The sequence below is a fragment of the Schistosoma haematobium genome, chromosome 1 (assembly GCF_000699445.3).
Source record: "Schistosoma haematobium chromosome 1, whole genome shotgun sequence".
In the NCBI taxonomy this organism is placed as follows: Eukaryota; Metazoa; Platyhelminthes; class Trematoda; order Strigeidida; family Schistosomatidae; genus Schistosoma; species Schistosoma haematobium.
In genome coordinates, this window is record NC_067196.1 from 49,735,472 (window position 1) to 49,859,996 (window position 124,525).

At 36.8% G+C, this 124,525-nt stretch overlaps 5 protein-coding genes across 10 annotated transcripts; 3 read left to right on the forward strand and 2 right to left on the reverse strand.

Annotated features, from left to right (window-relative positions):
• Positions 1 to 8,055: 8,055 nt before the first annotated feature.
• On the forward strand, positions 8,056 to 10,590 carry ACYP2 (Acylphosphatase-2). The gene is made up of 5 exons (XM_051208449.1): positions 8,056 to 8,125; positions 8,162 to 8,320; positions 8,356 to 8,372; positions 8,408 to 8,517; positions 8,556 to 10,590. Exons 2-5 carry the CDS (start codon positions 8,203 to 8,205, stop codon positions 8,668 to 8,670), a joined length of 360 nt encoding a protein of 119 aa, XP_051074369.1. The 5' UTR covers positions 8,056 to 8,125; positions 8,162 to 8,202; the 3' UTR covers positions 8,671 to 10,590.
• Positions 10,591 to 15,387: 4,797 nt separating this feature from the next.
• Positions 15,388 to 68,465, reverse strand: MAP4K3_1 (Mitogen-activated protein kinase kinase kinase kinase 3). Of its 3 annotated transcripts, XM_051218513.1 has the most exons (25): positions 68,328 to 68,465; positions 64,184 to 64,332; positions 64,074 to 64,138; positions 63,916 to 64,022; positions 63,830 to 63,872; positions 63,701 to 63,773; positions 59,800 to 59,934; positions 59,632 to 59,694; positions 56,523 to 56,604; positions 55,599 to 55,991; positions 54,528 to 54,542; positions 52,397 to 52,957; positions 51,322 to 51,401; positions 50,789 to 50,828; positions 48,688 to 49,332; positions 47,593 to 47,677; positions 40,358 to 40,437; positions 37,640 to 37,779; positions 34,179 to 34,344; positions 27,077 to 27,257; positions 20,322 to 20,390; positions 19,463 to 19,558; positions 17,550 to 17,617; positions 16,428 to 16,483; positions 15,388 to 16,099 (listed from the first exon to the last, which is right to left on the reverse strand). In XM_051218513.1, exons 1-25 carry the CDS (start codon positions 68,439 to 68,441, stop codon positions 16,012 to 16,014), a joined length of 3,594 nt encoding a protein of 1,197 aa, XP_051074370.1. In that variant the 5' UTR covers positions 68,442 to 68,465; the 3' UTR covers positions 15,388 to 16,011. The 3 variants fall into 3 exon arrangements, with proteins under 3 accessions (XP_051074370.1, XP_051074371.1, XP_051074372.1); XM_051218512.1 differs by lacking the exon at positions 54,528 to 54,542; XM_051218514.1 differs by lacking the exon at positions 52,397 to 52,957.
• Positions 68,466 to 68,569: 104 nt separating this feature from the next.
• On the forward strand, positions 68,570 to 80,325 carry RPD3_1 (histone deacetylase; the record flags this gene model as incomplete). 3 transcript variants are annotated; one of them, XM_051208961.1, is made up of 7 exons in its annotated part: positions 68,582 to 68,692; positions 70,534 to 71,036; positions 71,069 to 71,257; positions 71,292 to 71,448; positions 71,753 to 72,001; positions 74,990 to 75,306; positions 77,305 to 80,325. In XM_051208961.1, 6 exons carry the CDS (start codon positions 70,635 to 70,637, stop codon positions 77,392 to 77,394), a joined length of 1,404 nt encoding a protein of 467 aa, XP_051074374.1. In that variant the 3' UTR covers positions 77,395 to 80,325. The 3 variants fall into 3 exon arrangements, with proteins under 3 accessions (XP_051074373.1, XP_051074374.1, XP_035590234.2); XM_035734026.2 differs by having other exon boundaries at positions 68,650 to 68,692; positions 74,990 to 80,325; XM_051208960.1 differs by having other exon boundaries at positions 68,570 to 68,692; positions 71,753 to 80,325.
• An 11,629-nt stretch (positions 80,326 to 91,954) lies between these two features.
• On the forward strand, positions 91,955 to 98,844 carry RPS5_1 (ribosomal protein S5). Of its 2 annotated transcripts, XM_051208962.1 has the most exons (5): positions 91,955 to 92,102; positions 92,138 to 92,347; positions 92,461 to 92,688; positions 92,728 to 92,792; positions 97,680 to 98,844. In XM_051208962.1, the coding sequence occupies exons 1-5, from the start codon at positions 92,025 to 92,027 to the stop codon at positions 97,699 to 97,701; spliced, it is 603 nt and encodes a 200-aa protein (XP_051074375.1). In that variant the 5' UTR covers positions 91,955 to 92,024; the 3' UTR covers positions 97,702 to 98,844. The 2 variants fall into 2 exon arrangements, with proteins under 2 accessions (XP_051074375.1, XP_051074376.1); XM_051208963.1 differs by lacking the exon at positions 97,680 to 98,844 and having other exon boundaries at positions 91,981 to 92,200; positions 92,235 to 92,347; positions 92,461 to 92,829.
• A 14,915-nt stretch (positions 98,845 to 113,759) lies between these two features.
• Positions 113,760 to 122,174, reverse strand: MS3_00000836 (uncharacterized protein). Its single transcript, XM_012944460.2, has 2 exons — positions 121,904 to 122,174; positions 113,760 to 119,906 (listed from the first exon to the last, which is right to left on the reverse strand). The coding sequence occupies exons 1-2, from the start codon at positions 122,135 to 122,137 to the stop codon at positions 119,838 to 119,840; spliced, it is 303 nt and encodes a 100-aa protein (XP_012799914.2). The 5' UTR covers positions 122,138 to 122,174; the 3' UTR covers positions 113,760 to 119,837.
• Positions 122,175 to 124,525: the final 2,351 nt, after the last annotated feature.

Below are 124,525 nucleotides of genomic sequence, written 5' to 3' on the forward strand. Positions count from 1 at the left end.
AGGTATACTCTAAAGACAATTTTGCCATAGTTGGTATATTATTTTACATCACATAACATCGAGGTGGATTTAGTAAGTAAGTAGCTTTCAGTTGTGAGGTGCTTACTATGCAGTCATTACTTTTGTTGCTATTTGAATGCTAGATTTTTCGGAAGATCATGTTCTCATATTTTACGTATTGTTTTGTCCTTGCCTACTGCACCTGCGAGAAAAAGTTAGGTCTGTCGAAAGTCCTCGTTACTTAACAGGGTATGCGCATTGACGTTTCAGTTTTTATATTGAATAAAGTCCGTTGAGCAGCACCCTGGATTGTTACAAATATACTGTTTACTGCTAAGAGCTGTGGATCTGTAATTTGTTTGGTGAGCGCTTGTGGTTAGACAGCAGGTGGATTGGGAAGTTCACCCCCAACTTGATGTGGATGAACATTCGGATTACTTAGTGCACACGATCCTATGTACTACAAAGCAGTATGTTCCTCAAATGGTCCTCAATACCTATGAGAAACCTATAGTCATCAGTGACCACACTCTTAGTTCGCCAAGCCATACAGACTGTACAAAAATATAAGAAACATATGCGCGAAGGCAATAAACGAAGACAGGATTAGGTACCAGATAAAGCTTATCGATAAATTTGTCTCCAATCCGAAAGGCTTATTTCGTTATGAAGCCTCACTTCGACAAGCGAAAACTGGAGTTTCCCAGCTTCTAGATCCTAATGGCCCGACCGATAACGATGGTGATGCCGCTAACCTTCTGGCTGGAATGTACTCTCGGACGTTTCAACTGACCCACAAAACCTATACTGATGAAAGCTCCATCTGCAACTGGACCTGAGCGCTGACCTGGTGTACCGGAAACTGCAGCGCCTAAGAAAAGACACTTCTCCTGGTCCGGATATGGTTCGTTCTTCTATACTAAGGGAAACAGCTTCAATGCTGGCAAAACCGCTTAGTGTGATGTTCTCACACTCGCTAAGCCGAGGTAAACTACCGGAAATTTGGAAGCTGGCTCACATCGCGTCGATTTTCAAAGGAGGTCGGCGCAGCGAACCTTCTAGCTACCGACCGCTGGCTCTTCTCCCCATACTTTCAATAATTATGGAGTTCTATTCTGTGGCAGTGTACATGACGACATACTATCCTCAAAATCCTTTTCACTTTTACAGCTTGACTACTGGAAGGGTCATTCTTGTATAACCAACCTGATGACTGAGGTGGGTAGATAAACAACCATTCTTGATTGCAAGGGAAAGGTTGATATCATTCACCTTGACTTCTCAAAAGAGTCTGATAGGGGCAATGTCGGTCTTCATTTTTAAGCGTGTTAAGCATTAAAACGGACATTATAAAGTTATTACATGTATTTCCCGATCAATTTCTGCCTCTTTTTGACTTATGTTTCAGCTTATCAATAACTGGAGGATTCTAAATATTCGTGGTAACCTCCGTCATGAGACAATCTCTTTCACTTTGATATCGAACCAACGTCACGTTTATTCTTGGGGGAGAGTACTGTAGTGGAGTCGGGCCCTAAGCACAAAATCCTCAAAGCTGAACACGAGACAATTGGGGAGACAGATACTCAAAATTTAACACGTAGAAAACCCAACGATGGGGAAAGCGGAAAGAATGAGTTGAACTAACTTAACTGATCGGATGGCATGGCTCAGCCGCGCAGGCGTGGTCGCTCTGTACAACTTGCTTTTACTCATATTAAATATATTGTTCTATCTCCAGGCCGAAAGTGTTCCCCATCATATATTGGTAATTGTTATACGATGAGTCAGTGTAGACAACGATGTGACTTCCACGTAAGATCTTATGTACTGGGCAGTTACATCACAACAAATCTGCAATTTTATGATTAGGTCTATTATGAGAGCAGTACCAATATCATAGTAGATCACAATATTTCATATTCTTAAGAACGAAGGGTAGTATCTTACTACGATTTTATCGTTAATAAACCTAGATTACTACCTGGAGGTATTGGTGATCCACTGCTACCTGACACGGAATCCCGTTAAGCGAAAGCTTCTTTTCTTTTTATAACCATTTGAACCATTGGAACGTCACTCACTCAGACTTCAGTACTCGATAAGAAAAACAGAACGACGCTTTTAGTTTATTAGATCACAGTTTGTGAACCTTCTCGCTATGACCTCGGAGGTTATTGAAGCGAGATGGAGCAAAAAGGTAAGACACATTAACACCCAAATCATAATTAAAGATACGAAATGCCAGTATAAGGTTACCTTGTGTCGTACGATACGACGAAGGGAGATGTTTGGGCGTTTAAGGCTCTCATCTTTAGGGAATTTAGAAACGCCCTTTAATAATTTTGTTCCCACACGCTGAGCACGCTAACTTGAGACATTACCACTTATCTTACATGGGTTGAGTCTTGGATACAGTACTCTATGTGTGGTTCTACATAGGTAGGATATAAAGTTCTAAACATTCTGTTGTCAAAGCATTCGAATACTCGGCGACGTGACTATGAAGCACGAAAACTTTTAGCAGCAGCTGCGTCACATAGTTGTTTTCAAGTCATGAATTATTATTATTCGCAAGTCTTTGTGTTCTTGAACGCATGAAAGAAATTTACCATCAACGTTGTAATGTTAACTATTACTGTGACCAGTGTGCATGGACACACTCTTCCTAGTATTATCTTCTAAGGCACAACCCGGAGCCCATTTACCTAATTCGTCTAAGTCAGCTTGGAGATAGAAATGATCAGCCTCACTTTTTATTGTTCTCCAGATTTTGACATCACCTGCAAAAAATAATCTCGACGGCTTGAGCGACAGCGGTCATTCATTAACGTAGGGAAGGAAAAGTAGGAGGCATAAGATGGCGCCCTTGGGGTGCACCACTTTTGACCGGCTTTTATTCCGATAGCCTTCCATTGACCCTCACTATCTGTCTCACAAAACAAGCTTCCTATTCATTCTTGTACAGCACCTGTTATTTCAAAGTTCGACAGTTTCTGCACAAGACCTAAGTGCGAAACCTTGTCAAAAGCTTTGCTAAAATATATGAACATCGCGTCGAGAGACAAACCCATGTCTGCTGTCTGATTCTCTCTCCAGATAAGTAAGTGGGTTAAATATGAATGATATTTCCGAAACCCTTGTTGCTCTGGAATTAACAGAATTTACGATTCTGTGTGATTTGGTAACTTAAGCCAAATCATCTTTTCAAGTAACTTAACGACTATGCTAATCTAGACTGACAGGCTGGTAGTTAGATACGATCTGTCTTTGACCATCCTTAAGTATAGGACTGACGATAGTGTCTTTCCAATCTCCAGGGAGTTGAGCGAGTGAAAAAGAAATGCTGAAAATTGTCGTGAGCGATTTTGAAATATTGTCCGCAAGAGATGACGGCAGTCGTGGATGTAACCCACCACGGCCCGGCATCTTACAAGGATTGAGGTTAGTGATCAATAGAAGAACAGTTTCCTCAGTCACAAGTATAGGTCATGTGGCTGATATCTCAGCTGTGTGATCAGGACAAGTATTTGTAACAACGCCTCGACCGACCAGTCTGTCGAGATAGCACAGTCTCTGATTGCCAGAATATTGGCTCTAAATATATTTTGACGGGTTGAAGCAGATACAGATTGTATGCTGAGTATCCGAAACCTAATGTACAACGATCTACCTCACATGTATCACTAACGTGCGCCTCCGATGTGATCGATTATGCACGAAAGTGGTCGCTAACATATAACATTATACCTACTCCCTTGCGACGAGGCTAATTGCTTCTTGGATGAGCAATGTTTTGCTCGAAGAACAAAACATACAGAGCCAATGAGAGTTGGCTTTGAGCACCTTTTATAGGCTGTGAGGCTTAAGCGGGTACACATCTTATGGAAGCACATATTACATTCATCACATTGCTTCCTTCTTCCACAAGGAATAAACGATACGGCTGTTTACACGTATGAGCAGGGCGGATCATCTTAAAAATTTACCAAAAATAGTAACACAAAATGGATATGTAAAAATCTCAAACTTTAACCAAATAAACCGGTGGGACTATAATTTATGGACGACATTGTAGCGACGCCAGATCGACCTTGAGAGTTTCCACCTAATAACCAGAACCAAATGAGGGTTATAAACCTGTGTGAGGAATTAGAATTAGAATTTGCAGCTGATGATTAAGGTTAGAAATCAGATTTAAGGTCTTCATCACGAACTAACATAAGCTATTTTGCCAAATTATTTATGGCTGCAATTAAACTCAGCTTGATTTCGTAAACGTGGCAGCCAGCTTAGCGACCAGTCAGAATGAAGCGGGAATTATTATATCCTACATCTTCGTAAGCACTGGCGACCGGCTTTCTTCGTTCTGTGCTTTTTCCGCTGTTTCTTTTGTGTGGCTATATAATTTAGTATTTCAGTGTGCTAAAATGCAGAGGTTAATGTAAGATTCTAAACGTTGGAGCAAAGTGTTTCTGATTTAGCTTTGTTTTCTGGGTTTTTGCTGATGCTACTGAAGTCAATGTATTTCTCCAGGCAAGCTCGCTAGTCCTGTTTTAAAATGATAATCGGTTTTGTTTTGACTTGTTTTCTAGATATCCAAAGCCGAAGTTCGTTTTTTAGCTGAAATAATTGTTGCTGCCACCTGTGACTCAAACTGTCACATTTTCGTTCCCAACTGTCCTTCATGATGTTATCGGCAAACTGAAAGAAGACGATCACCGGTTTTTAATTTTCTTCAGTATTATGGACAACACTATCCCACCAACGAGTCAAACTAATATTGAGTGCCCAGCAGTAGAGGAAATTAGTATTGTTTTCGAAAGGACCCAATTTTGGGGAAAATCCGACCCATTTGGGGGAAGCCGCTATAGTAAACTTTGAGGAATGGCACAAAACCCCAAAATTTCCCCGGAATCTTATTACACTTTGAGGAAGTGGGTGCACACTTTTTATTAAAACCCCAATGTTTTTCACAATTTTGGGGAAATTTTGCGTTTTTCCCCAAAATTTCCCCTGAGTTTGGGGAAGGCTATTTCACTTTGCGATTTCCCCTAAGTTGGGGGCTTGGGATGGTCGAAGTCACAGATGCTACCGATCTATTGCAGAGGGTTTGTTATAAAATATATGCCATATAGCAGTAATAGGAGGGTTGTACTAATTGCGTCGTGCATTAAAGCAAGCTTAACATTGAAAAGCCGGAAATCTGCTATCAGTGTGTACTGTATGTTTGCTGTTTTGGTCATAAAAGAGAGCCAGTGGGTCATGGTCAGGGAGTAAAAAGGTAACTAACTGTTATTAAGCTCACGTTTTTATAGATTATATTTCACGACTCGCAAGTTTGTGTTTTTTCACGGTGTGATGTCAACCGGTACCTAGTACGTTCACCCTTGCGATGAAAAGTACCTGCAGATTTTCATTTTCACATTTGAGTGATTTTTGGACAACTGCCATTTTACTCCAATTTTAACTGTTATATCTTACTTTCGGAAAACAAAATTGTTGTGTGCAGCAAATACAGACTTATTTGTTTTGATGGAGATAGGGGGTTCACAGGATGTTTAGCAAGACTGTAGTAATATTCTCACAAAAAAGTTGAGTGCGTAGACCAATGTACGGTACCACACAGTGTGCCTTTGAGTTACTGGTGTTCCATTTTAATAACAAACTATGAGATTAGACAAAGGGAGGTTAGGATGTGTAACGCGTGTCCATCCATCAACTGTTGTGACAACTCATGGTGGCTAGAATAAGTTGTGAGAGGACACGAGTCTGTAGGTTTCCCAAGGAAGTAACGAAGATATGTACTTCATCACTTAAATTTACTACATATGAACTCGGTGCTGGGAGGCTCGTGTTTCACAAGTTTCTTATAACGATTAGCTAGATAAAACAAAACAGCATTAGATTTAAAAATTTACACAGCAACTTTAATTAACAATCGAATATCAAACAAAGGCTTATACCAGGTTCCCTTTTAAAAGTTGCATTGGTAGTGTTAAGCTGCAGTCTTTGTTGTTTTTTCCACACGAGAGGGTAAAAGAAGTAACTCAAATAAATACTGGAAGTGGTTGTGAGACTAAAACGGACGTTCAGTATCTTTTATATAATCTGCTGTTAGTTGGGTCTCCCGTTATTAGTTTCATAGGACCATAGTTCTAAGGTCGAAACAGTTTTTAGGATCTACGACGGCTCACTGCTGTTGCATTCTAGATGAAAAAATAGTAGTGAATTTAGTCAGAAATGTGGAATAGATAAATAGACAAATTACATGTTTTTTAGCAAAGAATTTATGCATCTGTTCATGAATATTAGATCAGGTCAGCTACTATGACTTGTGCAAAGTATAACATGGGCGTAGTACCGTACCGCACAGCTTTTGTTATTTTACTCTCATTTAAGTATTCCCATGCATCTGCGTCTGGTTTTACAGGAAGACATACAAGCAGAGTTAGTGTCTGATAAACTAAAAGTCCCAGCTGTTAGAAAGATCCTTAACATTTGTCTACAACCGGCTGTACTTAACTGAGACACACAACACTCATCTTCTAGGACTGTATAGTGCAGTTTCGCAGGCAACTAAAAGCTCATACGCTTAGCTATCCTGCTACCGATGTTATTACTGGGGAAATTGTTTAGTGACAGTGATCTTAAAATATGGTCAGTGCTAGATGTACGGTCTAGGAATAAACAACAAACATACTAAATAAAGCTAGACTACAGTCGGCTGTAGTATCAGAACACTGGACGTAACTACATGAAGCAGTGGCTGTATTTGAGACTATATTGTTACACTGCTCTAAAGCTGCGGTGGTCCCTACTTCTGTGACGATGACTGAATTGTTGTTCTCTTCGTCACCGGTGGTTAGCTGGTACTCTTTTTATGAATTCAGCTCTTAACTTCGCAACCTTTTGTAATAGGTTGATCTGGGACAGCCCATCAACCTCAAGTCTCTGATGGCTTGAGCCTGCCTTTTAACAATCTTATCCAGCTGTATATTATTATTCTGAATGAGACAATTAACTTAAGTTAGACTGAACAAAAACAGTAATTGAAGTTCTAGACAGCACAAATAACCCACCTGCATGGCGTGGGAAATTTGGAAAAGTGGTTTAAAGCCGATGAATGATTGTCTCTTGTCTGTTTGACGTATTAAAACAAAACCTCAGATTCGATAGACTGTTCGGGACCAAAAGTCATTTTTTTATTGAAGGTAATATTTCTTAGTTGTAATTTAACATTTTAAGGTTTGATAGTCCAATTGTGATGGAATGTTATTCTGGAGTAATGAACTACGCATATTTTGGGGATTTACCCCAAAATTTCCCCGAAAAATGGGGATTTCCCCAATTTTTGAGGAAGGCCACTTCACTTTGGGGAATTCCTCATAATTTCCCCAAAGTTGAGAGCTTGGGGCTATCTTATAAAGTATGACAGCAACAGCATCAAAGGCACATCTTTTCCTATTTTTAAACAGGCAGCTCTACTTACTAAGCTGATATTTTTCGTTACAGGCTTCAAGCACTATACTTAAGTATAATATAATTCTATAGACTAAACTGAGTTATATGACAACCAAGAATACTTAACTATGCAAGTCTTATAATTATTATTTCATTTGCACAGACATGTTACTCAAAGTAGTTAAATGTACATAATCCAGCCGATAAACCCAAAACACGAACTATGGGCCGGTTAAACTTACCTAGCAGAAGACAAAGGATATTGTTTTGAGACTAGAGACAACAGTCAGTTGTTCATAAAAACATAGTTTACAGCACAACAAACCTTTCTTCAGTAACATTATATACTGACGGTCTGTTTGGAAACAATCAACGATGTAATTAAACTTACTATGACTTGTGATATCATCTCAGCATGCCATGAACGTTCAGTGTAACGCAGTCGAACGTGGCGAATAAAAATTACAACCAGAGCAAAATTCACAGCTCAATCTAGTTATTTAACAAAAATTAGATTATAAAATGACGAATTCTATGATTACATGAACGTAGACATAACCGTTATTACACTGGTCAATAGACTAGGCTTACATGGTTGCGTTGCGGATAAAATCACCCGAAATGTTTATTTTAAATAACACGCGTTGTGTTTTTCCTTCAGGTAGCCATAGATCAACACAAAGATAAATAAAATTAGACCAGACGAGAGACCATTATTATCAAGGGTAACACAGTTCCATGCGTTCATTCTTTTCAAATGACCTTCGGCTACTAAATCTCCAAAGGCGAACACTGATGGCGGGTAAGCAAGATGATTTAAGTGGTTGTACGTTTGAAGTTCATGGTAAAGTTCAAGGTATGGAAGTTTCCTAACAACTTATTCATCATCAGGTGTATTTTTTAGAAAGGTTTGTCACTAGATAATGTAATCATTTGAACTCAGTATGCGGCTGAATTCGCTAAGGTAAATGGCCTTGTCGGCTGGATTATGAATACTGAAAGTGGTACTGTGGTAGGTGAATTCGAAGGCCCAAGTGTAAGTGTTGATGCATTGTAAGTTTTTTCATTTTGACTTCAAGCATATATAATAGTAAACATTGGCTTCGCAACATTGGAAGTCCTAAGTCGCAAATTGACAGGTGCCAGTTCAAGAACGAAAGAAGGATATCTCAGTTACATTTCGAAAATTTTAATATACGTCGCTAGTCCAAACATACTCTTTGGTTCTTTTAAATCCAATAAACAGCAACATATAACCGTCCGCTAGTGAACAACAACTGGACGTGCGTACAAATTGTGATGTATTTAATTGGCGAGACTATAAATTATAGTCTCACTATCAATCTTTTGAATAAAAAGAAAGTTTGTATACGATATGGATGACTGAGAAACTTTAGAACTTTGGACAACAACTTAGCGCAGTAAGCGCTTCCTCATAATCGTAGTTCACTGATAAAGGGACAAGAAAAAGAACGTAGACCAATTGGAATGATTATCAGAAAAGCTTATATCAATAAAGGCGATGATTAGAAGAGGGAATGAAGTTTTTCGAGGGTTTAAAGTTTAATTGCTTTGCGGTCCTGAAGCAACCAATAAGGGGGAAAAATGCTAGCCCGAGGGAAATAAGAGACGGCCTGCTCATTTATGCATCATTATTTTAGCACATGGACAAGTTCATATACGTCGGTGTTCTGATTGGCGGTTTTGTCACGTGATAGTTGACAGGGGCATAAGTTATGACAATACTAATCATATGTTTGACATATCTATATTTTCGTTCATAATTAGGGAAGTTATTAGGTGCTGTTACTGGTATTTTATTAAGCATGAATCAATGATTGGTCGTTTTGCGAATATTCATAGCATACATAAGAAACCTCTTAGTTTGTATTAACATGTAGCCAGCCGTTAAACGTTATAATGAAAAGTTAGGATCACCAGACAAACCATTGCCTTATCGTATTTAAGTACAAAAATCTCAACATTATGGTTTGCCCTCATAATATCGTAGTTTCTAATCCGGAATTCGTTTAAAAAGTATATAGATCAGTATTTTAAATCACATATGTTTCTGAGTGCCCAATGTGCGTGGAAGATGCAATTTACGGTGCGAATGGATTGTATGTTCATCAAAGGGAATTCTAATCAACAAAGTGGAAAGACATTTTTTGGACCTCACTACTGTGGAACCCCATTATTAAGCAGATCAACTGGCTTTGTTGTTCAAAATAGATGTATGAAACAACACGATTGGAGTAGTAATAAGAAAATTGTTATGGAATTTGAGAGGTTACAGTGTTTGGTGAACGTTTAAAGCACTACTTTCTTGATTAGTCGTGAAAGCAAACGTATAAACAGTAAATTGATCAAATTTCAAACCCCTATCCCCCCTTTGCTGCTCGCTCTTTTAATATTGATTTATCCGTTGATCGTTATTATTGTAACCTCTTCTGGTAGTTACTCTTATTCTTGTGCACACTTTTGATCGTGTCTTTATGAATGGATATCGACCGTTATACTAAATAACATGTTTCCTAGTCTCAAAGCGATATACATATCCCGGAATGATCTAAAGTATGGCTCATGAAACTCGTTACTCTGTGATGATACTTCCAAATGATCTTATCACTGCTTACAACTAAAGTGGACTATTCTTGTACCTAAGTCTTGCAAATAGTATGTAAGAGGTACAAGCGAGCTACCGCTTACCAATTCAACTAGTATGCAACTCACGAAAAGAAAGGACTGTTTTAAAAAGCTCACATGTAAATGAAGTGGGTGCTGGTTATGCCATTCAGGATGATAATGAAAGCTTTGGAACTAAATTGTCCAGCTTGAGAAACAACACCAAAAGCATCTAACTTGGCTGTGAACCATCGTTCCAATATGAAATAATTGGTTTGTGTAAAAGTTACAGTTCGTTGCAGTGGTTTGATTTCATCACCAGTCCGAATTTAAACTATTCATTAAAAATTGTTAATGGTAATGGTCCTTAGAACGAAAATCTGTTTTAAACTGACAAAAATGTTATGTCATAATGAGGATTTGGTGATGTACCACTCGTAAAGTTTGCCCCGCTCCGTTAGTTGCATTCACGGACAGTCATCTTATTATAAAGTTGGAAGTCAGTCAGTCAGTCAGCTACAACGTAGGACCAGGCACATATGTGCATCGGTCCAGGTTGCCATACCGCATCAGCACAACAAGATGAACACCGGATTCATAGCAGTGGTTAGGTCAAAGGTGGTAATATATAAGAGAAAGATTGCATATAGAGATATAGTACAAGAAGAAAGAATTGGTTCGTAGAAAGAAAGATATGAAGCGATTTTAATCTCTCAGTTTAAGGGAAGACAGGGTGTGTATACACCGACGCCATTGTGATCGATTCTGAGCCATGTCACCAAGAGTCTCCAATCATTGTTTACGATAGTCACGCGGACCCCAACCAAGTAGACTGCATCTACCAACATGGCTCAGACTAGAAGTTAGTGACTTCAAGCACTGATGCCACGTTTTAGTTTGGCCGCCCCTAACTTTCTTCCAACCATTTCCAATACCGGATAGCATTGCACGTCGTGGTAATCGGTGTTCAGGCATACGTAACACGTGGCCCAACCATCTCAGTCGATGAAGATTCATAACCTCATCAACTGATTTACCATCATTCCCTAATACCATGAGTCTAACTTGACTATTACTTACCCGGTGATTCCAGCAATATTTCTAAGGCATCTGTAATCAAATACTAGTAGCTTACGAGTGTCTTCTACTCTTAAAGACCATGTTTCGCTGCCGTAAATTAAAACAGAACGGACTGCTGCACAGTATACTCGTCCCATAATTGATAGGAGGATATCTCGCCTTCGCCATAGGTGACGTAAGTTGGCAGAAGCCAAACGAGCTTTTCGAATCCGTGCTGAGATTTCGTCCGATACCAACCCATTAGGGCTGATCAGACTTCCAAGATAAGTGAAGTTGTCAACGCGTTCGACTACTTCACTCCCTATCCTTAGTTCAGGTGTTGACGCAGACCAGTCCTGAAGCAACAACTTGCATTTAGAGGGAGAGAAGCGCATTCCAAACATCCTGGCATTGTTGCCCAGTGCTACCAGAAGACTCTGCATTTTATCAACGTCTTCACCAAACAGGACTATGTCATCTGCGTATTCTAAGTCGATAAGTGGACCTCCTGGAAGGAGATCAATACCCGAGAACTCAGTCGACGAGAAAGTTATTTCCATCAGTAGATCTATGATGAAGTTAAACAAAAATGGGGAAAGTGGACAGCCTTGACGGACACCACTTGAGGTTGCAAAAGTAGATGACAGCTCGCCATAAGCTCTGACTCGACTAGTAGTGTTCGAGTAAAGAGCCTTTACAAGGTTTATGTACTTCTGGGATACGCATTTCAATGACAGACACTGCCGCAGAATCTCGCGGTCTACAGAGTCAAATGCTGCTTTTAAGTCAAGAAAGACCACCATTGTCGGACGCCTATAAGTATGCCTATGTTCTAGAACCTGACGAATGGTGAATATGTGGTCGATGCAGCCACGACCAGGTCTAAAGCCAGCTTGGTTCTCTCGTGTTTGCAGTTCACGAGTCTTAGTTAGGCGTCTGATAATTATCGAGGCTAGTATTTTAGATATTATATTAGTTAAACTAATCCCTTTGTGGTTGTCACAGGATGATTTTGACCCTTTTTATATATTAGGACGATAAGTGATTGTGACCAGTTAGATGGGATAACGTCTAACTCCCAGATTTTAGATAAAATATTAGTCAACCTAATCGCTAAAATTGGACCACCATCCTTAAAGACCTCTGGAGCCAATCCATCTGGACCAGCTGCCCTTCCTCGTTTCAGATTAACTATAGCCTTCTGAACTTCAGCGAGAGTTGGGGGACCTACTTCAATGTTCCATTTATGCTGTCTGAGAATGGAGGGTAGTTGTAGAGTAGCTGAAGGCCAGCTGAACTGTTCTCTGAAATGTTCCACCCATCGTTCTTAACGTCTGGACTGAAAGCAGATGAGGGTGTCGTCTTTTTCCGAAATAGTCTGACTTACACTTGACTTATTAATTCCAGTTTCTTTTATTAGTCTGTAGAGCTGTCTTGTGTTCCCTATAGTCGCCGCTTTTTCCATCTCTTTTGCTTTCGTTGCCCACCACTGCTCACGGTCGTTTCTTAGACTTTTTCTTAACCTAGATCTGATTTGTTGTCGCTCTTCATCATGTTCAGAACCTGATGGGACGAGTTTGCGAGAATCCATCAGTGTGATAGACTTTGAAGAAATCCATTGATTCTTTGTAACCCTGTGGTTTAAATCACTGATAGATGTCACTGCTGCTTCCACAGCTGTTTGTATGGCTTTCCAAGCAACAACTGGGTCAACCTCGTTTTCAGAACTACCTAATCGTGACCTCAGTTGTTCCTGGAACCTACTTTTGGTTTCCTCGCTACTCAGTTCGGTTCTAATGGGTCTTTTTAATGTGGCTTTTTTGCGTCCAGTGAGGCGCAAGCAGATGCGTGTCCGTATTAGGGCGTGGTCGGAGTTCAAGCAGGTACTCCAGAATGAGCGACAATCTTCTACCGACCCTCTCCAATGATGACTGATGGCAATATGGTCTATTTGAGTCCATCGCTGGTTTAGTGTAGGGGGTCGCCATGTTAGACGATGTCTCTCCTTATGCTTAAAATTTGTGTTTGCTAAAAATAAGCGATTGTCTGAGCACAGTTGCAGCAGACGGTCACCATTATCTGTTCGCTGTGCCGGAATGCTAAAATATCCACCTAAATGCCTTTCTGTTTGGTTTAAGCTACCTATCTGAGTATTAAAGTCACCCCCTACGAGTACTATGTCTGAGCGTTTAGCTTTCTAAAGAAGTTCGGACAGCTTTCTGTAAAATTCATCTTTCACATCATCTGAGCTGCAGTCAGTGGGAGCGTAGGCAGAAACGACGAAAAAGCAACGACGTGTGTCCCTATCCTTCCGAGTTTTTACGGAGCCGTTTAGCCGAACAGCACATAGACGACTGTTGACGGGGATCCATTCTAGCAGTGCTTGTTCCGCCCTCATGCTTAGTGCTATGCCTACACCTGCCAGTCCACGAGAACTGGCCATCGGGTCACCAGATATATGTAGGGTGTATCTCGTTGGCTCTCCGTTTTGCCGAGGTGAGGTCAAGTGAATGACCACACTGGAATCCTGTATGGGTGTTTCGGAGACACAGCATACATCAATGGAAAGAGACTCTAGGGTTTTAGCCAAGGAAGTTGGAAACAGTAGAGTGGTTTGCTCGGCAAACTTTGTGTTGAAGGTATCACTTCCCACGACTGGTCAGAGCTTAATTGGGGCTCGGGAACAGCGAACCATCGATATATCAGATTAAATACTTATCCTCCGATAGGTTTTAGGACATAGGCAATATACCGATACCCTACTGAGTTATTTCTTGAACGGGCTGTGGAACTCGTCTTCGTCAAGCAACAGGTATCGTAGCAATGTTAATCATTGGATATCTGTCGACTTGGAGCTGGCGACAAATTATCATTAGATTTGGTAACTTCGAGGTTTTCATCAAAGCTCTCTGTACCTCCATTTTGTGTGTAATTTCGTCATACGTACTTCATGTCTGTTTCGAGATCAATATCCTATCAGGCGACACACATATGGGGCACACGAACAATCCAGACATTGATCTGCAGAAAGTATCAGGACTAAAACTCTACTTCTTTTCTAAGAAACAATTCAATAATGACCTATTTCTGTTTGGTGAAGATTTTAACAAAATACAGCGTCTCAAATGTCTTGGACAACAATGTAGAAATATTGAGTTGGTGAAGATTCGTAGATCAGGTGGGTGGTTTAGGTGAAGTTTTGTTCTCTGAGCTAGGTGGTTTGGTCGTGGAGCTTTCAGTGTTCTGACTGACATTACAAACTTCAGGTAGGCTTCTACTTGAAGTAGAAATATCCTTAGGTCTCCATAACTTTCAATCTGAAACGTTGCATCGGGACTGACCAGCCTCCAAGGAGTAAAGTAACTAGATAGGTAACAGCTTAAAATCGGTCTCAGTGGCACAAATGCATTTATTTTGCTTCCCTAAAAATCCGGAGTTTCAATTTTATTCTGTACTTTTTATTAATCAGTCACTGTTCCAAAACTATATTCTTTGTGCTTAGTTGCATAATATCATCTACATTACCATTATTTCGACTCCGTTGTGAAGTCAGTCTTTTTTTATCACGGTTCAATAGGAAGATGGTCTCAAATATATCGAGGATCATCCATCCTGAGAAAACACGGTTTCTAACAGTGACTTACCAATAATCGAAATTGGTTAAGTTTTTAAGCGTGTCACCAATCGAGGAAGAAAGTATTTGTGCTCTCTATGGTATTTCTGATATCTCTTAAAGGATCAACTTCGTAATAGCATCATGATAAGTAAATACAGAAATTAATGTGGATTAATTGATTTGAACCATCACGCTAGCATGGAGCAAGGTGTTAGATACTAGATGGCTGGGTGTGTTTTCCTTATTGTTGCAGTTAAGAACTAGTCTCTTATGGAATCGACTAGAAGAATGAAGTTACAAAAAACATGATATCCATTCTCGTGCAATACAGGGCCAGACCTAGTCTTATCAACAGCACTTTGTATTATATATAGGTCAAGATGAGTAAAAATTTAGCTGAGTAACGAAAATAAGTGTTCATATACTAATCTGTGAAATGAATCTATTACATAAATGTTGCTAATATCATGTGGATATTATGCTTTGATGTGTAAAACGATGTTCGGGTCTACGTAACACGGATTTAGAATCAAGTGCCTAGAGAAGAAAAAAATGCACATATCACAAGTTATTTAGGCTTCACGTTCAAGTAGTTATCAGAGGCGACTGAAGAAGTATCGATTAGTATTCTAGGTTACTTGATACGGTATAATAGTTGAACCATGAATGGATTAGTCAGTGGAAGTCTTGTCATCAGAACTGTTCAAAAATGATATTACAAGAAAGTTAGAATTAGTTGCAGAAACAATGTTCGTTATTAGCTTCCGAAAACATACGTATTAGTTAGATAAATCCGATCATGGGCGAGCATAATGTCGACCAGAAATGAACAAATAAAACTAAGACTGTACAAATTTCATAAAATAATGATTGACAAGAGAAATATTTTCTATTAAAAAAAAGAAATGAAAAGGTAAAGAAATAAATTAGGTTTCAACAAAAAAATATGATGGTAAAACCAAGTAGTAAACAATGTTCACAGTTCGTTACAGAAGACACTTTTGCCATCCTTCAGACATACAGAAATAGAGTATGTATTGTTTTCTGAATTCATAACAAAGATAATATCATAAATCGTCAATTACAAAAACGAATAGAATAGGAATTTCCAACTCGATGAAATAATATATTCAATACTTTTGTTGTGATCAATTGAGGATAGAATAAATGAGTTATTTGAACAGTTTTCAGGTATGCAAACAATTCGTATTTTGCCTCGAAATGATAATAAAACTAATAATTATGAATCAGGATGAGTCTTCATGTCCAACCAAAATAAGGAGGTTTGAATTAGACATTGGATTATCACTTGGCCTACTCTCAACAACGATGTTCCTAGTCGGATAGAAACAAAATCAATATGAAAAAAGTAATAATAAATAAAATATGAGATGGGATGGTTACTGGCTTCGATTCATAGGAGACGTATTGTATATGGTTGCCTCAGTTACCAAAAAGGCAAAGATGAATAATGAAATAACTGGTGAAAATCTACACAACTGTTTTCAAACTCTCCCAAACAGTATCAAAACTAATGTTTCTGGATTACCTATTATCATGAAATCTTCCTAAATGCTTGTCAGTAAATGGATTTCTCTATATATTAGGATAGTAATATTATCAATGTCAAAAAATTAGGAATGTTTACCAATCATTGGCTTACCGGTCACTTCCTAATAGTCGATATACATGTTTATCGTCATCAATATCTTGTGTAACCTAAAAATCCATTAAAAACATGATGGTTACAATATTTTGTACGTCAAATAAAAGAATTTATTAGATATCAGTTATTAATTAGGACTATTGATCTTTTTAGGATGATATTGTGTTTAAGAGGTTGAGGCTACTGACCAATAGTTTCTTTTGAGACCATCTAGTTGAACTATCATACGTATTTTCTTCATACCAGTTATCAAGTGTCAATGTGCTTAATTAATTATAAAATACAGATATTTATGAATAACTGCTAGTAATTTGGGTAGCATTGGGCTCAATATATACAGAAACATGGGTAATTTTGTGGGAAATATTTTGTACTTTCTGATGAGGTGATGCACATATTATGGATAATGGAAATACAGACAAATGAATGACAATTTTTAATCACTAAAGTAGTACCTTACTTTTTTGATAGAAGAATGCGTCAGTTTCTATTAAGAAGAAAGATCTTTGTATGCATTGGGTGTGTGATATTAACGATGTTCCTAAACAGGATTTATTGGAGCATGTATGTAATATAAGTTCACTAGAATCATAATGCAACAAATCTTCTTCATAGTTTTATGGAGACTGTTCAGTTTATAGTTCAATTATAAAATGGTTTTAGCTAGACATGCATTTAAACCAGGTCGTTTTGTTCAAGCTCCGCAGTTAATCAAATAAGACAGTATTGTGGTCTAATAGATTAAACAGACGATATACAACAGTTCGCACCCAATCAGATAGTAGTAGCGATACACCCTCACACACTGTAGGTAAATGTGAGAAAATCTAGTACATGAGCTTGTAAGTGACCGTTGAGTTGCATTATCACATCTCGTGCCCAAAATGAAAAGGCTATCACGACTAATAAACAAATTAAACTTAGGGGACAATATTATCATTAAATTTCTTAATATACTTGGGTCGCCCATAAACATTTAAGTCAATCTCCGTATAATAATCTATAACCAATTACTGCCACTGAGACTATCTTTAAACTATCATATCATGAGTAAAATATTTTTGCTTAAGAATTTGCGGAAATTAATTATTATTAGATCTAAAGAGTAGAAATACTTACCCTACCGAAGAAATCGATACCCCTCAAACCATGTGTATGAAAAGCGAGTACACTGTCGTGCAATCGAACTATTAAACAAAATGAAATAAATATGCGTTTGAAATAAAACTTGGAGAATCACATAAAATGAGTCTTTTATTCACACATAATTTGTTTTCTTAAAGGGAAATCAGTTCTTAACAAAAGTAGGAACTAAGATACTTTTAACATATCCCTTTTCTTTTAACAACTAAAACTATTTAGTAAACATCTAATTCAAGTTGAAAATACTAATTTCATTTTGTTCAAACCTCTAATTTTGTTGAATGTGAAACAGTGACTGTAGATATTTTCAAGAATAAAAAGACTAAATTTTATGTATGGAACAAGAATTACTCCGTCGATTAACAACAAAAATACTAAACAGAAATGTTACTGTCTAAATGTATATACAATTGAATTAAATGACATGTTTACGAATCATCATTACAAGATTCTATAAAAAAAACACAGAGTAACAGAAAACCTGAATTCATTATCATAATAATTATGAAGTGGTTTTGTAGGGATTTTATGGGGTAATTTTGATAAATAATTAATATCACATGGAGCATCATCTACTGCTACTAGGAAATGCTGGTCAACTAACTGTACCATTCTAATTTAGGACGAGCTAATTAATAGTGCACACTGTGAACCTGACGTGAAAGATATAAGTGGGCATTTCCAGGTAGTGTTGGGTACACAGTATATCTAGACCAATAATTAGGAATTGAATAGTTCATATTAATAACTTCAATCAATCTGTAGCATAGCATAATACTCTTCTGATGTCCTTGATGAGTTAAAGCCTCATTCTTAAAATTACTGTTAATTATGACTTTTAATTAAACTTTAGATAAATAGAGCGTAAAATAACATTGAGTATAATTTGTAAATGATGTTAATTATTAATTTTTAATAAGGGGAAATACGAGTCAAAATATCTTAACTATGGATGGGAATAGATTGGAGTGTTTGATTTGACACTAAAATGTACAAACTCATCAAAATTATAAAATAAAAACAGATTACGCTTAGAGCACAAGATGCACCAGCAAACGTTTGTGAGCTCATCAATTGTAACGCCGTTAAGCTTTGAGGTACTGATTGTCAATATTCTGTTATTTAATGTCATAAACATATGGTTTTAAATATAATAGAATATATTTGAAGTGGAAAGTACACTTCAAAGTGATAGTTGTTTACTTTTGTCGACGGATTTGAGCTAAATAAATAATTCATTTGTTGAACCATATCAATGCAAAGTTGTAGGTTATTCAAAACATTAACTATAAGGAGAGCTCTAGGAAGTATGTTTTAATAATATCTTAAATAGAGACTACATTAGCTTTATATAACAAATTCAATCAGTTATGTAACTGAAAATAAGAACATACTCATAACGCGTTTTCAAAAAGATTCATCTCTTAATGAGTTTAGTGTCTGACAGGTTATTTCAATCTTTCAAACAACGGCACGATCCATTCTGTGTTGTCATACTTAATAGATTTTCTGAACCCACAGTGGTGGGAGTGGATACGTTACGTGGTACAAATGTCACATTATGTAAACAAAAATATGATGTTAGCTAAAGTGAGTTTAATTTGGAAAATTTCTGTCGATGACGAAATCAAGACATGATACAAATCCATGAAGTCTTTAACAACTAGTCTATTTCATGCATGGATACTTAGACTTCCCGGATCAGTTCTTTAGGACGAGAGAAATCGACCAGAAAAACTTCTAAAAGGTGGAATAAAGTGATAGTTTGCTTGATCCAATAATGTCACATTATTCATTCAAAGAAATATTTATGTTTTCATTTACAGAATTACAGTTATGAAGAAATCGAAAAAAAACTAAATACACAAAACAATGATATTCAAGCTTACCAATAGAGTCAACTGTTGTATCGAATGGGAATTTGGCTATTCGCCCATCTCTACTAACTAGTACACGTCCATTCATATTCACCATTGTGGCGTGTGCTAATCAAGAATAAATTAAAATACGGTAAACATTGAAACATCAACAGACAGAGAAAAAATTTATTACTGAACGGAAAAGTATACTACAAGAATAACATGACCACTGAAAAAATTTAATCCAATGATAAATGAAAGCCATTCCAAGAAATAATTAAAGGTAAAATTCAAATACAGTTTTATTCAGCAAACAACATCAGACAAAAATCATTCTATATCATGAAATGAGTGATATTAGAAAAATACGGACTATTTATATTGTAGCTTAATAGTCTGACAAAAATATAGTACTGCTAGCCATATGAAATAAATGTCTTGAGTTTTAACTCATGTGAAACTATAGACATGTACACCTACGAACCAATTCATGACTACGGTGAAACATATATTCATTGCTTTCTACTTTATAATTATTCTTATGTCGATCTCAATTAAACACATGATTAAAACAATCTTTACACACTATCTAAAATTTTAAAAAAAACACAGCAACATTAACTATTTTAGCTTTTAATATTCATTTCAGGTAGAATAAAATAATATTATAAGCAGAGGTGGATGGTGGCTAGCAGTAAAATCCAGAATGCACGTTCCATCCTATTTGAGACTTGTCAGATGGATCTGCCTGCATCCCAGAGTTCATGTCCACTCCGGGACTCGGATCTATTACCGTTTGCTTCAAACGCTATCGCATCCTAATATTCAACGGGAATATTCAAGCAACCAATACAAATAAATAATAATGGTAGTTAATTAGTTGACTTACTGGGAAAACAAATTAACAACGAACGTGTATCAAGCTGTACAACTTTAATCACTTGCAACTGATCTTCAACTGAAATCAAAACAAGACATACAGGGAATATATTTTGAGACTAAAAACAAGATAAGTGGACAAATGCACATCATCAATAGTATGCATACAGTTATTTCAATGGAATGTAGCAATACGATAAATATGTAAAAACATCAATAGACGAAGTTCATTTATTTAGATGGTGGTTGGAGGTTGACTACCTCCAACCACCATCTAAATCTCAATATATAGTGCCCGCAGTGTCGAGTCACCTAGACTGGTGGCCACATTGCAACATGACCGATAGCATTCGATCCGCACTAATAAGGACTAGACAAGCATGACATTGATCACCACCCAGTGATCAATCAACTGTAAAGTTCATTTATCAAAGATAGTTATATATATTTAGCTTTGAGGTGTAGTTCTCGTATGAGTTAATTATACTAATTGGCCACCCGCAAAATTAAAGTAGATGGAGCGGTAGAGCAGGTCTTCTTGGAAAAAAATGTATAAGGACTGAATTGATAGTTTACAGTGGTATAACATATGTTATTTTGGTTATTTGAAGCTCACTATTAGAGTTTACATACAGCCTCTTGTGTGTATATTTTATTGTGGTCGGATTAAAGAACTCAGTTATCATTTACATTATTATCAATGACAACTTCATAAAATAAAAGATATCTATCAATATTGATGAACAGTTTGAACCCATTTGATTTAATACTACGAAGACCATCATCAACGATTAGACAAACAATGTATATGTAAATATTGTGTTAAATGACTGGTTCAACTGGGTCTACGGTTATTTCTTATTGCAAACAATTGAAATTGTTCTAACACGAACGGAAACTAATGCAAACTCGATAATACAACAAGTGGCACACAAAACTTCATCAATAATCCCCATACGACGGAATCCAAAAAAGAAGTGCTGAAAAATCTTGAAATTTGGCGAAGATAGAACTAAAATAGAACAACTCTGTATATATAGCAGCAAAACATGAATTTAAAAACACAGGGAAATCAGTCAAGTGACAATTAGTCTAAAAACCAAACGTTGTGGGGAAATATGAACTTTTATTAGCGTTACAGGAAAAAATCAACATCTATTAACACAAGCTAAATAACTTGAGGTCATTGCAGCAGCAATCATCATATGAAAATAAATTATTGTAAATCCCGATGCATACAGAACTCCCTCTGAAAATACAACAGAAATACTATAGCATATACTTGAAAATTATACTTGAAATAATCTCAGCGATAGAAATTTAAATAATTCCAACGTTTCGTTCAGCTAACTTGTCTGGACTTCTTCAGGGTAATAATCAAGTTACGAAATCCCAACTAATTACTAATATGCCAAGTTTAGAACTCCTATATTAATGACCCAAAGTTATAATACATTACAAGCCAACAGTAATATTTTCCATCAATACGAGTGGTTGACAAAAAACACTTCATTGATGACCATTTTTCTCATATAATACAAACTTGACAAACAAAATAGAAGTTAGAATATTTGTATCTAAGTGAAGTAAGGATAGTTTTGACTTATTACAAGATAGCTAACATCAGCGTAAATGTAAAATTACAGACAACGTAATAGCAAAACAAATTGGTTACTACGAATTTCACATTTCATTTTAACATTGACAAAATTTAAATAACTTCCTACAATCACTCAGTCGAGGTAACAAGAGTTTATTATTGAAACAAATGTAGTAAAAGAACAACGTATGCCATCTAAGCGATTCAGTTTGATGCATTCAATTTATTTAGACATACCAGTAATAAGTTCGACTATAGTCGATTACTGTATTATGGTTAGGAAGACTAGTAGTTCGTAGTTCGGGATAATCAGACTGACATTCAACAAACAGATTTAAATATAGTTAAACCATGTAAACAATTGTTAAGCATAGAAAAATGATCAGTTCTAAATGCTCACAGAGACAACAAGTTAGGGATGGTTTAAATTACATTAGAATTCTTGTGACGATGGATTAGTGATTAAATTAAAATTAACCATACAGTACCAATCATGAAAACTCCCAAAGTTGATTTGTTTAACTCAGACAGAAAATGATGAAATCATTGAAGACTACATATTTGTCCACATATCCAGACAAACTAGATAACGAAATCATATGATTCCTCTAGCACAAATACCATAGAACTATAATGCCATTTATTACAAAATGTTAAGCATCACATGCACGTTGATATTATAATTTTGTATTTTTATGTAATACGTTAACCCACCCATAAACCCTCTGTTAACCGGTGTTCAATTTCACCAGTTATGATCAATACTTGAAAACTAGGTGGAACTGTATTTAAACCGTGTTAAAATCAAATTAATCATCATAACTAATAAATTATTATAACTAGAAATAATAAAAATAACAAATGGATTGTCACTACTATTATTATTAGCGCTGAAAATGAAGTTGTCGATAACCACTGAGTGTAAGTGATTGACCGAATTCAAACTGCAATATTCAACGAGTTATGTGTATACATTTATACATGGGATATGTAAACACATACATGGGCGTGTGCAACATAAAAATAAATAGATAGGTACACAGAGAATGAAAAACTAATCGATACAAACTAAGTGATCATTTGTGTGGTCATAGCGATAGACTTTAACAACAGACAGTAGTAACGTATACATGTGGTGTTACATAAAACATTTTTCACAAAAAAAACTAGCACACGAAAAGTAGGTTTATATTTTACAGTAAACGGCGTCTAGCCAAGAATAAAACTTAAAGGTAGCTAGGAGAACTTATCGGATTTCTAGTTTAATGAAACAATGAAGAATTTCGCTGAAAAAACGTTGCAATACACACATTCCGTTACATGAAATAATACTTATATATACATTGACTGAAAATGAAATTCTTTTGTGTCCGCTAAATTGTTTCTAAGAAACGATGTACACAGAGGTAACAGTTATACAAATAATAATGATTCAACCGTTATGTCAATGATTAACATTTGGAGTAATGATCGTTCAATGAAGTATGCTACTTATGAAAAATTTAAGTAGCTTGTATTGTTAAAACGATTGACCAACTTTTCTGTTTGAATATTTTACATGTAATTAACGGTTTCGATTTCCTTCATAAAAAAATCAATCAATTGGTGAGTGGTAATTTCTTTCAAAAATATTCAGTTGAGGGCTGATAATCATTAATTATAACTAATGACATACGAATTATTATCAAACAAAGTATATTCAGGTATTAAATGTGAGCACGATACCAACAACCAAATGAGTCGAAAGTCAATAAAAATAGTTCTCAATATTAATCAATGTTGAAAAACTACTCACCCTCCTCAAATACCTGACGTGCTGAGAATTCAAAAGTCATAGATTCCTATTACTGAGTTTTTACCCCATAGTCTAAAGATATGATGATCATTGAAATAATTTGGAGCGATAGTTTCGATCTGGTGTCTGTGCACTGTTACAGAATTTCAACATAGAATGGAACACATATCCAATGATCTATACTTTCTAATAATTCTATCAGTCAAGTCAATTTGTGTGACAGGAATTAATTTAAAATCTCGATTTACCTTTAAACACTATTAACTATTATAATAACCCTACCCAATAAATACATGAATATAAGTTATAAAAGTTCTATTTTATAAAATTTAGAATGTATAAGTTTAATGTCTTTCAAAATACTTCTCTACATTTGGGGTTGTATATTCGTCCCATTGTTCAAAATGTCAAAGGTTCAGCTTTCCAAATAATTTGTTGTTTCATGTGTTGCTAGACTTTTGAGGACATAAGTTATTTTCAGATTCTGAATGTACGCAATTATCCAGACAGTGTATAAGGATTCGGAAAACGCAAAGGGCCGAATACATTCGACTTTTTCAACAGTCTATGAGTTCGATATACACTACAGTTGTACGTTAATAGAATGTGCAAAGGACTACACAAATAATTGTTATTCATGTGTCATTAATAAAAAGTTTTCTTAGTTTACCAATCATATCCTTTTTTTAAATAATGAAAAAAAAACCAATATGTTCATTCAAATTGTTGACTGAATGTCAAATTTAAAGTTTGTAAATATTTTTATTATAAACGATCAGTATTTATTATTTTGTTCATATTACCGCATAACCTAATAGACAATATCATTTCAGATCAATAAAACAAAACTTAACTGATTGATTTTTATTCAATTACATATGATCTTTCTAAAAACGGTCTTAGGTTTAATGTACAATTCTGTGTTGTGTGTACTAATAAAAAAAAAGACAACTATCAATAGCGAAAATTGAATAGTATGCTAAATTTATACATTGGGATCGTCATCTCTCATGAACATGAAAGTATTGTTCATGTTCAGTGCAAATCAACTTTTTCAAACATACTTTTATCATGTTAAGTGTTGCTTTTTAAAATTGTCCTCAAAATAAAATAGAAAATCAATGTCATTTATGAATTACTGAATGAGTATGATGAAGGAGAAAGAAGGAGAAGAAATATCGCAATATAATTTGCATACTTTGTGTACTTCTCTCGGTGTGTTCACACACATGTCGGTTCGAATGAAAGTTAAGGTGAATTTATCTAAATTCCAGTTCATATATATATATATATAACGCGAGACAAAATCACTACTTTCGTTGTAAAGCAGTAATTAAATTAATAAATAAACGACTATATATGTACCTTGTTTAATTAACTGCTCAACCATTAAGAGTAACTAAAATTATCAATTGTCATATATAAGAACAGAAAAATTACAAATTGATATATTCATAAAGTAGATAAATTAACGAAAGTAACTATAATATATGAGGACGATGTTGAGCAATTCTTAAGATTACCAGTTGATCTTGAGGTCATGCTTTAGCGAACGAGTCGAAAATTTGTATAAATTAAAAATATTTTGTAATAAAAGTACTGAAATCTGTGACGGTATAGTGGTCTCGAGTTTATTGGGTTTCTTAAAGGATTGTTATTAGTTTTCCAACCATGTGGAAGTATATAACCTCATCTATTCAAGCCAAAGGTTGTTTTCTGAATCATTTTTATAAATATAGATTATCTAGTAGAAAAAAAATACCGTCTCGTACCAGATCCGTCTATCAATGAAGGGACGAGTATACTGCGCGGCAGTTCGTTCTGTCCTACTTTACGGCTGCGAAACGTGGTCATTAAGAGTAGAAGACACTCGTAAGCTACTAGTATTTGACCACAGATGCCTTAGAAATATTGCTCGCACCTACTGAAATCACCGGGTAAGTGATAGTGAGGTTCGACGCAAGGTATTAGAGAATGATGGTAAACCAGTTGATGAGGTTGTGAATCTTCATCGACTGAGATGGTTAGGTCACGTGTTACGAATACCTGAGCATTGATTACTACGACGCACAATGCTGACTAGTGTTGAGAATGGTTGGAAGAAAGTTAGGGGCGGCCAAACTAAAATGTGGCATCAGTGTTTGAAGTCACTAACTTCTAGTCTGAGCCATGTTGGTAGATGCAGTCTACTTGGTTGGGGTCCGCGTGACTATCGTAACCAATGGTTGGAGACTCTTGATGACATGGCTCAGAATCGATTACAATGGCGTCGGTGTATACACACCCTGTCTTCCCTTAAACTGAGAGATTAAAATCGCTTCATATCTTTCTTTCTACGAACCAATTCTTTCTTCTTGTACTATATCTCTATATGCAATCTTTCCTTTATATATTACATTATTGAGTTAACTGCTTCTATGAATCTGGTGTTCATTTTGCTGTGTTAATGAAGTGTGGCAACTTGGACCGATGCATGTATATGCCTGGTCCTACGTTGTAACTGGCTGACTGACCAGATCTTTGCTAAGGAATGCTCTAAAATTTAGCGAGATGAAGTTATAAGACAACAATATGGAGAAACCGTGTGTGATAAACGTTATTTATTTTAGCATTCCTACTTCAATAGCCTGTTAACTATTCAGTAAACCAATAATAAAGTGACTGATCGGAGTTTGCAGTAAAGAAAGTAAATTGAAACAGATACTCCTTGGTTCACGTGTTATATATAATTTAAGTAAAAGAATTAAGCATTTGATACTTTCAACATCATCCTTTTCACTGTGGGGTAACTAAAAAGAATTTCTCCAAATAATTTTAAGAATTTTGAGCCATAAACAAATACGCTTCTATAGGGAATTTGACATGATATGAGATAAATGTCATTCATTTTTGAATTTCGTGGAAAAAATAGAAAACAGTCTACTCGGTTCTGATTAACTCGTCCCTGAACTATAATTTAACCGACTTATGAATCGATTAAGATTTCCCTCAAGAGAAAAAAACAGAGATGTACATGAAAAAAGCGAGGGGAGATGGTGGAAATGATAGCTTGTTCACAATATATATATATATATATATATATATATATATATCCACAGAAAAATATAAAAACAACACAGCTTCCACTCCAAACCATTTAATTGTCACTGATTTCTTAACTATTCCATACTGTAATATAAGGGTAATGTATAGCATATATATAAACTTGGTGAAACAGTATATGTTAAAAAGTTCATAAAAAACCGTGAGAACTCATATTTCTCTACTATGCCAGGTATAAAGGTATTAGTTAAATGTAGTTGTATGATGTGAATGATATAAATGATTTCAATTAAGTAAATCTTTCTCATATTTATAATATAAAACTTACATCGGCAAGGATTTGTATACCATGATGAATTTGAATTTTCATTTAAATTTACAAGATGCAATTTATAGACAAGTGGATCTGGGGTAGATGATACACCTAAGCATACTGTAGGCAAAGTTTGATTTGGATTAATTATTAAATCGAAATTAAGCAATGGATTAGGCATACATGGTACTTCAACCTGAATAATAATTTTTTGGAAATAAAGCAACAATAATTAGATAAAATATTATAAAAAAAAACATGTGAATAATATGTGTAGATTTATTGGGTGAGTTAAATCCTCAAACATAATATATTAGGAAGAAATCAATTTTAGACATCACATGTTGGTTCGTGGTGATTTTCATGGGTTTGAAATACAGATTATGTCAAAGAAGACTTTCTGCTGGGGCAGCAGCTTAAATTGACAAGCATAATTTATTATACATTCATCATTATTTATTATACCTACACCTATCGATAGTATTGCAGCAAGCAGCATTGCAAAGCTCGACTACCAACTAGACTCTAATGATACATCTAATACATAGTTCGGACGATAGGAAGATTTTTAAAATTTGACTTGGTGGACGAGGATGATGCACGGAGGACTCAACTGCTGCTTTGAAAATTGGACCCGACCGAATAAGATAAATATTGTAAACTAATCTTAACTCAGAACCCATGTGATCGCACGTTTAATGATATCATGCTAGCAGTTTGGAGATAAGTAATTATTTAATACCCGGTACAGATGTTTGAGTGTGGTAATAAGTGATATTGCTAATGAATATTCGGTTTTAAACACGATACCATCCTATTTCACTCGGGAAGCAAAAGCAATTCTAAAGTCCAAACAATCCGTCAGACACAAATCATGTGGTACCTCTAATTTTGACTCTACCATACCTAGTTCATAACATTTGATTCTATTGCCGTGAACATAAAGAAGCCAATATCACCGTACTGGTAGAGTGAAGAGTGGTATTTAGTCAGAATCTGCCTCCATAGACAAAATCGTTGCCATTAGTGCAAATGTGTTGATCACCGAGATGGGTGTTGACACCCAGTACACTCTCGATTCTAGTTTTGACGTTAAAAAAGTCCATATTCACACCTGTAGGAAGCTTCTTAATTTTGTTTGAGATATGTCAAATCACAGCCCACAGACAAGAGGAATTTCCATACAGTGAGTACCAACGAGTAGTCACCTCGGTTGCAGCTATAGACATTATCATCATATCACCAAAGCGTTGTAACGTACACAAATTCCAGAGTAGACTGTTCGAACGACTTGCTGGGGAGATTACAGTGTACTATATGCTTCCGGGAAAACATGTTCACAGAAGTGTACTACTTAACATAAGCTAATCTAAACTTACTCGGAAATAATTGGTTTGATTGACCGAAGTTATCCGATATGCTCTTAGGTACTGTATGTAATCTAATGAAACAACCTTGTAAATCAGAGGGTTATCCTATCATCGAAGAGGAAACAATTACAGGAGTGCTTTCCATAGAAGACTACCTAGAGTGTCATTTGTCAAATGGTGTTCGACATTCACTAACGTCGGCTACAGACATACAATCCGAATACAGCAACGACTCGTTAGTCCAGGAGTTCAGATTTGTCAAAAATGTACGGCCACCGAATCGTCTTAATGTAGAGCTAAAGAAACTCCTTAACCAACGTAAACTATTATGTATTGCGGATAACCGTTTTCTTTGTGGTGACACACAAAAAATAAAGCTCTCTAGTTACTGACAGATAATTTTTTTTATTGGAGTGGGGTTAGACGTGTTACAATTTATCTACAACCAATTTTTTCTGGAGAAAACTCATCACACAGATCCGTTCATCGCTATAACATCCTCAGCCAACTAAACCAGTAGAGAAAATTCTGGACACATTCAAAAGGAGCTCTTGAAACCGGAGGGGGACAGAAAGTCAGCCGAGATACTGCACAACCTTTTACTTATGTACGGGACAGTATTCAAAGAATCATTTTCGAGTCGAAAATCAACAGTAGAAAATCTAATAGGTTGTGAATTGAGATATTATCAAAAAGGATTAGCTGTGAAAAAGTGGTCAACATCGGATCTCCTGTATGTCTGAGATTACAGACTAAAACATAACAGAGTGGTCAATAACTGGGAGACGGGGTTAGGTAATATGTGAGGTGGCGGTTAGAAGGGAAAAATGGAAAAGGTATCTTAATCAGTTACGATGATGCGTAGTGGGGAAGCGTACGATACCAACAAGCAACTTACAGATGGAGATACTAACAGACACTTTCAGTCTACCACAGTAGAACAACAAAGTAGAAAAAAGTATAGAAATGGCACAGATAGGGCGACTAAACCTACGTCGCTGATGGCTAAACATACGAGGGCGGTGAACGGTTCAATTTTAAGTGGACCCACGACAATCACTATATTAAAGAAGAGTGTTAGGGATATTAAGTAGTCATGCACAACACATTAGGAAGTAATTAGTATTGCAGATCACATATTGATTAAAGCAGTTTTAATTTATTTATTTTCAGTGCACTTTGATTATACCAACTGATTCCGTGTGAATTACATTGATTTGACCTACAGTGCACTTTCATTAATTCACTATGATTTTTTGGCAAGGTGACATTTATTCAGTTCGACAAGTTTTCTAACTAATAATCACTGAAATCAATCATTATTTAATTGAGTGGTGTTGAACATGAATCATTCTTCTTCGGTATCTATCAGTAAAACTTTTAGACGAGCTAGAACTTCTGTCTTTAGTGGACGGGGAAGGAAGAAGTGGGTAAGCAGTGGTCATATTTCATCACCATTTAACATGGAGTCGCTAACTGGTAGCATAGCTCACAAACGTATTACATAGATTTATCAAAAAGTAATAGCCAATGGTCATGTTGCCTAGGTATGTCGATAAACTTGGTGATTGATGGCAGTCACCAAGGCATCTTGAGGATTCACGTTTCGTGCTAATTGGCAATCGTCAGTAAGAAATATATATGGAATTCCGAGAAAATGGATCTTTTTCATTAGCATTATGAAAAATGTATCAATGCGATAGGAAGACCTCAATTTACCTAGCTATTTCCTTTTATTAATAATTCTAAGTTCTGGTGGATGAGGAAGTCAACGATAACCTACCTCGGTAACACAGTAACTACGCAAACATCCGTTATTCTCTGATTAGATTTTTCCAGATCAAGTTTGGTATCTTATGTTTCCAAGGTCATCGTTGATATTGTATAAGCAGATCTATAGCATTATCTTTTTAACTTCGCCTGGAATAGAAAAGTCTTGCTGCTATACACCACCTTCTCTCTTATCACCATGATAAGGAAAATACTACTGAAGTGCTGTTAATTATGTAGCGGAAGCACCATGTTATGCATAAAGAAAAGCGGGGAATTTGTTCTAGATTTTAACCAGATAGTAGTAAGATATTCCGAATTCGATATTGAAAATAATAATTGTAATGCAGTAGAAAAATAACACTACCTAAAAGTACTGACTATGAATCTTTACAAATACATGGATTAATGCTAATTCTTCTTCCAAAGTGCTTACAATTAATAGTTACCAATTGAAAATTCTTTAACAATAAATTTTTGTTTTTCATTTTATTTTATTTAATATACTAACTAGTTATTTTGCAGATATATTGTATTTCTTCAAACAATCACAAAATTTGTCAAAAAAATCGAAACCATGATCTTCAGGGGTTTATAAGTTGATATCAGTCTGTGACGAAAACTATCATCAAATCATTAAATTGTTTGAAGTAGGTTAAAATAGAGAGATTAATTAAAACTTTCTATAGGTTATGTTAAAGACAAATATTGTAAACAAAGCAGCTCACAAGCTTGAGCTAAGAATATATTTCAGGAACAACTAGGAAAACAGTTAGGCACCCATGTATGTGATGCCCAACCTGAGGCAGCATGTAATGATATCCGGAAAGCTGTGGAAACAGTAGTGATATCTGCTAGTAAGGTTAGGGAGAAATACTGGATCTCAGCAGCACCCACTGCACTGATTGATACTCGAAAACTCACCCCATCTAGCTCTGAACATGACGAAGAGCGGAGTCAACTCAAGCGCAGGCTGATAAGAATCCAACGCAATGACCGTGAACAGTGGTGGGTAGCGAAAGCAAGAGAGATAGAAAAGGCAGCGGCAATAGGTAATAGCAGACAACTGTTCAGACTTGTTAAGGAAACCAGTATTAGGAACCCGACTGTTTGCGAAAGTATTTCCGAAAAAGATGGACATATTATACATTCTCAACCCAGGAGATTGGATCGATGGGCAGAACACTAGGGATCAGTTCAACTGGCCTTCAGCCACACTTCGGTCTCCCACGATCTCCAGCCGACATGAATGGCAAGTTGATGTAAGTCCTTCACCTCTTTACAAAGTTGAAAAAGCTATAAGAAATCTGAAGCGTGAAAGAACATCAGGCCCTGACAGCTTTATCACCGAGATTTTTAAGGATAGCGGTCCAGTATTAGCAGTGACGTTGACTGAGGCCTTTTAGGTAGAATCTGGGAACTGGACGTAATCCCATCTGACTGGTCTCAACCACTGATTGTACCAGTCTATAAGAAAGGACAAAATTCCTCTTGTGACAATCACAGAGGAATTAGTTTGACTAATATAGTGTCTAGAATATTAGCTTCAATAATACTTCGACGCCTAATCAAAGCTCGTGAAGAGCAGATTAGAGAAAACCAGGCCAGTTTTCGACCTGGACGTGGTTGTATAGACCAGATATTCACACTACGTCAGGTTCTAGAACACAGACACACATTCAGACGCCCCACAATGGTAGTATTTCTCGACCTTAAGGCGGCATTCGACTCTGTTGATCGTGAGGTTCTATGGCAGTGTTTGTCACTGAAAGGAGTACCAAAGAGGTACATTAACCTTATAAAGGCTCTCTACTCGAACACAACTGGTAGAGTGAGAGCTTATGGCGAACTGTCATCAGAATTGATTACCTCAAGTGGTGTTCGTCAGGGCTGTCCACTCTCCCCATTCTTGTTCAACTTTGTCATGGACGTACTTTTAGAGATAACACTCTCCTCATCTGAATTTCCAGGGGTTCAACTTGTACCGGGAGGTTCACTTGTTGACTTGGAATATACTGATGACATAGTTTTATTTGGTGAAGACGCTGACAAAATGCAGAGTCTTCTGACCACTCTAAGCAACAATGCAAGCATGTTCGGGATGCGATTCTCTCCCTCGAAATGCAAAATGTTGCTTCAGGATTGGGTTACATCGACACCTGAACTAGTGATAGGGAGTGAAGTAGTTGAGTGTGTCGACCGCTTCACTTATCTTGGAAGTCTCATCAGCCCTTGTGGTTTGGTGTGTGACGAAATCTCAGCACGGATACAGAAGGCTCGACTAGCTTTTGCCAACTTGCGTCATCTGTGGCGTAGGCGAGATATCCGTCTATCAGCCAAAGGACGTGTTTACTGTGCAGCAGTTCGTCCCGTCCTACTTTATGGCAGTGAAACATGGCCGGTAAGAGTAGAGGATATTCGTAGGTTACTAGTATTTGATCATAGATGTCTTCGAAATATTGCTCGTATATCATGGGACCATCGAGTAAGTAACACAGTTGTTAGGAAACGGGTACTAGGTAAGGATGGCAAATCAATTGATGAAGTAGTGAAACTTCATCAGTTGAGATGGCTGGGATATGTGTTATGTATCCCAACCAGCGACTGCGCCGACATGCGATGTTTTATGGTTTAGGTTGGACGAAAGCTATGGTCGACCAGACCAAAACGTGGCATAAATCCATGAAGTTGCTGATAAGTGGACTGAGTCATGTTGGTAGGTGTAGACTACCTGGTTGGGGACCACGAGATGATAGCAACCGATGGTTAGAGCTTGAATGACATAGCTCATAATCACTTCTAATGGCACAGGTGCATCCAATCTTTGTGTTCTCCCGAATTCTAATCTTCCGAGTTTTTCGTGTCTCTCTTTTCGTTTTCCAAATCTATTTCACTGGATTATGCTGCTTGAATAACATCTTCAAACCCTAATCTTTCCGACTACTGTTTATACACTTACCATCTCTACCACTATGGAATTTGAATCGACAATTGTATCTCTGTGCTAATGTGGTATGGTAGTTTGAACTGATGTACGTACGTACGAAGTTCTACTTTGTTTCTGACGGACTGACTGAGCTTAAAAACTTATGACTGGCTGATACTATGTAAGTAAAAGCATGATCACAACATAGGTACGTATTACCAAATGCGACGGACCAATGTGTTAGACATTTATTGAGAACTAGGAAACACTGGACAGCTATTACGTTCTAGTATGAGACTCCTCAACAGTGCTCACCTACAACTTCACGATCATGAGTGGAAACCAGGACCCTCAGCTTGCGTGCAAACGCTTAATCACTAGACCATTGAGCCGCAATTCATTGGCATATATGTTTAACCTCAAAAAAAATCTATATTGGAGCCCAGCGTTAACGCGTGAGACCGAGGGTCCTGAGCTCAATCACCGGTTGTGGGTTTATGGATGCACACTGGTGAGAAGTACCGTACCAGAACTTATTAGCTGTTCCGTGCTTTCTGGTTTTAAATGGATATCTAGCTTATACTGATTCTTAATATCAATACCAATCAATAATCTCCACAAACCTCCACACATATACGTTGTTAAGTGAATAATTTATGAATATCCATTTATTAAGATAGTCAAAACCTGTGTCGCTCTGGTTTAGACAATGTTGGATAGGATACATAGAGGTTCGACTCAAGAATTCACTAATCGTTTATCCGAAGAATTTCAAAGATGACTGACTGACTGAAAGAACCATAGACTAAAACACTTGTTTCATATTCGCTGAAAATGAACAAGATGGTACAGATGTATTCAATATTCCTTTTGTTGTTACTGATACTTACTATTATATAGGAATTCAAAGTTTTAGAATTATGGCTGTAAAGTGTACTAATTAGAAGATATCAGGTTCTATTTCGCTCCATTTAATTATTTCAAGGTTTAGTTCATGGGCTAAAATTAAAAAACGGAGTTAAGAGAATTATATATATTCACAGAGACTTACACGTTTCACTTCAATAAACGTATTCCTTGGATTATACCATTCCATAACAAGGATACTTTTATCAATAGCACCACATAAATATTTCATCCCTTTGAATTGATTACGTACTACAGTTGCAATGTAACAACCCCGTGTGTCTGGAACTTTGACAGTTGGTTGAAAACGCCTTAAACATGATAGTATGCGTGTAAAAGAGATAAAGATTAAACAGACATTAAAATCCGACATACCATTTCACCATCCGACCACCTCCACAATCTCCCCCTCCCCGAAAGGAAGAAGTCGTAATGCTCAGCCTAACGTCAATTATTTAGCAGTAATTTAATGTAGTAAACTAGTCACCATTATGACAAAGGTAAGTGGTATTGTAATAATAGGTAGTTTCCGAAACGTACCAAAGAAAGAGAAAAGTAGTCTTTAAAAAATGACACGAAGGAAAAAAGAACAACTATCTGACTATTTGATTTGAAAAACATCTATTAAAGTAGGTTATCTAAACAATAGCAATCGATGAACGTATGTAATAGGCTTCCAATTACAAGCTCTTTCGTACAAAAGCTAGTGATACTACTCAGCTGACTAAGACGAATCTGGGGTTCGAACTTGCTGTGTGACAGTTGAAAACTTAGTGGTTTTAATTACTAAGTTACTAACTAGATTTACGCAATGCTTAATCGCTAGATCAATCGACAAATATTCATTATTTTAAGAAAACTTTCCTTGACAGCGTTAATGCACATTTTCTCTCCCATAGAAAATTAACTAAGTCGTTGTTCAACACGTCTTCAACTATCGCCAGATGCATCAAAGTACTTTATATCATTCTTACATCTTTATACGTTTTATCATCGAAACGGTTGCGTAGATTAACATACGGTACAATCCTACTTTTGTCAGTTGCAAAAAATCCCTACTCCATTTAACTGTCTGATCTTTCCATTAGTTTACAGATTATATATGGTAACTTAACACACAGACTATAAAGTACATTATATATTGCCATTTCACTATATACAGATAAAAAGGATGAAATAATTTTGACTGAACACAAAAAATTGTGCATTTTGTTTATAGTTATATTTCAGTGATCATCGTCACACTCATTCATCAATCATCACCATATTGCAGATCAATAATTTAAAACAAACTGTTCAAAACTATTTAAATAGATTAATTTGAAAAGGCACATTTTGTAGTTGTTGTGATGTTGGCTGTCAACAAAAAAATGTACATGCACATCCATTTAGTTATTTACTGAAATTGGTATCTTGTTTTTCTCTTATAATTAAACACAATGGATGACTAATTTACTAAAGCTGTTTTTTATGTAACAAATTTCAAATAGTGTTTAGTCGTGGTAAGCATTATGCCAGCTAGGTGTATGAATTTCGAAGAGGTCCTAAAAACAATTCCATGGGACAGTATTGAGTCATAGATGAGCGATTCCAAGCTGTCACAACTTACGAAACAAAAGAGAACCGTCTAATACATTTTGGTTTCTAATGATTTTTAAACTAATATTACTTCATGATAAGAACTATAAATAAATTCATAATACTGAATGACCATACGTTTTTGGCGAGAATGTATTCTTTGAGTTAGATGGTATAACCTTGAAGCTTTCATTATCTTTCCTGATATTTGTCTGCAAAGAATGACAGGATAAACGTTGACAATAATCAATCAAATTTAATATCGACAGAATAAGCTGTTAGTTTACTTGTAGTAAAGTAATGTAAGCTTCAAATTGAAATTACCTTGATTTTAGAGAATACAAACCTACCAAAACCATTGATCTTGAATATCAATAAAAATTATCACTACTATTTCGATTATACATAAATCACTTCTAAAAATATGTTTGTTCAGTTAGTCACATATCGCCTGAAACACTTTATCATCTTATAACTTCTACATTCTTTACTAATATATCGTTACATTTCAACAATTTGAGGTGGATGTAAGTAGCTTATAATTGAATCAATTAGCCATACATATACAGAACATAGAAGCCTGAGAACAAATATACATATCCCATATTTTCCAGTCGTATTAATGCAATACGAAAAAGAAAAATGACTCGAAACAACAAAGATAATAATAATGCCAAGTGTATTGAAAATTAAATATAATCTGCCAAAAAAGGAATGGAATTTCAGACAGTCTAAATTATAATCCAAAAAGTTTTAGTACAGAGAGCACAAATGCTTTTGTAGAGAAAAAAATCTATTCAAAGTTTTACGAATGAATTTTTAAAGTTAGATCTTTCCCATTGCACTTTCTAAGTCACAAAGTCAAAAGAGCGCATGGTGTGTGCATATATATACAAACACAGAGAGATACGTGTACCTGTTATCGGTTTTAAAAGATGCCGATAGCTGTTGTACAACAAGCGTAAACAGAGCTCCTCATATAAAATTAATTGGATATATATACATCATTGAACATTTGCTCAATTTATAAGGCAAAAAAATGCTACAGTTTCCAGACCAATTGTATAATTGACTATGTACACGTTATAATTAAGAAGAGAAATATGTTGATTACATAACAATGACGACTGATTTCAAGAAATTATTGGAAAAACTTATTTCCTTAGTGCGTGAAAACTATCCTTGACTTATTCAGGTTATAATCGGATGGTGGACAACTGAAATAAAGGCCGATAGAGATGCTTCATAAAGTGTTTTCATTTTTGCGACAAACTATTAGAAAAAGGCAATACTTTCATTGACTATCTAGTCTTCGTTTATTCTGTAGGCTCGTAACGTGTCTCAAATACGCGGATTATTGAAGTCATTCTTCATGAATAATGAAAAATATCTTTGTCGAGTAAACAGTGCTGAAATTATTCAACAATCCTGAGTAGCAGTCCGCTATCATTGGTGGAATCCTTCATGAAAGTGTTCCTTATATTCCAATAGACGGCGATAACTCATATGCAAAATTCATCCGATAATGACAACAGACGATTGCCAGTGACGAGTGGACTATAACTACGAAGTGGTTGGAATTGGAAAATGTCATAACCATCCACGGTAAAAGGAACTGTTGAATTAACTGAGCATTAGGAAAATGATGTAGTAGAGATTGATATCATACACGTTTAAACGAAATTAACCATTGAAGAAAGTGATAATTTACTTTAGGTAAATGATTTCGTCGAAAAGAAAATTTTCTTCGCTGAATTCTCCTTATTTTTATTTAATTTACTTTTCGTTGAATTTCAGTCACCCTTAACATGCAACTAAATGATGAAATACATTGTCTAGCATTGCATCTCTTGTCACGCTCACACAACAGGATATCTAATAAGTTTTCATTTCCAGCTTGTGAAAAAAAGGTAGATAATAATAGCGATTTTCGTTGTAACTAACATGGTCCACATGAAATAAATAAAACCTCTTGACATGTAAGAATGAAACATAGCGAGGGGACATATCCTGCCCCCAGAAACTTACTTATGAAGAAATCGTGTTTGTGATGTTCGACTTTTCATCAATGAAATTAAATTATGACTAAATAATTGAGGATGTTGACCTGATATTGACATCATTGTATCTTTGAATACAAATAACCAAAGACATCGTCTTGGAACAAGCTAATAAGTGGAAAACGAAAGAAAAATCTTATGAAGCGGTCGTCTTAAAAAAATTGAAAGGTTATGTATTTATGAAATTTATATCCCTTGTAATATATATATATATATATATATATATAACAACTAGAGCACTCAGTCAGTCAGCTACGACGTGGGACTAGGCACATATATGCATCGGTCCAAGTTGCCACATCTCATTAGCATAGCAAGATGAACACCAGATTCATAGAAGCAACCAAGTAGTCTGCATCTACCAACATGACTCACACCAAAAGTTAGTGACTTCAAGCACTGATGCCACATTTTAGTTTGGCCGCCCCTAACTTTCTTCCAACCATTCTCAACACTAGTCAGCATTGTGCGTCGTGGTAATCAATGCTCAGGTATTCGTAACACGTGACCTAACCATCTCAGTCGATGAAGATTCACAACCTCATCAACTGGTTTACCATCATTCTCTAATACCTTGCGTCGAACCTCACTATCACTTACCCGGTGATCCCAGCAGATGCTGACAATATTTCCAAGGCATCTGTGGTCACTCACTAACCGAGTGGTGTAAACCAACAATAATGAAGTGCATTTGTAGGTAACATCTGTTGTGTCCACAAAACGTTTGTTTCACCTTATTCAACGTAACCATGATAACTAATTATTTTGTACAAGTACTAGAGAGAACCAGATCCGAAGACAACACGAGTCTACAAAGTCATCGACTAGTTGGACTAGGGTGTATTGTAAGGAGCTTGGGGAAATTTTAATTAATGAATACAGAGCTTAAGGGACATGAGATGAAATTAACCGAAACGATCCAAGTATACTCATTCATTATATTCTATAAAGTTGCTAAACATACTGTCGACTCCCAGTATTATTCGTTTCCTATAGATTTTTTGTCATAATTCTAATTTTAGGCCAGTTCTGGTTTTTTAATCACTTTTTACTTTTCTTGGTAATGTCGAAAGTTGGACAAATAAATATTTTTACTAGGATTCTACGTTATTCATGTCTGTTTACAAATAGATTAGATGAAATTGGAATCTGATTGATTACAGAAAAAAACATGTAACTTCGTGGCACACGGTACTTATGTTACGTATTTGTGAAATTGTGATGTTAAGTAGATAGAGGCACATAAAAATATATTTCTTTCTTAACTTTCATCTGCAACCATAAAGTAATGGTATTACAGTTAGGAAATACCAATTTATTTTCGATACGTTTTTTTACTTAATCACGAATTTTCCCATGTGGAGAATCCTCCATTTATGGAATTATCGATATTGACATGATCGTTAAAAAAAGTCGTTAAATTTAAACGAAATCCGGATCTTTGGAAAACGAGACGAGATCGGTCGAGTCCCTGTGAATTTTAAAACATAAATATGAACAGTAATAACTTTTGTTCATAGTATACATATCATTGAAGCCAAGTGTTCGATAGAAAAAAGGGTAGAGAATTAATGATTTCTATGCAAAACTGAGAATTGAAACATATCCACACACGCACGTTCCAACATACACTCAAACATTCATAACAAGTTAATATGCACAAACTAATACATTTTAAAAAATACTATTGAAACGCAATTTAACTATTATGGACAAAGTCATATCCGGATTGGCTATTGAAAAAAATTATCATCTAATTTAAACAAAAATTCAATAATTGTGAAGTTTCTAAGATAGTTCTATGCTACTCACGGAATATATGCAAAAGAGATTGAAACTTTTATATAAAAGTCTTCAGACAGAGATAAACATTGTATTTTAGGTTGTTGGAGGCAGCCGACAAGAAAGCATGAACGTGGATCCTGTTGCAGTAAGCACTTTTTAGCAAGGCGAACTTGTAGGGTTTAGGGAACTGATAAGCAGCACTTAAGAAATGTCATCACGTATTCTATTCAGATGAACAGTGATATTGTAGTGATTACTTAAATCACATTTTTTTCAATGAGAGTAAAGTAAGTTAGTCGTCAACATAGGACATGTCAGAAATGTGTATTAGTCCAACTTCAGATTAGTTCAATGAGAAGAAAGACAGAATTATGGAAATTAAGAGTTGCAATGATTTTACCAAGGTTGTAAGTTAATCATGAGGAGGTAATTTGAAAACAACGAATGAAATCAGAAAGGAGGAAAACTATGGAAACATTTGTATCTCTTGAGTCGATAAAAATTTGTACTAATCCAGTACCTAAACCATGGATTGCCAATATGTCCACTTTTATCCTGCTAACCAATGCCTAAACTAGGCAATAGTATATCCTCGGGTAGGCAGAGACTGGGTTTGTGTGTGACACATTCCTCAACCACCGTAGTTAACGGAGGTTTAAGATTGCGTCAGATAATTTTTCCTAACGGAAATGTTATCAGATAGTTTCACAGTTATCATGATAGCAACAATTAGTTCTAGTGATACATTATAAAGTCAACATATATTAATTACATAAATGCATTTGTATGCACATATATGTGCGCACAACCAAAGCAACAAGAGATTCATTGATTACAACAATCAATTAATTTTGTAACCAGACAATAAAATAAACGCAAAGAGAAAGTAAAACACACTTACCAACTCTAATGTACCATCAGCTAAATTGACTAAATCAAGATAATAAATACCATCGTTCGTGCCAAACAGAATAATTTGACCTTCAGGAGGAAAGTAAAGGTAGTATAGTATGGTAAATTGTTCCGTGTGCAATAAACACACAAAATATCAGTGGCAAAAAACTTTCTCCACTAAATGACAGTCGAACTAATAAGCTTCTCCCTACTCCCAAATTTTTTTAATCTTATTTACACATACTACGATTTATAATAGTGATGATGGCTTTTAATGAAAAATAAACAAAGGCTAAGCTGTTTGAAATATGAACAACAAAATAAAAATGTTAACCAGTTGTTTAACAGCATTATCACTAAGGCATATAGTTCTTTTTTATCCTAATCAATTAAAGTGGATTATTTCTTAATACAATAAAATAAAGCATAGTTGAAGCAATAAGTAATCGTTTGAACTCATTTTTTTATTGCTGAGTCATAAAATTCTATGACACCTACCCACCTACATATATATACCCTCTCTCCCTATTAGATTTCCCTCAATTAATATGAGTGAACGCAAGAACAACGATGTATCTTAGATAAATATTAGTTAATGAATTAAATCACGGGATCTAACAAATGTATCATTTACATACAGAATAATCATATTAAACCAATTAACAAATTTGATTATTTATGTGCAGTGTACTATTTTGTACATTGTCGTTACCTATACAGTAATTGATGGTATAATAAAATAGAGTGAAGTATGGGATCATGAAAACTTTGAGAAAATGGTGAAGGATAATAAATAGTTTGACTTCAGTAAATAGTTTTCCCGAATGGGATAAAAATTTCATAGTAAGCAATTTTTGTAATTACCTCAACAATGTGTAAATAAAAATATTAATTAATCCATACAGTATTGCAGGTTGCTATTTGTCTGTTTGGCCTTTGGAATATCGGAAGCTTAGTGGATATAAGGTGTAGTAGAATAGTTATACAATACACTAAACTTGTTAGATGCAACGTTACCTTAATTTAGAGGGGGCTAATTTACACCAGTTATAAGTATGAAGTAGTGGATAACATTTCTAAAGGGACCCAATACTAGACATTTTAAGTAGCGTGGCCATCAGGATATATTTACATCTGTTTCTTTCTTGGAATTTATAACTAGCATTATGACAAAAAAACGTTTCTCACATTATATTGAGGTACTTGTGGCCAAGCTGTATTTATGGGGGCAGTTGTATGATCTATCTAGTCTGAGCATTGATTTAGCCCCTTAGACTCCCGGCGTAGGACCAATGGACACAATGACCTTTCATTGGCCAACGATTCAATGACAGTGAAATAACAGCCGAGATTAATGCTGAACGCTTATTAGTCCATGAATGCAGTTTGCCTAAGCTAGCTTGCCCAATAGCTATAACAGGACAACGAAACAGCAGATTTTTCAACTTTTATCTGCAAAATTCAGTTTTATGACTCTCACAATCAAAAAAAGAATAAAATCCTGATCATACATCAATATAATTAAGAAATTAAAAAATAGGCATATCCACGCCATAGGCGGAAGATAACCGAGCAACTTGAGAAAGATAAAACATATAACAATAGCTTATAAGTCAAACGAAAACCTACAACTAAAGGAATAAAAATATACAATAATTCAAGTATTCGGTAACTAGACAGTAAAATTGTGAACAATAGTTTCATGTAGAACAGTTTCCAAAGTTCAGTTGTGCTCAATATTTACCCTGTTATAGTAATAACAAATAAATTAGTTTTATTCTGCTTTTTCCTACAAATATTTAATTGTTCGCTTACAACAAGTATACAAAACAGGAGACTGGTTACAAACTTGTTATGACTGTGTGGATTTTGTTAATTTTCACTTAGAATGACTTTGCTCGATTTCCGAAACGATAAAGTAGTGACTAGTCTATTAAAATAATTGTAAAAATCTTGGGACATGGGATAAATATGCACATATATAACCCATTAAAATTTATACAGAAAGCAAGAGTAGATCACTACGGAAAACAGATCTTTTTACGATGAATTCATTCTCATAATTGAGTATGAAATTAACAGTCAAATACCTTCTAGTAAAAAATATAATAAAAAACAAATTAATGTATTTAGAAGTTGTCTAGATTTATTGATAACAGGTTTCGTGTGTCAATGAACATTTTTTGCTTATAACTCGAGCGTGAGAAAATAAACACGTTGAGTTAATTTCACTAAGCGAAGATATTCTATACAGTGAGAAAAAGCTTGGTAAAACAGAGCTTTAAAAAATGCGTCATACAAAGAAGTAAGCGGGGAAATCATATGAAAATTAAATAAATCAACACAAGAATAAGATGTCTTCAGTTAAACACTTCCAATAAGGAACCAAACAAGACAGATTTACTTTAATCAAAAGAGATATATAAAAGTTTATACGCTAAATTATGTCTAAATAAATCAAGCAATTGAACTACACAATCTTTGAGATTCTAGTTAGATAGTTGTGAGGACTTAATAAATGTTAATCTAATAGCCTTATATCTTCCATTCTGCTTTTATCATAAACGTATCATATCTCTTCACTGTTTACATTAAAAGGCGATCATAAGTAGCACTAATTTATACAATGCATCCTGGCTTTTAATGAAAGTACAATGGTATCAGAAGATACACCACTATTAACACAAATATACTGCTAGACTAATTCTATTGATTCATCACAAAAGACGAGTAACAGTATATACTTCTGTGCAGTGCTTCAATAGCTACTGGTTTAAAGCTTAAATCATAAACTTGATTAGTTTTCTCTTTAAATACCAATTATACGGTAGACAATAAGAACGATGAATTTAGTGAGAATGTATAAAGTTTAATCGAAGCAATGAAAAGCATTCAAGAGAATTTCAAAAACATTCAATATTCATTTGTATACCATAGAATGAAGGTATTTAGTAGGAATATCCGATCATCAGATTTAAATAGTTAAAAATAGACCATCGGATAGATTTTGTTTAATAATTTGTTATTCATAACCAAAAGGGGCTAACGATATACATTGATAGATGTGAAACTTGCAAAGGATCTGAGATTTTATGCACTGACATTATACTGAAGTTAATGACTTATTAATCTAATCTACGACTACAGGGTTATAGTTTGTGTAGGACAGTGAACCAGTTGAATGTTTAAGACTTGGAGGAAAATTGAAACTGAGTAAATCCGCATCCGTTACCGGAAGTCACCTTCTATATATTGGAACTATATAATTTGACAATTGATGATAACTCAGTGATACAGATATGTCTAAAAAAGGGAAATCGTTCCAAACTTTGACCGAAAGAAGTTATATATCTAAAATTTGCTTTTCTAACTACTTTATTTAAGTTTTGAAGGAGCGGTGGCATGATGAGTAAAGCGCTTGAATTTCGAAAATTTTATAGGAGACTTTAAGTCCAATATCCGATGTGAATCTGCAAACAACTACTTACTGAGCATTGTTTAAACATAACGATAAAACTTAGATGAATGAGCAAAGATAAAGAGGTAAAGTAAATTAACCACCCAAATAACCCAAGAAAGAATTGTGGATTATAACACACAGAGAAGAAGCCAAAGGATTGCATTACTTAGACAAGAATGCGCATTCAGGTAAATCTAGAATTGGTTTTTCCTATGACTGATAAGTTTATGTGGATAAGTATGCACTCTGAAGGTGAAGAATTCAGTAAGATTAATTAATCCGAAAACCTCGAGAATCTGTCAAAACCATCAGTTCTGAGAGATTATAATTCACACTTTTAAGATATTTAGCTATCAAGATCAATTATACGGAACGAGTTTATTGCTAAATTATGTCCCCGAACTCGTTTTTTTTCACATAAAAAGTACTACCAGATGTGATTGAATAGCTACCTTGAACTATGCACATCTAAAAGAAATAGTTATCCTTTGACCACTCACTATGCTGCTTCAACAAATATCCTCTCCAACGATATGGGTGACAGTATTCAATTTTCTGAATTGTAGTGGAAGACCTGGTCCTAGTTTTGAATCCTTTTAAAAATAAGACCACAAGTAAGTGAGGAGCCTGAACTGAGAGCAAAATAGTTAACCAATGCTTTCTGATTCCAATGATTCTTCAACTGATATCAATTTATGATCTATCCAAACACATCCTAGTATTTTAGCGTTAAACCATTTAAGTTAATACGGTAGTTATAATTAGCTTTCTTGTAAACATTACATTATCCTAGTATTTAAAAAACTACTAACCATAACATATCAAGTGTTATTTTAGAGAAACATGATCAAAGCTAGTTAATATTTCTTGAACTTATCCCCTCATAGGAATATATTTATTACTACTTGACTTGATTCGACGGAATGATAACCATTTCATAACTACGCGTAATGAACAATTTATCTATTCTGTAATAATCATAATAACTAATAATAATAATAGTAGTATTATTCAGTGGAAATTTAGTTCTCTTATATCAATTGGTATACATATACACATATAAAAACACACAAATACCCACGTAAGTGCAAACACGTAAAGAAAATTCCAATTTTGTTACCCACTTATTATAATCATTATCAATAAAATTTATGTATTCTACAAAAATTACACTGAACAGAATAGAATGTTTACAAAATTATATACCGCCATCTTACAAACCTTTATCTAATAGTTCTTACAAATTGATTTCGAAAAGAATCTCTTTTCGTTTTGTTGAATAAAATTTTTTTGTATTTGAAATATTTTATCATGTTAATTATAAAAATATATTTGTCATCATCAAGAAGAAAAAAAAAACTTTATTCTGATATTTAACTAATTATGGTTTTGAAATTACTAAATATGTTGAAGAATTTATCCGATAATAAAAATGTTTCTCTCTTTCTCTCGATTGATTATGTTTATGTTATGATGGCAGACGTTTTCACTAAATGTTGTTATTATTATTGATATAGGCATTTAACTATATATATATATATATATATATATATATATATATATATATATATATATATATATATTCATTGCAAGTGGATCCAGACGACCACGTGTACCCTTCAATGATAACATACTCAATTTGAAATATGTATACATGACTACCCCGATAAGCAAGAATTTGGATAAAATAAGGAATGTTTTTAAATGTCCTAGTGAATGATGGGAGAAAATACTTGGCATATCATATTTCAGTCACCTTTAAAGCGCGAATAATTTAGTGCAATTTACTTGACACGTACTATTTTGTGTGTGTTCGGCTTTTGAGATATGCTTTAATCATGTAATGGGCTACTGATACTCAAGTGTCTGCACTGAAGTGGAGCAGGATTCGAACTTAAGAACTGATAATTGGTAGTTAAGTGCCTTAATCACTAAACCTCTACTTTACGTAAAAGACAATTTGATAAAAAGTTTGTCGATCATCTATCTACGTATTCATGTTAATTATGATGAAATCAATTACAGGAAGTTTTGAAATGAATAGAGTACGAAAACTAATATTTGCCAACTTGGAATTATTGCTTTTGTAAAGGATTAAACTGACCACCCCTTCCATCCACAACATGAATCTATATAATGCAGTTGAGGAACATGTTTTCTTACGGAATATTTTGCGTTAAACAATCGAAACAATTATGCGTTAAGTTTAAATATCTTCATCAAATAATAAGTATCCAATCTTTTGGAGATGTAAATATTGAACAGGATAAACTACTAAATAAAATGATAAGCTTCGAAAATGAAGATAATTGTAAGATATGTCAAGTACGTGTAACAAAACATTAAATTGATTGAAATACTTTGGTGTGAAGCAGTGGGTTATTGTTGAAAGTATTCAGGTTTTAACTAATAGATAACTAGTTTAAATTTCATTTTGTTTACTTTAATTTAAACAGTCAAATAGCAGTATCACTGATCCTTACATAAAAAATACTGTTCGAAACTCAGAGAGTAAAATTGTACATCGTATACGAGACCATTTCTTGTGTGGACAAATGGATAAAACCAATTAACTCTATAAAACCAAAATAATCAATTCAATTCAACGAAACATTTGATTTTCAGTTATTTAATTACGCTGCTTTTTTATTTTCAAAAAAAGTATTCCAAAATATCTAACTAATTGGTTAACCTTAGCAAATATCCTAATACTAATCTCATATCGAAATTAATTTCTACAAAGTTACCTTAAATTTAATTATGAAATATTTCAGGGATTATAGTTGTTTATCTGAATTTCAAAATACGTATAACTATAATTTCGGGCTTTATTAAAGTTTAATCTTTCTCTATCCAAAAATTAAACCAAGGCACTGATTTATTTTAATCCAAGGCAGGTCAAACTGACTTCTTTAAAAATTACTTCTTGTCAAAATGATAAAACTTAAATATATGAAAATATGAAGCATTAGAAAAAAAAGTAAATTATGTATGGTTGAGTTACAAGCAGACATTAAGTTACAAATTATTACGAAATATTAATGGGCATATGAAACGATAACAGAATTGAAATAAGGGAAATAATCCTACAGTTGTATTGTGCTTTTAAGAGATGTAGTTATTTAAAAATAAGGACAAATATAGTGTTAGACTTCGATCAATAAGGTGATACTTTACAATATGGAATACATAAACAACGTATGATTACAACAATTAAAAGACTAAAACCGATGTTGTAGGATTATGAAGTTGAATGGAACAAAGTAATACTAATCAGTTTAATGTGTATTACGTTGGTACAATCCTACTTGTAAACACTATTCACAAGTTTGGCATTAAGGTATATCATGTGGTACAGTATAAAATACAAATAGTCACATTTTACATGTAATTTATTTTAATTTCAACGTTCATTCAAATCAAGTTGCATGATGTTCTATTATTGATGCAACAATAATCATTTAACTATTTATAGGTATCAATGCCAAGGTTGGACTTGATAGTTTCAAATAAACTGAGCATTGGATAAAAAGTTAATATTAAGTTTATTTTTTTATATAGCAATAAATAGAAAAAAGTGGCTTACATTAGGTCACAAAACGTCGAAAAAATACAATTTTTCTACTCATTGGGATATAACAAAAAATATATTTATTATTCACTTAACTATTTATTTTCTTGTTCAATATGCAGACCTTCATGAAATTATGGTAACCGAAGTAGGGAGATTTATTTCACATTATAAATACCATTGAAGTAGTCAATTCAAAAAATAAACTTACTTAAAGTTTCTGGATTTACCCATGTAGCAGTTGAGTTCACTTTCAATGGACAACCTTCAAATATTTGCATAAAACAAGCACCCATCTGTAGATGAGAAAAAAAAGCAATAACGGAAAAACTGGTTAGAAACTCAGATTTCCTAAAGTAAACAATAAATAGAACTGAAGTGTTTATATATCCTCTTATATTTGCTAATATACAATAATGGTATTGTTTTTATTTCATTAATTTATATCCTCATGAACCGTATCTTCGATGCCAAATCTTTCCTATTACCACTGATATTGTCACTACTTTTACTCCTCTAAGATTTGGCATAATAATTTCATCTCTCTGTGCTAATGGGGTGTGGCAACTTGAACCGATGCACATACGTACCCGGTTCTACGTTGAGACTGACTGATTAACCATTTATAAATTATTATTATTATTATTATTCAATTTGATTTTTACTTTAAAACAGTTGGAATTCAGCAAAGGTTCCTTTATCACCATCATTACCAACAGTACGATTGACTAATAAAATGATTGAAGTACTAATTCAAAAAACTAATATAATACCTAAGTTCTAGTTGAATAAATTTTTAGGGATAGAACCACTGACTGAATATTTGTTTGTAAATCAATAATATCATTCAGTGTATCAAGTATGACATTATCAACTTGATTTGTGTAAATTACAAAATCTTCCAAATAAACTTGAATGTAGAATATAATCCGTTTTATAAATGTTCAGTTAATTATAATTTCTTTTAATTTATTCATTATATCATTTTGTTATTAACCTTTTATCATTGTTTTATTTACAAATATCATTTTGCCCAGTAATTCGAAAAAAAATTTTTAATATGAATTTGATATTTCTCTATATAAGTGATGATTCTTCAATGAATATTAGTTTGTAATGAAATCGATTTTGAGTAATATTTTTTTAATAGTTGAATTCATGAGTCGATTAAAGCTAGATCATCTTTAATTGGCTCATGAATTCAACTATTAAATTACTAAAATTTCCACAAAATCCATTTCTGATATATTTTTGGTTAAAAAAAACAAAGAGCTATATGTAGTAATAATAAATAATAATAATTTACATGAACTTTTGGAGTAGGAGGAAGACCAATACCCATTTCTAATTGATGTTGACGTGAAATATGCTTTGATGAGTCGTCATTTTGTTTACTATTTCGGAGAGGTGTTGGCAAAGAAGTTACACCAGTATGATTATTATTTAATTTAGGCGGTGGAGGTCTGGGTGGAGCTGGTGTTAATGTTTTATCATTATCATTTATAGAAGAGGATAATTGACCATTATGATTTATACTAACAGAACTATTGTATTTTCCAGTCTCATTACCATTATCATCATTATCATTTTCATTATTGCTCATAGAATCCTCTCGAATTATTTTAATATTATAATTTAATGTTATATCATTTGATGTCTCTTCAACATGATTTTCATGTGATGGAGCAGAGATACCATTGATGTATAACTTGTCGGTTTTTGAAATATTACTGCCAATATCCAAAGTAGACAAATTTATTATTTGATCTAATGATGAACACATATTATTATTAGTAGTAGTAGTAGAAGTAGTGTTATTCGTTGTAATAACGTTCAATGCTGTAGATGATGGCTGTAATGGTGGTGGTGGAGGAGCGCGTCGTTTCGAACGTGAGCGTGGCGCTAGAGGAATGTTCGGTTGTATTATTGAAGTATCATTTTGTGATTCATTCTTTGTAAAAAGGAAACAAGAAGACATAAAAATATTAAGCGGTAAATAAACACAAAAATGCTGCAATACCTTTCTACTTTGATGATTATTTAATGTTCATGAACCCTTTTTGATACTAATTTAAAAAAGGTTTCATCAATAAGCTATGTGACTTTATCTCAATGTTTTTACATGATGCTTGAATAGGCGTGGATTATTTAAACCGTTTCATTTCATATTTTGAGATGAGCATTTGTTAAGAAAAAAAGCATGGTTCCTGTTACGGAATAGGTTTTCAATGATTTTATGAATGAATTTTCAATAGTGAAATAACAGAGAATAGCGCTGATCGATAAATGAACTGCAATGATACGATGTAGTAGAGGAATCGCTGTCCACGACATCGAATTGATGACTTGAGTCGGCCTGCTTGAGCTTCTGGGCTACCTGTTCCTGCCATCTAGATATTTCAACAAGTTATCTATTTTTGTTTGTTTCAATATATCATTATGTTTATTAATCGCATGACCTATTCTGCTGCGTTTCTGAAAAGTGTACAACCTTTCGTTGTCAAAGTTACAAAAAACTCAATAAGAGACAATGTGGTTGCTGGCAATATATAGCGAAAAGAATGCACATTATTCAGATGTTCATTTACTGAACTGCTAACATCTAACTGGCGATCACTCAATATTTATCGCCAGGACCGACCAAGAAGAAAGAAACGGAAACTTGTTGCAATACTTTACGCTGAGAATTCTATATTGTACCAAAAACATAATATTGAATAAAGTTGATGATAATAATAATGATAATGATTTGAAATTAAAGGCAAGACCATTGGTCAGAAGGATAGTTTTACCATCTGCTGAAACGATATGTTTGTATACAAAGTACCAACACAAAAAGACATAAATTATCATACGCCTTTAGAGGAAATCAGTTTGTAGGTCACTCATTAATCACTTAAGACCGTCGGAACTAATTCTTGGGCATCATATCAGTTACATGATAAACATTGAAAGACAAGATAACTGACAATTTTGATGTAAATTGCAAATTTCCGCGCAACTCATTTTACATTAGGTCGATTTATTATCTAGTTAATTTTTGTTCTTTCACAAATAGTACATAAATTTAGCCGATGTATTAATGACGAAGAGGATTTAATTATTTTACATTTATTATTATAACAGAATTTGGTGTAACTAAATAACCAAATAAAGGATTATGTATTTCGCTTCAGGTCATATCTTCCTTATGAAACCCTTCAATACTAGTGCCTGTACGACCGTGCTTGAGCCTGGAACCTACCTGGTTATCAAACCGAATTAGGTAAAGCAAGATTCGGGAGAGTGATGTGTCGTATATTGACAATAATAATGATAATGACAATAATAGTAGTGTTAGTGGTAATAGTAATTATAATAGTGAAAAGTATGTATATTATAAACTAAAATAAGTAACAGAAACTCACATTCAATTTGATCTTATTATCTATCCGACTAACATCGAAACTGAAAATTAGATTGTCGCAAAAAAAACGAAGTAATTAAAATTTTGGAAAACAGTTCCTTATTTTCTAAAAAATTAACGAATGTAACAAATACTTTTTGTATTGACGGCTATCGTAAAAAAAAACATTTGATCAGTTTATATGCTACATTCAATGGACTTAAGAAAGAGAGAGGAATATGATTTTCATTATCTCAAAAATAACTTAAAACCAGGGAACACTCAAAGGCTGTTTTGTTTCAGTTTTACACTTCACAACTGAGTGTGGAATAGAACCCAGAATACTCAGATATTGAGAAGAGCATGATATTCTCCAGGTTAACGAGTAGAAACCAAATAATATTAACTTTAGTAAATAAGAGATATAAGGTGATCTTTATCAGATATCATTAGACTATATCAAGAAGTATTGATATACTGAATAACTATTATGTTGAATAGTCCTTAAGACAAAAAAATCTGTTTACGTTTCGTACATTTTCATAGTTGACTTACCCATCAATGGATTGAGATGCACGAAAATCAACACCACTACGACGTTTTTCAAATGCATCCATTACCTCACTAAGCAAATCCTACACATCGAAAAAGAAATGAAAACAAGTAAAAATTTCAAATATAAAATAACAAAAATCAAGATCTATATTAAACATTACATAATTTACTTAATTATCAAATATTTTATCTACTTTTTATTACCCGAATATAGATTGAAGTGTTATAAACTATGGAAATCATATAGTATATATATCTTTTCTACTAAAAAGCAAATGAATTTGTAAAAATTAGAAAAAAGCCATACACAATGACGACAAAAAATAACCAACTATCTTAGTTTGTTATTTTTCTCAATATAAAAAGAATTAGACGCAAATGAAAATATTAGGAATAGTAGGAGAATTATATATGTTTGATTAATGTGCTTTCATTACTTGGCTACTTCGTGTTTAATGACATACATACATTGATGGATGGTTAATGTAATGATTAGATAATGACAGTGAATGAACTAAAACTGTTTTGTAAAAATCACCAAAAATTTAGAGTACACTAAGAAGTAGTGAACAAATGTGGAGTATTCGTCATCTGAATACGAATGTGACTGAACGATAGATCATGAGTCGATGTAATAAGCTATGGGTAATATATGTTTAGTGAAGATTACTGACAGTACCCAGATTTAAAATACAATGAGAGTGGATCGTAATTTAAATTCTTTGTCTACTGATGAAAAGTTGTGCACATGAAACCCTGAAGCTTAATTTAAATTGTAAAAACAACAATATGGAAATCATGTATGTAGAACACTAGGGAAACGAACCGATTTATATTTTCATAAGCAAAATCGAAATTTGTTTAACATGAATTTATAACCATTATTTTATGACAAATGAACATGGCAAATTAAAAACTTTAAAAAAAAGTTCTGTTGATGCACAACTGAAAAAATAGCATAGCATGCATAAGCCTAGAATTCACGAGTTTATAAATCTTGATATAGTTTAGAAAATGGAAGTAATGAATCCATACTTCTAAAATTAACAGAATGTAAAACAAAATAGGCACTTGCCTCTGAACTGATATGTAATAAACGATCAGCAAATAAATGATTTTCTGTTAAACAATCAGTTTCTTCAGATATTTCACCAACACTGTTTATATTTGATACACGTGACGGATTAAGTCGTACTATGGGCGGACAAGGACGACTAGGTTTTTGCTTATCATTATTATTAGTGGTAATAGTTATAGCTGATGATTTATCGCTATTACTATTAATATTACTGTTATTATCAGTAGAACCAATAGAGATAAGAGTAGCCATATTATTATTTTGATTGAATGAATTTGTTGAATCTACAGAATGATTACTATCATTATTAAGCACTGAAGAGTGTCTAGAGGATTTCGCTGGTAATAAAGGTCGAATCACAGCCTGTTGTGTATTATTATACTGAGATGATGAGTCAGATTGTGAATGTTTTACAAATCCATTAACTGTAACTGTTATATCTGGTGCATAATTTTTTTTAGTCAAATTATCATTATTATTTATAGTGATTTCTCTTCCTTGTGAAATGTAGTTCACATTTGTAGATTCTGCAATCTCATTACAATTCTTTGTATGATCCTAGTGTTAAAATGGAAAAATTAAAGGTAAAAATAAATAAAAATGTAGGATAAAATATTTACCAAGAGGCGAATTATGAAGAAAGTTATGATGAATAACGTAAGTGGAAACGATAGTTTTCACATGGAACTGATCTCGAAAATTGTATGTAGATTTTATATAAATGAATCAATGGCTCAACTAAATGGATATATACCATTGGATGACTTAAAATAATCATTCATATATAATGTTATTTAGAATATTATGACTGAATTACGAACATAAGATATAATTAGCAATCTTATATATTTCTCAGGTATCTGAAAGTTAGATGGACCACGAAAAAAAAAGAAAAAAAAGCGAATCTTGTGCCTTATCTGCCGTTTTGTATTGTTATGACATGTGGAAAAGTGTGAGTGCACGTAGGGGTCTTTTTCCTCACATTTGCCTACCTTTATAAAACGAGCATAAAACCATGAATTCTGATAAGTGAAAATATTCGGCTATTCGTACTATTATTACAATCATTCAGTCATAATCAATGCAGCGCATATGATAATCGACATAAATTAACATTATAAACCAATATAACCTACTAAGTACATGTTTGCGTGCTCGGCTTTGAGGTGTACTATTTATATGGAGGCTAATGATACCAGTCTTAGTTACTCGGATAGAAATAGATGGGAACGATTTCAAAACTGGTGATCTCCTGAGTACAAGACAAGCACTGAAACCTCTCTCCATATTTACACAATCTTATATAGATTTTAATTCAAATTATCAATTATAGTGGTTTATACTGCTAAAAAGATATGTAGTAATTAGTAAGTACAAATCTACTGTACCATATATCTAACTATACTTCTGATTTTATATAAATTGTTTTTTAGACATTTGTAAATTACAATTACCAGTAGTCTATCATAAATAACAGCCCGGATTAGTATGATAGAGTGACAATATACAAACAGTGGATTCAGTCGAAAATCACCTAGAAATATTAAGCCAATGAGAAAAAAAAGAAAAATACCGACATATACATGTTGAAGTAGAAAAATAAAATGATATTGTTATAGATGGTACAAGTTGTAGGATATAAATGTCTATTATTTGTTATTATTGTTGTTTTTACAATAAATTTATATACGAAAAAAATCACATGGGTCATCTATATGATAAATAAAATTTAAACTGATAGACGTTAATATTTAATGCAATGAATTATACAATTTAGAATGTTAATTAATGAAATTTATCATACAGTAACATGAATTCTTTTGATAGCACAGTTCTGAAGTTGTTTAAAATGAAGTTGAACAGAAATGCAAGACGTAATAATCTTTTGTTTCTTACAGAAAAAAAAATACCGAGACGGATCACCAAGTTTAAAAATTCATTAAATTATTTTGCTACATAAGCAGTGTAATAATTATGAGCTTAACTAATGATCATCCATACATGAAAACTTTCAATAGAGAGATTAAAATTAAAGTTATAACTGTTTTTCAAGATAACTTTATTAATAAGATTAATGAAAGAGCACAAAACAATAAGAAACAAACCTTAGAGATGATGTAAAACTTACACTATTATAGCTAAGCTGAAATCGATAGGTAAGTGATGTAGTAAGCGATTGAATGATAATCAGTGATAAAAAAATGAAAAAACAGTTAGTTATCAGATGACAAATTATTTTGAACATACATTATCTCAACTGGCCACAATTCACAGAATGAACAATAAAAGAATCGAAGTGATAATACCAATAGTAGTGACGAAAACGATACACCTAGAGAATTTAGTCAGAAAGGAATGAATGAAGTTGGAAACAATGCACAGAACATGGTCAAAGAAAAACTCAAAATCTGGAAGGGATATAAAGAATGAATCCAATTATGCCATTGAGACCGATATGAAGTTCTGTCACCAAATGTATTATATACAATCACAGATCCCAATAATCAACAAAGAAGGTATCAATACGCGAATTCTATGCACGTAGTATAACGTAGCCTCGTTTGCAAAACTCTAAATGAAGGCTTTTCTAAAAGAAATTACTTTACCATCTCTCTGCTTTAACATTGTTCAGTGAATTTCAGTTATGGCAAAATGTAGAGCTATGTGAATCTATACAGAAAGTAAACTCAAAATATCAAAATCCAACATGCTCAAAGGTTAATTAGTGCTTTATGCATAACAACCCAATCAAGAAACGGTAATTTGCAGAATTATATTTTCGTAAAGATTTTCTACAAGCTGGCATTTAACGATAATGAAAAACTATAACATATTTATGTACTCAGAACTCAATACTAGTTATTTATTCGATACATAGGTGGATTATGCATGATTTCATACCTTTAATGACAATAACTTCACATTTGTTTCATAGATAAGACAGTGACAGTATATGACCAGAAGTAGATTTAATACGACGTTAATTAACATTGGAATAAATACAAACTTGAGTTGAAAATTTGGGGTTTTATTAACAGTCCCCAAACTGCACAGATCAAATTGTGAAAAATAGTAAAATATTATTTTATTACTTTTAATTGAATTTGTTACTGCTACTAAGATGACAAGAAAATGACTCATAACTATACGAGCAATGGTGATAATTTAAAACACACAGAAAGACAGATGTTGAACTTACATCGGCTAAATCAGAGCAAGATAAACTGCTTTGGATTTGTACACTTGGGAATCGTTCCGGTTCTCGTTCAATAATGAGTTGTTGTGATGGGACAAAATGCACAGGAACACTAGCATCAATTCCGTGACTAACTGGGAGATCGTTGACTCGAAGAGATTTGAAATATTCTTCCTGTCGAACTGAAATAGGCATACCAGGAAAGGATACTGGTGGTTCATGATTATCAGGAGGAATAAAATTACCCCCGGATGGAGGATTCTTTTTATTTGATGAAGATATTCCTGTGTCTCCATGGGAATAAGTATTTTTGACTGAGGATTCTAATTGTCTCCGATAGCACAGCAGACGTTGAGTTAATAAAGTAGACAAGTGTGGATTTGTAACAAAGTTATGCTACAATTAAATCAGAAAAATTATCATTCAAGTTAATGAATTGAGAAATCTTGATAGATTTTAAAATGATTATAATCAAACGTCAATATCAACTAAATAGATATTTAAAACGATTAATACCAGAAAAATGTTTTACTCCAATGTTCGAGACTCTTACACGTATTCATATTTGTCAATTATGTAAAAGATAAACGCGTAACTATCAAGATTCATTACAAACCCGACAGTCCATGAACCATTAAATCTAAAAACTAAAGTGGCCAACTTGATAGTTACTTAATCGATCACCAAATTATCACTAGAGTTTAAATGATGGAACCACAACCCTAGTGACTGAGTCTATGAATACATATAAGGAAATTATTGATAACATTTAAGTGGAAATCATTCAGCCAAAATAGCAAAACAACGATTTAACTTGTCGGTCAATAACTGAATTATCAAAAGGGGAATAAAGATAAAATAGTCACTTCTACAACAATGAATGCATAACCAATCAATGAAATAATACTTAAAGTATATGTAACCTACTGTAAGCATTGTAGCTGCATCAGGTCTTCGTCGTTCTGCTTTGATTAAACAACATTTAATAAACGAATGAAATAATGGTGACCTAAAATATATAGAAATAATAATAATCAATGGTAGACCCGTAGATGATAACATATGAATGATAATTTGTCTCTGAACTTTTTGAAATTAAAATGACAGGAAAGAAAAAAAGTAGTGATGAATAAAAGAGTCGTATGCCTCAACCCAGAAAGTAAGCAGAACAGAAAAGAATTTGAAATTGGAAATCCATTAAAAAGCAAATAGTCTATTTTCTTATCAACATTAGCTTGGAAATTACCTTGATAATTAACGTGCATATGTGGCTTAACAGTCGTAATTGAAAGTCAAAGGAATCCTATGAAAAATTGATTGTTTATGTATAATAAATAATGATTTGGTGTTAAGTAATATCCTTAAAAATGTTTGCTAACAAATTCGCACTATGAGTACTCGAGTCAGATTTACGAAATAGTGTTCTGTATTCAGAAATTGTCTCTTAGAATGCATAGATTTGTCGGAAATCGGAGCACTAAGTACAATTATTAATTCAAGAAAAAGAACATAGGATACAGAACCATTATACATCAATCTGAATTACCATGATGCACGTCAGCACAAAGAGGGGAATGACAAGTGTGTTAAATATGAAATAAGATTAAAAGTTAAGTTTGTTCGCAACTCAGTCATCGCGTTACTACTAAAACTAGCATATGATCAAACAGTGTGCTGCTAGGTATTCGTATTTATTCTAAATAATGATCCATTTGTTGTGTGATTGTATGTAAACATTGATTTCCTGTCAATCAAGCTACTGGATCAGCTTCTTTCAAAATCGATCACAAGCATTGTGTCTCGAAGCTTGATCATATCACATATTATATTTCTGGATGAATTAAACAACAGATCATATGACTAAGAAAAAATCTCAATTTAATTTCGCAACAATTAAATATGGAATTCTACATTTCACTGTTTACATGAAGTAAAGCATTTAGTACCACTGACTTAAATAGCTGTTTTTAATGGTAGTATCAAGCTGAATTAAGTGACATTTTAGATATTTTAGATTGAGCTAGAATGCATTGTTGAACTGCATATAGAGGAAAATGAGTATTAAGAATTTACGGTGTTTTATGATAAGTATATCAGTCACTATCAATTTCATTTCAAGAGTCCTGTTGTTAATATAGTAATTAATAGTAGTTAGTATAATTGAAAAACCTTATCAAAAACGTTCTTTTAGTGAATTCATTTGTTTGATTACAGTAAAAGTGGTTTTCATAATTAGTTAAATTGGAGATAATTTTCATTGTAAGTAATAAAAACAAGGACCAACTGAAAGTTATGGAGTTCTAGTTTGAGACTTCTTAGTAGAAGTATGGACTCTTGAACCTTATCATGAATTGAAATTGAATCAATTAGCTCAAGTTGTGATTACCGTGTCATTTGATGACCCAGTTGAAATTCAATAGTTTACAGTTTTCCACTTTAGTTTGCTTTTTATGGTTTTATAGTTGATAATAGTTGGTGGTGAAAACTATCGTAAAATGTATATCTCAACAAGAATGAAGTGAGCCAGTTACAACTTTTATATGAATTTTATGTCAACAATATCTTTTTGAAGGTGGTGTTCGTCCTAGATTGATCAGTTATCATACCATCAATAAGCGAGGAGTACTAGAGAGCTTTTTCTCAGTATAAGATTGAAGAATTATAATGTATGCCCTCCCGAGGTAGTATTAAAAATTTAATTTACCAAACTATTGTGGAGTAATGGTGTAGTGTTTAGGGCTCTTAACTTTTAGCCATTAAGTTTCAGGTTCGAACCCCGTTTCACCTACTTCGAGTAGTTTCGATAACCTTTACATATCTAGCGTGGCTCGTACCCAAGTATTTAGTGAATATTTATTCAGTCAGTTTTCATGATCAAACTATTTTTTATTATTATAAAAAGATAGGAAAATGGTTGACAAAAAGACTAGATGGCTTGCAGACACTCAAAATATTCAACTGTTTTACAAAAATTAACTCAACCATTAATTATAGAAACGAAAATACAGGAATTTAGAAAATATATTTTTCCTCCTCACTCAGTCTTCTCACGCAAATAGACGACTGAACTCGTGAATAGGGAGCATGTTTATCAGTATTAGAATCAGACATCGCGCAACACAACAGTGGCACACTTTGACCTCATGTTTTTTATTTTTACTGTAAACTTATGTAAAATCTGATATTCAAGATAAACTTTTTTACGTTTTAATGTTATATTAAATACATGTTGTTACACATCCCATAGAAATTCTGAAAAAATATTTTTAACTATTTCAGGTATGATTTCTACAACATAAAAATATGTCATTTAAGGTTTACGACAACCGTAATATAGGACGATTATGATATATATAGCAAGGAGGACCTGATGCAGACGTGAAGGCTAGGATTGGCAAAGGGCAGGACTTCTACAATTGTAGAACACATAGAACTAAAAACAACTGTCAACCAATTTCAAAGTCAGATTCTTCAATACGAATGTCAAGACAGTTCTACTGTACAGAGCTGAAACTTGGTGAACTACCACAATCATCATCAAAAAGTTGCAAGTATTTATAAAAAATTGTCTACGAAAAATACTCGATGTCCGTTGACCGGCTATCATCAGCAACAGCTTATTGTGGGAGAGAACAAACCAGCTTCTAGTTGAAGAAATTAGGAAGAGACACGACGTGGATAGGAAATATATTGTGGAAATTATCAAACTGCATCACGAGGCAAGCGCTAACTTGGAATGCTGGAGGGGGACGGGAAAGAGGAAGGTCACAGAAGAAACTGCGTTGAAAACTGGAAGTAGACATTAAAAGAATGAACAACAACTGGAAAGGTTTACCCAAGATAGAGTTGTATGGAGAATCCTGGCAGGAAGTCTATGCTCTTCCACGAGGGTAACAGGCAATATATATATATATATATATATATATATATATATATATATATAGACTTAATCGAACAATTGATAAATAGCAATTAACATTGTAGAAATGTTGCAACAACGAATATAACAGCAACTCATCAAAAAAAGAAAACGAACCATTTATGACGGTCTTGTAAAGAAGGGGGCTTGTAGTTTCGCGAACCCAGAATTTGTAGTGCTCTAGGGAAAGAATGATAAAAAAGAATAGTGTCATTTAGCTGGCAACAGTACAGATAGTTACATTTCAAACAATTCACTTTTAATAGGGGCCAAAAACATACTTACTTCCTAGGGTCTAGATCAAACATTGGAGGTTGCAGTTCAGCATATTCAATAGCAGTAATCCCAACACCCCAAATATCACACTTTCCATCATAACCCGAGCCACGAGATTCAATTGAAGCTACCTCAGGCGCCATCCTACAAAATTATCGAAGGATTTAGCAGTCAACGTAAACAATGTTCGTGATTAAATACTATAGAACTAGGTTAAAAATTATGTTTTCGACCCAATCGAACATCAGCATGAGCATGAACTTATTAATACATCTGGGTAATTGATTTCTCTTGGTTTAGGCTTTCTCCATATACATTTGTTAAAATATATGTAATGTTTGCTTGGTAAGATAAGTTTATAGTTGGTAACATTATATTACTGACAAAATCTATTAAACGAAAGAAACTACTATTACATCATTTTTGCTGACGACAACTATTCAAAGAAACGGTAGTGATAGGTGGGTCTGAGGATTTTTGTAAGTTTAATTAAAATTGACGTAACAATTCCTTCTAGTTATAATTAACTTGTGGAGAGTTAGTATAATTAGAAAACGGGTTGCTATTATTATGCTAATTCAGCCAGTCAGTGATAAACAACGTACAGTTTGGCGTAGATGTGTGTTGGCGTACCGTATCAGTTTAACGAGATAAAATTAACAACGTGTATGGCAAAAGACAGTGAAATAATGTAGTATCAATAAAAATGAGAGTTTAAGCATTCAGAATAGGGTTTCAAAAGATAGAGTGGAGAGGGTATATATGAAAGAACGATGGGATCCATGATATAGGGGAGAATAAACAGTTAATGTATTCGTGCTATTGTGAATGATTCTGAGCCATGTCATCAAACGTTTCCAGCTTCTGGTCGCCATTAATGCACATACCAACATGGTTCAGACTAAGTCAATCATTTAATGGAGTGATGCAGTGTCTTGGTATGGCCACCTCTAGCTTTTGTTTTACCTACTTCTATACCAGCAAAAACCAACCACCAAGGCAAGAGGTGACTAGGAGTAAGCAACATGTCCTAACTACGTTAATCAACGAATATTCATAGCCTCGTCAACTTATTTTTTACCTTTGCCTAGTACCCTGTTATACCTGGACGAAGAATAAGTGAACGGTAACTGTTAGGACCTATTTAGGGAGTTAGTATATATATTCTTGTTGTATAACTATTAAGTAACTATATTATAGGTATATTCATATTCCTCTTACTATAAGCTCCCATTTGACTTATTGACTACTATTATGCGATTTACTATTCTAAATTTATTTCCAATTTATTAGTTACGGTCTCTCACAATCACAGCCACTTTTAGCCTGATCTTGTATAAATGTTATTTTTTATTTTGTGGTATAATATGGTCTGGTTTATTTTGTATGTAAACATAAACCAAGTATGTCTGAAATACGTGTTTTATATAATGGAGGCTGGTATTTGTGTTCTGGACTGGACCGGCTGTGTTAGACGAGAAGCTACTACCTCAGAGAACCAATAGGAACTCAGAGTTGACTCTAGGCTGCTCGTACTGTTTTATGCATCATTGATTTGGTCAGTAATTCGGTGTTCTAATTGGTGACCCTATCACGTGATAATTAATAGACTATAAGGATATAACACCTATCTCTAACATCGCTCAGCAATTCCACAAAGCGCGAGCAAAGGTTGCGAAGATGAAAGCCTGCAGCGTATGCATCTCCTTTACTTTCACAGATCATGTTTCATATCCATAAAGCAACGTAAAGTGGGTAGCTGCACAGTGTACAGCCCCTTCAGTCGGCAGACGAATATCACGTCTACTCTGCAAGCAACGCAAGTTGGCAAAAGCAGACCAAGCCTTTGTCAGACACCAACCCACCAGAGTTGATGAGACTTCCAAAATAAGTGAAGTGACCGGTACGCCCAACTACATCTCTCTATCATTAGCTCAGGCGTTAACACAGACCAATCCTGAAGCAAAATTTTAAATTTATGGGGAGAGAAGTGCACCCTAAATATGTTTTCATTGTTGTTCAAGGTGACCAAGAATTGTACTTTTTCAGCGTTCTCACCTAATAGTACTGTGCTATGTGTATTCCAAAACGATGGGTAAACCTACTAATAGAAAACCAACCCCTGAAGAGTTAGATGAGCGTTATTCATAGGAAAACATCTATGATAAAATTAGGCGAAATGGATAAAGTGGACAAACCTGACAACCACTATATGACAGTTTGCCGAATGCCCTGACTCGACAAGTAGTGTCTGAGTACAGGGATTTCACAAGGGCAATGTACATCTTTGGTAAGTTTCTCAATGATGAACACTGTCACAGAACCTTTCGTCCAGCAGAATCAATTATACTTATTCACACCCAAATAACGACAATAAACGCCGAAACACGATTGCTAAGAAAATATTTTTTCTGAATTTACAAGATTATAGAGCGGCGGCTTAATGATTGAAGCGGTCAGCTTCAGCTTGGAACCAGTAAATCAAGTATGAACCTTGTCTGATACATTTCAGTTTGGACACCTGGGTAGTATTAGTGGACTGCAAATAAATAATGTCAGCCAGATACAACGTAGGATCAGGCACACATATACATCGGTCCAAGTTGCCATACCTCACTAGCACAACAAGATGAACACCAAATTCATAGAAGTAGTTACCTCAATGATAGTAATATATAAAATAAAGATTGTATATAACGATATAATACAGAGAGAAAGAATTGGAAAGAAAAGTATAAAGTAATTTTAATCTCACGGTTTAAGAAAAGACAAAGAGCCATGTTACCCAGAGTCTCTAACCATTGGTTACGATAGTCACGTGGACCCCAACCAAGTAGTCTGCATTTACCGGCATGGCTTAGACCAAAAGTCAGTGACTTTATGGACTGATGTCATGTTTTGGTTTCACTGCCCCTATCTTTCTTCCAACCATCCCCAACACTAGTCACAATTGCGCGTCGTGGTAATCAATGTTCAGGCATTTGTAACACGTGGTCCAACCATCTCAGTCAGTGAATATTTACAACCTCACCAACTGATTTACTATCATTCCCTAATACCTTGCGTCTAACCTTACCACTACTTACCCGATGATCCCAGCAGATGTGAGCGATGTTTCTAAGATATCTGTGATCAAATACTAGTAACTTAAGAGTATCTTCTACTCTTAATGGCCACGTTTAGCAGCCGTAAAGTAGAATAGAACGAACTGCTGCACAGTATACTCGTCCCATAATTGATAGGAGGATATTTTGCCTTCGCCATAGGTGAAGTAAGTTGGCAAAAACCAAGCAAACTTTCTGAACCCGTACAGAGATTACGTCAGACACCAACCCATTAGGGCTGATCAGACTTCCAAGATAAGTGAAGCTGTCGACGCGTTTGACTACTTCACTCCCTATCCTTAGTTCAGGTGTTGACGTAGGCCAGTTCTGGAGCAACAACTTGCATTCAGAGGGGGAGAAACAATGTAACTCAAAGTAGTTAAAGATAGAATGTGTTATCCTTCAATCAGTCAGTCAGTCGTAAATAACGTAAAACCTGATACATATGAGCATTTGTGAAAATCGCCACAGCATATCTGCACAACAAGATGAATTTTTCAAGATAAATGCTAGAGTAGTAAAAGTAGTAGTAACAGTACTTTTAGACATAGAACATACGATTCAGGAATTAAAAGTATGAGTTTTAGAATTAAGGTGAGGAAAAGAGTGGATATATCTTTCTCACTACGACCGATTCTGAGCCATGAGTCCTTCAATCAACAAAATTCATTGTTAATTGACATGAAAATACTAGACAATTTTCTTATGTGATTTATTTTTAGGAAATATATGTACTTTGTGGACAAATTTGTAAAAAAAATCAAGAATTATTACTCGAAAAAGTAAGGAAATCAATGAAAACCCACCAGTAGGGTGTTCCAATTAAAGTTGTTCGTTTGGCAATTGAAGTATTCAGTTGGGCGGCAACACCAAAATCCGCTAATTTATAAGATTGAAATAATCAGGTAAGAATTACTGATTACAAACAAACATACCCACTTTCACATGACCGTCATCTGTCAGAAGAATATTAGCACCCTAAACATAAATCTCAGTCAAAGAAGTGAGAAAATACACTAACTTTAATATCTCTATGAATACGTCCACGATTGTGCATAAAATTCAAACCTTGTAAAGTTTCTCTGGAGACAAATGCAATGCAGTCTTCTTCTAAGGGACGCCTGGTATCTACACGAAAAATAACAATCCACAGTTTATGATAAGTTATTTTTTTCATACAGAGATAAATATCTTGCATAGATTGTCCACCGCAATATTCCATGCATATCCATAATTTGTTATTCCTGAATAAAATCAATTTTCATATAGATTACGTGTAGATAAGTTACCTAAGATAACTACCGTAAAACTGCACAATATTTGGATGCCGACATTCTCTCAAGGTGTGTATTTCTTGGCAAATTGATCGAATGTCATCCTTAAGATCAATCTTCATAACTTTAACCGCCACCAATGTCCGCCTCTCACGATGAACCGCCTGGACAAAACAAAACGATTACTTAAACATAAGGGAAATAACACACAGGAAAATCGTGTCAAGAAAACTTTTTACTAGACTAAGATGGAATAAATTAGTAACTGATATGGTTAGTGGAAAACAATTTTACGTAGTAATTGTCAAAACCTTAGATCGTCAATCGGAAATTTTAGCAGACCTGACTGGATACACATCATTAGCAATGAGTCACAAGTATTGTAAGGAAACAAGATGTTTTCAGCCGACAGCTCCACAGATAAGCTTTTACAAAGCAAGGACTAGAATTGCTGTGGTATAAAGTGAGATTACTTCACCTTGAGTCATGAAGATTTCCAATATATGCATTAGTATTCTAAATAGAATATTTTGAAGGCGTAGTGCCGTAAAAATGCACAAATGTCTCACTTAGATGGTGTGAGAAATGAAAAAAAATGACAGAATAGTAAAAAGGTTCAAAGTAAGTGTAACAATAAGGGGAGTTAAAACGTTTTATAAATCCCTCACAATTTTTTTTGTTTTTATCTTGCTAATTTACATTTTCTTTTCCAGTTGTCTCTTTCGTGCCTAGTTTTCCTATTACCACTGATAGTGTTACTACCTCAAATATTTTGAGATTTGGCCTGATGAAATCTCTTTATGCTAATGGGGTGTGGCAACTTGAATCGATGTGTATACGTACAGGTTTTACGCTGTGACTGACTGGGTGAGCAAACAAATCACATAGAGAATATGGTTGTAGAGGACAGAGTGAAACGGTAAGTATGAAAGAATACTAAAACTCAAGACCTAAGTTGAATACATCTAGGCCACCGTAAGTGATTCAGAATCACATCACGAGGTAATCGTTTACCGGCAGTAGGTGTAACTTAATTATTATAGTGGGTGAACTGATAGGATCGACTACTAATCACAAAGGCAATGATGAAAAAGTATATGATAGAGATAGTGATCGAGATAATAATTTAAAACTAAGTTAAATCTAACTTATTCAGCCAACATAGTTGGTGAAAATTAGTAGCAATCATTTTTAGTGGTCAACTTTCTGTGCAAGTTAAAATATTAACGACACCTTGATATATTACCTGGCTTAAGCCTATAACTGGAAAACAGTAGACAAATGCAGAAATCGCTAATAAAAGAAAGAAAAAAAGGAACTATTACATTTCACTTGCAACGTACAGTCTACATTCAACGACGTCATTCGCAGACAGAAGAGTGTTCCAACATCATGGAATGAGTCGATAGTTATCCCTATGTTTAAAAACAGTTCACGTCGTTTCTGTAACAACTATCGGGGGTAAGGCTACTTCCAATTGCTTCCAAGCTATTGGCATCCATGATACTTCGCAGGTTGTTCAAAACCCGAGAAAGATTGACTCAAGAGGAGCAGGCTGGTTTTCGTTCCGATCGAGGATGTATTGATCATATCTTCACTCTCCGCCAAATGTTAGAATACCGTCATACTTATCAAAGGCCAACAGTCGTAGTGTCTCTTGACATCAGGGCTGCCTGCGATTCGTTTGATAGGACTGTTCTCTGGAATAATCTATAGAAGGGTGTGTCTGAGAAGTTTATTAACATCTTAAAAGCCCTATATACAAACACCTCAGGCAGAGTGAGAGCATACAACCACCTCTCCCCATTGTTCCATTCGAGTAGTGGGGTTAGGCAGGGTTGCCCAATCTCACCATTCCTCTTCAACTTTGCCATCGACGACATTCTGGAAACAGCTCTGATGGATGTAAGTAATGGCGGCGTAGATATGTTGCCCGGAGAAAGACTTCTCGGCCTTCAATATACGGATGATATTGTCTTACTGTGCGATAATGCCCAAGACATGTAATCCGCACTTAATCAGTTGACAATCAGTGTCCATAGGTATGGTATGTGCTTTGCACCTTCGAAGTGCAAAGTACTTCTACAAGACTGGCAGGATTCTAATCCTGTACTCACCCTGGATGGTGAGCAGATAGAAGTAGTCGAGAAGTTCGTGTATCTGGGTAGCTGCATAAGTGCTGGTGGTGGCGTGAGTGATGAGGTCATTGCATGTATAGTGAAAGCCGGAGCGGCTTATGCCAATCTGGGCCACCTTTGGCGCCTTCGTGATGTTAGTCTGGCTGTAAAAGTTCGGATCTACAACGCGTCGGTGAGAGCAGTTTCGCCTCATGCTTGTGAAACCTGGTCTCTCTGAGTTGAGGACGTTCGACGACTCTCTGTGTTCGATCATTGTTGTCTCCGAAGGATTGCTGACATCCAGTGGCAACACCATGTCAGTAATGCAGAGGTTCGGCATCGTGTGTTCGGGGACAGAGACGATAATACAATTGGTGTCACCATCTTGAAACACCGACTTCGGTGGCTTGGACATGTTCTACGAATGTCGTCCCAGAGAATTCCACGTCGTGCATTATTTGCCGACGCTAGGACTGGTTGTAAGAAGCGGAGAGGTGGTCAGTGTATGACATGGTGTCGTGGCATGAAAGAAAGCTGCAAAGGACTGGCTTGTGTTGGTCCTTTACGACTCCCTGGCTGGGGTCCGAGAGATAGCGCAACACAGTGGCTAGAGACGTTATCAGATATGGCTCAGAATAGAAGCCAGTGGCGATCCTGCTGTAACCTTCTTTTACTTTCTTCATAAAAAATAATGGTTGTATCTTCCATAACTGAAGGATTTCTTCTGATTGTACCTTTCCGTTCCCCCATTATTACCACTATTATTATTACACTACCATACACTAATCTGTGGTCGTTATTATTTTCTTTTTAATTCTTTCTTCTCTCTTACACGCACATTACATTCTTTTTCTCTCCCCATTCTCATTCTTAATGTGTGGAGAATATATATCTGGTGCCCCCTTGTACCAATATTTATGTGTTCAGATAAATAAATAAATAATAGACAGAAGGATGGCATAGCAATGGGATCCCTTCTTGGCCCATTACTAGCAGAATGCTGAGCCATCCTTTCTCAATGATAATTTCCCTATCTATCTTTCGATGAATTATTGAGCCATTAACAATCGAACGATTATTGAGTTTTTCCTGTTTAAAAGTTTTTCTACTACCTTTGTTCATTTTACCTCACTGTCACTATGTCTAACAGAAGTTTAGTATCAGTATTATTATAACTATTATCATCCTAAAAAATAAGTATATATATTTGCGATTGTACAGCTTTGAAAATGAATTCACCGAAAAGAGAACTCTTCGCTGAATTAAGCTTTCTTATTTAAAGAAGACTGTGACTGGGGTTTGTCACTCCTCAATAATGGAAGTACAAAAAGTTATTTTATTCCAGTAATCATTAAAATCTAACTTCTCTAAAAAACGAAAGTACGAAATATTCCCTAGGCAATGGTTAAATATATCCCGGCAGAAAAACTCATGTGGTTATGTCCAGTCAATTAGTTATGAATGACGTAAAACCTGATTTTAATAGATGTAAAACTGAACAGATCTGGAAGCAATAAATTGTGATAGCAAGTTTAAATAATTCTAGTTACTCAAGACCGTACCTAAGACAACTTAATTTTCTTAATAGAATATCTGAAACAGGCTCAGAGACTGAAGTGGTTTGTGACTGTCATCCATGTTTGAGATATATTTGAGATATAACGCTGTAGAACTAAAAAGATTGTTTTATGTAAGTGTGGTTCAGTAATGTTAGCAAAATAACTCTGTGAACCTTCAAGTAAGGCAAAAACGCAATTCTGGTTATGTATCAAACGAAAATTCTGCAAGTTGAAAATAGAACTTTTGCATAGAGTTCGAAAACTGACGCCTCATAGATCAACTAAATGCTTCACAGTATACTGTCGATCATAATAGACAAGTATATGGCCATTGCTAAAATTTGTTTCTTCTAAACTCACATCATCACATTATTTAAATTTATTAGCAAAAATGTTGGCACTGAAGCATAGCAACGACCTTAGAGATTAGCTATCTGGATAAATTATGATAATAAGATGCTATTTACCTACTATTACACTAACCTTGAAGACATCTCCGTAGGTCCCACTGCCGATTGGAGCGAGTATCTTATATTCCTCCTTTGGGTCATTGGGTTTCACAAATTGTCGAAGGTAATCTAGCTTAGGATGGCTCATGTATCGTTATATTCATTTCGTCTCCTGTTCAAATGGCGCGGGGAAAATTATTAAGATAGACTAATTTTATTATCCGTCATAAAATTATTTAACTTTAATTATTATACTTTTATTTCCCGAGCTTTTGTTTTAATTGTCCATTTTTACTTTTTGGTTTAGTTCTGTTGGTTGGCTGATAGCTTGTTTGACTTGCTTCAGTGAACGGGAAATGGAATCTGCGTCTACGAAAAAGGTCTGCTACTATTATGACGGTAAGTACATTCTGTAACATGTATTTTGCTCCTTTGTTCAGTTTAAGTCATTCTCTTGCTCAACTGACCAAAATAGTTTTGTTTCCCCATACCTTCTCAAGACCTGGATTGTAAAACTCTTAACAAGTTACCATCTCCAAAGTTCACTGTTCTCGATGATTAGCTACTTTTCTTACCAACGGCGAACTTGCTTTGTAGCAGTCTGCGTGGCTTACACTAATTTTTAAAGCATCTTAGTAATTAAGCTAGCTTCAATATTTAGATAGACAATTAAAGGGGATTGCATTAAATAACTTGTTGTCAGGGGTGTGCGTTCCCATATGGACTGTTTATATTGTATTTTATCATTCTTAAGTACCAAAAAAATGAAAAATTACCACTAGGACGTTAATCCAAATTCGTCCTTTAACTTATAGTGTGACCGCAAGAATTTATGCTATTGAACTTATTTCTAGTGGAATCCAAGCACCCATTTCCCCCACTCTAGGGTTTCTGTTTCACGTCTGGGTAGATGAACTTAAGTCTTATTCTCTGCAACCTTACCTCAGGTAATAAATCCAAGACATTCTCTTCGAGTTCCTAGAAAAAAAATCAGTAATTACAACATCTGTAATCCTTTACCCGGTGTTATTATGTAGTTGTCCTTAATTTTGTAGTTACTACTGAGTTATATTTTAACGTATTCCGGTATTTCTAGTGCCGTAACTCGGATCAGCTGATGCTGAGGACCGCATTCAAATGTGATTATAGGTCGAAGTTTCACTTAAGTATGCTGTCTTACCGGATCGCTCATGCAATTCTATCACTTTGGAAGTGGTTTTACTTTGACTTAGGATGACATGTTTGTTGACTGGATCATACTCAGCTTTTTACTTGTTAGATTTATCAGCATGCAGTTATCGCCGAACGTTTATTTTTGTCTGCACACCTAATCAAAAATTTGTCAAAAATATAGCGGTTAACCCATGTAATTTGTTGAGCTTTATACACTTTTCACATGGTATATTCATGTTTGATAATATTAGCTGCTAACAATAGGTGTGCTAGATTTAATTCAGGACAGCACAATCTAAACATGAAATGAGATAAGATTCCAGGTATGTTACTGAGGCTTGTTTTCCTTAGAAAAATAGGTTCAAATACATATCAGTGAGACTATAATTTATGAGCGACCTTTGAGCGACGCCAGACTGACCTTGAGTGTCCACCTAATAACCGGGACCAAATAAGAGTTATAAACCTTTGTGAGGAAATAGAATTGTGATTTACAGTTGATTAGAGATAGAAATTAGATTTAGGGTTTTCATCACGAACTGACATCAGCTATAATGCAAAAACTACTTGCCCGAATAAATGAGTGGATTCCGCGCCAAAACCTGAGACCTGTTATCTTATACGTGATTGGTTCGTCCACAAATTATAGTCTCGCCTACATATCCTTTGTCTTCGGTCATTCAGTTGCATCAGCTACTGACACTGAGAAAGGAAACTTCCTTCCATAGTCACTAAATCTTTATGACATGTCGGTAGTAACGTAGGTAAGATGGTTTCTAGGCCAAATCAAAGGTAATTTTCGAGCTTATTCCCTACTGTAATCATTATTTTGTTATTGCTAAAAGTCGATTGATTACGAAGCAGAGATCTTGTTGTAGTTGGATAAGTAACTATACCGTTAAACCACATTCATTCAAATACAAAATTTTGCTCCTTGTGGACTATTTAAAAAGCTTTGATTTTTCGCGGTTCAGAATTCAGTTTTGCTTTCAGAAGCTATCTTGTTTTAATCGACTTTCTGACAGTCATGTAACTGAATAATGCTTTCCAAAAAATTTCACATTTAGGTGATATTGGAAATTATTATTATGGTCAAGGACATCCCATGAAACCGCATCGCATAAGGATGACCCACAATCTTCTTCTTAATTATGGTTTATATAGAAAAATGGAAGTTTATAGGCCATCTAAAGCATACAGCGAAGATATGACAAGATTCCATAGTGACGAATATGTCAAATTCTTGAAGAATGTAAGACCAGACAATATGCATGAATTTAATAAACAAATGCAACGTTTCAATGTTGGCGAAGATTGTCCAGTCTTTGATGGACTTTTCGAATTTTGCCAGTTATCAGCTGGTGGTTCTATTGCTGCAGCCGTGAAACTGAACAAACAGCAAACTGACATCGCCATTAACTGGGGCGGCGGTCTCCATCATGCAAAGAAATCTGAGGCGTCAGGATTCTGCTATATCAATGATATTGTAATAGGGATTTTAGAACTTCTGAAATATCACCAAAGAGTTCTCTATGTGGATATTGATATTCATCATGGTGATGGTGTTGAAGTAAGTAAAATTTTGATCGTTTAATCAAACAGGAAGCTTTCTATACTACTGATAGAGTAATGACCGTTAGCTTCCACAAGTACGGCGAGTATTTTCCTGGAACTGGTGATCTAAAAGATATTGGTGCTGGTCGTGGTAAATATTACGCTGTCAATTGTCCACTGAGAGATGGGATGGATGATGATTGCTACGAGCGTATTTTTAAGCCTGTCGTAACGAAAGTATGTTTCACTGATTTTTTTTAACACTGTCTAGGTTATGGAAACTTTTCGACCCGGGGCCGTTGTCTTACAGTGTGGTGCTGACTCATTATGTGGTGATCGACTTGGGTGTTTCAATCTTAGTCTGAAAGGCCACGGAAAATGCGTCGAATTTATCCGCTCATTTCCTTTACCGCTTCTTCTTGTAGGAGGTTTGTATCTAATTGCTTCTTTAATCGCATATTTATTCACGTTTCTGTGTACATTGTGCTGTTTTCTCTAGTGTTCATGATTTTACTACGAAATATATATCAAGTTAAATTCCATGGTTGCAACTGTAATAATTTGTTCACCATACATAGTTACTGACTACCACTGAACGAAAACTAAAATAACAGTATATTTCAATATCCCCAAGATGCATGTCATGTTTTTTACTTCTGTCATGAGCATATATTAATGTAATTTTATATTTCAGTCACTTTATTTTATGGTCATGTTATTTCCTTGTCACAGGTGGTGGTTATACAATCCGGAATGTTGCCAGATGCTGGACTAATGAAACATCTATTGCCCTTGCAACTGAGATCCCCAATGATTTACCCTACAATGATTATTATGAGTATTTCGGCCCTGACTTCAAGCTGCATATAAGTCCGAGCAATATGGCTAATCAGAATACTAATGAATATCTTGAGCATATAAAAACGAAACTATTTGAAAATCTGCGAATGATACCTCACTGTCCTAGTGTTCAGATGCAAGGTACGTCTTATGTTTAACTGTTAGTAAATATTTACTAAATACGGTTTTCACTAGATGTACTTTCCTATCCTTCAAGCTGTACCGAAATACTTAGTCCTCACTAATTTAAAATCGGATTATTGGACTGATTCTTCAAAGTAACTGGTCAGGATGTCTAGCGTTTCGGATTAGTTAGCTTTTAACGTCTTTTCCCATATCAGGGGTTCAAAGTAGTGCTAGTGTTAAAACAACAGTTACCTTGTTATGACCCTGTTTATCTGACTGGTCAGATCCAACTGATTGTCTTCCCTTACTGTTTACAGTAATGAGATTAATTGCTATGGATATGATTTTAAATTGTTAGTGTAAAGAAACCCCCCGATCTATCACTTTTCATCACACTTTAAAACTGCGAATAGATACAACTCATTTGATCTTTCTATATATATGTATATATACTGTGTTGTCAAACACTATTTGTTCAGTAGTGGAGGCATTAAGTTTATTATATCCTATGTATGATGCCTGAGAGCGAAATTTTTCCCTACAACGGATCGATAGAATATGATGAAACCTTGTAGCAAGTATTTTTCTGGTCAGCTACAACGTAGGATCTGGCACATATATGCATCGGTCCAAGTTGCCATACACCAAATTCATAAAAGCAGTTGTTTCTATGGTAGACAACAAGCCATATCACCCAGATTCTTCAACCAATGGTTACAATAGTTGCGAGGACCCAACCGAGTAGTCTGCATCTAACGACATGGTTTATACTGGAAGTTAGTGACTTTATGGACTGATGCCACGTTTTGATTTGACCGCTCCTAACTCTTCCGTCTCCAACATTAGTCAGCATTGCACGCCAAAGTAATCGGTTGTTTGGCATGCATAATGCTCGCCTTAACCATCTCAGTCGGCGAAGATTCACAACCTCATCAACTAATTTACTATCATCCCCTAATACTCTACATCTAACCTCACCATTACTTATAGATGGTGTATGAACCAATTATTGGTCTTTTCAAAAATTTCATGTAATTAGTTTCCTTTATGAATTTAAATAAAGCAAGAACAAATATTGATGCAGAATTGTATAAATTCATAATATTTCGAGGTTTCTCGTCAGCCGCTTACAACCAAATATGTAATAGAATTTTACATTGAGATAAGAAATAGTGTGAAACAATTGACATAAATGAGTGTAAATGATTGGAATGACAAAGGTTTACAATAATAACTATATATATATATATAAGAACAGGTCAGAGGTTAGTTGGTGTTAGAATTAAGGAAACAATTCAGGATGGGTGGTGTAGTAGTTGAGTGGAGTACTCTTCTCTCAGTCCTTCCAATGTATGTGCTATGGCACGTACATGTGAATTGGCAAATGCAGCTGGAGCTACTGAGAAAAGAGGACTTGTCGATTTTAGTTTGTTTGAGTGAGCAGTTCGTTTCCACTCCACCTGGAGAGTTTACCCTGGTAATCCATTTTTGTTTTATTTTTATTGTTTATTTATTTTAAAATATTTTGTGTTATATTCTTTCCCCATTACCGAATTCTTAAACCAACTTTTCATTCACACATTTCCTCCCACTTACCCTCTTAAATTATGTTAACCTTTCAAACTCCACTCAACTACTACACCACCCATCCTGAATTGTTTCCTTAATTCTAACACCAACTAACCTCTGACCTGTTCTTATATATATATATAGTTATTATTGTAAACCTTTGTCATTCCAATCATTTACACTCATTTATGTCAATTGTTTCACACTATTTCTTATCTCAATGTAAAATTCTATTACATATTTGGTTGTAAGCGGCTGACGAGAAACCTCGAAATATTATGAATTTATACAATTCTGCATCAATATTTGTTCTTGCTTTATTTTAATTTCAATTATTGGTCACAAGCTACCATTGAACTGCGTCCCCTGACGTTGTTCCAATGCCTTGTGGATCAAACTCCGGGTGTGGCCCCTTAAGAAAACCACCTGCTACGGTTTGGGCACCGAATAGTATCGCAGCCCGCACACAAATCAAGTGACTTGTGTGGCGCATATGTAATCAGTGCCCCTTTGTACCAATATTTGTGTTCAAAGTAAAATAATGACTTACCTGGTCATCCCAGAAGATTCTGGCAATATTTCTGAGACATCTGTGATCAAATACTAGTAACTTACGAGTATCTGGTTTTTTTGTGTTTGCAGTCCACGAATATTTTTTGGGCGTGCGATAATTATTGAGGTTAGTATTTTAGATGCTATGTTAGTTAAACTATTCCGTCTATGGTTACCACGGGGTGATTTTGACCCCTTATATATTGAAACGATCAGTCAGATGGGATTACGTCCAACTCCTAGATTTTAGCTTAAATATTTGTCAACCTAATCGCTAAAACTAGACCACCATTCGTAAAGACCTCTGGAGTTAATCCATCTGGACCAGCTGTTCTTCCTCGTTTCAGATCAGCTATAGCTTTTTAAACTTCAATTAGAGTTTGGGGACCTATTTTTATGTTCTAATCAGGCTTCTTGGAAATAGTGGGTGGCTGTAGAGTAGATGAAGTGCTCCTTAAAGTGTCTCACCTATCTTTCTAAACATGTGGGCTTACGTTGTAGCTGACTGACTGACTCTTAATTCCAGTTTCTTTTATTAGTCTGAAAAGCCGTCTTATGTTACCTACAGCCATTGCCTTTTCCATCTCTTGCTTTCTTTGCCCACCACTGCTTACGATCGGTCCTTAGACTTTTGGTTAATCTAGATCTGATTTGTTTTCGCACGTCATCATGTTCGGAACCTTATGGGATTTTCGCTAAACCATATTTTTCACCTTCATGAAATATACAGTTCCTTTAAGATAGATTTATTCACTAGATTAAGTCATTTTTGTACCAGTATTTTGGGAGCAGAAATATGCTCGGTGTCAGTATTTAATGTTTGTCTACATTTTACAATAATATTCAGCACTCAGTTATCGTATTATGTAACTTGACCGTTAGACATTCCGGATGACATTGTCGATTTTGACGAAAATGATGCTGTTGCAAAAGATTTAGCTGATCCAGACAAGAGGATTTCAATAATGGCTGCGGATAAAGCCATCATGCCCAATAATGAGTTTTTCGACGATCCAGAAGAAGGTTCTGGGCTTGGAGGCACCACACTTCGATCAGGCAAATCAGCTTCACGAGATGTTCAAAATCACCGAGACCAACCAAAACGCGCACGCACGGATGAAGATGCCAGTTCATCCACCACGAAATCAAACAGTAAAGAAGGAAGTGGATCTAAAAAGTCAGATTCTACTAGTGACAAGGTAAAATCAATTTGTCATCACTGATTTCTATGATTACTTATGATAGTTAGATGTTATGTCCCCTATTGTAGACCACTTTTTTAGTTAACTGTCATCATCGTACTATTGAAATGTGTCAAGTAATTACTTTTTTAGGTATGTAGTTTGTTAGTATGTGTTGAATGTCGCTCTCACTAGTGTTTAGAACTAAACAATAAATACGATTGACACTAATGAATGTACTGATCCCCACATGTTTCATACTTCTGTACCTTTCAAGATGTTTGGGTGGCGTAGTGAAGATCGATATTCCTGTACCCATTTTGAAATGTAGTTGTTCATAATCGTTTCATACTGTTTTCAATATGTTATCTCTAGCACAAAATTAGAAGACCTTCCTGAGATCGCACTTGGATACTTTCATCTCGTTGACCACATTTCCAGTTCAACCAAATTACTAATAATAGAGCCATATTGTATCTATCAGCAACTGTTATCTGTTTAGTGACTTGATTAGTTCATGTTGGAGAGTTTGTAGTAGTAATAATCTGAGATTTTATTCATCCTTCTTAATCTGTTTATATTTCCCATAACTGGTCATTCTAGCGTTTCTTCTGTCTTATTGTGTCCTACAAAATAAGTCAATAATATTTCATAAACTGATCATTTGATTTGCATTGTTTGCTTGGTCATTTTACAACATGCAGATCTTGTTGTGGTCATCATGCTCAAACGATTCATTTAAATTATGCATTCTCTTGGAATTCACATCAATGAGAGTTGTGTTTTTTTCTCATTCTTATACACAATTGATTAGTGGGAGATCTGATAGAATGGCACTTAACACTTCTGTTCGGTTTTAGGTTCATGTGATCTTGTCCTCGCTTTTAGGTAACCGTCTATCCATTTCCATTGCTAACTAAATATCTACAACACTATCGAACTGAACTACTAAATAATTCTTTATGACAATTACTTTCAGCAAACCGTGGTAATTCAACGTCCTTTGTTCATTAATTGTCCTAATCGTTGAATTGACTACTGTTTGGCGAAGCAGTTGCCATTAAGAGACAAACCAAATTTGTGTATCTAAAATTATTCAGTTACCAATCTTGGTCTGCGTTTGTGAACTCATTCACAAATGTTTATTATGCAATTTTTTCATGACACTAATTATTAATACTAACTTATTATCTGATCTGTACTCAGTCAATTTCGTTTTAAGGGTTACATACCTATAGCATTAATATCTTATTTCTAAATAATTTTGTTTCTATATTTTCAGTCATTCATACAAGAATATTTTTATATTCACATTATTTAACATATGAACACTTATAGTTCTTCAATAGTTATTGCTTTTTTCATTAATCCTTATTGTTGATAACACTTCTGATACTACGATATAAAGCGTGTACACGGATTTTTAATGATTAGTACTATTATGTTTAGGCTGTAAGCAGCTGACTAGAAACCGCGAAATATGGTGGATTCATGTTATTCTGTTACATTAATTTTTCTTGCCTTATTCAAATTTATAAATGGGAGGAATTGTATTAAACTAACTTTTACAGGATCAAAAATTCCCATTAGTAAGTCATTAGGAGATAGTAATCTGTTTCAACAAGCTCGTATCTCTGACTTGCCCAGAAACCACATAGTACTTGGTCATATCATAAATAATAGTGATTCTCGTCACTGGCTTATTTGTATGTGGTGATAAAGACTCATTTCCTTTTGGTTATGGATATTCATTTGGTTGTGTGAATTGAGTGCGGAGTTTGACGAAAGTCAGATAAGTTTACGCTTAAAAACAATACGACTTGCCTATTAATAAAATTAATCTTTACGATAAAATCGAACACTTGTATTCATACATGATTATTAGTCATTTAATCATAAACTACCATAGAATACGAGTTTAGAGGTTAAATCTATCATTAGAATTGAGATTTGAACATTTGGCTTAACTCTCGCTCGTTTTAACTTTATCAATCATTTAATAATTTCTCGTTTTAGCGTTCGGAGTCCAAAAGCGATTTTGTAGAAAAATGGAGGTTGATTTATCTAAAAAGCCAACGGTCTAATAGAACCGGAGCGAGCTGCTAATTAACTGGGTTTCTGTCACATTGTTTACTCTTAATAATTTTTGTAAATGTCTTTGTCCCTGTCTTCTTTTATACAAATAATCCCCGTGATTCACATGAATGTCATGTTTATGATATCCTGTGTTCATTGTTTGTTTGACATCTAACTATATGTATTCTCTCTTCTTATTTTCCGGAATTGCCTGTCATATTGTACGCATTTATTCGACTTAAATACTACTAAATTGTACAGTTCCTGCAAAAGTATACCATTTGCTATTCTAATGTTCAGTGAATTCAATTTTGCTTATATGTTTTATGATAAAGGTAGGTAATAAAAATTTACAGTATTCAAATGACCACTTTTCTGTAATTCAAAAATATATCGACCAGCTGGCAGCAGGGTGGAAAATCAGTTTCCGAACAAATTATTCATTTTGTACAGTTTTGTTTAGAAAATGAGTACGTAAATAAACAGCAACATTTCACTGAATCACTTCAAAGTAGTGTTCTTTTAGTTAGCGAAAGTTAAGCTATATTAATAAGTGCTACTGGAATAAGAAAGGTTAGTTTGATGTATACGAAAACTTATTGTCTATTTGAACTTACATTTCTATGCATTAACAACAGGTTTAGTCACAGAAGAATATACATGCCTCTTATGCGAATACCCAGTTATAACAGCTACATGTTATTAGTTTCCGAAATAAAAGGAGCACAATAATACTGTTTTGTGATACAACTAATCGTGAATTTTAAAATGACTTGTACGTTACGATCTGTAAAGTAAGTATCCATTGTTTATAAAGCTGTATCTCGTACTATTTCTAACTTTCACGTTGAAAAATCTACAGTGAGTTTATGGGACACTCACTATGCAAACATTTAATGTCAGAAATTAATATGGGAGAATAACGATTACTTACTGACTACTTTGAAAAATATGAAGAATATTTGTAGAACTTAGTCCATTTCGGTGACGAAGTTCTGGTTATCCTACTTGAGTTTACCCATGAAGTTTTGTTAGAGCAAATGGTTGTGTCCAAACATAGATGCTTCCATATTTTCAGCGGTGGCCTAGCTTAGAATTCAACTGATAAAATTACTATAATCTCCACAAACCCCAATTTTGATAATAAGTAGAATGTGGTGCAACAGAAGGGATAAGTAAGTAATATGAGTGAAGGATCCAATTTTCGTTTGTTTGGTGGTAGCCTTTCTGATATTTCGCCATCGGAAATTGTTGTCACGTAATCTTAGAACTAATTTGATTGATATGTTTTACAGTGAGTCTCTAATACTTTGGCCTCACTACAAGTCTTTGTAATTCCAATAGATAAGTATGGTTGTGATGTGTATGCTTTTATGTAGAACTCAAATTGTTTCTCTAGTCATATACAGGAACTAAAGGTAAATTAAACACAGTACTTAAAGTTCTCAAATATGTTTTAGCATCTGATATTTGTTTATGTAGAATTTGTACTAACTGATTATTCCTGTGCCAGATAATTACGAATTCCGAATATAACACGTTCATTAGTGCTCATCTAGCTTAAATTATATTCGTGGCGACAGTGAAATGTCGCTGATCTCTATTCAAATCATCCGGCAGTTGAGTCACTTAATATCGAAAAGATCATCAATCCCTGTCAAGCACATTCAACGCGAATCGGTTAATCGTACACCATGGTTGTGATGTGTATGTTTTTGTGTAGGACTTTGTCTGTTCATAACAAATGACTAGAAATTATCAGTTAAATGTCAACTGGAAGTTGTCCAATTCGCTTTTTTGCATTTCCGCTCATGCCTAGGATATCATAGATCGAGCAAACTCTGTCACTGTAGTTTTCACGCGATTTATAAGTCAGTCCCGTGCTTACGAATCTGTTATCAGGATGTTGGATGAGACCTCACAATTATTTTCGTTAAACTCGAATAACGCTATTTATTAAGTAGACTACTGGATAGTGTCATAAATGATAAGTTTCAATAGGTACATGGCAAGGGTATTTTCGATACATCGCTAAGTAACATACTAATTTAAGAGCGGAAAATGACATGAGAACAGTTACTGAGTAGAAACGAGAGCTTACAATTAGAAAAATGTAAAAGTTACGTATGACAGCTATTTGATAAATTTTTGTCAAGAATGTAGTAGCTACTTCGCAAAAGAACGACCACTCGAACTTCGTGGACTTTGTTTATTTCTAGAAGCGGTCGACCCATTGATTCAGGCTCTAGGTAACCGCTATGGACAGTCTATGTAACACAGCTCAAAATGCTGGATGATTAGATTTGACCCTCGGTAAGAGTTACACCCTGATATGCAGCGCTCACTCACCATATCAAGGAAATAATGAATGAAAGCGCTTTGAATATTACAGTGTGATGGACATGATTTGTCCATAGTTGACTAAATGCTCCAGAATAGTCTTTCTAAAATAATCTACACATTCAAAGGAATTAAATCGAAGGGAGGTCGAATCAAAAACTTATGCACTGCTGAGGTATTGGCATTTCACCAACTGAAGCCTGAAATCTGCGTGCAAATACAATAAGACCAACCTCTCATCCTTCTTTGACCCCAATTCCATTTTTGTAGTATGTTTTAGTTAATTTTTCTAAATCAGTGTTTTGTAATTTTACACCGCAATCAGTTACTATTATCCTTTAATAGTTTTTCATGATTATTATTCAGTTATTATTACGACCTTTGTGTTTTTCATTTTTCCTCACATTTGTCAAGAGGACAGTTATCTTTGTAGTAGTAAATAAATCCCTGGAATCAATAACTCTGTAAGTCTTCGACGTTTGATACTGGCCAAGTTAATTTGGATGGACTCACCTAGCTGAAGTCACGCATCCGCACCAGATCACGAGTGAGAACGCTGTGCTTCACATCTATGACCACTAGCCAGTTTAGATTAGTCAATTCTCGATATATCGATATTCTATCATATATATCTTCGAACCTCCTCGCATTTGATTTCACTAGGTTGGCACGTTTCGATTATAAAAGGTGTTACTGGTCAAGGTGTTCTCGAGATGGTTCAAATGGTTTGGATGGAATAGAGGAAGCTTTAACTTAACAGGCTTTCATGTCTAGTAGCAGGGGATCCTCAATACCTCCAGACAAGAACCTAGTTATATTAACTATAATATATTAGAAAAAAAACAAATCAGTAACTCATAATAAGATGTTAACTTTAGTCCTTAAGAATACGTCAAGTTTCCTCTTAAAGGACTCCTGCGAATTCGCTTGGACTAGTTCATTTGGCAGCGAATCCCAGCATTTGACATCTCTTAAGGAGTAAAAGTGGTATCTACATTCCGTTCTGCTGTGTTGTGGTTCCCCTTATGTTTGTATTGGGACTAAGTTTAAGTAGGTGTTTAAAAGGATGTCCAGAAGTGTTAAGAATAATGTAAGCCATCGGAATGCCACCTCTAAGACGCCTATACTTTAATGGGTAAACGTTAAGTGATTTGAGGCACTCTTCATGAGGTTTGAATTTGAGTCCTTGAACTGATTTCGTGGCTCCCCGTTGGATACGCTCCGGAGTGTCCCTATCTTTTGGGGTGAGGGAGGAAATACTGTTTCCGTAATCTAAATGGGGACGAATAAAACTGTTAAAGACTATGTGGAAAGTTCTTCCATCAAACTGGCCCAAAATGCGCTTCAGTGTTACCAGTGCAAGGTTTGCTCCGAAGGCAGTTCTGTCACAGCGTAAGACTTGAAATCGTAGGTTACCAGGATTCCCAAATCTTTTTCGACTTGGGATACTACTAGAGTGGAGTTTCTTAAGTTGAAACTGTAGTCTGCAACATGTCACAGATGAACTACTTTACACTTTGAAGTGTTAATGGTAAGTCCGTTATCGTCTGCCCAACTTTGAAGTCGAGTCAGATCCTCTTGAATTGCCTGTACATCGTCTCGGTTGCGTATCTCTCTCCAAAGTTTCACGTCATCAGCGAAAAGTAACAAGTCTGACGATACCTGTTGAGGAAGATCATTTATGTAGATCAAGAAGAGAAGAGGCCCTAGTACTGAGCCCTGGGGGACCCCACTAGGACATTCCATAGCCTGAGATAAAGTGAAGTTAACCCTGACCTTAAAATGTCGATTTTTCAGGTATGAAATGAGCCAATCAATCAGAGGTGGTATGATACACAATCGTTCGAACTTATTGCTAAGGCATACATGAGTAACCCTATCAATAGCTTTTGAGAAATCAAGGTAAATGATATCACCCTTCCCCTTGTGATCAAGGATGCTTGTCCATCTGTCCACCGCAGTCAGCAGGTTTGTTTTACAAGAGTAACCCTTCCTGAAACCGTGCTGTTGGGGTGAGAAGAAATTTAAGGACAGTAAATAGCATTTATACTATCGCATATCAGGGACTCCATGATTGTCGGAGGTATAGAAAGAAGAGTCACCGGTTGGTAATTTGAAGGTTCATTGCGTCGACCTCCTTTGAAAATCGGTGTGATGTGAGCTAGCTTCCAATTGTCCGGTAGTTTGCCTCGGCTAAGCGGCGTTGCCAGGATTGAGGCTGCCTCCTTCAGTATGGCAGGATGAACCATATACGGGCCATGAGAAGTATCTAGTCTTAAGTGATGCAATTTACGGAACATCAAGTCAGCGCTTAGGTTCACTTCGGAGAGTCCTGTGGAATTGCAGATGAAACTGTCGTCAGTAAAGTTGATGTCAGCCGGTTGAAATGTTTGAGAGTAATGTGCCGCCAGAAGGTTAGCGGCGTCGCCATCGTTGTTGGTCGGGCCGTTAAGACCTAGCAGTTGAGAAACTCCTATTTTGGCTTGACGAAGAGAGGCTGCTTAACGGAATAGGCTTCTAGGGTTAGAGGCAAATTTGTCCATAAGCTTTGTCTGGTACTGAAGCCTGTCTTCTCTTATAGCCTTCGTGCATATGTTCCTTATATGTTTGTTTTGCCTGTACGCTCCGTGGTTGTCAGTTCGTTCGTATTCTGCCGAACAGTGCCTTTTGCGGCTTAGCAGGCGAAGAGTGCGGTTCTTGATGATTGTAGGTTGCTTGCAGCTTTTGGGGACCGTTTGAGGAACTGAATGGTTTGTAGCACATAAGAGCGTGTGTAGTAAGAAGTCTCACTGAGCATCCGCATCGAGTTGAGGGTGAACGTCCCAATCCACCTGTTGTAGATAGTCCTGTAGAGCTGACACATTCAACAATTTGAAATTCCAGCGCAGGTTGTTGGTGGGATATCTTAGCTCAATTTTGCTGATAAAACTGAAGGCTATAACGGCGTGATCGCTTTTTCCCAGGGGAGTCAGGATTGAGAGGTTGTCAACTAGAAATTCTTCGTTTGTAAATACCCAGTCCATCTAACTTTTTCTCCAACGAGTTTCCGACTTCATCCTCAATGAGGTTGAAGAACCGAGCTCCAGTTGAGTTTTCACCTCCAATATACGTAGCCTACCTATATAAGGTTTGCTGAGTTGGTACTCTCTGTCCTTTACATGCTTTTTTATTATCAAGACAGTCCTTAAGTGGAATGGTCAGCTCCGACTTGCCTTTTTGCTTGATCCTGGCGTCATGCGGCTTATACGGGTGTATATGGATTCCAGTTGACAACCGACGTCTGTTGGCACGAAAGGCTTCCAGAGTTGACGTCGCCAAGTGGGAAGATGGGAAAGTTATCTTCATTAGCCGGGGTCTGGAGCCACAGTCTTTCTTGGCTAGTCTCGTCACATGTCGAGTCATATGGTTTTGAGCCTCAATTACTGCTTGATGTATTTCCATTCCTTTTTATCAGAGTTTGCTCGACTAGGGTCCGTGTTTTCCGGTACACCTTGCACAATTATATTTCTTCTATGGAAAAACTCGCGAGATTCTTTAGGGATGTTCCGGATGAAATCGCGCTCAGAATACGGTATGTCTGGCAGTATTCTTACGTTCCCATCGGATTTCAGTAAATGACTAGCTAGCAGGACATCCTCTACGTCGGTAGCGTTCTTAAGTGTTACACGAAGTAGCCTGGGGGGTTTTGATGCTTAGATTCCTTTCCCCGAGTGAGCCGTGTGACCGTCAAAGGCCCTATTCTAGAAAGTTCGAGCTTCTTGTTCAATTCACCCTGAAGCATCCTGTGATTTTTGTCCTGCAAACTGAGAGAAAGGTCAGGGTTGTCTTTGAGGTTCATGATTATGAGGGAGTCATCGCGAACCGTTATTGTCGTCCCAGGTTTTCCGGTGCGTTCAGGTTCAGCACCTTGTTGTTTGTAGGTGGGGGCACGTTTCTGAATCCTAGGCTCTTTGATGAGCGGACGGACATTCTTGGGGGTAGACTGTGCGATCAAATCACCAATTGATTACCGTACAACACCTAGGATGTTCAGTTTAGACGGTAACACCTGATCCTTTTTAGCTCTTTTAATGTGGGTCCACTGTCGCATTCAAGGACCCTGAGCTGCGAGACCGGAGTTTACTAAGGGAGTCGATTACCGTAGACGTAATGATGGTGCTGAGTTTCAACGTGTCATCATTAGTGCTAATGAATGCTCCATCGATGATATACCTGTCGACATCCCTATTCTTGTTTTCGTTGCGCGTCCTTGTTTGTCTACCCGTTTTATGACTGTCATTTTCCAAGTTTGCTGACAACTTATTCTGCAGACCTGTCAATAGGACAATGATGTTACTCAGCAAGACTACAGCATCCGTGCTGCACATAAAACATTTCCACTTATGATTCGGCTTGCTAAGTCTGTTGTAAGCAGTTGCACACTTCGTGGAACCAACCTTTGCAGTTGTCGCACTGCATACCAGGTGTAACAGCGAAACGGCATCCAGGTTGTTTGCATGAATTTTTCATGACTATATTGACGTAAACTGTGTTATAGATGCTAGTAAAAGCCTAAAACCGTCAAACTCAGAATATTTGTAGCAACTTTATCTTTCATAATTCTGACTCGTGAATTATCTTCGTTCTCATATACTTCTCTAACCCCTGAATTATTTCGTAACCTGTGGTGTCTGAATGAACTAATGATTCCCTTGTACTTGTCGAACGCATGATTTCGAATTCCAATTACAGTACGAAATCGAGTTGCGTTCAATTGCAGTCGTGCATTCGCTCGTGCTTATTCAGTGGTTCTTGACCAAATTGCGTTATTTCTGGGATTCCTAGTTCATACTATAATTCAAATACTCTAATTATCCCATTGGCGTCACGATTGAGCCTGCGATGGAAAAGTTAGATATTCATTCAACTCCTGAAGCTTTTGAGGATTACTTGGAAAGGGTTTGAAACCTGGAGCGTGACCAAGAAAGATGTTGAAGGTGATAAAATTGTGGCACGTTTTCTGACATTCATCCGAAAAGAAGCGTACCGCTTATCAAACAAATTTGGCATATCCAGAAAAACCTATCTCACTCCCTTATGCAACTCTTAAAGAGCTATTATTAAGTCATGTAAAATGCACCAGTTTTGAATGCCGTGAAAGGGCGAAATTTCGCTAGATGGTTCATCGAAGGGATCAAAAGGTTACGGAATTCATCCTTGAATTGCAGAAACAAGCTGCCAAGTGTAATTTCGTTGATCAATTTCATGTGCAACTGAGAGATCGATTAATTGCAGGAATTAACATACCGGGTTTGGAAAGAGAGCTGTTAAAAATACCCAACTGTTTCTTTCAAGATGCTAGAACTACGTGTATTAACTACGAGGCAGTGAATGAACCTGATATCCAGTCGATGAAGATTTCTAATACTTTGCTTAGTCGTCGTGCTGAACTACAATCTCAGGGTCAATCAAACTTGCGTTCGTTTAACAGTGATTCCTATTCTCGTGTAAATATGAAAGGTGTTTCAACGAGGAATTACAAAGCAAATCACAAAGGTGAGATGAAGTTTGGTAAATGTTTATCGTGTGGAAAGTTTCATGCTCGCAATTCATGTGTATTTCGTAATGCTTAATGTTTTAAGCGTGGTAAGGTAGGACACATTCAGTCAGTATGCAAAGCTACTGTCCATTTTGCCTCAAGTAGTACTAAACCTTGGAATTTATATCCCACTAATTCAGCTGTTCCTAATGACCATTTATCTTTGTCTACCATATCGAAAGGTAATGCTCGTATTCAAAAGCGACTGTATATACAATCGCTTGGTCAATTTCATGACTATTGTGGACACAGGCAGTATAGAGTCCATTATTTCATTCAAGAACTTGAAATCTCTAGATCCTAACGTTGTAGTACGACCCACTGAATTATCAATATTGGGGATTATTGGACAGAGACTGCCCATACGAGGATGTTGTGAATTGCTAATAAGAGATGATAATTGTCCATACATACCTTGGGAATTTTTAATTAACGAAACAAGGCTGTCAATACTGGGTTATAAAGTGTTTTCGAAATTTGACCGAAAAGATGCTTATCTTCAAATCTATTTAAATCAATATTCATCTATTCTGACTACAATTAACTCTCCATTTGGTCTGTTCAAATAAATTTCCTTCCATCTGGTTTAAGTTGTCCCCTAGCCATATTTCAGGAAGTTATGAATAAAGTAGTTAGGTATCTTGAAGGTGTTGAAGTTTATCAAGATGATCTCATTGTTCATGGTTCTGATAAGGTAGTTCATGACCAGAGACCTATTGCTTTATTGCGTCGTTTAATTGAGAGGAATATTACAGTGAATCCAAACAAGTGTCCATTTTGTGTATCTAGTTTCGAATGTCTTGGATACCTAGTTGATGGTAATGGTTTGAGACCAAATATGAAACGACTAGCTCCACTGACAAATGCACCGTCTCTAAAAAATCTTACGGAACTACGTTCACTAGTGAGTACTCTTCAATACTATTCCCGTTTTATTCTTAATTTTTCTTGTCGTGCAAATTGTTTATTTAATACTTTGATATCCAATTCATTCAAATGAAGTGAAGAACAAGAGTCATGCTTACGAAGTCTACTAAAGTTCCTTCAAAATGATGTTGGTCTTTGAACTTACTCCCCGAGCGTACATTCTGTACTCATTACTGACGCATCATCTGTGGGTATTGGCGCAATTTTGGAGCAGGAAGGTAGACCAGTTATTTGTGTTTCATGCAAACGTACTGTTACTGAACAAGGTTATTCACAGACTCAGCGAGAAGCATTATCTGTGTTTTGGGCTGCTACAAGAATTCAGAAATATGTATTCGGAAAAAAATTCACTAAAATTATTGATCATTAAGCTTTAAAGTTTATTTATCATCCTGAAAAATCCTTAGCACATTCCTCAGTTGTTATGGTTCACCGATGGAGTATTTCTTTCAGTGCATATGACTAGACGGTTCAGAAGAGAAGTGCCAAACAAATTCAACACGTTGACTACGTTTCTCGGCAATCATTACAAGATAGACCGGTTAATACTTCAGACTGTTTGTTAGTGCAATCTTTACCAGTGAGATGTCCAGATCTCATTAGTGAAACTCGTAGATACTTTGGATGTGTACTGAATGCTATACGGAAAGGTTGAGACGCTAATCTGAAACGTAGATTTGAAAGCGGGATGAGCTATTTTGTGTTTAAATGATCGTGTTGTTATTCCTCCTTCATTGCGTAAATCCTTTCTTGAAGATCTTCATAGTGGACCTCTAGGTGTTGAAAAAATGAAGTCCTTGGCAAGGCTCATATGTTGGTGGCCAGAGATAAATGAAGATATATGTCGTAAAGCAAACAATTGTGAAAAGTGTCATAAGTTGAAAAATCATCCTTCGAAGTGGACTCCATGGCCAGTATCGTCTGATGCCTGGTATAGAATTCATGCTGACTATTGTGGTCCATTTCTTGGCAAATACTATGCACTTGCAGTCATTGATTCTTTTTCAAAGTGGCCTGAAATTTTTTCACAACTTAACCAAATTCTGACTTCACAATTCAAGCATTAAGAAAGGTATTTAGTCGAGAAGGGGATCCCATGGTGTTAATAACTGATAATGGCTCTCATTTTACTGCAGATACAGTCACTACCTGGTTGAATGGTGTAGGGTACAAACATCTGTTTACTGCTCCCAGACATCCATGTTCTAATGGTCAGGCAGAGAATTTTGTCAGGACATTGAAAACTCATATTGATTCTATTACTGCATCAACATTTAATGTGCCGAAGAGGGGAGAAGATACTTTTCTACTGCAAAATAGCAACGCCAGACATTCTGTGACGAAAGAGACTCCATCAAATTTATTAAAAGGAAGAATTCTTCGGTCGAATATGAGATGTTTGGAGTCTGCAGAGGTAACACATTATCGTGGAAATGATCTTCGACCATCCACGGTGATTGTGCTGAAGAATGTCGGGAAATTTATGATGCGAATTCTAGATATCATTGGCTTAAGTACACACAATCGACATGTTGATCAAATACAATACCAGGAACCAGGTGAGTCTGTTCCGATTTCGGTTGTTAATTCTAATGCTAATGAGTACATTCTGGATAATACAGAATCCTTATACAATATAATGTCAGATAGACTCAGGATGAACTTGAGAAGAAGACGCACAATCGATTACAAACACCTAGACTCCAATTTAAGCTGTGGCGGATGTGGTGTTTGGATAAACTGAGGAGTCCTTTGTACTTGTTGAATGCTTGGTTTCGAATTTCAAATACAGTACATTTTTTGTGCTTGTCTAGCACTTCTTGATTCGATTGCGTAATTTCTGGGATTCTTAGTTTATAGTATAATTCAAATACGCATGTTTATCATATAGCCTCATTTGATAAAAAGAGTCTCGAATCAGTTTATGACGCAATCTTTTCTACCCTCCTATAGACACGTATTTACCTCACAACTATTGATACGAATGTGCAGCATATGCAAATGATTTCATCGAAAATAAAAGTTCCCATCATTGAATTCTCTTTATTTTTATTCAGTGACACTTTAATTGAATTTATTTCAGCTAAAGTAATTTCGTACTTGCGTGCATTGACTTGGCTTACGTGTATTTATTGCATGAAAGCATACTTAGTCAACTTTGAATTGATTTATTTCGGCTGGGGTTTTAAATGTTTCTCAAATCCACATTTGGTTTATTTTTGAGATGGTCGGCCCTACTCAGAAATGTGGACTGCCATATTGCTTATTCCCTGTGGAGGAAGGAATGAAATGTGGTGAGTGTAATGCGTGATTCCATAAGATTTGTACTCGCCTGAATACCACTGCATATAAAAGGTGCTCAATACCTAACTTCCATTGGCTTGGTATGTTTTGTTGTTTGAGCAGGGCATTACTCATCCAAGAGGCGATTAGCCTTTTTTGTTGTCTAGCAAATGATTAATGATGCTGTACTGTTAACATGGGTACTGATAGCGAAGAATGTTTCAGTGTCGTAAACGCTGTTACAGCACATACCGAACGCCCAGCTGTGCGATACGCAATAGGGGTTTCTATGTCGAGGCAAATAATGAGTGAAACACCACTGATTATTCGTATTCAAGTTACTACAGCAGCGGCTGATTACTTAAATTAGGAGTTATTGTCCCTATGTAGAAGCAATGACTGGTGGGATATGGATGACGTAGAAACGAAGAAGGGAAGGAAAGATGGCCGAAAACAGCGCCCGTTAAGTTTCAAAGTCCGTCGTGGGTCCACATTCTTGGTTTCAGATTACTCCGTCAAAGTCCCGAATTAAGACAATATCTAGCCCTATCGAAGGCCGAAAATTGTTGTGAGTTGATCGCTCGACTCCCACGACTCGTTTACAATAAAAACTGACGGTAAGCTCCCAGTAGCTAACAGGCAGACGATGTAGAGTTAGTGGGATCTGCCGTAAGGAATCTATTGTCTTGAGAGGTTTCAGGGGTATATCATATGAGTAATAAGACTCGGTAAGTGGGTTGGAGGCGAAACTCAACCAAGAAGGGCCTTGAAGTTGGTACTCGAAAATTTCACCCAGTCTAAATATCTGGAGAGCCAATATTCTGGCAATCAGAGACTGTGCTATCTCGACAGACTGGTAGGTCGAGGCGGATGAATCGATCAAAGACGAAGGGGATAAGTTTGAGGCCACATTCCAGTCTGTATCATTACCGTTTATCCCATGGTCAACACGTAAGCTATCACATTGCCCTCCATTGATTAACAAGGAATCTCGGAAGTTGTTGAAGCGTAGGAGATACTTCTGTGACCTATTCTTGTCTACAGGACACGCATCATTTAAGTGTGAATATCGAAAAATCCGGAATATATGTAAAAAGGTCATTGCCAAATCCCGTACTATTTACGAACGACAGTTGGCATATGATAGACCTACTTGTCCGAAACCACTGTTTTCGTATGTTAAACGGCGAATGAAACTTAGTGATGGTATTCCCCCGTTACTGTTACACGTAAAATCAGATGTAGTAGCTGAATCAGATCGAGCAAAACCTGAGGCCTTTTCAAACCATTGAAGCGAAGTCTACTCTACGTGTATTGTCACAAATACTTGTCCTGATCACACGGCTGAGATACCAGCCACATGACCTGTACTTGTGACTGAGGAAGCTATTCTTTTATTGATCACTAACCTCAAACCTTGTAAGATGCCGGGCCGTGGTGGGTTACATCCACGACTGCCGTCATCTCTTGCGGACAATATTTCAAAATCGCTCACGACAATTTTCAGCATTTCTTTTTCACTCGCTCAACTCCCTGGAGATTGGAAAGACACTATAGTCAGTCCTATACTTAAGGATGGTCAAAGACAGATCGTATCTAACTACCAGCCTGTCAGTCTAGATTAGCATAGTCGTTAAGTTACTTGAAAAGATGATTTGGCTTAAGTTACCAAATCACATAGAATCGTAAAGTCTGTTAATTCCAGAGCAACAAGGGTTTCGGAAATATCATTCATATTTAACCCACTTACTTATCTGGAGAGAGAATCAGACAGCAGACATGGGTTTGTCTCTCGATGCGATGTTCATATATTTTAGCAAAGCTTTTGACAAGGTTTCGCACTTAGGTCTTGTGCAGAAACTGTCGAACTTTGAAATAACAGGTGCTGTACAAGAATGAATAGGAAGCTTGTTTTGTGAGACAGATAGTGAGGGTCAATGGAAGGCTATCGGAATAGAAGACGGCCAAAAGTGGTGCACCCCAAGGGCGCCATCTTATGCCTTCTACTTTTCTTCTTTACGTTAATGAATGACCGCTATCGCTTAAGCCGTCGAGATTATTTTTTGCGGGTGAGCTCAAAATCTGGAGAACAAGTGGTATCAGCCCCATCAGTGACTAGTTTCAGGGAGGACCTGGACTTTCATTGAACTCTCCCTAGAACGAACGGTGATAGTAAAGTACTTGACTGGTTTATTGCTGCGATTCGCCAATATACTTGATATTTGTAACATGTCTTAGAAGACTGTCTGAACGGCCATTAGTAATAACAATTACATTATAACGAGAATAAGGCTAGTACTCTACTAAACTCTTGCTTGCTACTGATTTCGTAGGTCCATCTGAATTCCTGATAAATGGACTCTAGTGAAAAAGATCTAGCTCATTGACAACTGTGCTCGAACATCTGACAACATTTTCCTTTAATTTGGATCCTGGTCATCTATATGACTCTTTTGATGAGGTCTAGTGTGTTGCGCTAAAGCATAAAAACTTGCTAAACGACGTCATTGAATTTTTGTCTGCGATTCTAACTTGTCCTCTGCACTACAATATCGAAATGTTCAAACCTCAAGCTCATAGAAATTGACATTTACTTAATCAATTGTTGTGTAACGGTAAATAAATCCCCAAATTAATTGGTTCTGCGAGCATTTGAAATCGATACTGACCTCATTATTTTCGTTGGGCACACCTATCTGGAGGCGCTCGGTCACATATTTGCTGAGCTATGCATCCCTCTTAACTATCAGCCAGCCTAGACTAAACGATTATAAAGGTATTACTGGTTGAAGCGTTGTCAAACTATGAACACTCGTGGTATATTTATACATATTGTCTTCCTAATATTTTATGACTTGCACCAGTAGTTAACTTCATAGTAGTGTGATATCTAACATATAATACATGGGCTTTAACTGTCCGATTTGATTGTAAGGTAGAACTAGTAGACAGTGTACTTCAACGGAGCATGCAATTGCGGAGCCTGGACTAAAGCAATTTTAAAAAAATACGACAAACATTAGAGAGCCTAAGATCTCAGAAGCAGGAAGCGTAGCGTTCTTGACTAACAAGATAATATCAATCCATCCGTATGCGTAGGACAGTATATTTTGTTTGCTTACGGCTCTTTGTTGTCTAGCGAAATGTAGCTAATCAATGGTATTATGAAAAACTGAGAGAAATATTATGTTCTTCTCATCGAGTGGTCAATAACTGGAACACGCTGCATGAGTGGACATTTTAAAGAAGCAGCTGGATCTCCATTATGACACACATAACAAGAATTAATATTAACCAATCGACCTGTCATCTTATTACTAAAAACTAAGCTTCGATCGCTGACGTATGTGACAAACAATTGAGTAAGCTTAAATTCCACAATAACATTGATAAGCGAAGCTTGCTTGTAGCCAGTCTAAATTATTCAATTTTCAAGTAACTTCGGAGTTCCACAAAAATACAGTTGCTTGTTCGAATATGTCATCGGTGATGCGAGGCGCTCACTTTGTTAGTAATAGGCGTGTTTGGCATCATGGATTCCGAGCAAGAAATCAAGCTTTTCGGAAAGTGGAGTGCTGATGATCTGAATGTACATGATCTCAGTTTAACTGTATGATATTTTTATGACGTTGGTTCATGTTTTAGGATTACATCAACATCAAGCGAAAAGGAAATCCAATCGTTCCACATACTGCTGGTCGCTATCAAGTTAAACGGTTTCGTAAAGCATTGTGTCCTTTAGTGGAGCGCATGTGCTGTTCTCTTATGATGCATGGTCGCAATAATGGAAAGAAAGTCAAGGCGATAAACATTCTAAAACATACCTTCGAAATTATACACTTGCTTTCTGGTGAGGTAAGTTTAATATGTGGTTCAAGTTTCTATTATGATGAATTTGTCTCGTTCGTATGATCCATACGATTTCAAGAATGACCTGAAATCCCTAGAGCTAACCGTGTTTTTTTTAGAACCCAATCCATGTGCTCGTCAATGCTGTGCTTAACAGTGGTGCAAGAGAAGATTCAACTCGTATTGGTCGTGGTGGTACTGTCCGACGTCAAGCAGTTGATGTCTCTCCTCTACGACGAGTGAACCAGGCAATTTATCTTTTGTGTACCGGAGCTAGAGAAGCAGCCTTCAGAAATGTTAAGACCATATCTGAATGCCTAGCCGACGAACTTCTTAATGCCGCTAAAGTATGGTTAATATTGATGTTTTTCACGCACTATTTTTAGGGCAGCTCAAATTCCTATGCAATCAAAAAGAAGGATGAGTTGGAACGTGTCGCCAAATCCAACCGGTAATATGCATCTTTAAATAAAAGATTCGGACTTTTGTTTGTTTGTTTTAATATTTTCTTCGTCAGTTAATTATAATTCTTTGGGCTTATAGAGCATGTCGTATGCGGAACATATATCACCATTTATTTCAAAATGCGCAAAATATTTTTTCCTTAATCATCACCTCGTAAATATCTCGTGCTGTTGTTTATTACGGTTGGTCGCTCGCCAACTGTAAAAATGTGGAGGATCAGTATTCACTAGAAACCATAGTTCACTAAACAACAGATTCAGCCAGGTTTGTGAATGTTTCTTGAATCGTGTTTGATATGGTCAACTGTGGACTAGTATTTGAGTAATCCGATTATTTCAACACTAGACAAGTTAGCTGTCTAAAGTGGGTTTACCACTGATCAACCTTGTCGAATATACGGTCAGTCAGTCTGCTACAATGTAGGACCAGGCACATATGTGCATCGGTCCAGGTTGCCATACCGCATCAGCACAACAAGATGAACACCAGATATATGGGTATAGATTATATTTTATCTCTTTAATTAAAAAAACTGCTTAATTAAGGGTTTCAGTGGCTATAAAATCCCTCTTTGAACGGGACTGCTTGTACTTCAAGAAGCTTGATTTGCCATTAGTTTTAAGCTATGAACGAACTAAAAGCATATACCCTCTTGAAGTACTGCGGCTCCCTCGGTTTTCCATTTTTCGACGCAGACGATTTAGAGTATTGTCTGTCTGCATTTAAGGAAGTGGTGTGTAAGATAATTCGATCAGCGAACATGAATCTAAACAGACCTTGATTGTTGCCAGTTCTCATCGTTGGTTGCTCAACCTGTTTGATTGCGTCCATTATTGGAGGGTTGGTTTTTAGTATCTTATTAGTCTTACCGCTGTTTTGCATAAGTTTATGCATAAAAGTGCTCATCTTTGATTTATAGGATAGATTTCTTGGACTACAGCTTGTCACATTAATTTGTAACTTACCAATTTAGCAGTTCAAGATAAAAACCTTTCTGCCCCTGTTAAGGCAGTTATAACTGCACTATCCCGTATATGATACATAAGCAACTAATTGAATTAACGATTAGTAGTTTTACTGTTTTTCTTCTCTCGTTTATGTCCTAAACGCCATTAAAAACGCGAGTGCAACTTCCATAGGTACTGGATTTCGTGTGTTTTGTTACGTCGTGATTTTCCAAACGTGATACTTGCTTCTCATCAAAATCGTGTGAAAGCCTGTAGGATATTCCGAGTATCACTGTATCCATGATCAACCTCCATCTTCACTTCCTATTATTCCTCCTACATCGATTTTTACCTCTAAACTTCCTTTTTCGGCTTCCCCCTCAAGTGTCATCATAGCCAATGATTCTAGTGCTCAAAACACTGTCCCAGGTCTACTGAAACCTCGCTCCAAACTACACATTGGAGCCTTCAACGTACGCACCCTATGTCAAATCGGTCAACAGGCTTCCTTGGCTAGAACCCTAGAATCTCGTACCATTGATGTATGCTGTGTCTCTGAAACACGCATACAGGATCCCAGTGTGGTCATTCACTTGACCTCACCTCTCCAAAACATAGAGCCAACGAGATACACCCTCCGTGTATCTGGTGACCCGGCGGCCAGCTGTCGTGGACTGGTAGAAGTCGGGATAGCACTAAGCTTGAGGGCGGAACAAGCATTGTTAGAGTGGATCCCCGTTAACAGTCGTTTATATGCTATTAGGCTAAACGGCTCCGTAAGAACTACGAAGGATAGTGACACGTCGTTGCCTTTTTGTTGTTTCTGCCTACGCTCCTACCGACTGCAGCCCAGATGAAGTGAAAGATGAATTTTACAGAAAGCTATCTGAACTTCTTCAGAAAGCTAAACGTCCAGACATAGTACTCGTAGCAGGTGACCTTAATGCCCAGATAGGTAGATTAAACCAAACAGAAAGGCATTTAGGTGAGTATTTTAGTATACCGGCACAACGAACAGATAATGGTGATCGTCTGCTGCAACTGTGCTCAGACAATCGCTTATTTTAAGCATAAGGAGAGACATTGTCTAACATGGCGATCCCCTACACCAAACCAACGATGGACTCAAATAGACCATATTGCCATCAGTCATCGTTGGAGAGGGTCGGTAGAAGATTGTCGCTCATTCTAGAGTACCTGCTTGGACTCCGACCACGCCCTAATACGGGCACGCATCTGCTTGCGCCTCACTGGACGCAAAATAGCCTCAGTAAAAAGACCCATTAGAACTGAATTGAGTAGCGAAAAACCAAAAGTAGGTTCCAGGAACAACTGAGGTCACAATTAGGTAGTTCTGAAAACGAGGTTGACCCAGATGTTACTTGGAAAGCTATACAAACAGTAGTAACATCTATCAATGATTTAAACCACAGGGTTACAAAGAACCAATGGATTTCCTCAAGGTCTATTGCACTGATGGATTCTCGTAAACTCATCCCATCAGGCTCTGAACACGATGGAGAGCGACAACAAATCAGATCTAGGTAAAGCAAAAGTCTAAGGAACGACCGTGATCAGTGGTGGGCACTGAAAGCAAGAAAGATGGAAAAGGCGGCGGCTATAGGGAACACAAGACATCTCTACAGACTAATAAGAGAAACTGGAATTAATAAGTCAAGTGTAAGTCAGACTATTTCGGAAAGAGACGACACCCTCATCTGCTTTCAGTTCAGACGTTAAGAACGATGGGTGGAACATTTCAGAGAACAGTTCAGCTGGCCTTCAGCTACTCTACAACTACCCTCCATTCCCAGACAGCGTAAATGGAACATTGAAGTAGGTCCCCCAACTCTCGCTGAAGTTCAGAAGGCTATAGTTAATCTGAAACGAGGAAAGGCAGCTGGTCCAGATGGATTGGCTCCAGAGGTCTTTAAGGATGGTGGTCCAATTTTAGCGACTAGGTTGACTAATATTTTAGCTAAGATCTGGGAGTTAGACGTCATTCCATCTGATTGGTCGCAATCATCGTCCCAATATATAAGAGAGGGTTAAAATCATCCTGTGACAACCATAAAGGGATTAGTTTAACTAATATAGTATCTAAAATACTAGCCTCGATAATTATCAGACGCCTAAGACTCGTAAACTGCAAACACGAGAGAATGAAGCTGGCTTCAGACCTGGTCGTGGCTGCATCGACCACGTACTCACCATTACTCAGGTTCTAGAACACAGGCATACTTATCGGCGTCCGACAATGGTGGTCTTTCTTGACTTAAAAGCAGCATTTGACTCGGTAGATCGCGATATTATGTGGCAGTGTCCGTCATTGAAAGGCGTACCTCAGAAGTACATAAACCTTGTAAAGGCTCTCTACTCGAACACTACCAGTCGAGTTGGAGCTTATGGCGAACTGTCATCTGATTTTGCAACCTCAAGTGGTGTCCGTCAAGGCTTTCCACTTTTCCCATTTTTTTAAAATTCACCATAGACCTAATGATGGAAATAACATTCTCGTCGACTGAATTCTGGGGCAATAATCTTCTTCCATGAGGTCCACTTATCGACTTGGAATGCGCAGATGACATCGTCCTGTTTGGTGAAGACGCTGATAAAATGCAGAATCTTTTAGTAGCACTGAGCAGAAATCCCAAAATGTTTGGGATGCGCTTATCCCCCTCTAAATGCAAGTTGTTGCTTCAGGACTGGTCTGCGTCAACACCTGAACTAAGAGTAGGGAGTGAAGTCGAACGCGTTGACCTCACTTATCTTGGAAGTCTGATCAGCCCTATAGGTTGGTGTCTGACGAAATCTCAGCACAGATTCGAAAAGCTCATTTGGCTTTTGCCAACTTACGTCACCTGTGGCGAAGGCGAGATATCCTCCTATCAATTATGGGACGAGTATACTGCGCGGCAGTCCGTTCTGTTTTACTTTACGGCAGCGAAACATGGCCATTAAGAGTAGAAGACACTCGTAAGCTACTAGTATTTGACCACAGATGCCTTAGAAATATTGCTGGCGTCTGCTGGGATCACCGGGTAAGTAATAATGAGGTTAGACGCAGGGTATTAGGGAATGATGGTAAATCAGTCGATGAGGTTGTGAATCTTCATCGACTGAGATGGTTGAGTCACGTGTCACGTATGCCCAAACACCGATTACCACGACGTGCAATGCTAACCGGTGTTGGAGATGGTTGGAAGAAAGTTAGGGGCGGCCAAACTAAAATGTAGCATCAGTGCTTGAAGTCACTAACTTTTGGTGTGAGTCATGTTGGTAGATGCAGACTACTTGGTTGGGGTCTGCGTGACTATCGTAAACAATGGTTGGAGACTCTTGGTGACATGGCTCAGAATCGATCACAATGGCGTCGGTGTATACACTCTTTGTCTTCCTTTAAACTAAGAGATTATAATTGCTTCATATCTTTCTTTCTACGAACTAATTCTTTCTTCCTGTACTATATCCTTATTGCAATCTTTCTTTTGTATATTACCACCTCTGAATTAACTACTTTTATGAATCCGGTGTCCATCTTGTTGTGTTAATGAGGTATGGCAACTTGGACTGATGCATATATGTGCCTGGTCTTACATTGTAGCTGACTGACTTATTCCGAGTATCGAACACGTGGGTAAATTTAAAATGATAAGGAATGGAGTAGATTGGTCTGGATTTGTTCCACTAAACCTTAATATAGTACATGTTCAGCCTCAGGTTAATAAATTGACGGATAGTGTTAAATAAACGTATTAACGTCAACTTTACTGTTGTGTTTGACGATCAACGTCTTGTCACTGCTTCTTTAGGTCGATATTAGCATGTTTCAGAAGTTATAGTTCGCCATGTTTCGTCTACATTATCATATGTTAAAATTGTTTCTACGATTAGTTAATCACACGTTCCAAATTCTATGTATCTAGTTGGGTTGACCAACGTCGATAAACATTTACACGTATTTTCAGGACATAGTGGTATCTACAATTGTCTTTTGGATGCACTGATTATAAATAAATTATTTCAGTAAATGTTCTTTGTTGGTACCTACGTTAATATGCGCGAATCATTCTTTTTTCTGAATACAAACTGTTGAGAGTAATAATTTCCTCTGTAAATGAAAATTTCAGTAACCATTGAGTGGACTACTCATCTATTTTCGGTAGTGAAACAAGAGAAACGATTGTGATTAGTCTGAACGATCTTTGTTGATCTGATCTTGACATAAGGCAGCTGCATCTTCATTTCTGAAACAATTATTATATCTCTTGTTGGTCCCACTGGTTATGTGTTCACTTGGAATTTTTCCGTTCAAGATTCTGAAAATAGGCAGTTTTCCTAATTAAACTTCATATGTCTATTAAGACAGTACGAGAATTTGGATGATTCCTCTTGAAGAATGTAAAAGTGGGAAAATTCTTTGATGTGTTGTAATAATGAGTTCCAGTTCGATGCTCATTATCTAAGAACGTGCATCATATTCCATGGGGATCACGTTCAAACTATATCGAAAGTGAAGGCATTGTGTTTGTAAATTGTGTTCGAAATAATTTCAACAATTAAAATTTAAATCTCAACGTTCCATCCAGCAAACGTCTCTGGACTTTTTCAAGGTAATAATCAAAATTAATCAAATTACTTACTCCTGTTACTCCTCATGAAAGAGCATAGGCCGCTCACCAGCATTTTCCATCCAACCCTGTCCTGAGCAATCCTTTCCAGTTGTTATTCATCCTTTTCATATCTGCTATTTCCTGACGTAATGTGTTCTTTGGCCTTCCTCTTTTCCGCTTCCCTTCAGGACTTCAAGTTAGGGCTTGCCTCGTGATGTAGTTTGATGATTTGCGTAATGTATGTCCTATCCATTTCCATCGTCTTTTCCTAATTTCTTCTTCAGCTGGAAGTTGGTTTGTTCTCTCCCACAGAAGGCTATTGCTGATGGTATCCGGCCAATGGATGTTGAGTATCTTGCGAAGACAGCTATTTATAAATACTTGTACCTTCTTGATGGTGGTTGTTGTAGTTCTCCAAGTTTCAGCTCCATACACTAGAACTGCCTTGACGTTCGTATTGAAGATTCTCACTTTGATATTGGTTGAAAGTTGTTTTGAGTTCCATATGTTCTTCAATTGTAGGAATGCTATCCTTGCTTTGCCGATCCTCGCCTTCACGTCTGCATCTGAACCTCCTTGTTCATCGATGATGCTTCCCAGGTATGTGAAGGATTCTACCTCTTCCAGAGTTTCGTCATCAAGAGTGATTGGATTGCTGTTCTCCGTGTTGTATTTGAGGACCTTGGTTTTCCCCTTGTGTATGTTGAGGCCTACTGATGCAGAGACTGCTGCTACACTGGTTGTCTTTATCTGCATTTGTTCACATGTATGAGATAGGAGGGCTAGGTCATCTGGGAAGTCCTAATCTTCTAATTGATTCTGAGCTGTCCATTGCATTTCGTGTTTTCCCTGAGATGTCGAGGTCTTCATAATCCAGTCGACCACCAGAAGAAGGAGGAAGTAAGAGAGTAAACTGCCTTGTCTGACTCCGGTCCTTATTTGGAATGCATCTGTCAGCTGTCCTCCATGCACGACCTTGCACTGTAGTCCGTCGTATAAGTTCCGGAATTTATTTATTGAACCCATAAATATTGGTACAAAAGGGCACCAAATATATATGCGCCACACAAAACAATGAGGATTCGAAGAGGGACAGGACAGTTCGACCGATGTTGCCGGAGCAGCAGGCCAGTTGAACTGCCCTTCGAAAAATTCTGCCCATCGTCCAAGACGTCGATGGATGTTAGTGATTGGCATCCCATCATCCTCACAGATTGTTTCACTCACACCAGACTTCTTGCTGCCAGTGGCTCGGATGAGCTGGAAGAGCTTCCGGTAGTTACCAGATGCAGCTGCTGCTTCCAGCTCATAAGCACGCTTCGACCACCAGGCTTCTCGGTCCTTACGCAAGCTTTGCCCCCTGAATGCCCTGATACGGCCGAGAGTGGGGAGAGTCCGCTCTCCCTCTCGAAATACTCTCACACGGCCATGCGTATACAGCTTCTGCCAGGGAAGTCCTACTCATTGCCTTCTCGTGGCGGGGGTGTTGTTTACGAAAATGAGAGGACGAAAAGCGAATGTCCGGCGCTTTAACCGGATTCCAAATCAATGGTGCACATGGGCTCCAGTATCCTGCGGGAACAAATGGCGTATGAACCAATCGTTGGTCACCGGCTACCATGGGACTGCATCTCCTTATGATGCTCCACTGCCTTGTGGGTCAGATTTATAGGTCAAAGGCTCGGGGAGTGGCCCCTAAGAAAACCACCTGCTTCGGTTTGGGCACCCGGGCAGTATCACAGCCCACACACAAATTGATAAACTCTTTATGCCTATGGAAATTACCTTTCTCGCTTTGAAAGACAAACAATTGATTAAGATTATTATCATTACAATTATTGTCATTATTAATACTATTATTATTATTACTACTATTATTGTCATTATTGTTATTATTATTAATATTATTATTATTATTATTACTATTATTATTATCCACATTATTCACCCTCTTTTATACTTATACAGCGGCTCGTCTTTGGTGGAAATTCGACTGTATCTAGACGTTCTCGAGTCACTGTCCGGTTGAAAATTGTATGCTACCACCGAATATGAGGACTGAAGCAGTTTTTCTGAAACCACGTGCACCATTCAAACTGACTGCCTTCAACGTTCGCACACTTATGCAGGTTGGACAACAAATAGGGCTGACTATGTCTTTGGAAAGCCTTAATATCGATGTTTGTTGTCTATCCGAGACCCGTATTCAAGACTCTGGTGAAGTACTACAAATTCGCTCTCCATCTGTCGCTTCGAAAAGCTTGTTTTACGTGCGTTTATTCGGGGACACTGTGGCATCTTCGTCTGGTCTTGCTCGCCTTGGTGTCGCACTAAGCGCTCGAGCTGAGGCAACACTAATCGACTGGATCCCCATTAACAGTCGGTTATGTGCTGTTAGATTAGAAAGTTCCATCAAAACGAGAGGAAATCGACGTGAGAAACGATATCTTTTCGTCATCTCCGCCTATGCCCCGACAGATTGCAGCCCGGATGCAATCAAGGATGAATTCCATCACCAGTTAACTGTTCTTCTCCAGAAAGTGCGTTCGACAGATATTGTAGTACTAGCCGGAGACTTGAATGCTCAGTTCGGGCGTCTAGGCACAGAAGAGGGTCGTTTAGGTGGCTGGTGCGGACTTGTTGGTCGCATGACAGATAACGGGGACCGTCTACTGCAACTGTGCACAGATCACAACCTGTTTCTGGCTAGCACTAACTTTCGGCACAGTCATCGCCGATGTGCCACCTGGCGTCCTCCCTCTGCATCTCAAGCCTGGACTCAGATTGATCACATCGCGATCAGCTACCGCTGGCGTGGTTGTGTACAAGACTGCCGCTCCTTTTGCAGTACCTATCTGGACTCTGACCATGCCTTGGTCTGCGCCAATACTGCCTTACTTTTCAGTGGACAACGAAGTGACCACCACCAAAAGATTGATGTTAGCAAGCTGGTTGCAACTTCTGTTGCAAGTAAGTATCGAACCGAGCTAGCCTCTAGGCTAGCTACCACTCCACCGAAAAGTATAGATGAGCATTGGTTGCAATTGCATGACGCCATGGAAATGGCGGGTACAGTCAGTTGTGGGTTTGCGAAACGTCCCGCTTTTAAGCACTGGATTCCTTCGAGCTCCTTACAACTAATCAAAGCCCGTCGGTCTACTCCGGGTGACCGTGAGTTTGATCACAAACGAAGGATGTTACGTAATGAAATCGGGCATTATTTATTTATTTATTTATTTGAACACATGAATATTGGTACAAGAGAGCGCCAATATATATGCGCAGCACTAAACAATGAGAATTTGAAGAGAAGTAGAAAAAAAAACTAAGGAGCGCAAAAGAAAAAGAGAACAATGACGAAGAGATTGGAGTAAGGTAGTGTGGTAGTAACGAGGGAACGAAAAGGTACAATCAGAAATCTTTCAGGTAAAGGAGACACAACCACTTTTTATGAAGAAAGTAAAAGAAGGTTACAGCAGGATCGCCACTGGCTTCTATTCTGAGCCATATCTGATAACGTCTCTAGCCACTGTGTTGCGCTATCTCTCGGACCCCAGCCAGGGAGTCGTAAAGGACCAACACAAGCCAGTCCTTTGCAGCTTTCTTTCATGCCACGACACCATGTCATACACTGACCACCTCTCCGCTTCTGCCAACCAGTCCCAGTGTCGGCAAATAATGCACGACGTGGAATTCTCTGGGACGACATTCGTAGAACATGTCCAAGCCACCGAAGTCGGTGTTTCAAGATGGTGACACCAATTGTATTATCGTCTCTGTGCCCGAACACACGATACCGAACATCTGCATTACTGACATGGTGTTGCCACTGGATGTCAGCAATCCTTCGGAGACAACAATGATCGAACACAGAGAGTCGTCGAACGTCCTCAACTCAGAGAGACCAGGTTTCACAAGCATGAGGCGAAACTGCTCTCACCGACGCGTTGTAGATCCGGCCTTTTACAGCCAGACTAACATCACGAAGGCGCCAAAGGTGGCCCAGATTGGCATAAGCCGCTCCGGCTTTCAATATTCGTACATTGATCTCATCACTCACACCCCCACCAGCACTTATGCAGCTACCCAGATACACGAACTTCTCGACTACGTCTATCTGCTCACCATCCAGGGTGAATACAGGATTAGAATCCTGCCAGTCTTGTAGAAGTACTTTGCACTTCGAAGGTGCAAAGCACATACCATACCTATGGACACTGATTGCCAACTGATTAAGTGCGGATTGCATGGCTTGGGCATTATCGCACAGTAAGACAATATCATCCGCATATTGAAGGCCGAGAAGTCTTTCTCTAGACAACAGATCCACACCGGTATTACTTACATCCATCAGAGCTGTTTCCAGAATGTCATCGATGGCAAAGTTGAAGAGGAATGGTGAGATTGGGCAACCTTGTCTAACCCCACTGCTCAAATGGAACAATGGAGAGAGGTGGTTGTATGCCCTCACTCTCCCTGAGGTGTTTGCATATAGAGCTTTTAGGATATTAATAAACTTCTCAGGCACGCCCTTCTTCAATAGACAATCCCAGAGAAGAGTCCTGTCCAACGAATCGAAGGCAGCCCTGATGTCAAGAAACACTACGATTGTTGGCCTTTGAAAAGTATGGCGGTGTTCTAACATTAGGCGGAGAGTGAATATATGATCAATACATCCTCGACCAGAACGAAACCCAGCCTGCTCTTCGCGAGTCAATCTTTCTCGGGTTTTGAACAACCTACGAAGTATGACGGAAGCCAATAGCTTGGACGCAATCGGAAGTAAACTTATCCCCCGATAGTTGTTACAGGAACAACGTGAACCCTTTTTAAAGATAGGGACAACTATCGACTCATTCCATGACGTTAGTACACTCTCTAGTTCCTAAACCTTTGTAAACAACGTCGTCAATTCCTTAGTCCATAGGTATGGTATGTGCTTTGCACCTTCGAAGTGCAAAGTACTTCTACAAGACTGGCAGGATTCTAATCCTGTATTCACCCTGGATGGTGAGCAGATAGACGTAGTCGAGAAGTTCGTGTATCTGGGTAGCTGCATAAGTGCTGGTGGGGGTGTGAGTGATGAGATCAATGTACGAATATTGAAAGCCGGAGCGGCTTATGCCAATCTGGGCCACCTTTGGCGCCTTCGTGATGTTAGTCTGGCTGTAAAAGGCCGGATCTACAACGCGTCGGTGAGAGCAGTTTCGCCTCATGCTTGTGAAACCTGGTCTCTCTGAGTTGAGGACGTTCGACGACTCTCTGTGTTCGATCATTGTTGTCTCCGAAGGATTGCTGACATCCAGTGGCAACACCATGTCAGTAATGCAGATGTTCGGTATCGTGTGTTCGGGCACAGAGACGATAATACAATTGGTGTCACCATCTTGAAACACCGACTTCGGTGGCTTGGACATGTTCTACGAATGTCGTCCCAGAGAATTCCACGTCGTGCATTATTTGCCGACACTGGGACTGGTTGGCAGAAGCGGAGAGGTGGTCAGTGTATGACATGGTGTCGTGGCATGAAAGAAAGCTGCAAAGGACTGGCTTGTGTTGGTCCTTTACGACTCCCTGGCTGGGGTCCGAGAGATAGCGCAACACAGTGGCTAGAGACGTTATCAGATATGGCTCAGAATAGAAGCCAGTGGCGATCCTGCTGTAACCTTCTTTTACTTTCTTCATAAAAAGTGGTTGTGTCTCCTTTACCTGAAAGATTTCTGATTGTACCTTTTCGTTCCCTCGTTACTACCACACTACCTTACTCCAATCTCTTCGTCATTGTTCTCTTTTTCTTTTGCGCTCCTTAGTTTTTTTTCTACTTCTCTTCAAATTCTCATTGTTTAGTGCTGCGCATATATATTGGCGCTCTCTTGTACCAATATTCATGTGTTCAAATAAATAAATAAATAAATAATGCCCGATTTCATTACGTAACATCCTTCGTTTGTGATCAAACTCACGGTCACCCGGAGTAGACCGACGGGCTTTGATTAGTTGTAAGGAGCTCGAAGGAATCCAGTGCTTAAAAGCGGGACGTTTCGCAAACCCACAACTGACTGTACCCGCCATTTCCATGGCGTCATGCAATTGCAACCAATGCTCATCTATACTTTTCGGTGGAGTGGTAGCTAGCCTAGAGGCTAGCTCGGTTCGATACTTACTTGCAACAGAAGTTGCAACCAGCTTGCTAACATCAATCTTTTGGTGGTGGTCACTTCGTTGTCCACTGAAAAGTAAGGCAGTATTGGCGCAGACCAAGGCATGGTCAGAGTCCAGATAGGTACTGCAAAAGGAGCGGCAGTCTTGTACACAACCACGCCAGCGGTAGCTGATCGCGATGTGATCAATCTGAGTCCAGGCTTGAGATGCAGAGGGAGGACGCCAGGTGGCACATCGGCGATGACTGTGCCGAAAGTTAGTGCTAGCCAGAAACAGGTTGTGATCTGTGCACAGTTGCAGTAGACGGTCCCCGTTATCTGTCATGCGACCAACAAGTCCGCACCAGCCACCTAAACGACCCTCTTCTGTGCCTAGACGCCCGAACTGAGCATTCAAGTCTCCGGCTAGTACTACAATATCTGTCGAACGCACTTTCTGGAGAAGAACAGTTAACTGGTGATGGAATTCATCCTTGATTGCATCCGGGCTGCAATCTGTCGGGGCATAGGCGGAGATGACGAAAAGATATCGTTTCTCACGTCGATTTCCTCTCGTTTTGATGGAACTTTCTAATCTAACAGCACATAACCGACTGTTAATGGGGATCCAGTCGATTAGTGTTGCCTCAGCTCGAGCGCTTAGTGCGACACCAAGGCGAGCAAGACCAGACGAAGATGCCACAGTGTCCCCGAATAAACGCACGTAAAACAAGCTTTTCGAAGCGACAGATGGAGAGCGAATTTGTAGTACTTCACCAGAGTCTTGAATACGGGTCTCGGATAGACAACAAACATCGATATTAAGGCTTTCCAAAGACATAGTCAGCCCTATTTGTTGTCCAACCTGCATAAGTGTGCGAACGTTGAAGGCAGTCAGTTTGAATGGTGCACGTGGTTTCAGAAAAACTGCTTCAGTCCTCATATTCGGTGGTAGCATACAATTTTCAACCGGACAGTGACTCGAGAACGTCTAGATACAGTCGAATTTCCACCAAAGACGAGCCGCTGTATAAGTATAAAAGAGGGTGAATAATGTGGATAATAATAATAGTAATAATAATAATAATAATATTAATAATAATAACAATAATGACAATAATAGTAGTAATAATAATAATAGTATTAATAATGACAATAATTGTAATGATAATAATCTTAATCAATTGTTTGTCTTTCAAAGCGAGAAAGGTAATTTCCATAGGCATAAAGAGTTTATCAATTTGTGTGTGGGCTGTGATACTGCCCGGGTGCCCAAACCGAAGCAGGTGGTTTTCTTAGGGGGCCACTCCCCGAGCCTTTGACCTATAAGTCTGACCCACAAGGCAGTGGAGCATCATAAGGAGATGCAGTCCCATGGTAGCCGGTGACCAACGATTGGTTCATACGCCATTTGTTCCCGCAGGATACTGGAGCCCATGTGCACCGTTGGTTTGGAATAAGGGTTCTTCAACTCCCCTAGGTTGATCCTCTATATCCACCAACCGGATTAAAGCGCCAAACATTCGCTTTTCGTCCTTTCGTAAACACCACCGCGAGAAGGCAGTGAGTAGGACTTCCCTGGTAGTGGCTATATACTCGCGGCCACGTGAGAGCATTTAGAAAAGGAGAGCTAACTCACCCCACCTTCGGCCGTTCCATGGCATTTGTGGGCACCATATTTCAATATGGACACTTTCTGGCTGTCTTGATTCTCTGTTGTTATGGTGTTGTAATGTCACAAATGGTACTGTGGAGATAGGCACGGCAAACTTATTTCGCAAACAATATCAAAACCTATTTACAAGATAAGTTTGTCTGAGATATCCAAAGTAAGATGTTACTTTGTTGTCTTAGACCGGGTGCGAACAGTTATTTACTTCTTAAAAAAAACATGAAAATTCATGGGTTTTAAATCCAATCATAAATCTCATACATCATGATTTATGATAATTCTAAAGCAAGATGGACTATAATGGGGTTTTTACTTCAAGTTATAAACCACAATAGAGAGATAATGTTACTGACGCGCTAAAATAATGTAACTATCTTACGATGTCAAGACAGGTGTATCACGTCTTCTCTCTGCACGCACTGGTCAGGTCGACGGCGCTTGATGGCAATGGCGTTGACAAAGTAGAAGTGGTGCAGTCCTCCCTTACGCTTCTGGGTTCTGTCTGGTCTCATCAAAGTGAAACTTTCAAGGTCAAGTCCCCTATTGTCTACGGATTGGGTTGGCTAAGTTCCTGTTCAGGCGATTACATCTGGCTCATTCGGGTCTCCACTCAACCAATACAGGGGAATATGCGTTGGAAAATAATGGAGAGATGCTCCAAAGTGTCTACTTTTCGCCTGACCGGGGGAAATAATGTGGACTTTCCCCTTTTTATGGATCTGCGTTTGAAATGTCGCCGAATTGTCTACTTTTGCTTCGACTTAAAACACCTTTGACATAACCCCAAACGTCTACTGTGTCCGCATTTGTTCCCATAACATACCACACGAAAACTGCAATCCACGTGAAAAATGGTATATATATATATATATATATAAACATATATGTTTAAAGAAATTTGTTGAAAAGAAAAAGCGTATTATTATACATTATGAGTAGTTAGCAGAAGCTAGAGCATCAGTATGTATTTTAATTGTAATTCCCAAGTCATCGTAATTTGAGGAGATCTACAAAAGAAAGAACGGGTGATGTATTATAAGACGAGGAGATCTCCCTGCACAGCTGGCTACAATTGCTTATTGAGCAATCTACGTGTGACAGATTCGAAGACCACTTGGTTGAATTGTAATTGTCTTCGACATTATTCTCTGTCGAAGCCGCATCACCCGAAAGTCTACAATCGTGAGGTCCTTCAGTATCTGACCTTAGTTTTAGTTATTCTTCAGACGGTCAGCGAGCTAGTCTACATTTTGTTGTCATTTGAAGTGTGGGACACAACAGAGAACTGTTTTTTCAAGCTTCTTTCTGTTAGGCGTCCTACGTGTTGGCTGTGCTTCAATTCTCAAGGTTGACAGCGAACAACTCAATTTTTCCAAAATCAATGTTAAAGTCAAGAAATTAAAATTAAAAATCCAAGTCTCTTTTGGTAGACATGAGGACTCTCATGGATACGTTGCTTGAATAGATGTGTTGGGTTTAGAAGGTACGAACAGACTTTGTTGATCACCTGTTGACAACTAGAATCTATTAAACAGGATGACAAATCTTGTGTTCGCCCGATTTTGGATATATTTCAGATTTTTGTATTGAAGATGGAAGGTTGACAACATGTTAGTGCGTTCTTAGTAAAGTTCTGTGAACATCTAGTGACCTATTTATATGAAGAGAACGCGATTGTTGTAATGGAAACAACTATTATTATAGCGAACTGTACCAGTGATTGTTTTGCCATACCTGTTTGTTTAAGTGTACCAAAAAACACTCTTCCGTTGACTGTGATCTTTTAAGAACTCTCGTTTGTAGATTTTGGCAAGGCCTCGTTATTATTTCGATAGCACGAGATCGCCAACGAATACACTTTAACTAAAACCTTCAACTACCTTCTGATATTTGGCCTATGGAGGGGTCTAACCTGTAACTGGCACGTAGTCTTGCTGTAGTAGTGATCATAGTCAGCCGCGACTCGACACCTACAACATCTGGTGAGTGACAACTTCGGACACGGCTCAACCATTGGAAAATCTCTCGAAGAAGACTATAACTGTCAGTCTAACATCTATCCATCCAGATTTGTTTCACATTTCATATTGTTACTTTTCAATATATAATATCCTGGCAACAACTCGAAATAATGGATAACGATGGGAATGTCATTAATATAATAGACACCGATGTACAGGTTATCAATTTCCGACCTATCTCTTTTATCCCCCACGATCCAGAAATCAGTTTCCCGGTACTGAAGGCTCAATTCGAGATCCGCCATGTTACGAAACAGCGGCAAATATACGCCTACGCTCTGGAAACGCTGCCTGGGATCATATTGCCGTTGACTGTGAGGTGGTGCTCAATCCCAGTGTATCTGACGATCGTTGGATCGTCTCAAGTAGGCGATTCCCATCGAGGGGGGGACGCTTTGGGGACGTTATTAGCACGTCACCCCTTGGCTGATGCTAAACCGAACCACCTACTCACGTGCCTGCAATCTTTAGCAGGACCCACGACAGCCGATTCCGGAATATTTAAGGGATTGTGGCTCGAATCATTATCAGCACATATAAAGCCTAAGTTTACGGCCCTGTTTGAGGATGCACCACTTAACCAGGCCCCCCTGATAGCAGACAAAATATTAGCAAGGGCTAGCACTTGAAACATCTATATAGTCGCCTCAACGTCACGTATACATAGCCGTCTCAATTTCCGAAACCGTTCCAGCATATCAGAACCCTACATCCCACTAGCCATGTCGCGGTCACATGAAGGCGTAATTACTCGCTCTAAGCAGGCATATTCCAAGCCACGCCAGGAGGCGGCTTTGAAAGCGAGTACTGGTTTGAGCTGGTTTCACCGTGTCTTTGGGTGCGGTGCCCGCCATTGTTGAGCCCCCTGTTCATACAAGGCTGGAAACTCCCGTGCTGGCCGATAAATGCGGCCGTGCTTGCCGGCCCCTAACCTTAAGTTGGTCGTTTACTTTATGTGCATGACTATCGCACTAACGCTAGGTACCTAGTAGATACAGGTGCCCAAGATTTTGTCGTACCGGTTGGTAACAGTAAATCGCAAGCTACAATGCTTCGACCACGCGCTGCGAATGGCTAAGTCATTCCCACCTGCGGTACATGACAGCGTACGGTCAACCTAAGCAACCGACGACAGTATCTGTGGACGTTCATCATTCCCGATGTTCCCACGGCCATACTCGGTATCGATTTTCTACAGCACTATGAATGCTAGTCGATTCACGTAGGCTGCAGCTAATCGATACTTCGTCGAACAGTAAACTCAGGAGCTTTAAAGCTCAGGCAAACGCGTACCGAACCACAGATGTATTTCATTCGCGTGACGATATATTCCGCGCTTTATTCCAGAAATTCCCTCCAATTGACTAAACCTCTCGAGGAGATTCCATAGAAGACCAATCGTGTGGTATCACCCCCGGACCTCCAGTCACGACAAGACCTTGCCGGCCGGCACTGGAGAAATTAGCTTTCGCTAAATGTGAGTTCGACATTTTACTAACTACTGGTATTATTTGTCCTTCTTACAATACCTGGGTCTCACTTTTCCACATGTTTCGCAAAAAGGATGGGGTTAGTTGGAGACCATATGGCTACTGCCGAGCATTAATCGTGGCTTAATTTCTTGCTAGTTAGCCCATCCCCCACATACATGACACCACGGTATCATTCGAGGGCATGACTACTTTTTCTAAGATCGATCTGATACGAGTATGCCATCAGATCCCAGTCGCTCTCGGAGACATCGAGAAAACTGCTATCACGACTCCTTTTGGCCTGTTTGAGTTCCTACAAATGCCATTTGGATTACGGAATGCTGCTCAAACTTTCCAAAAATTTATCGATGACATAGTACGAGACTTAGATTTTGTTCACGTCTATATTGATGACCTGCTAATCGCATCATCAGGCGTAGATGAACATTATCAACATCTTACACTCTTACTCCAACGCCTTTCGGATAATGGAATAGTAGTCAACCCGGACAAGTGTGAACTGAGGAAATTGGAAATAATGTTCTTAGGTCACATCACTAAGCAAGAGGGTATTTTACCTTGTTAGGACAAAGTACGTGCAATAAAGGAGTACACCGTACAGTCAACACTCAAGGAACTGAAGGCATTTCTCGGTTTGGTTAACTTCTACCGACGTTTCATCCCACACGCGCCAGAACGGTTACAACCATTAACCGATTTGCTTCGCGGTAATCCACGCAAATTAAAATTGAACGATTCCGCATGTACTGCATTTTCAGAGATCAAAACGGCTCTGGCTGAAGTCACACTCCTCGCTCATCCTGACCCATCATCTACGCTTAGTATAGCGGTTGGTGCATCGAATTTCGCTATAGGAGCCGTTATGCAACAGAACATCTCCAGTAGTTGGCAACCTCTCGAATTTTTCTCACAACGCTTCACTCCTATGGAGATGAGATATGGCGTTTTTAGCCGAGAACTGCTATCAGCCTACTGTGCCATCAAACATTTCCGACACGCCGTAGAAGGTTGCGACTTCAGCTTATTCACCTACCATAATCCTTTAACGTATGCTCTGCAAACCAAGTCTGACTGCTACTCACCCTTAGAGTGCAGACATTTGGACTATATCTCTCAGTTTACAACAGACCTTCATCACATTAAAGGCGAGTCGAACTATATTTCCGATGCTCCGTCACGTATTAACTCCGCCTGGAGTCCCTCCGGGGGCTACTGCCGGTCCCAAGCCCGGATAAAGGAGGAGGGTTGGGCATGGGGTTAGCGTCCCCATCCCGTAGAAAACTAACTCGCTAAAAAAACGCTAACCAGAAAAAATTATTCAAACCTTCTAAACTCTGCCCTGGGAGTCAGAAGATCTTCATTTAGAAGAATTATGACGCCTCATGATGAAAGCCGAAACCCTTCGGAAGTTACGAGGCCGATGCTCCTTCTGACAACCAGAGCGACCATTTATTTAGGTACATGGAATGTTCGTACAATGTGGGACACCGGAAGAGCCTTCCAGATTGCTGCAGAAATGAGAAGATACAACCTAGAGGTACTTGGGATCAGTGAAACACATTGGACACAAGTTGGACAACAACGACTAACTACAGGAGAGCTCCTGTTATACTCCGGCCATGAAGAAGAAAATGCACCACATACACAAGGAGTTGCATTGATGCTGTCCAAACAAGCGCAAAATGCACTTATAGGATGGGAATCTCATGGACCAAGGATCATCAAAGCCTCCTTCAAAACAAAGAAAGAGGGCATTTCAATGAACATCATCCAATGCTATGCGCCTACCAACGACTACAATGAAGACGCTAAAGATCAATTCTACAATAGGCTGCAGTCAATAGTCGAGAAGTGCCCAACAAAGGACCTGACCATTCTGATGGGAGATTTCAACGCCAAGGTTGGAACGGACAACACTGGATATGAAGACATCATTGGACGACACGGGCTGGGAGAAAGGAACGAAAATGGTGAGAGATTTGCGAACCTGTGTGCCTTCAATAAACTGGTCATAGGCGGCACCATATTCCCACATAAACGCATACACAAAACCACATGGACTTCACCGGATCACTCTACACAAAACCAAATCGACCATATTTGCATCAACAAAACGTTCAGGAGGACTATAGAGGACGTGAGAACCAAGAGAGGAGCTGATATAGCATCAGATCATCACTTACTGGTCGCCAAGATGAAATTGAAACTCAAGAAGCACTGGACAACGGGGCAGACAGTATCACAAAAGTTCAATACGGCCTTTCTCCAGGATACTAACAAACTCAACAAATTCAAGATAGACCTCAGCAACAAGTTCCAGGCCTTTCACGATCTACTCAATGGAGAAGAAACTACTGTGGAGAGCAACTGGAAGGGGATCAAAGAGGCAATCACTTCAACATGTCATGAGGTCCTGGGTCACAAGAAGCACCACCACAAGGAATGGATCACTGTTGGTACACTGGATAAGATTCTAGAAAGGAGGAACAAGAAGGCAGCGATCAATACCAGCCAAACAAGAGCAGAAAAAGCCAAGGCACAAGCTGAATACACGGAAATAAACAAACAAGTGAAGAGGAGCATCAGAACCGACAAACGTAAATATGTGGAAGATTTAGCAACGACGGCGGAAAAGGCTGCAAGAGAAGGAAACATGAGACAATTGTATGACACGACAAAGAAACTCTCTGGAAATCGCCGCAAACCAGAACGACCAGTGAAAAGCAAGGAAGGCAAGGTAATCACCAACATTGAAGAGCAACAAAACAGGTGGGTAGAACACTTCAAAGAACTGTTGAATCGACCAGCTCCACTGAACCCACCCAACATCGAAGCAGCACCCACGGACCTCCCAATCAATGTTGGCCCACCAACAATTGAAGAAATCAGCATGGCCATCAGACAAATCAAGAGAGGCAAAGCAGCAGGACCAGACAACATTCAAGCAGAGGCACTAAAAGCAGACGTAGCAGTAACTGCAAGGATACTCCACATTCTCTTCAATAAGATTTGGGATGAGGAACAGGTACCAACAGACTGGAAAGAAGGACTCCTGATCAAAATACCGAAGAAAGGCGATCTCAGCAAGTGTGATAACTACAAAGGCATCACTCTTCTCTCAATACCGGGAAAAGTCTTCAACAGGGTATTGTTAAACAGGATGAAGGACTGCGTAGACGCCCAACTTCGTGACCAACAGGCAGGATTCCGTAAGGATAGATCGTGTACAGACCAAATCGCAACTCTACGGATAATTGTGGAACAATCAATTGAATGCAATTCATCACTCTACATCAACTTCATTGACTACGAAAAGGCATTTGATAGCGTGGACAGAACAACACTATGGAAACTTCTTCGACACTACGGCGTGCCTCAGAAGATAGTCAATATCATACAGAACTCATATGATGGATTACACTGCAAAATCGTGCATGGAGGACAGTTGACAAAGTCGTTCAAAGTGAAGACCGGTGTTAGGCAAGGTTGCTTACTCTCACCCTTTCTCTTTCTCCTGGTGATCGACTGGATCATGAAGACGTCAACATCTGAATTGAAGCGCGGGATACAATGGACATCTAGGATGCAGTTGGACGATCTAGACTTCGCAGGTGATCTGGCTCTTCTATCCCAAACGCAACAACAAATGCAGGAGAAGACGAACAGTGTGGCAGCAGCCTCAGCAGCAGTAGGTCTCATTATACACAAAGGGAAAAGCAAGATTCACCGACACAACACAGCATGCACCAATCCAATCAAAATTGACGGAGAAGATTTGGAAGATGTAAAAACCTTTACATATTTGGACAGCATCATTGATGAACGTGGTGGATCTGATGCAGATGTGAAGGCGCGGATCGGCAGAGCAAGAGCAGTATATTTACAACTGAGGAACATCTGGAACTCAAAGCAACTGTCAACCAACACCAAGGTCAGGATTTTCAATACAAATGTCAAGACAGTTCTACTGTATGGGGCAGAAACCTGGAGAACTACAAAAGCCATCATCCAGAAAATACAGGTGTTTATTAACAATTGTCTACGCAAAATACTTCAGATCCATTGGCCGGACACTATTAGCAACAACGTACTGTGGGAGAGAACAAACCAGATCCCAGTGGAGGAAGAAATCAGGAAGAAGCGCTGGAAGTGGATAGGACACACATTGAGGAAAGCACCCAACTGTGTCACAAGACAAGCCCTCACATGGAATCCTGAAGGTCAAAGGAAAAGAGGAAGACCAAAGAACACATTACGCCGGGAAATGGTGATAGACATGATAAAAATGAACAAGAATTGGATGGAACTAGAAAAGAAGGCCCAGGATAGAGTGGGTTGAAGAATGCTGGTCAGCGGCCTATGCTCCATTGGGAGTAACAGGCGTAAGTAAGTAAGTCCGTCACGTATTAAAGTGAATGCAGTTACTTTACCGGTGCTCGATCTTCCTGCTATGGCTGCCGCCCAAGCGAACGATCCTTTTTGTACAGAATCACCGCAACCTACATCCCTTCAGTGCCGGGAAGTACCCCTAGCTACTAGCTCAGGTACTATCCTATGTGGTACTTCTACTGGTCTTCCCCGACCCATCGTACCCTCTGCTTACCGTTGTCTCGTCTTCGATGCCCTGCATGGACTGTCTCATCCGGGCATCACAGCTACATTACGTCCCATAGCTGCACGATACGTCTGGCTGTCCACGAGTAAAGATGTCCATATATGGGTAAAGCAATGCTTACAATGTCAACGATCAAAAGTGCACAGGCACGTAGCTGCCCCCATTGGCTCGTTTGCTACGCCTGATGCTCGCTTTTATCACGTTCATATAGACATTGTGGAACCATTGCCACCATCGCACGGGTATGATCACATACTCACATGCATCGACCGTTTCACAAGATGGACCGAAGTTATTCATATCACGTCTATCACTGCGGAGACAGTTGATCACCGCTTCGTAGAACGATGGATAGCACTATACGGTTGTCCCTCGACTGTCACGACTGACCGAGGACAACGATTGGAGTCCGAATTATTCCCCTCTCTGAGCAGGCTGCTTGGCACGGATCTAAGAACCGGAAAACAAATATTCAGTTCGAACGCAGTACCAACGAACCAAAGTTTATTCCATTAAGTCAGACTATATTCTTCTTTATGGTGTACGGAGCGATTAAAGTGGCTCGTGTTAATTTAAACGGTCAAATTTAACAAAAAAACAAATAAGATCAAAAGCGCAAAACACTTCAAATGGCAAAGCCTGTGCTATGCAGTCAAGGATTTGCAGTGGCATTGGACATTTGAAGCCAAGCATATAATTACTGAAAAGACTTATATTCAACAATTGACACGAAGAGATGGTTAACCATGAAAAGCGGGAAAATTAATCCAGTTTAATCGAATGGCATGGCTCAGTCTTACAAGCGCGGCCATTCTTGTGTAACTTATCTCTTTTATTCATACTAAATATATTATTCTATCTCCAACTTAAATGTGTTCTCCACCAATTAAGTGGTAATATTCGCCAATAGAATGCTGTTCAGAGAGTTTCTGCGTGTTCTTTCTGTTCCAATATTAGTTAGTTTAAATGCACATTATCCATTATGGCAAGCCATTGTACTGTCACTTTATCTAGGTCCACTACGGTAATGGTCTATAAATCAAATGCAACTGCCAGTTGTACCAAGAAATAATCCTATATAAGGCAATTAACATTAAGGCTTGCTTGCATATCTAGGTTACTTGTCGCTGCCATCTAGGAATTTTAACAAGTTATCTGTTTTTTTAACACATCATTGTGTCCATAAATTGCATAATTTATTTCCGTAATTTTATGGAAACTTCGTAGCCTTTCGATGTACAAATTAAAAGAAAGCCCAATAATAGACATTGTGGTTGATGGCAATATGCACCGAAAAGAATGTACATTATTCAGATGTCGACTCCTCAACTCTTAACATCTAACTGGTAACCACTCAATATTTATCATCAGAATCACCCAAGAAATAAGAAACGGAAACTCGTTAAAATACTTTGTGTTGAAAATTCTATAATGTGCCAAATATACAACATTGAATAAACCTAAAAATAACAATCAAGACCGTAGAATCGACTCAAATGGATCATTCAAAGAGACATGGGTTTGCTCCTGGCAGATATACAACCAAATAACTTAACCATTCATACCCCCGATGATCACAAAGAAGAAAATGCTTTCGTTCCCGCATAAAGCAAAATACTTTGTGGTAAATGAGACAAAAACAAGTACAAATCTTTATGAATTATGTATAGTTGTGTTATAAGACATAACTTACTACTATATAAACATGCCACAAGTATTCGGAATTGGACAACTCAACCAGTAACACCTATAATAAAACGTGCCTATCTAGAGAAATCGAAAGTCAGAAGCGAAGAGGTTCAAAGATATATTTGATAGAATAACGATATATGTTAGGCAACAACAGAAGGCTAATCGCCTCTTGGATGAGTAATGCCCTGCTCAAACAACAAAACATACCAAGCCAATGGAAGTTAGGTATTGAGCACCTTTTATATGCAGTGGTATTCAGGCGAGTACAAATCTTATGGAATCACGCATTACACTCACCACATTTCATTCCTTCCTCCACAGGGAATAAGCAATATGGCAGTCCACATTTCTGAGTAGGGCCGACCATCTCAAAAATAAACCAAATGTGGATTTGAGAAACATTTAAAACCCCAGCCGAAATAAATCAATTCAAAGTTGACTAAGTATGCTTTCATGCAATAAATACACGTAAGCCAAGTCAATGCACGCAAGTACGAAATTACTTTAGCTGAAATAAATTCAATTAAAGTGTCACTGAATAAAAATAAAGAGAATTCAATGATGGGAACTTTTATTTTCGATGAAATCATTTGCATATGCTGCACATTCGTATCAATAGTTGTGAGGTAAATACGTGTCTATAGGAGGGTAGAAAAGATTGCGTCATAAACTGATTCGAGACTTTTTATCAAATGAAGTTAAGAAATACTCAAAGGGTAAGAGAAGTGTATGAGGACGAAAATAATTCACGAGTCAGAATTATAAAAGATAAAAATGCCACAAATATTCTGAGTTTGAAAACACCTTAAATAGCAACACCTTTTATAATCGAAACGTGCCAACCTGGTGAAATCAAATGCGAGGAGGTTCGAAGATATATATGATAGAATATCGATATATCGAGAAGTGACTAATCTAAACTGGCTAGTGGTCATAGATGTGAAGCACAGCGTTCTCACTCGTGATCTGGTGCGGATGCGTGACTTCAGCTAGGTGAGTCCATCCAAATTAACTTGGCCAGTATCAAACGTCGAAGACTTACAGAGTTATTGATTCCAGGGATTTATTTACTACTACAAAGATAACTGTCCTCTTGACAAATGTGAGGAAAAATGAAAAACACAAAGGTCGTAATAATAACTGAATAATAATCATGAAAAACTATTAAAGGATAATAGTAACTGATTGCGGTGTAAAATTACAAAACACTGATTTAGAAAAATTAACTAAAACATACTACAAAAATGGAATTGGGGTCAAAGAAGGATGAGAGGTTGGTCTTATTGTATTTGCACGCAGATTTCAGGCTTCAGTTGGTGAAATGCCAATACCTCAGCAGTGCATAAGTTTTTGATTCGACCTCCCTTCGATTTAATTCCTTTGAATGTGTAGATTATTTTAGAAAGACTATTCTGGAGCATTTAGTCAACTATGGACAAATCATGTCCATCACACTGTAATATTCAAAGCGCTTTCATTCATTATTTCCTTGATATGGTGAGTGAGCGCTGCATATCAGGGTGTAACTCTTACCGAGGGTCAAATCTAATCATCCAGCATTTTGAGCTGTGTTACATAGACTGTCCATAGCGGTTACCTAGAGCCTGAATCAATGGGTCGACCGCTTCTAGAAATAAACAAAGTCCACGAAGTTCGAGTGGTCGTTCTTTTGCGAAGTAGCTACTACATTCTTGACAAAAATTTATCAAATAGCTGTCATACGTAACTTTTACATTTTTCTAATTGTAAGCTCTCGTTTCTACTCAGTAACTGTTCTCATGTCATTTTCCGCTCTTAAATTAGTATGTTACTTAGCGATGTATCGAAAATACCCTTGCCATGTACCTATTGAAACTTATCATTTATGACACTATCCAGTAGTCTACTTAATAAATAGCGTTATTCGAGTTTAACGAAAATAATTGTGAGGTCTCATCCAACATCCTGATAACAGATTCGTAAGCACGGGATTGACTTATAAATCGCGTGAAAACTACAGTGACAGAGTTTGCTCGATCTATGATATCCTAGGCATGAGCGGAAATGCAAAAAAGCGAATTGGACAACTTCCAGTTGACATTTAACTGATAATTTCTAGTCATTTGTTATGAACAGACAAAGTCCTACACAAAAACATACACATCACAACCATGGTGTACGATTAACCGATTCGCGTTGAATGTGCTTGACAGGGATTGATGATCTTTTCGATATTAAGTGACTCAACTGCCGGATGATTTGAATAGAGATCAGCGACATTTCACTGTCGCCACGAATATAATTTAAGCTAGATGAGCACTAATGAACGTGTTATATTCGGAATTCGTAATTATCTGGCACAGGAATAATCAGTTAGTACAAATTCTACATAAACAAATATCAGATGCTAAAACATATTTGAGAACTTTAAGTACTGTGTTTAATTTACCTTTAGTTCCTGTATATGACTAGAGAAACAATTTGAGTTCTACATAAAAGCATACACATCACAACCATACTTATCTATTGGAATTACAAAGACTTGTAGTGAGGCCAAAGTATTAGAGACTCACTGTAAAACATATCAATCAAATTAGTTCTAAGATTACGTGACAACAATTTCCGATGGCGAAATATCAGAAAGGCTACCACCAAACAAACGAAAATTGGATCCTTCACTCATATTACTTACTTATCCCTTCTGTTGCACCACATTCTACTTATTATCAAAATTGGGGTTTGTGGAGATTATAGTAATTTTATCAGTTGAATTCTAAGCTAGGCCACCGCTGAAAATATGGAAGCATCTATGTTTGGACACAACCATTTGCTCTAACAAAACTTCATGGGTAAACTCAAGTAGGATAACCAGAACTTCGTCACCGAAATGGACTAAGTTCTACAAATATTCTTCATATTTTTCAAAGTAGTCAGTAAGTAATCGTTATTCTCCCATATTAATTTCTGACATTAAATGTTTGCATAGTGAGTGTCCCATAAACTCACTGTAGATTTTTCAACGTGAAAGTTAGAAATAGTACGAGATACAGCTTTATAAACAATGGATACTTACTTTACAGATCGTAACGTACAAGTCATTTTAAAATTCACGATTAGTTGTATCACAAAACAGTATTATTGTGCTCCTTTTATTTCGGAAACTAATAACATGTAGCTGTTATAACTGGGTATTCGCATAAGAGGCATGTATATTCTTCTGTGACTAAACCTGTTGTTAATGCATAGAAATGTAAGTTCAAATAGACAATAAGTTTTCGTATACATCAAACTAACCTTTCTTATTCCAGTAGCACTTATTAATATAGCTTAACTTTCGCTAACTAAAAGAACACTACTTTGAAGTGATTCAGTGAAATGTTGCTGTTTATTTACGTACTCATTTTCTAAACAAAACTGTACAAAATGAATAATTTGTTCGGAAACTGATTTTCCACCCTGCTGCCAGCTGGTCGATATATTTTTGAATTACAGAAAAGTGGTCATTTGAATACTGTAAATTTTTATTACCTACCTTTATCATAAAACATATAAGCAAAATTGAATTCACTGAACATTAGAATAGCAAATGGTATACTTTTGCAGGAACTGTACAATTTAGTAGTATTTAAGTCGAATAAATGCGTACAATATGACAGGCAATTCCGGAAAATAAGAAGAGAGAATACATATAGTTAGATGTCAAACAAACAATGAACACAGGATATCATAAACATGACATTCATGTGAATCACGGGGATTATTTGTATAAAAGAAGACAGGGACAAAGACATTTACAAAAATTATTAAGAGTAAACAATGTGACAGAAACCCAGTTAATTAGCAGCTCGCTCCGGTTCTATTAGACCGTTGGCTTTTTAGATAAATCAACCTCCATTTTTTCTACAAAATCGCTTTTGGACTCCGAACGCTAAAACGAGAAATTATTAAATGATTGATAAAGTTAAAACGAGCGAGAGTTAAGCCAAATGTTCAAATCTCAATTCTAATGATAGATTTAACCTCTAAACTCGTATTCTATGGTAGTTTATGATTAAATGACTAATAATCATGTATGAATACAAGTGTTCGATTTTATCGTAAAGATTAATTTTATTAATAGGCAAGTCGTATTGTTTTTAAGCGTAAACTTATCTGACTTTCGTCAAACTCCGCACTCAATTCACACAACCAAATGAATATCCATAACCAAAAGGAAATGAGTCTTTATCACCACATACAAATAAGCCAGTGACGAGAATCACTATTATTTATGATATGACCAAGTACTATGTGGTTTCTGGGCAAGTCAGAGATACGAGCTTGTTGAAACAGATTACTATCTCCTAATGACTTACTAATGGGAATTTTTGATCCTGTAAAAGTTAGTTTAATACAATTCCTCCCATTTATAAATTTGAATAAGGCAAGAAAAATTAATGTAACAGAATAACATGAATCCACCATATTTCGCGGTTTCTAGTCAGCTGCTTACAGCCTAAACATAATAGTACTAATCATTAAAAATCCGTGTACACGCTTTATATCGTAGTATCAGAAGTGTTATCAACAATAAGGATTAATGAAAAAGCAATAACTATTGAAGAACTATAAGTGTTCATATGTTAAATAATGTGAATATAAAAATATTCTTGTATGAATGACTGAAAATATAGAAACAAAATTATTTAGAAATAAGATATTAATGCTATAGGTATGTAACCCTTAAAACGAAATTGACTGAGTACAGATCAGATAATAAGTTAGTATTAATAATTAGTGTCATGAAAAAATTGCATAATAAACATTTGTGAATGAGTTCACAAACGCAGACCAAGATTGGTAACTGAATAATTTTAGATACACAAATTTGGTTTGTCTCTTAATGGCAACTGCTTCGCCAAACAGTAGTCAATTCAACGATTAGGACAATTAATGAACAAAGGACGTTGAATTACCACGGTTTGCTGAAAGTAATTGTCATAAAGAATTATTTAGTAGTTCAGTTCGATAGTGTTGTAGATATTTAGTTAGCAATGGAAATGGATAGACGGTTACCTAAAAGCGAGGACAAGATCACATGAACCTAAAACCGAACAGAAGTGTTAAGTGCCATTCTATCAGATCTCTCACTAATCAATTGTGTATAAGAATGAGAAAAAAACACAACTCTCATTGATGTGAATTCCAAGAGAATGCATAATTTAAATGAATCGTTTGAGCATGATGACCACAACAAGATCTGCATGTTGTAAAATGACCAAGCAAACAATGCAAATCAAATGATCAGTTTATGAAATATTATTGACTTATTTTGTAGGACACAATAAGACAGAAGAAACGCTAGAATGACCAGTTATGGGAAATATAAACAGATTAAGAAGGATGAATAAAATCTCAGATTATTACTACTACAAACTCTCCAACATGAACTAATCAAGTCACTAAACAGATAACAGTTGCTGATAGATACAATATGGCTCTATTATTAGTAATTTGGTTGAACTGGAAATGTGGTCAACGAGATGAAAGTATCCAAGTGCGATCTCAGGAAGGTCTTCTAATTTTGTGCTAGAGATAACATATTGAAAACAGTATGAAACGATTATGAACAACTACATTTCAAAATGGGTACAGGAATATCGATCTTCACTACGCCACCCAAACATCTTGAAAGGTACAGAAGTATGAAACATGTGGGGATCAGTACATTCATTAGTGTCAATCGTATTTATTGTTTAGTTCTAAACACTAGTGAGAGCGACATTCAACACATACTAACAAACTACATACCTAAAAAAGTAATTACTTGACACATTTCAATAGTACGATGATGACAGTTAACTAAAAAAGTGGTCTACAATAGGGGACATAACATCTAACTATCATAAGTAATCATAGAAATCAGTGATGACAAATTGATTTTACCTTGTCACTAGTAGAATCTGACTTTTTAGATCCACTTCCTTCTTTACTGTTTGATTTCGTGGTGGATGAACTGGCATCTTCATCCGTGCGTGCGCGTTTTGGTTGGTCTCGGTGATTTTGAACATCTCGTGAAGCTGATTTGCCTGATCGAAGTGTGGTGCCTCCAAGCCCAGAACCTTCTTCTGGATCGTCGAAAAACTCATTATTGGGCATGATGGCTTTATCCGCAGCCATTATTGAAATCCTCTTGTCTGGATCAGCTAAATCTTTTACAACAGCGTCATATCGAATGGTGATTCATTAATCCGATACAATTTATAACTGATATATGAATTGTTGTAATGAACAAAGACTAGGTTAGTGTACACCAATTTATCGTATTGAGAGCTTTCATATACAGCTTTTGTAAAATATGCAAACCATAAATTGAATGCACCATTTGTATATATTCCTAAATTATCTCTCACGAATCCTATTGTTCTTCCATTCTTGTTGCTACTCGAACTGCTCCTGTTTTCTTTTTCTTCTCCTCATGTTCCTACTTATAACTCTCAATACATACTACATATATCTGTCCGTATATGTACCACACACCACATGGTTTGTCAGCAACTTTGACCATTCATTTTGATGGGGAAATTACAGTTAATTTTATGTCGCTATGACTGAAACTAGTTTTAATTATCACTATAATTTCCATGAAAATATTTTAATTCATTAGTACGCTAAATGATAGTTCAACTGATATGAGTCCTAGTATGTAGCATCAAACCAAACAATAAGTTGGCCTAATAATTCCCAAGTTATGAGCTTAAATTAGTGTTTATAAGTGTATTTTAGGTAAATGATTGAGAATATCAGATTATTATTATTATTACTAATATTATTATTATTATAGTGAATTATATCACACATTTGAAATACACGAAACATCTTTTAAAGAATTTAACAATTGCACGTATGAAAAATTAGTTTCAACCAAAGCTTAAATTTCATTCGTATTAAGTTTAACAGAGTAGTACCATTTCTTCTGACCAAATTGATTTTAGAGAATTAAGCTAATTAGTCAAGTCACAATTGGTCATGTTACTTTCAATAAGTCATTTAGCATCAGTAAATGGTTTACAAACCATTTTAAATTAAGTATGGTATATCACCACTTCCTCCTATGAGTGATAGAACTTAGTTTTAGAAGGTAACTAATATTTCATCAAAATCTCTTCTTGGTTTTAAGGATCGGTGAAAGTTTACAATGAATACATTTCATTTAGGAAAAGAATTTATTTACTTGGAGCATTGATTGTAAAAATGAAATTACAAATAAAATCGTTAATGTAGAAAGTGAAATAATCATTAACATATGGCTTTCCCTAATTAATTGACGTAATATGAGTGTCCATCATTTATATTTAGATAATTCAATGAGCCTGGTAGGAAGTTTCATCGAAATCATGAATGTAACTATTCGAACCATGAAAAAATCCACGGATATAGAAGTTGTCTGATGTAAAGTTTGATATTACCAAATCTATGTTTTAAATATTGTCACACATTTTAGGTACTTACTTGTTTCGAGGAATTCGGAAACACGAAGTCGGATAACAAATGTTGAACATATTCCTTCAAACTATAACTTTTTCCATAAAATATGACTTGTCGTACTGTCATTTGGGGACATAAATTATAGGTTTTAGAAATTATTTGTGATGATCGGCCAACGTCTGACACTCACCTGTCGAATGTTGTAGTTGACGAAAATTCCTCTCAAAAATGAAGGAGAATCAAATCCACAATATGTCATTACTATCGTTTCCGTCTCACAACCCATGTAACACATGTTTAATAATTTCCGTAGATGTCTCTCTCTCTCTCTCTCTATGTAATGTCACATTTAAGAATGATGTCTTTTCAATTGTCACCCAGATATCATCTTCCAGTAGATATACATACTAGTAACCAATACGGCCTACAAATACAAATGTCTTAATGCAATGCTACGGCTGTCATATAAACTACTTCGAAAGAATTTAACGTCAGAAATCTGAACGTTGATGAAAATGTTTGTGAAAATAGGCTAGACTAGACAGTTTACTATTGCTTCTGATTATGGAAACTGGGCTCATGAAATCCACCCGAAAAATTAAATTATCAGTAATCAACTAAGGTAGTTCTCCTGACACAAAGAGATATATGAAGTACAGCAAATTCAGCTTGGCATTTCAGAAATCTTTTAACGCAAACAACCAGATTTGTGGTGGATCCCAGTAAAAGAGTTTATTCAAGATATAACAATACGCAAAGTTACTAATTATATGCCAAAAAGAATTACCACTACAAACCTAAGTGTCTGATTATGAGTAAAGCAAAATGTTACAAGTTACAGTTACAATATAAATGGTATATTAAATAACAAAATGATAACAGCTGTTATCAAATGAATTCTACTTATAAGCGGCTCTCTGAGATAACAATCATAAATGAGTTCACTTGGTTGACAATTGTTTCTCTACGTGGTGGCACCAACGGCGTAATGGGAAAAATTAAGTCCGATAGTATTATTCATAAGTAATCCGAGCCAAAACTCCAACATAGTGTGGGAAGGCCTAAAAGGATGTTATGACA

Bases quoted from the DNA above. Each gene is read 5' to 3' on its own strand.
- MAP4K3_1 (XM_051218513.1), bottom strand. From the start codon at position 68,441: ATGAGCCATCCTAAGCTAGATTACCTTCGACAATTTGTGAAACCCAAT. The intron at 56,605-59,631 runs GTTCGTTTTCTT...TATATATTTTAG, and splicing joins TTACAAGACCGTCATAAATG to GTCACCATTATTTCATTCGT. The intron at 16,484-17,549 runs GTAAGTATTTCT...ATGGATTTTTAG, and splicing joins GTATCGATTTCTTCGGTAGG to GTTACACAAGATATTGATGA.
- MS3_00000836 (XM_012944460.2), bottom strand. From the start codon at position 122,137: ATGGCTGCGGATAAAGCCATCATGCCCAATAATGAGTTTTTCGACGAT. The intron at 119,907-121,903 runs GTAAAATCAATT...TTCTCGTTTTAG, and splicing joins CAGATTCTACTAGTGACAAG to CGTTCGGAGTCCAAAAGCGA.
- RPS5_1 (XM_051208962.1), top strand. From the start codon at position 92,025: ATGGATTCCGAGCAAGAAATCAAGCTTTTCGGAAAGTGGAGTGCTGAT. The intron at 92,103-92,137 runs GTATGATATTTT...TTCATGTTTTAG, and splicing joins TACATGATCTCAGTTTAACT to GATTACATCAACATCAAGCG. The intron at 92,793-97,679 runs GTAATATGCATC...CTATGTATCTAG, and splicing joins CGTGTCGCCAAATCCAACCG to TTGGGTTGACCAACGTCGAT.
- ACYP2 (XM_051208449.1), top strand. From the start codon at position 8,203: ATGCGTTCATTCTTTTCAAATGACCTTCGGCTACTAAATCTCCAAAGG. The intron at 8,518-8,555 runs GTAAGTTTTTTC...CATATATAATAG, and splicing joins AGTGTAAGTGTTGATGCATT to TAAACATTGGCTTCGCAACA.